The sequence below is a fragment of the Oncorhynchus kisutch genome, linkage group LG18 (genome assembly GCF_002021735.2).
Source record: "Oncorhynchus kisutch isolate 150728-3 linkage group LG18, Okis_V2, whole genome shotgun sequence".
In the NCBI taxonomy this organism is placed as follows: Eukaryota; Metazoa; Chordata; class Actinopteri; order Salmoniformes; family Salmonidae; genus Oncorhynchus; species Oncorhynchus kisutch.
In genome coordinates this window covers 25,860,585-26,003,249 of record NC_034191.2, presented here as the reverse complement: position 1 = coordinate 26,003,249, position 142,665 = coordinate 25,860,585, and the positions used below count along the sequence as shown (strand labels likewise).

The 142,665-nt window shown below is 41.3% G+C and overlaps 5 protein-coding genes, 1 non-coding gene and 1 pseudogene across 10 annotated transcripts; 5 read left to right on the top strand and 2 right to left on the bottom strand.

Annotated features, from left to right (window-relative positions):
* The first annotated feature begins 21,075 nt into the window (after window positions 1-21,075).
* Window positions 21,076-84,109, top strand: LOC109909166 (CD166 antigen homolog A). Of its 2 annotated transcripts, XM_020508148.2 has the most exons (16): window positions 21,076-21,348; window positions 61,709-61,815; window positions 68,450-68,651; window positions 68,826-68,890; window positions 69,334-69,421; window positions 69,696-69,854; window positions 72,270-72,394; window positions 72,653-72,785; window positions 73,337-73,449; window positions 73,752-73,878; window positions 74,159-74,280; window positions 75,768-75,900; window positions 76,512-76,541; window positions 82,273-82,384; window positions 82,494-82,643; window positions 82,752-84,109. In XM_020508148.2, exons 1-15 carry the CDS (start codon window positions 21,297-21,299, stop codon window positions 82,606-82,608), a joined length of 1,683 nt encoding a protein of 560 aa, XP_020363737.1. In that variant the 5' UTR covers window positions 21,076-21,296; the 3' UTR covers window positions 82,609-82,643; window positions 82,752-84,109. The 2 variants fall into 2 exon arrangements, with proteins under 2 accessions (XP_020363737.1, XP_020363739.1); XM_020508150.2 differs by lacking the exon at window positions 76,512-76,541.
* Window positions 84,110-85,184: 1,075 nt separating this feature from the next.
* LOC109909167 (dual specificity tyrosine-phosphorylation-regulated kinase 1A-like) lies at window positions 85,185-97,546 on the top strand. Of its 3 annotated transcripts, none has more exons than XM_020508151.2 (12): window positions 85,185-85,956; window positions 87,726-87,795; window positions 89,310-89,506; window positions 89,678-89,770; window positions 89,911-90,099; window positions 91,730-91,877; window positions 92,007-92,293; window positions 92,475-92,621; window positions 92,747-92,887; window positions 93,013-93,316; window positions 93,531-93,655; window positions 93,992-97,546. In XM_020508151.2, the coding sequence occupies exons 2-12, from the start codon at window positions 87,786-87,788 to the stop codon at window positions 94,559-94,561; spliced, it is 2,211 nt and encodes a 736-aa protein (XP_020363740.1). In that variant the 5' UTR covers window positions 85,185-85,956; window positions 87,726-87,785; the 3' UTR covers window positions 94,562-97,546. The 3 variants fall into 3 exon arrangements, with proteins under 3 accessions (XP_020363740.1, XP_020363742.1, XP_020363741.1); XM_020508152.2 differs by lacking the exon at window positions 85,185-85,956 and adding an exon at window positions 85,985-86,713; XM_020508153.2 differs by lacking the exon at window positions 87,726-87,795.
* Window positions 97,547-97,953: 407 nt separating this feature from the next.
* On the top strand, window positions 97,954-98,025 carry trnap-cgg (transfer RNA proline (anticodon CGG)). Its single transcript has one exon. It is a non-coding gene; the product is annotated as a tRNA-Pro (tRNA).
* A 642-nt stretch (window positions 98,026-98,667) lies between these two features.
* LOC109909168 (52 kDa repressor of the inhibitor of the protein kinase-like) lies at window positions 98,668-102,233 on the top strand. Its single transcript, XM_020508154.2, has 5 exons — window positions 98,668-98,955; window positions 99,391-99,511; window positions 99,680-99,787; window positions 99,950-99,986; window positions 100,082-102,233. Exons 1-5 carry the CDS (start codon window positions 98,867-98,869, stop codon window positions 101,983-101,985), a joined length of 2,259 nt encoding a protein of 752 aa, XP_020363743.1. The 5' UTR covers window positions 98,668-98,866; the 3' UTR covers window positions 101,986-102,233.
* Window positions 102,234-112,273: 10,040 nt separating this feature from the next.
* Window positions 112,274-118,171, bottom strand: LOC109909444 (diacylglycerol O-acyltransferase 2-like; annotated as a pseudogene).
* A 128-nt stretch (window positions 118,172-118,299) lies between these two features.
* LOC109909724 (microtubule-associated protein 6 homolog) lies at window positions 118,300-124,208 on the top strand. 2 transcript variants are annotated; one of them, XM_020508738.2, is made up of 4 exons: window positions 118,320-119,498; window positions 120,656-120,881; window positions 121,392-121,440; window positions 122,254-124,208. In XM_020508738.2, exons 1-3 carry the CDS (start codon window positions 118,753-118,755, stop codon window positions 121,434-121,436), a joined length of 1,017 nt encoding a protein of 338 aa, XP_020364327.1. In that variant the 5' UTR covers window positions 118,320-118,752; the 3' UTR covers window positions 121,437-121,440; window positions 122,254-124,208. The 2 variants fall into 2 exon arrangements, with proteins under 2 accessions (XP_020364326.1, XP_020364327.1); XM_020508737.2 differs by lacking the exon at window positions 121,392-121,440 and having other exon boundaries at window positions 118,300-119,498.
* A 4,982-nt stretch (window positions 124,209-129,190) lies between these two features.
* On the bottom strand, window positions 129,191-135,779 carry LOC109909702 (mucin-5AC). Its single transcript, XM_031795275.1, has 4 exons — window positions 131,977-135,779; window positions 131,005-131,194; window positions 130,383-130,512; window positions 129,191-129,244 (listed from the first exon to the last, which is right to left on the bottom strand). Exons 1-4 carry the CDS (start codon window positions 134,231-134,233, stop codon window positions 129,191-129,193), a joined length of 2,631 nt encoding a protein of 876 aa, XP_031651135.1. The 5' UTR covers window positions 134,234-135,779.
* Between the last annotated feature and the right edge of the window lie 6,886 nt (window positions 135,780-142,665).

Here is a 142,665-nt window from a genome sequence, read left to right as displayed (position 1 = left end):
GATAGTCAGTTTTACGAGGATATGTTTGGCGGCATGAGTGAAGCCGATTCTAGATTTAATTTTGGAATGGAGATGTTTGATGTTTGATATGAGTCTGGAAGGAGAGTTTACAGTCTAGCCAGACACCTAGGTATTTGTAGTTGTCCACATATTCTAAGTCCGAACCGCAGAGTAGTGATGCTGGTCGGGGGGCGGGTGCGGGCAGTGAATGGTTGAAAAGCATGCATTTAGTTTTACTTGCATTTAAGAGCAGTTGGAGGCCACGGAAGGAGAGTTGTATGCCATTGAAGCTCGTTTGGAGATTAGTGTCCAAAGAAGGGCCAGATGTACACAGAATGGTGTTGTCTGCGTAGGGGTGTATCAGGGTATCACCCACAGCAAGAGGGACATCATTGATATATACATAGAAAATAGTCTGCCCGAAAGTTGAACCCTGTGGTACCCCCATAGAGACTGCCAGAGGTCCGGACAATAGGCCCTGCGATTTGACACACTGATCTCTGTCTAAGAAGTAGTTGTTGAACCAGGCGAGGCAGTCATTTGAGAAACCATGGCTGTTGAGTCTGCCGATAAGAATGCAATGATTGACAGAGTTGAAAGCCTTGGCCAGGTCAATGAAGACAGCTGCACAGTACTGTCTTTTATCGATGGCGGTTATGATATCATTCAGTACCTTGAGCGTGGCTGAGGTGTACCCTTGACCAGCTCAGAAACCGGATTGCACATCGGAAAAGGTACGGTGGGATTCAAAATGGTCAGTGATCTGTTTATTAACTTGGCTTTCGAAGACTTTAGAAAGGCATGGCAGGATGGATATATATCTATAACCGTTTGGGTCTAGAGTGTCCCCCCCTTTGAAGAGGGGGATGACCGCGGCAGCTTTCCAATCTGTAGGGATCTCGGATGATATGAAAGAGAGGTTGAACAGACTGGTAAAAGGAGTTGCAACATTGGCAGCGGATAATTTTAGAAAGAGAGGGTCCAGATTGTCTAGCACAGCTGATTTGTACTGGTCCAGGTTTTGCAGCTCTTTCAGAACATCTGCTGTCTGGATTTGGGTGGTGGAAAAGCTGGCGAGGCTTGGGCAAGTAGCTGAAAAGACAAATAATACAACAAATATTGTGGTTAAAATCAAATATACTAATTGATTGAAAAAAACGTTATTTTTCGAATACATTTTTAAAAAATGTATAATTTTTGTAAATGTTAGCATAAATAGGACTGGTGGAGTTACAGTATGTCACACCTGCAGCTAACACAGACATACGGAAATGTCTGCTCTACCCAAAATTACAACCAATTAATTGCAGCATTACCACAAAAATGGAAAGAGGCAAGTAGAAGGGGGAAAAAGTAAGGAACTTGTATGTCGTCCCTGTATTAAAGAACATAAATGGTTAAAGAAAAGTGTGATAAATAAAAACATATACCAATTTCATTTAAGGACCAAAAAACTGACAGCTGTGCCATATAAACTGCAAAATAGTTGGGAAGAGATTTTTGATGTACCCATTCCATGGCACATGGTTTATGAATTGATACGCAAAACAACGGCGGATGCAAAACTTCACATTTTTCAATTTAAATTACTATACAAAATTCTTGCATCTAATAGAATGTTATATATATGGGGGATACAATCTTCATAGCTATGCAGATTCTGCTGTGAGGCAGAGTCATTAGATAATTTATTTTGGTATTGTCCATATGTAGCTCGTTTTTGGTCACAGGTCCAGGAATGGCTGAAGAATTGCAGCATTTGCCTCGAACTAACGCTGCAGATAGCATACTGGGTGATTTGAAAAGCCATAGTCAATCAATCAACAATATAAGAATTATTTTAGCAAAAATGTTTATTATTAATTTACAATCCATAGAAGCTATGAGAATAGAAAGGTTCAATTTGTTTGTGAAGCATCACAGCACAGTTGAAAAATAAATGGCAAATAGAAATCCAAAATGGATGATGCTGAGAGATAGATGGGAGAGGTTGAATGGAGCTGAAGGGTGGGACTAATAGCAAGATAAAACATGTAAAACATACGTGGTCTGTAAAATGTACATAGGTTCAGAACTTTTGTGAAATAGCACAGTTACAAATAGAAATCAAACTGGATGGACATCAGAAATAGAGGAAGGAGTAAAAACAAACAAAAAATAACTATTGTAAAATAGACTGTGTCTGTAAAATGTGTATAAGATGTAGAAATTGAAGGTAAAAGCCGAAGTGTTTATTAGTTTACTCCAATTGGGGGATCGGTGGTAGGGGTTGCGGGGAATAATAATAAAGGTATATTCTTTAAAAAAGTATGTCTATATAGGTATGTGTATGTACATACAGTGGGGAGAACAAGTATTTGATACACTGCTGATTTTGCATGTTTTCCTACTCACAAAGATTGTAGAGGTCTGTAATTTTTTATCATAGGTACACTTCAACTGTGAGAGACAAAAATCCAGAAAATCACATTGTATGATTTTTAAGTAATTAATATTAATTTTATTGCATGACATAAGTATTTGATACATCAGAAAAGCAGAACTTAATATTTGGTACAGAAACCTTTGTTTGCAATTACAGAGATCATACGTTTCCTGTAGTTCTTGACCAGGTTTGCACACACTGCAGCAGGGATTTTGGCCCACTCCTCCATACAGACCTTCTCCCGATCTTTCAGGTTTCGGGGCTGTCACTGGGCAATACGGACTTTCAGCTCCCTCCAAAGATGTTCTATTGGGTTCAGGTCTGGAGACTGGCTAGGCCACTCCAGGACCTTGAGATGCTTCTTACGGAGACACTCCTTAGTTGCCCTGGCTGTGTGTTTTGGGTCGTTGTCATGCTGGAAGAACCAGCCACGATCCATCTTCAATGCTCTTACTGAGAGAAGGAGGTTGTTGGCCAAGATCTCGCGATACATGGCCCCATCCATCCTCCCCTCAATACGGTGCAGTCGTCCTGTCCCCTTTGCAGAAAAGCATCCCCAAAGAATGATGTTTCCACCTCCATGCTTCACGGTTGGGATGGTGTTCTTGGGGTTGTACTCATCCTTCTTCTTCCTCCAAACACGGCGAGTGGAGTTTAGACCAAAATGCTCTATTTTTGTTTCATCAGACCACATCACCTTCTCCCATTCCTCCTCTGGATCCTCCAGATGGTCATTGTCAAACTTCAGATGGGCCTGGACATGCGCTGGCGTGTTACTAATGGTTTTCTTTGAGACTGTGGTCCCAGCTCTCTTCAGGTCATTGACCAGGTCCTGCTGTGTAGTTCTGGGCTGATCCCTCACCTTCCTCATGTTCATTGATGCCCCACGAGGTGAGATCTTGCATGGAGCCCCAGACCGAGGGTGATTGACCGTCATCTTGAACTTCTTCCATTTTCTAATATTTGCGCCAACAGTTGTTGCCTTCTCACCAAGCTGCTTGCCTATTGTCCAGTAGCCCATCCCAGCCTTGTGCAGGTCTACAATTTTATCCTGATAACATTTTATCCCAGTCCGCCACAGGAAGTTTTTGTGCTGGTTAAGGGCAGTCAGGTCTGGAGTGAACCAAGGGCTATATCTGTTCTTAGTTCTACATTTATGGAAAGGGGCATGCTTATTTAAGGCATCCTCGACTGACGGGATGAGGTCAATATCATTCCAGGATACCCGGGCCAGGTTGATTAGAAAGGCCTGCTCGCAGAAGTGTTTTAGGGAGCATTTGACAGTGATGAGGGGTGGTTGTTTGACTGCGGACCCATAGCGGATGCAGGCAATAAGGCAGTGATCGCTGAGTTCCTGATTGAAAACAGCAGAGGTGTATTTGGAGGGCAAATTGGTCAGGATAATATCTATGAGGGTGCCCTTGTTTACAGATTTAGGGTTGTACCTGGTGGGTTCCTTGATACTTTGTGTGAGATTGAGGGCATCTTGCTTAGATTGTAGGACGGGGTGTTAAGCATATCCCAATTTAGGTCACCTAACAGAACGAACTCTGAAGATAGATGGGGGGCAATCAATTCACATTCACACAGGGCACAGCTGGGAGCTGAGGGGGGTCTATAACAGGCGGCCTATAACTGGCGGCAACAGTGAGAGACTTATTTCTGGAGAGAATCATTTTTAAATTAGAAGCTCGAACTGTTTGGACATAGACCTGGAAAGTAGGCTATCTCTGGAGTAGAATGCAACTCCTCCCCCTTTGGCAGTTCTATCTTGATGGAAAATGTTGTAGTTGGGTATGGACATCTCAGAATTTTTGGTGGCCTTCCTAAGGCAGGATTCAGATAAAGCACGACTGGAATTTATATATAAATGCCTGGAATATTTTAATTTTGGAGAATCTCTTATACAATAGGTTAAAGTTATGCATAGTAAACCTAGTATCATGGCTCAGGATAAGACCAAGATGCAGACACAGGAGGCGGATAGTTTGAATCTCAGATATTTATTATAACACAGGGAGCAGGAAAATGACAGGTCGAGGGCAGGCAGAGGTTCATAAACTAGGTCAGAGTCAGGCAGGTACAGGACGACAGGCAGGTTCAGGGTCAGGACAGGCAGAAAGTTCAGAACCGGGAAGACTATAAACAAATCTTGAGAACAGGAAAATGGCAAGACGAACGGGCAACAGACAAACAGAAAATGCAAGTATAAATACACAGGAGATAATGGGGGAAAATGAAAGACACCTGGTGGGGGGTGGAGACAAGCACAAGACAGGTGAAACAGATCAGGGTGTGACACCTAGCTGTAAAATAATAAATCATTCTCGAACGTATTAAACTGTAAAACAAGGTTGTCCACTATCAGCATATCTATTATTATGAAACGTAAGCTATTAAAATCAGATCCAACAATAATATCAAGGGCCTAGAAATCCACGGCTTAAAAACAAAGGTGTCATTGTAAACTGATGTTTGCTTTTAAACCCACAGCCTCATAGATGATCTAGATACTTTTTTCAAACCTCTCTGGATTACATGATGAGTGTACTATATTTCCTATTGGATCACAAAAAAATACAACTTTTACATTACCGTGTAGTTCAACAATAAAATGGTCTGACAATGAAGTGGACATACTCGGTATTCATATCTGGAAAGAAAGAAATTCTCACTACAATATATTTTAATTAGAAAGATGGGAAAACAGAAAATTCCTGTCTATTTGTGGTAAAATCACCTTGATTAACTCTTTAGTCATATCCCAATTCACCAATTTACATATGGCCTTGCCTACAGCTAGCAACTTAAATAATAATATTCAATTTTATTTGGAACAGCAAGCCAGAGAAAATCAAACGGGCCTATTGTTCAGAGATAGATGGGAGAGGTTGAGTGGAGCTGAAGGATGGGACTAAAAACAAACAAAAGATAACTATTGTAAAATATACTGTGTCCGTAAAATGTATATGGTATGTATAAGCTGGAAATAGAAGCCTAAGTGTTGTTGTCCATTAGTTTACTCCAATTAGGCGGCAGGGTAGCCTAGTGGTTAGAGTGTTGAACTAGTAACTGAAAGGTTGCATACTTCAAATCCCCGAGCTGACAAGGTACGAATCTATCGTTCTGCCCCTGAACAGGCAGTTAACTGACTTGCCTAGTTAAATCATGTTAATAAAATAATATATATAAATACATCTTCCTTATCTTAATTTACTTCCACAATTAACAAATAATATGTGTAATAATGCTGGCAGTTCATACGAAGGATTGTTACCTTTAACCAGGATTAACATCACATTAAAATTACATTTTTGAAAAGCAATTATTATTTATGCAAACAATTATTGTGATTCATCCTGTATTGTCCCTAACATCATTACCCAATAGCAACAGATATGGGTTACATAAACCACACACACACACACACACATACACACACACACACACACACACATACACACACACACCACACACACACACACACACACACACACACACACACACACACACACACACACACACACACACACACACACAATCCCCACCGTTCCCCCACAAACAGTCACAAGCTCAGATGTTCAACAATTGTTCCATCCCTGAGCCCAACTCAAGAGAAGACTTGATTTGTGAATACATTGATGTAAAGTATTGGGTGGCAGGCACAAAATGCATCAGTTTGTGCATTTTACAATGGGGCTGGCCATGGGCCTCTTTGTGTCACACCCTGATCTGCTTCACCTGTCCCTGTGATTGTCTCCACCCCCTCCAAGTGTCACTTATTTTATAAGTGTATTTATCCTTGTTTTTCTTGTCTCTCTCTGTGCCAGTTCGTCTTGTATGTTTTCCAAGTCAACCAGCGTTTTTCCCGTTCTCCTGTTTTTTGCTATTCTCCTTTTTCTAGTCCTCCTGGTTTTGACCCTTGCCTGTTTCTGGACTTTGTACCCGCCTGCCTGACCTTTCTGCCTGCCTTGACCACGAGCCTGTCTGCCACTTTGTACCTCCTCCACTCTGATCTTGTATTGACCTTTTGTCTGTCCTCGACCATTCTCTTGCCTACTCCTTTTGGATTAATAAACATTGTAAGACTCCAACCATCTGCCTCCTTTGTCTGCATCTGGGTCTCGCCTTGTGTCATGAAGGAATCAGATCCCCGTTGGTACAAGTACATTAAAATCACAGCAGTACCACACTCTCCGACACATTTACCAAGACCTGAGTCAAAGAATTAAAGAGGGCTCAAATAGATTTGGTTCCTTTTGAGAAAAACATCACAGGTTGTTTTCATGCAGCAAACAATCCTCAACCATAATCGGGAGAAAAGATTGGATTCCACTTCTTTGTCAGCTATTTTAATATCAGAACATATTTCCCTATGAATGAAAGTACCCGGTGTGAGATGAAACAAAATTGCACAAAACAACAGTTGAAAAAGAACATCAAATAACAGAAATCGTGTACCCCCTATGTAGAATACTTACAGACAATAATTTATGTGACTACAGGCTACATAGAAATGAATTGATTCTTTTCAGATGTCTTATACTGTCTGGATTCTTACAATAGACCTAGTCATCAAACATTTACATATCAAATCCACCGTACCATCCAAAGGCTTATCAAAGGCATTGCTATAGGGAGAAAAATATTGCCAAGATGGGCTTTACTGTTAGCTGCTACTTTCTCAGAGACAAATCATCTCCTCTTGAAACAGGTAATCCATTTCATAAAGATTGTGTTTCACTAGAACACATTAGTTTTGAATGGCACAATTAGATCATCTCCATATGGAATTAATGCAACAAAGAATACAAATTAGGCCCAAAGTTATAATTTTTCAAATAGGCCATTGGGGGAGGCAGTTGAAGTTGTGAGGAGTGAGAAGGCACCAGAGCAGGGACACGGGGGCTTGCTCAGTCAAGTGCTGAATTACTTAGACCCCCCCCCACCCCATGTGTTCCTGCACTGAAACCTTTTCTACCAAAGGTAATTAAAATCTGCAGCAAGCACTTAACAAGATTAATTCCATCTTGATCTCCCAAATAAGGGGGGTTGCCAACATATGTGTCTCAGGATCTCAAAATATGTTTGAGCTACGAGGCACTGCACTCTAATAAATTCCCAGGTTTTCTAAAATAACTCAAGCAATGAGCTTCAAAGTAAACACACCAAGACAGTCATGAGGGGGGTACAACAACACCTTTTCCCCCTCAGGAGATTGAAAAGATTTTGCATGGGTCCCCAGATCCTCAAAAAGTTTTACAGCGGTTGCATCACCGTCTGGTATGGCAACTGCTCGGCATCTGACCATAAGGCGCTCCAGAGGGTAGTTCATACGGGGTAGTGGGACAAAGCTTTCTGCCATCCAAGACAGTAGGCTGTCATTGTAAATAAGAATTTGTTCTTAACTGACTTGCCTAGTTAAATAAATCAATAATAATAATTAGAACTGTACTGGAGCTCCAAGTCTAGGACCAAAAGGCTCATTAACAGTTTCTACCCCCAAACCATAAGACTGCTGAACAATTAATCAAATAGCCACCCGGACTATTTACATTCACACTTCCCCTCAAATCCCCCAGATTCAAATGTCACGGGACTTACCTTCTCAGCTGTTCTGCTATGCCCCCTAGGCCAATTTTAGAGTGAACTACCTCTGTTGAACCAATCTATTAATCAGTTATGTTTGATGATTGAGCCGTTGACAGAAAGTTGAACTGGATCAGGTGTTACCTGGCTGTAAATTGAGAGAGGGGGTTGGAGGACAGGAGTTCTGTACAGTCATCCCTCTGGCGCTGGACAACATGCTCTCCACAGGTTCTTTTCACCACTCTTGTCATGACAGTAACAAATAACTTTTGCCTGTCTTTTTTGTTTTGACTTTGCAACTTTGGAATTGCGGTTACCTAAAATGCTTAATAAGCTAAAATGTTGAATGTAAATTGCCTTTCACATTCCTTTTCTTGCCCATACCATCAAGGTACCATAGTACACCTCAGTTATCAAGGGAAGGATCACTTATACGGCAAGAATGTTAATCAACTCAATCATATAAATACAGTTGTTTTTATCGTTTTCATAAGTATGTGATGAATTTTAAAAACTCAGTACAAAAAATCCAAACTGGTAACACTTGTAATGTCTCATATTTAAACGTTTAAAATAAATTTTGCTTGAAGACAACCATTGATACAAAATCTAAGTTTACTGTGAAATACCATGAGAACATTGATTTTATTGCCAAAAAACAACGTAATGATATCTTCTCAATTTAGTTATTTGAACAATCAAATCAAATCACATTTTATTTGTCTCGTGCCGAATACAACAGGTGAAATGCTTACTTACAAGAACTTAACCAACAATGCATTTTTAAGAAAATAGAGTTAAGACAATATTTACTAAATAAACTAAAGTAAAAACTGTTTTTTTAAGTAACACAATAAAACAACAAATAACGGGGCTATTTACAGGGGGTAGCGGTACCGAGTCAATGTGCGAGGTAATTTGTACATGTACAGTACCAGTCAAAATTTTGGACACACTTACTCATTCAAGGGTTTTCTTCATTTATACTATTTTCTACATTGTAGAATAATAGTGAAGACATCAAAACTATGAAATAACACATATGGAATCATGTAGTAACCAAAAAAGTGTTTTATATATTTTATATTCTTCAAAGTTGCCAGCCTTCGCCTCTATATTTAACCAGGCAAGTCAGTTAAGAACACATTCTTATTTACAGTAAAGGCCTAGGAACAGTGGGTTAACTGCCTTGTTCAGGAGCAGAATGACAGATTTGTACCTTGTCAGCAGGAGGATTCGATCTAGCAACCTTTCGGTTACTGGCCCAAAACTCTAACCACTAGGGTACCTACCTTGATGACAGCTTTGCACACTCATGGAATTCTCTCAACCAGTTTCAGCTGGAATGCTTTTCCAACAGTCTTGAAGGAGTTCCCACATATGCTTTTTAATTTAAATTTTATTTAACCTTTATTAAACTAGGAAAGTCAGTTAAGAACAAATTCTTATTTACAATGACGGCCTACAAGCTGAGCACTTGTTGGCTGCTTTACCTTCACTCTGCGGTCCAACTCATCACAAACCATCTCAATTGGGCTGAGGTTGGGTGATTGTGGAGGCTAGGTCATCTAATGCAGCACTCCATCACTCTCCTTCTTGGTCAAATAGCCCATACACAGCCTGGAGATGTGTTGGGTCATTGGCCAGTTGAAAAACAAATGATAGTCCCACTAAGCACAGACCAGAGGGGAGGGCATATCGCTGAGGAATGCTGTAGTAGCCATACTGGTTAAGTATGCTTTGAATTCTAAATAAATCTCTAACAGTGTCACCAGCAAAGCAACCCTACAACATCACACCTCCTCCTCCATGCTTCACGGTGGGAACCACACATGCGAAGATCCTCCGTTCACCTACTCTGCGTCTCACAAAGACACCGTGGTTGGAACCCAAAATCTCAAATTTGGACTAAAGGACAGATTTCCACCGGTCTAATGTTCATTGCTCGTGTTTCTTGGCCAAAGCAAGTATCTTCTTCTTATTGGTGTCCAATAGTGGTTGGTAGTGGTTTCTTTGCAAAAATTCAACCATGAATTTCTGATTCACACAGTCTCCTCTGAACAGTTGATGTTGAGATGTCTGTTACTTGAACTCTGTGAAGCATTTATTTGGGCACAGTTAACTCTAATGAACTTATTCTCTGCAGCAGAGGCAACTCTGGGTCTTCCATTCCTGTGGGGGTCCTCATGATAGCCAGTTTCATCATAGCGCTTGAAGGTTTTTGCGACTGCACTTGAAGAAACTTAAAAAATTCTTGAAGTTTTCTGGAATGACTGACCTTCATATCTTGAATTAATGATGGACTGTCATTTCTCTTTGCTTATTTGAGCTGCTCTTTATATAATATGGACTTGGTCATTTACCAAATAGGGCTATCTTCTGTATACCACCCTTACTATACCTTGTCACAACACAACTGATTGGCTCAAATGCATTAATTAAGAAGGAAAGAAATTCCACAAATTAACTTTTAAGAAGGCACACCTGTTAATTGAAGTACATTCCAGGTGACTACCTCATGAAGCTGGTTGAGAGAATGCCAAGAGTGTGCAAAGCTGTCAAGGGAAAGGGTGGCTACTTTGAAGAATCTCAAATATAAAATATATTTTGAGTCTTTTAAGACATTTTTGGTTACTACATGATTCCATATGTGTTATTTCATAGTTTTGATGTCTTCACTATTATTCTACAATGTAGAAAATAGTACACATAAAGAAAAACCCTGGAATGAGTAGATGTGTCCAAACTTTTGACAGGTACTGGATATAAACAAGGTATTTCTGTTTATTAGTTTTAATTTAAAAAAATGTCAAACCTGTTTTCACTTTGTCATTATGGGGTATTGTGTGTAGATTGATGAGGAACATTTTTCATTTAATCCATTTTAGAATAAGGCTGTTACATACAGTACATCTCTGATTTTGACAATTTCAGATGTTCTAAAACTTACTTTGAAGTACAATCAGAATAGTCATCATTATAATAGTACATTGCAGTATATATCATACTTTATATGTTTATACTTTACAAACATACATTTGAATGATTAGTTCATTATTATGAATTATTATTATTTCATCATTATTATTATTGTAGTAGACAAGCCAGTTTAAAATCTATAGGTTTACCAAACAGTTAATTGATGAACAATTAAGAACAGTCGGATTAAGTAATAGTAAAATGTATTTTAACCATTGATAAGAGAATCATATCAAAAGTTAAGTGAGCATTGCATTAGCCAAATACATTTAAACTCAGTTTCACAATTCCTGACATTTAATCCTAGTAAAAATTCCCTTTCTGTCATGCCCTGATCATAGAGAGCCCTTGGTTCTCTATGGTGTAGTAGGTCAGGGCATGACTAGGGGGTGTTCTAGTTCAACATTTCTATGTTGGTGTTTTGTATGGTTCCCAGCCTTTTTATTCTCTATTTTGGTAAGGTCGATGTGTGACTAGGGTGGGTGATCTAGTGTGTTTATATCTATGTTGGCCTCGTATGGTTCCCAATCAGATCCAGCTGCCTCTAATTGGGGATCAAATTTAGGTAGCCATTTTTCCCACCTGTGTTTGTGGGATATTGTTTGTTAGTGTGTTTGGGCACTACTACTTTTGTACGTTTTGTATTTTTGTTTCCAGTTTCACTTTGTATTAAAAAGATGTGGAACTCAATGCACGCTGCGCCTTTGTCCGCCCATTTTGAAGATCGTGACACTGTCTTAGGTCAGTTAGGATCACCACTTTATTTTAAGAATATGAAATGTCAGAATAGTAGTAGAGAGAATGGTATTAGTATTTGGTAGCATTGCCTTTAAATTGGATCAAGCATTTTGGGTAGCCTTCCACAAGCTTCCCACAATAAGTTGGGTGAATTTTGGCCCATTCCTCCAGGTAGAGCTGGTGTAATTGAGTCGGGTTTGTAGGCCTCCTAGCTCACACGCTTCTTCAGTTCTGCCCACAAATGTTCAATAGGATTGAGGTCCAATACCTTGACTTTGTTGTCCTTAGCAATGTCATGACGTTGGCCTGGGGGTAGGTTTATGACAGTCATAAATACCTCTTTTCCCCCTTTTTCCACTCTCTACCCTACTGATGTTACATTTGCAAAACCCTTGGTTAACATAGAGATTCTGGGGACATCAGAAGGTGGGGAGAAATTAACTATATTCTGGTAATCTGACCAATTGAACATATGCGGTGGTACTTAATGAATATGATGTCAGTTCGGGTACCAACTGGGACATTCTCATCAATGATAAGATGACAAAATATACGGTGGAAAGTCTACACATCAGAGTTATCGGATTCACATGGAATTGTCGTTCAATTTAAATGTCAATCAGTGGCCCTCCCCTGTGAAAGTACATGGGCTATAAAACTTTTCAAACACGCCCTCCTCTCCTTTCCTGGGGCTCCATGCAAGATCTTACCTTGTGGGGCATCAATAATCATGAGGAAGGTGAGGGATCAGCCCAGAACTACACGACAGGACCTGATCAATGGCCTGAAGAGAGCTGGGACCACAGTCTCAAAGAAAACCATTAGTAACACACTACGCCGTCATGGATTAAAATCCTGCAGCGCACCCAAGGTCCCCCTGCTCAAGCCAGCGCATGTCCAGGCCCGTCTGAAGTTTGCCAATGACCATCTGGATGATCCAGAGGAGGAATAGGAGAAGGTCATGTGGTCTGATGAGACAAAAATTTAGCATTTTGGTCTAAACTCCACTCGCCATGTTTGGAGGAAGAAGAAGGATGAACACCATCCCAACCATGAAGCATGGAGGTGGAAACATCATTCTTTGGGGATGCTTTTCTGCAAAGGGGACAGGACGACTGCACCGTATTGAGGGGGGGGGGTGGATGGGGCCATGTATCGCGAGATCTTGGCCAACAACCTCCTCCCTCAGTAAGAGCATTCAAGATGGGTCGTGGCTGGGTCTTCCAGCATGACAGCAACTAAGGAGTGGCTCCGTAAGAAGCATCTCAAGGTCCTGGAGTGGCCTAGCCAGTCTCCAGACCTGAACCCAATAGAAAATCTTTGGAGGGAGCTGAAAGTCCGTATTGCCCAACGACAGCCCCGAAACCTGAAGGATCTGGAGGTCTGTATGGAGGAGTGGGCCAAAATCCCTGCTACAGTGTGTGCAAACCTGGTCAAGAACTACAGGAAACGTATGATCTCTGTAATTGCAAACAAAGGTTTCTGTACCAAATATTAAGTTCTGCTTTTCTGATGTATCAAATACTTATGTCATGCGTTAAAATGTAAATTAATTACTTAAAAATCATACAATGTGATTTTATGGATTTTTGTTTTAGATTCCGTCTCTCACAGTTGAAGTGTACCTATGATAACAATTACAGACCTCTACATGCTTTGTAAGCAGTGTATCCAATACTTGTTCTCCCCACTGTAGTTATCAACTTAGGATAGTACCCTAAGCAAATTAGGAAAGCCCTAAATATGACATTAGACAATGCCATGATAAGGTCATTTTTCCAAGACCATGGACGTATATACAATACAGTCCAATTAGATGATTAAGGTGGCATAACTATATTTTATTCTGTTTATGCTTTAATTCATTTTGTTTAATTTTCTTCGGCACGTAGAAAGTGAGAGCCATAAACAACTTCCCCATACAACCATCAGTTAGTGCCACAACGCCGCTCATTTGGGAGGATATTTAATTATATATTTCATGAGTGTGTGTGCGTTGTTAACATCTGCCTAAGTTACTGGCCAGATCTTCCAGTCTGGACGACCAGACGACGGGTCTGCAATGGCGATCCCAATCCGGACATCCGCTGCCCAGCCATGGAGCGACTTCTTCATTTGCAGACACCCTACCCGGGTCGACCACCAGAGGGGGGACTGCAACGGCGATCCCAATCTGGACATCCACTGCCGAGACAAGGAGCGGACTTCATTCGCAGAAACCCTACCCGGGTTGACCACCAGATGGGGACCACAACGATGGACATCCCACGGTCATTTTTATGTTGGTTTGCAACATGCTGGTTAATCGCAAGATTGAACCCAACATGGGGGGACTGTCATGACGTTGGCCTGGGGGTAGGTTTATGACAGTCATAAATACCTCTTCCCCCCTTTCTCCTCTCTCTACCCTACTGATGTTACATTTGCAAAACCCTTGGGTTAACATAGAGATTCTGGGAACATCAGAAGGTGGGGGGAAATGAACAATATCCGGGTAATCTGACCAATTGAACATATGCGGTGGTACTTAATGAATATGATGCCAGTTCGGTTGTCATCTGAGACATTCTCATCAATGATAAGATGACATAAACTCTACGGTGTAAAGTCTACACATCAGAGTTATCGGATTAACATGGAATTGTTGTTAAATTTAAATGTTTGAATATGAAATGATTCGTGATGGGATGAAATGTGATTTTAGCTTCTAAAATGTGAGATTTGGGTTTTCATAAGGTAGGGCTCTGCTCAATCAGTGGCCTGCCCCTGTGAAGGGACATGGGCTATAAAACTTTTCAAACACGCCCCCCTCTCCCTTCCCATATAAAGCCTTGACGACAATATAACCTCCTGTTCCGAGGACGTGAAGACGACGGTCCAATGTCAGAATGGTTCAGATAATAACTACAGAATGAAGCCAACATCAGAGTGAGCTTTGGTTGCGAATGGTATGAACTTTGAACTCTTATTCACTACAGAAGTGATACCTCCTAGTCGTTGAGTTAGCAACAGCCGCTGCAAACGAGGGTAGGAAGGAACAGACAGAGTATCCCATCTACCACACAACGACGTTACTACAACGTATTCAATTTACCTTCATTTACCTTCAGGTACCTTCAGGCATTTGAAAATTGCGCCCAAAGATGAACCAGACTTGTGGAGGTCTATAATTTTTTGTAGGTCTTGGCTGATTTCTTTAGAATTTCCCATGATGTCAGGCACTGAGTTTGAAGGTAGGCCTTGAAATACATCCACAGGTACACCTCCAATTGACTCAAATTATGTCAATTAGCCTATCAGAAGCTTCTAAAGCCATGACATAATTTTCTGGAATTTTCCAAGCTGTTTAAAGGCACAGTCAACTTAGTGTATGTAAACTTCTGACCCACTGCAATTGTGGTACAGTGAATTATAAGTGAAATAATCTGTCTGTAAACAATTGTTGGAAAAATTACTTGTGTCATGCACAAAGTAGATGTGCTAACGGACTTGCCAAAACTATAGTTTGTTAGTGGTTGAAAAACGAGTTTTAATGACTCCAAACTAAGTGTATGTAAACTTCCAACTTCAACTGTATATTTCTAGATGAAACACTGATTAAGTTTGGTGAAGAAGTGACTGTATGATTTTGTGTGTTGTACTTAGTCAATTGAAAATGTGCTTAGAGTTTTGAAACATCTGCCTTTTTGATGATCTGTTTTGAGTTTTGTACTATGAGTGGTGAAAATATTACCACATACTGCACCAAAGCAGTAAAAAAAACTGTAATTTCTTGCTTTGAGGCAAAAGATAATAGGCTAGCTACTCTTACCTAACATTACATGTATCGATTCCCTTTCTTCAGAATCCAGTGCTTTGGAATTTGAAAGGGATTAATATAATTTATTTAAAGCCTGGAAATATGGGAAAGTACAGGCCAAAACAAAGTGGTTCAAAAACTACTCCAGAGAAAATACTTTTTGATGTAATGACAGCTCTTTCAACCCCTAGCCCAAAAATGCTATCCGTAGATCCAGCTGCTTCGTTTGTGGTTGAAAAATAGTGTCTTTAATGTTGGATTTCTGTGTCATCTCTTTGATATTCTTGACATGCCCTTTTCACTCAAATCTATCAGGTTTTATCTATCTTTTTCTGCTATATATCTCCAGCTTTTGCTTTAAAGATTAAATGGCTAATAGAATATCAACCTGCTTTCTTTCTCACAAAGATTTCTGTTTTGTTTGAATTTGGATCTGTAGCAAATGCTGGTGAACAGAAAGAGGACTATTACAACATCTTTACCTCTAAAGTCAAACACTGCTGGGTCAGTGGATTAGCAGGCTAAGGTTTTCCAATGCTTTCAATTGTTATAAAGCCACACTACAGTGAATAATAAGCATATAAAACTGATGATGAAGTAATTAATACATTGATACCTAAAGTGTAGTAAGTAAAGTAGTATTAAAGTAATAAACTATTATTGGTTGTAAACATCTTTCACTACATTTTTGGAGAGTCCGCTGTCCACAGGGTCCACAGTCCCAGACTTGTTCGAGGCAAGACAACATTGCAAAGTTGGAGATCCATACTCTTTGGCAGCTTGGCAGATGCATAGGTTATTGCAGGTCTGTGAGCAATCCCAAACCATCCCCATGATAGACACAATGTTTATAATTATGTATCAAAATCCAATAATCAAGATACTGTAGTGTTCAAGTGCAATAACTATGAATTGGACTAGACTCCTAAATTAATGTGGGATTTGATCTGGCCTCACATTAAAGAGAGCGAAGTTCAACATTGAATGATTTTCCAGTTTTCCTGTAAAAAAACAACAACAACATATACATTTAAACACAATCCATAATTAACCTGTATCATTGTCTGCATTCATTGCATTAGCTTGTAATGTTATACAAACAGTTGGATTAATGAAACGCTTCAGACCATTGTGCACATGTTGCACATTGGGAGAAAAGAGTAATTAGGTATCTATTAACATAGCTGGGAAGATGTTTTGCTGTCAATATTTTCTCTATGATGGTCCGCTAATACAGGACTAGTAATGGCCCAGTGCACTACTTTTGTAAAGAAAAAAACATGTTTTATTCCGATTTTTCAGTGGGTGCTGCAGCACCCTCAGAACCCCTACTTTCCCGCGGCTATGTCTATAAATCTCACCTCATTAAACACACAATTTTCAAAAGTTATCATTTGTTTATTTTCTGGGTTTGCTTTCTGATTGTAAGCCTGCAGGCGGAGAAAACATAAGTACGGTTGATTCCAGAGGCATCATTAGCTGACAAACAAACAAATAATTGCAGGTTTGGGTGAGCATAAACATTAGTGATGCCTGACAGCTGCCTGAATCCTAGCAGACAGGCCGATGTCTTTATGAATAAATTCTTCACCTCTCTAGCTACCAGCGAGTAACACTTTGGGATATAACAGTTACCAAACAAACAGCACAACACAGCACAGCACAACACAGCAGCATGCATGGCAGACTACACAGTGAATGCCACAGTCTGAGTAATAGAGACTGTGAGTAATTAGCCCAAGAGAAACAATATGATGGGCCTAACTACAATAAAGATGCAACCTGCCTTGTTGCTTTAATAGATAGCATCAATAACCCATTTTTATTGATTACCTTAATATAATGATGGAGGACTTGAAGGGGATCAAAAAAAGTTGAACTCTACAAAGAACAATAACATTGATTCCGACACTGACTCTTCGCAGAGGCAGAGGCAGAGCTAACCTGCCATCGACCACTGGGCGCTCGCACACTCAATCAGATTAACTAGTGAAGCAATCATCGATTGGAGGCTCTGCGGCTGGCTGACACAGGGCCGGCCATTAAGTGGATCCTCATCTCCCATGGACGCAGCACAGAGAGAATGTCAGGGTCACTGTGTTCTCCGTCCGCTCTGTTCCACGGCCTTGTCACAGAGCCTATTCACTGGGAGACTAATCACTCCACCACTGGCCCCTGGAGGAGATGTGACCTAGGCCTCCTGCTTCATGGGACTTGCAATATCATGTCCCCAAGGCCCAGTCAGAGGACAGCATGCACTGTGTCATATCATACATGCTGCTTCTCCACAACGGAACACAGAGACAGAAGCAGGATTAGTATCAAGGCTATGATGGTGTAATTAATGCACCATGTTTCATTAAAATGTCACACTGCTGTCCTGCTCAATGCTTTATATAGCCTATTCAGAGCATGAGATGATAAAATGCACTTAGGTAATCAATATATCATTATGTTACTGTCACTTAAGACCCTCAAAATAAGTAATAAAAACTCACCAGCAATGTAATGATTTCAACCCATGAAAGATTCACTGTGTCGGTATGTTGACTGCCTCTAGATATAACTAGTTTTATTCTATGAATCCATAGAAACGCAAGGTTATTTTTATTCACCCTGATAGCAAGGGCAATGTCACAAGATGTCTCAAAAGATGTCAAGGCGAGAACATTCTCTTTCATCAAATAAAAGATGTGAGCATCGGTACAGTGGCTCAGATATGACATGATATGCTGTAATTCATTATTCTCTGTGAAACCTTATTATTTAGCTCTGTGGATAGCAAATACTTTCCAGTGCATACTAAATAGTACTACTAAATTACTGGGTATTCATTATCATTCTTTCCCTCCTAAACATTTTTTTCCCCCTAGCCACTGTGCTTCTACATCTGCATTGCTGGCTCTTTGTGGTTTTAGGTGGAGTATCTGTATGAGCACTTTGTGACAATTGATGGTGTAAAAAAGGCTTTATAAATATTTTTGATTGATTTTAGTATTGTACTATTGTGTGCATCTTTTAGAACTAACAAAGCTAAATTTGCTAGGATTTGCATAATATGTCATTTGTTATCTATAACACAATAAAAAAACTCTACATTTTCTTGCAATCTTGTATAGTATGAGGAGTTAGAGATAAAGCTTTTAATGTTCTTGTTCAACTATCTCAACTATATATGTTGGACATCACTTCTTTCAGATGTTCAGTCTCTGAGTTATTTGCTTTAGCCTTGTCTACCCTAGCTAGTTTATGGGTCTCCTGAGATCCTAGCTCAAGTGCCAATTATACCAACCTGTTTTTGTTTGGTAATTGAATGCCGAAGTCTAAGGCTTTGTTACCATTCTGACCTAATCATTCTCACCCATGTGGAGAAAAAAAAAAGTTATATTTTTCTTCCTGTGCAGCCAGGCATATCACTCTCACAGAATATTGCTTTGTGGTTCACTCCTAATCAAATTGCATTTAGTTTTTCACAACCAGTGCACTCAGTACATCCTTACAAAACCATTGTACTTGAAATCCTTCCCCGGTTAGATACATTTTCACCCCCACAAATCGTCTTTTTACCCAAGCTTGACAACTCAGTTAATAGCACAGTGAGAGCTAAGTTCACAGTGTCTGGTTTTGTCAAATGCAAACTCCATAATCTCACTCACTTCTGATTCTCAGTCCCACCTCTGAATGTCTAGCAGCATTAGAAATGATGCTCTGCTCGTCTGATCAGAGCACCACCTCCTGAAATTGGTGCTTTGGTGGAGTCACTGGCAGAGGCTTCAAGGTAAGATATGAAGCTCAACAGACACAGAAATAAACTCTGAGTCACAGAAACCATCTAAAACCCACGGCCATCTCAGTTCACTGCAGCAGCAGCACACCTCAGCCTTGTACAAATTACCTCGACTAACCCCGCACATTGACTCGGTACCTCCTGTATATAGCCTCGTTATTGTTATGTACTTTGTATTAATTTTTCTTTTCTTTTTTTCTTTAGTTTATTTAGCAAATATTTTCTTTACTCTATTTCTTGAACTGCATTGTTGGTTAAGGGCTTGTAAGTAAGCGTTTCACAGTAAGGTCTACACCTGTTGGTTAAGGGCTTGTAAGTAAGCGTTTCACAGTAAGGTCTACACTGTTGGTTAAGGGCTTGTAAGTAAGCGTTTCACAGTAAGGTCTACACCTGTTGTATTCGGCACATGTGACAAATACAACTTGATTTGAAAACAAGTAAAGCCAGCAGCAGCACAGTCTGAGTCTAGTGGGAGTATTGACTGTATAGTACTACCTACCCAAACATAAGTACTGACAGCTCACATATTCTCCGACCTATTAAGAAACCGCTGTCCTCATTTCAATCAACACAGGATTAAAGTTTAACACCTGACGTTGCACAATGCTGAGCCTCTAATCAGGACATTAGTGAGGCGCTAGTTTGAACACCTACTGTCTCTCTCTGCCATCAGCAACTGAAATCAGGATTCAGTATGGGAGGAGCAATGTAATCTAGACATCATGCATTTGACATTTTAGTAATTTAGCAGACACTCTTATCCAGAGCGACATAGAGCAGACATTGGCAGATTTTTCACATAGCGGGCTCTGGGATTTCAACCAGCAACCTTTCGGTTACTGGCCCAACGCTCTTAACTTCTAGACTACCTGCCACCCTCATCATGCATTTTATTTCAGTCATTAGCATTAGAAACTTGGGTGGCACATAAAACAGCACCTTAGCTATGAGGAGTCACAATAGAAACTGGCTGCAGTGGAGACTTTAGTGCTAGCCCACACCCCACCCTTTTCACATCCAGCCTGGCCTCAGAGCCATACGAAACATACTATACTTGGGTGTAATCCACGATAGTTTAGCAATCCAAAGGTTGCAAATTCCACTGGTATTTTATTCAAACTATCTCTTGCAATGCAAAGAGGCAATGTAAAATAACAGTGCGCTGCAGTTCTGAATTTAAACTATGAAGAGCCACCTTGAGCCTTCCCACTGGGCAAAAACTGGTTGAATCAACGTTCAATGTGATGATGTTGAATCAACGTGGAAAACTTATTGAAAAGGGAAATTCTTGTTTTTTAACATAAATCCAATGACATGGTGATTTCACATTGAATTCACATTAGTTGACAACTCAACCAAATGTAAATCAAAACTAGATGTTGAAATGACATCTGGCCACTGTGTATGCATATATTTGTCTTATTTCACACATGTACAAGTGTGTATTAATTTCAAAATGTGTTTTTTGCATATCCCAGTCTCCCTGAGAATCTCTGAGCGTGGGGTCACCGACGGGGTCTGCCATTATCAACAGCAAACCTGAAGCAATTTGGGTTAAGTGCCTTGCTCAAGGGCACATCAACAGATTTTTCAAATTGTTGGCTCAGAGATTCTAACTAGCAACTTTTTCGTTACTGGCCCAACACTCTAACCGCTAGTCTCTGTGTGTGTGCGCGCGCGCGTGCGTGCGTGTGCGCGTGTAATGCAGTGCGGAGTGGGATCCACAAGATTGTGGTAGATCCTGGGCGGAGTTGCTGTAAAATTCTACCCTACAGAGCTTCCCGTCGTCGCTCACTCGATGCGCTCCCACATTTGTTTGCCAAGGCAAGTGAGAGAGCACATGTTATACAGCAGTAACTGCACACAGTTAGTGAATATTTAACCCTGAAGTTTACGGAAAGAAGTTAACTGATCGATAATAACAAACATATTATCGAACTTTAGGAACAGCAGGGCAAGGATATCTGGCATTCGCCAGGATGCATTTTTCCGGCTGTCTGTGTGCCCTCCTCGTCGCGCTTGTCTACCAAGGTACTGTATGTAGCCTATCATGCATCATATCTTACATTGTTTAAAGGAAAACGGATACATTTTGTCAACATTTTTAATAAACACATCATGGGAATTGCATTGTGATGATGAGTTTGTAGACGATACATCTGAAGTGAAAATACATGTCATTCGATTAGCAATCTTGATTTACACTGAGGTTTGTGAATACAGAGTTATAGCTAGTTATAGTCATGGTTAGAACGTTATTTTGCCGCTCTACCATTATTGCTCATAGCATAACTACTGCGTAACTACAAGTTGTATAGCGCATTAAGTGTGTACAACCACTGGCCACACTTCGTGGGAGTGTTGAGCAGGTTTCGCCAGGTGATAGTCATGCGCTCTCAATTTGGGAGCGCTGTCCTCTCATTTTATTTCAATAATTACAACAGTAAATCGACTTTTCACAATAATTTGTGTGGTAATCGTTCATTCCGAAACATATACATTACGCACTCAAACGCGCACACTTACCAGTGTTTTCCCACGAGGCAGGAACGCCTTGCAGATTAAAGTTGGGCTTTTTTACATTCTGTAAATGTCGTTAAAGAAAGCTTTTTTTCCAATCCAACAAGTATGCACCATGTGTTTAAGCATTCAGACGCAACATTTAACCAATCTGCAGTGGAGCTCTGAATAGTCCTTTGGGAGAGGGAAAAACCTTTTCTCAGAGCATTTCGTATTATTTTTTACGTAAATCAGAGACATGCCATTTAGTATGAAATGTAAATCAGAGACACTCCATTTAGTATGATATATTATGTTTCGTATGGTATGTATTAATTTATGGATGTCCATCACCCATTTCATATGATATGTTACGAAATACAATTAGTATAATATGTTACGAATTTTAAAACTTTCAATATGTTACGAATTTGCAAAATGCATGATTTGTTACGAATTCCAGCTAGGTGGCGCTAGCTAGGCTAGGGGTTAGGTTTAAGATTAGGAGTTAGGTTAAATCAAAATCAAATCAAATGTTATTTGTCACATGCGCCGAGGGGTTAGGTTTAGGGGAATAATTAGCTAAAAGGGTTAAGGTTAGGGGAAGGGTTAATTTTAAGCTACTTTGTTGCAAAGTAGCTTAAAAGTAGTAAGTAGTTGAAAAGTTGCTAATTAGCAAAAAAATGGAAGTTGTCCGTGATGAGATTCGAACGCACAACCTTTGGGTTGCTAGCGTTTGCGTTATATGCCCGACCAACCAACTGCCCTTTATTTTTGTCTTAAGCAACCATCTGTCTTATGTAACCATACCAAACATAACATATCATACTAAATGGTGCATCTCAGAATTACATACAGAATAATATGAAATGCTCTGCGACCAGGTTGGGAAGGGAGGTGGGTGATCTGACTTAGGTCCTCCTCTGTCTGACACTGTCACTTGACATGCCTGTCATTGTAAATTACAGTGTGCCTCACTTGTCACTGTCACCCGCTCAGGCATTTCAACTTGAACTGGTTGGAAAAAAGAGCCTCCCCTATAATAATAGCATGTCGCGTGTTAACAGTTTTTCTCGTTTGACTGTGTGTTGTCGTTCTGTTGCCAATTGCCGCTGGTTTTAAAATAGTGGAATTTGAAGGCCTTTAGGGTGGGGCTGTAATTTAGGTTTATAGCCCCCCACATCAACATTTGATGAGTTAACATGATGCTGGCAATTTGGCCGTCAGTCCTCCATAAATGGTGAAACCATGTGTCTGTTTGCTTGTTCTATGGAGGATTGATGATGACTTTTCAATGTGCTGGTTACTCATTACAACTTCATACGCAGTGTCATTTTAAGAAGCACTAGGCAATCATCTAGTTATTCATCTTCATCAAATCACAAAATTCCTTAGTCTAAACACCACATATTTAATCTATCACTCATGCCACCTTGTAAATGTTGAATTGGAGGTTTTAAACTAAGTGCTCAGTTTGTGAAGGTAATTTTCAGAATAGACACCATCAGTCAGTAATTAGATACACTGTTGATCTTTTATTCCAAAAATTCTCCTCTGGCAAGCTGTTCAGGCCAATCATGACCAAAACCTCCCGCAACCTGAACAGTTTCTTTCCCCTGGCTGTGGCCCTCACCAACCGGCCATTGGGCCCATAGAGACTAAAGGACTATGCACTCTATGCTGCACACGGGATCAAGCCATCTCTGAACTGTACACAAAATAACTGCACTATACTGCATTGCACTCTGTTCATCTCTCTGCATTTAGATATATTCATACTGATACTGTACATCCACTGTATATCAACTGTATACCCATCATATATTTGTTTACTGACTGCACATTCTCTTATATGTTTATCCTCAATCTATATAGTTGTATATAATGTACCATATGTCAACTTTGTTTAAACTCCACTGTCGGTATTCTGGCTCTAAAGGTTGTCTATGACTAGCAGCACCATATCACCAAGTCACATTCTGAGTATGTGTAAACGTACTTGGTGAATAAAGGTGATTCGGATTCCATTGTTTTAGAGGGAAGCGGAGGTTGTTAAACGCAGTTCCTCCGGCTCAAACACTGAGAGCTGTGACCCTCAGCCTAGACCAGATAGTGCTGGAAAAACAGGGCCCTGAAAGACTTTTAGAACAAATAGTCTGCATAGGTGCATTCGTTTTTTTTGTTCCCTGCTTTCCCGTCACCCCTCCCCCATCCTCACCCTACCCCCCCTGGAATAGACAACACTCAGTCACACCTGGTATTACTCGTCAAGCAAGTAGGGCCCTTCATTTGCTAATGGGCTAATCTGGCCCCTGTTTGCGTGGGGACCACAAGGTTTCATTGTCTGAGTGAAACCTCATTGAAATATATTCATCCACTTTCTCACTCTCCGTAACCAGTTTTTGTCCTGACATGATAGATACATGTTCAGTTGATTGGTGTAGAGAAAGACTGGAGCGATTTGCATTCTTAGTTTGCACTTGGGATTTTGCGCATGTCAATTTGTGTGACTGTGCACGTCACGTCTTGTTTAGAGGCGGGTTTGTCTAGATGTTTGTGGTTGTTCTATCTCCCATTGACTCCTTATACAATGTAGCCCTTCATGCAAAATGTAGTTTCATGGACGGAAAGCACAATAACATGAAACTCTTCATCCTTAATCGTAGATGTTTATGATCCAGATCCTATTTTCAAAGGAGAGTGTATGTGGGTGGGGCAAGACAGTGATATCAGATAATGCAATTGTAATATCATTATTAACTTGATGTCCTACAGTTAAATAAAGGTTAAATAATAAAAATGTAAATGCTGATGACAAGTTCCATGACAGTGTTACAGGGAGGTAACATGTTAGAATATAAATAAATTACCACTGCCATGCTGAAAATGCCACACTTAGCTCTGAGGAGAGCGGGTGTCACTCAGGATGACATCATCATTTTGTGTGCTCTACACTTGCATTTACGGGTCTTCAATCTGTAAATCATTCCTGTAGTATCTTTACAGAAAATGTCACCATCCTACATCATAATACTGCAAATATGGATGTTTTTAATGAGTTATTTGTGCATTGCATGACAGTATCAACAGTTTGGTATACAGGACTATATATTTATTCCTATGAGTGTCTTTCTCTCCTTTTCTGAATTCATTTCCTACCCCTCATTTAGATATGAATTACTGAAAATGGCCTTAATCACACATCATACCCAATAAACATACCACTTTTATCCAGCTTTGCAAATGTTCAACTCGCACTGACAGCTCTTCATTTCTTTCAAAGCCACTGTGGGACAGTCAGTGTTGTGTTTGAACTGACAGTTTATGTATGTCATAGGAAATTGCAATGAGCAACGTTAAATGGTCTCATTCTTTGAGGGTATCTCTTGCTTTTCTCAGTCTTTCCACTATATCATTGAAGTGCTAGAAAACAACTGGTGAAAAAAGAAAATAACTTGTATATTTCGATAAGGGGCATCATATTTTGGGCAATCTGGGAGTGGGAGGACATATTAATTCTAGTAAACCTACTGCACTATTGTGGCTCTGCCTCTTTATAATTGAATCCAGATTAGGGTCACAGAGACTAATTTAGTTTTAATCCACTTTGAGGCCTCTCCAGAAAAGGGGTGAGTGAAAGATGGAACCTATCCTTTTACCCAAATGCTGTGGATGAGGGTGAGCTAGCCAATAGGTCAGGGTTCCCCAACTGGCTGCCCATGGCCCGAATTTGGCCCGCAGGTGGTTTTTATTTAATTGGGAGTACAATGTGTACAGAGACAGTTGACTAGGTGGAGGGTCCAGGATCCTACTGAGGGACCTGTAGTGGTTGCAATGGCCCTGCTCTCTGTGTGTTCTCAGTCGTTAGTAGGACCAAAATTCAGTGTCTTTATGTCTACATATCATTACGATAACTGCTGGTGAACTGGCCAATATTTACCTAGCTTTTGAAGTGGAGCTTTCCCGATACAGCTAATATCACAGGTGAGAGGGAGAGCATACAGCTCTATGAATGAAAATGCATCCCTACACTTTAGGAAAAGGGGTTCCAAAAGGGTTCTTCGGTTCATCAGGAGAACCCTTTTTGGTTCTGTGGAGAGGGTTCTATATTGAACCTAAAATGATTCTTCCTCGAACCAAAAAGGTTTCTTCAAAGAGATCTCTTATGGGGACAGCCGAAGAACCCTTTTAGGTTGTAGATAGCACCTTTTTTTCTAGGAGTGTACATGAGTGAGAATGGGCTGTGATATGCACACATCTAGCATACTAGATTCATTCACTCTGGTTCAATCTCTGATTTCTCCCCTGAAATGTTCAATTCTCAGTATTCACTTAGTTTAGAGAAAAGTATCGGCACTTTCTGTTAAGAGCTCAGGATTCTCCGACATTATCTGTAGTGAGAAAATGTTTCAGCACTACAGAGCTATAGTCAGGCAGCAATGAGAACATTTAAGCCAACACAGAAAACAGTCTATTTCCGCGATGTAAAAAATAGTATTCACAGTGACTGGACACACACAGCTATAAGATGTACAGCTTTGCTTAAGGAAAATGAAAGGGCTTGTGTGGCCATTGTAATCAGTCTCAAACAATGACTCACTGGTGAAAAAAACATTTTGTCTGCCTGTGACAGTTTTACACATGAGGGTATCAGTAAAACAGCCAAGGGAGTCTCAATTACACTAGCTAGTATGATTAGCTCATCCCAGTTTTAGAAAGGAGCGGGAGATATGTTCGGTTTCAACAGTCATGATTGAGATTTCCCCTTAATCCTCCCCTTATCCAGAAAACTCACAACTCTGCTTGTATTGTCACTGGTTAGACAGGTTATAAAGGCCTGGGTTGGGTTTTATTAGACAGCTTAAGATATATGACATGTTTTACATATAGATTACATTTCCAGTCACACATTCCTGCGTGAAAGCTATAATGTAAAAATGTTGGAGAATGGCACAGAACACCCTGGTCTTTCATTGAATGGAGATGCCAGACTTCGAGTCCGCATATGTATTCTACTCCCCATTATCTCTCAGCAATCTTTCTTCATCATAGCACTCCTGCTATTCACACACAAAAAATATATTTATTTGTTATATGGAGGGAGTAACTACATTTTAGAGAAAGCCTTTAATAACAGGAGTGAGATGACTGTGCAACAGCACTCTCTCCCTAGTCCCTGATGCTGAAATGCACCCATTGAAATGTATGAGGGTATCTTTGGTTTTGGGGAAAGCCTACAGCGCACTGGAAACGGCTCGGCCCCTGTTTTGGGACAAAAAAGTGAGGTTGTTTCTCTGTTTTGTTATTCACATTATCCCCCCGCTTTCTCTGGGTTCCTGCGGACTCCACCCGACAGTATTGATGCTGACTTCTCCTGCCGTCTCCTCTCTTTGTCATGAAGATGGAACAGCCCACCCCCCCTGGGAGGGCATTGAGTATCTTCCCCCTGTTCTCCCACCTCTCATATGCAAAAGGCAATCCAAGCCTACTGGGGGAAAGTAGGTCTGGTCCATATGAAAGCTAATGACATGGCCCATAGTGAATGACACAACAATCTTAGTTGAATTATTCCTTGGACAGCTTTTTACTAGGTGTCATTTAATTAGAATAGTTCATTAGCTATACCATTAGCTGTATGCATGAAGAGGAAGGGGAGGTGTTCCCAAGCTCTTTGTTCTCAGAACTCATAGAAGAAAATGTATCTTGTCTTCTTTTCCTCACATTGCCTGATGGAATCTGAAAAGAGAAAAAGCAGAAATAGCTCTCAATAAGTGAGCTCCCAAGCACTAGGAACTCAACCAGACCCACTAAAGGTCAGTGGGGAAACTGCCAAAATGTACACACCCATAAAGTGATTATATTGCCACCTACAGTGGGGCAAAAAAGTATTTAGTGAGCCACCAATTGTGCAAGTTCTCCCACTTAAAAAAGATGAGAGAGGCCTGTAATTTTCATCATAGGTACACTTCAACTATGACAGACAAAATGAGAAAAAAAATCCAGAAATTCACATTGTAGGATTTGTGGACAGGTGTCTTTTATACTGATAACAAGTTCAAACAGGTGCCATTAATACAGGTAATGAGTGAAGGACAGAGGAGCCTCTTAAGTTACAGGTCTGTGAGAGCCAGAAATCTAGCTTGTTTGTAGGTGACCAAATACTTATTTTCCACCATAATTTGCAAATAAATTCATTAAAAATCCTACAATGTGAATTTCTGGATTTTTTTTCTCCTTTTGTCTGTCATAGTTGAAGTGTACCTATGATGAAAATTACAGGCCCCTCTCATCTTTTTTAAGTGGGAGAACTTGCACAATTGGTGGCTCACTAAATACTTTTTTACTGTATTTACATGGAGTCAGGGCTGAAGCCGGTGGTACTATTATATCACACCTATTTTGAATCTCTCTGCAATCCAGAGCGGTCTATTGAGATGACAATGTCATTGTCCAAAAGATGAAGCAGAAATAAGAAGCATTGGGCAATAAAATGTCATGCAATTTTCACTTTCCCATTCACTTTTAAATCGCTTTTTGGTCAGAAACATTCCATCAATAGTGACTGGTCTCTATTCATTCAAACTTTATTTTGCAATTTTCAGCCATGAAAACACAATGTCATATTTAGTGTAGCTCCATGAAGTATCCTGCCCCAGGGATCCAAACATAAGTGTTTTGTGTCTGCATTTGACCTCAGTAGTCCCCCATTCTAGCCTTTATAAAAGCTAGTTCTTTGTGCACTGTTGATGTCCCTCATCTATCCTTCTGAGAAGGCGGCACACTACGGAGCCTGGAGCTATCTATGATTACATGCTGCTTCAGATGAACTTGCAGAAGTTCTCATTCAAACCCAGAGAGCGCCTCACTTTCAACAAGGGACAGACACTCAGTCACTGCATATCTCTGCTTTCTGGAGATTAAAACGCCTGTCATTTTTGCATGCCAGGGTATATAAACTCGTAAAAATACAGAATATCATATTCAACCCTTTTTCTTCAGCCCACTCACATGTCAAGAGTGCAGGGTGTACTCTTCCTTAGTTGCTTTGAAGTATTCTTCAAGGTCCTAAACATGTTGCTTAGGCAGTTTCAAATGCATGCTTCCTCTCATGCGTTGGATTCCTGGCTCTAAATCCCAGGTGGTAAAGGACTTTGTAAGAGAGTGGTATTTATGCTGATACTTATCTGGCTGTGGAGCTCTCGCTGCCTGGAATTCAAAGCCTTGTATTAGCCTTGGGTGTATGGAGTTCCTTCACCTGATGCGTACATGAAAAATCCAGAACCAAGGCTTTTGTGATCATTTGTAACAATACATTTTAGTTCATCTTTTATATTTTCTAAACATAAATCTGAATGATTATTTTTACCATACGATAAAAGTATGTTAAAAGGTGTCTGGTGAGGTTGAGAACCTAGACATGTTTACTTGTCACTTCCTGACCATAGAGAGCCCTTATTTTCTATGGTAGAGTAGGTCAGGGCGTGTGTAACGGCGTTCTTCGTTTGTTGAAGGAAGAGATGACCGAAATGCAGCGTGGTGGTTACTCATGTCTTTAATGAAATAAATGACGATACATGAGTTAACTTATAAATACAAAAACAACAAACGGAACGTGAAACCTAATACAGCCTATCTGGTGAACACTACACAGAGACAGGAACAATCACCCACGAAATACAAAGCGAAACCCAGGCTACCTAAATACGGTTCCCAATCCGAGACAACGAGAATCACCTGACTCAGATTGAGAACCGCCTCAGGCAGCCAAACCTAACTAGACACACCCCTAATCATTAGCAATCCCAAATCCTATAAAACCCCAATACGAAACACAACACATAAACCCATGTCACACCCTGGCCTGACCAAAATATATAACGAAAACACAAAACACTATGACCAAGGCGTGACAGCGTGACTGGGGGGTTTTCTAGTTATTATTTTCTATGTGAGGTTCTAGTTTAGTTGTTTCTATGTTGGTGTTTGGTATGATTCCCAATTAGAGGCTGCTGGCTATCGTTTGGGGATCATATTTAAGTAGCATTTTTTCCACCTGTGTTTGATGGGATATTGTTTTGAGTTAGTGTATGTTACACCTCTTAGTTACGGTTCGTTGTTTGTTTCATTCTTTCTTTGTTGTTTTGTGCGTTTCTAATAAATAATATGTGGAAACCATATCGCGCTGCAGCTTGGTCCGATAATTATTCCAGCGAACTTGACATTGCTGGTCAGTCACTGGTTGATTCTGGCCTTAAGGGCCATAAAACTGCATCGTGAACGACCACTGCAATTTACTGTTTATATAGAAGGTATATACAGTACAGTGTATTTTTTAAATTAAATCTAAGTACTCAGAATTCTTCACACCAGCTCTATTATCTTAGATGTTGAACCACTTCACTTTCAATGAAGGAAAATTATGCTCTAGTAAATGTGTCACAGTGTGGATGCCGTTGATAATGAATGCCATGTAAAACGGTGAGGTGTTTCATTAGCTAGTTGCTACTGTGCAGTAGCTGTATTCTAACCCTTCCATTGTCAGACATTAGTGGGTAGGTGAAAGCCTCTTGTGCACCATTTAGATGGAGAACCTAATTATCTAATGGGACTCATCTTGAGAGGTCAAGTAGCCCCATGTTCCTGCAGAGAATTCTGAAAAGTACTTTAACTCCCATCGGAGCTGTTAAACCAGAGTTTCCCAAACTCGGTCCTTGGGACCCAAAGGGGTGTACGTTTTGGTTTTTGCCATAGCTCTACATAGCTGATTCAAATAATCACCTAATTATCAAACTAATCATCAAGCTTATCTATGCATTGTCACTTCACCCCTACCTACATGTACAAATTACCTCGACTAACCCGTACCCCCGCACATTGACTTGGTACCGGTACCCCCTGTATATAGCCTCGTTATTGTTATTTTATTGTGTTAATTTTTATTACATTTTTTTATTTAGTTTATTTATTAAATATTCTCTTTTTCTTGAACTGCATTCTTGGTTAAGGGTTTGTAAGCAAGCACCTGTTGTATTTGGTGAATGTGACAAATAAAATTTGATTTGATATGAAAAGCTTTGATAATTTGAATTAGCCTTGTAGTGTTAGGGCAAAAACAAAATGTGCACTCTTTGGGGTCCCCAGGACCGAGTTTGGGAAACGCTGTGTTAAGCAGTGCGACAGCTTAAGACGGATCACAGGAATTTGCAATGAAACACTAGAATCTGTTCTACAATGATGAGTCTTTTGCTTTAGAAACACCTTTCATGTTAGAGAGAAGGAATTGTGTTTTCTAAAGGAATCACAAACAAATTCAGCTGCATAGTTCCGTGTCAAATAAATGCTGCATTATTCGAAGTGCCAGCCCCAGTATATGAGAGCGAAGCAGTTGTAAAATAAACTTCCATGTGTTTCATTTTGAGTAATGGAGGTGCCATAACCCATTATGAATGTGTTTACATTCTCACCTGCAGTAGATACAACGAGGAGAGGATTTCTCTTTTCCTAATGTAATCATAGTGATTTCATTTAAATTCTCTGGGTTATGCAATAAGAGGTTCTCACAATGGAAAATGCATAACAATTGGCTAGTCATATTAGTTTATGTGTTGTATGGATGAATGGGTATGGCATTCCCCCTCTCTCTCTGAGGAATTCTCTGGATTACCTGTCCCATGCTCTAGACCTTGCCATTGTGTGTTTGCCTATAAACAGATCTGACACAGGCAATGCATCACAGTGGAGAGCATCACTACCCCTGTCTGCCATTACATGCACATTTACCCAGACAGTAATGTCTCCAGATGGCCTCGCCAGTAATTGGATCGCTTTGTCACCCTTTGGCACCAGACAGTACTTTTCCGGGTTCTCATATACATTTGTTCTTTTCCGGGTTCTCATATACATTTGTTATTGATGTCCATGCTTCATAGAGTGTTGTCTCATATTGTGATCCCCACACAGAATGTTGCTGTTGCTTGTTCTTTTGTCCGTGTGGACTGTTGCTGTTGTTCTGTACGTACGGAATGTTCTAGGGCAGGTTTTACATTTGACTATTCAAAGTGTGAGGTCCAGCCCAAGAGCTCTCCAAGCCAACGGACTCTTTAATCAGGAGATGTTTGCTGCGTGGATTCATTCTGTTGGAATGATATGAGTCATACAGCTGAAATGTTGCATATCGACAGGTTCCTGTGAAGTTATCGTGTCTTTCTGCTGCTGGTGATAGTGAAGGCAAATCAGCTCATTATCATGGGAATCGGCAAACCTCCTGTTCAAAAGCACCAATGTTGGAATATGTTCTGTACAGACAGACAGGAGGGGATACTAGTGAAAGACGCATGGCGCCAGGCTAAATGGTTTAAAGCACTTATGTTGATATATGGCTGCTCTCGTGTGATGATGGAAGGAGAAAATGTAATGGCCATTGAGTCATTTGTAGTAAAACTAATGAAAATATGTTACACCTGAGAATGAATGCTCATAAACGAGGGACACCTAAGTGAATGGTAATACTCGATGTGAGGTGACAGTTCTAACAATTTATTGATTTGAAAAGTAAATACAAGTGTTCAACTTCTCTCCTTTGTTTCTGAAGAACGTAATAATCTTACCAGAACATAACCTTTTTAAACAAGTCATGTTCTCTACCCCACTCTGTGTATAAAATGTATTAATTTTAGTTTTATAATACTCCCTGTGTTTTCAAGCCTTTAAAAAAAAGGGAACATTTGTCAGCAGTAGGCAGTGAACTTAAATAAGCAATTTTGTCTTGTAATTGTGAGGGGAAGAGTGGCTGAAGTATGCAATTTTCTCAAAGTGCTTGAATGACATTTGAATGTATGCAATTTCTCCCATGGATTTTTGTGACAATGCCACGTTTTATAATAATGGGTCAAAAGCATACTTATATTATCATTTTTCACGTGCCCACATTTGCATATTTACTGTATGTAATACACTTACCATTTTATGCTAACTGTAATCTCGCCAAAATCCCTGCACAGAAATGCTTATTACATACTTAGTGGAATACAGCCTCTTGAGGATTTAATCATATCTTATGAAGGTTGATAGTAAATTCATTATCTTTTCTGTACAGTTGTCTGTTGGGGAACAGCTTTGCATTGCACACGTTAATTGACTGAAAGCCTACTTAAATTGAAAAATACATCTGCATATTATGATTATGTTGGGAGAGCGCTCAAGCACTGCAGTGTGGTGGTTAGAAAACGACAGGTATTAAAACCTACTGCCTCCCGAGCTTTACAGGCTGCATCCTGCTCAACCAGTTTGAAAAATACTTTTTAATTTAAAAAAAAAAGTTGTATAATTGTAAGTGTCGCTCTTTGCCAGCGAGCCCAGGCCTTTGAGACAGTGATAACAGTGTAGTAATAGTTTTAGTAATATTTGTAGTAATAGTTGAGTTCAGCAGGGCATTGGGTTTTCAACTCATGCTGTCGTGGAGGCATCCATGTTAGTCACTGGACTGTGTGCTCAGTCTGTTATTGGACCAGCACAGCGTTCCCTCTCTCCATTTCTCCTTAATCTCTGTGTTAATCTCTCTGAGGGAGTGGAGGGGGGAGATCACTGCACTCTATTCTAGATACATGGCTCAACATTGACCTCAGGGTCAACAGGCAGAACCTTTGGCAGCCTAGCCCAGAACCCTAGAATGGGGGGTGCCAAAGAGTGTGCCAAGTCACACACAAAAGCTTTCTCTGTTTTGTTCTGCACATTGAATGTTACTTCCCGGTCCACTTTATTTAGATAGTGCATCTGTAGATGCTCTACCGACTGTCCACAGAATATCGGTAACATTTGTACTAACTATCTACTAACCCTAGCTCTAGCCCTAACCTTGACCCTTATTCTAACTCTAAACTGAACCCTAACCTTAACCCTTACCCTAACCCATATTCTAATCCTTACCCTAACCGTAATATTAGCAAGCAGATGCTTATCAACAGATAGTTTGTTGATATTATGACTGTTTTATCTATTATCTGTAGAGCATCTATCTGTAGAACATCTAAAGATGCTAAATCTGCATTATACAAATAAAGTGTGACCTCCCTTGTTATACATTTACTAAAGCAGAGTAAACAATATTATTTCTGCAAGGAAGACACTCGAGAAACAACATCTTCCTTTTGGAATTGATAGAAACTGTAACTAGGAACGTGATATCCCCCTCATAAATCAAATCAAATATTATTGGTCACATGCACTGAATACAACAGGTGTAGACTTTACAGTGAAATGCTTACTTACGAGGCCTTTTCCAACAATGCAGAGTTAAAAAGGAAGATAAATATTTGCTAAATAAAAAAGGAAATCGTAACTATATAGAGACTATATACAAGGAGTACCAGTACTGAGTCAATGTGCAGGGGTACGAGGTAGTTGAGGTAATTGAGGCAAGTCAGTATGTACATATAGGTAGGGGTAGAGTGACCAGGCAATCAGGATATATCATAAACAGGATATATAACAAACAATGTAGCAGCAGTGTATGTGAAGAGTCTGAATGTGTATGTGTGTGTGTGTGTGTGTGTGTGTGTGTGTGTGTGTGTGTGTGTGTGTGTGTGTGTGTGTGTGTGTGTGTGTGTGTGTGTGTGTGTGTGTGGCGTCAATATGTGTGTGTATAGGTAGCCATTGGATGAACTGTTCAGCAGTCTTATGTCTTTGGGGTAGAAGTTGTTCAGGAGCTTTTTGGTCCCAGACTTGGCACTCTGGTACTACAGTGCCTTGTGAAAGTATTCGGCCCCCTTGAACTTTGCGACCTTTTGCCACATTTAAGGCTTCAAACATAAAGATATAAAACTGTATTTTTTGTGAAGAATCAACAACAAGTGGGACACAATCATGAAGTGGAACGACATTTATTGGATATTTCAAACTTTTTTAACAAATCAAAAACTGAAAAATTGGGCGTGCAAAATTATTCAGCCCCTTTACTTTCAGTGCAGCAAACTCTCTCCAGAAGTTCAGTGAGGATCTCTGAATGATCCAATGTTGACCTAAATGACTAAAGATGATAAATACAATCCACCTGTGTGTAATCAAGTCTCCGTATAAATGCACCTGCACTGTGATAGTCTCAGAGGTCCGTTAAAAGCGCAGAGAGCATCATGAAGAACAAGGAACACACCAGGCAGGTCCAAGATAGTGTTGTGAAGAAGTAGTTAAAGCCGGATTTGGATACAAAAAGATTTCCCAAGCTTTAAACATCCCAAGGAGCATTGTGCAAGCGATAATATTGAAATGGAAGGAGTATCAGACCACTGCAAATCTACCAAGACCTGGCCGTCCCTCTAAACTTTCAGTTCATACAAGGTGAAGACTGATCAGAGATGCAGCCAAGAGGCCCATGATCACTCTGGATGAACTGCAGAGATCTACAGCTGAGGTGGGAGACTCTGTCCATAGGACAACAATCAGTCGTATATTGCACAAATCTGGCCTTTATGGAAGAGTGGCAAGAAGAAAGCAATTTCTTAAAGATATCCATAAAAAGTGTTGTTTAAAGTTTGCCACAAGCCACCTGGGAGACACACCAAACATGTGGAAGAAGGTGCTCTGGTCAGATGAAACCAAAATTGAACTTTTTGGCAACAATGCAAAACGTTATGTTTGGCGTAAAAGCAACACAGCACATCACCCTGAACACACCATTGCCACTGTCAAACATGGTGGTGGCAGCATCATGGTTTGGGCCTGCTTTTCTTCAGCAGGGACAGGGAAGATGGTTAAAATTGATGGGAAGATGGATGGAGCCAAATACAGGACCATTCTGGAAGAAAACCTGAGTCTGCAAAAGACCTGAGACTGGGACGGAGATTTGTCTTCCAACAAGACAATGATCCAAAACATAAAGCAAAATCTACAATGGAATGGTTCAAAAATAAACATATCCAGGTGTTAGAATGGCCAAGTCAAAGTCCAGACCTGAATCCAATCGAGAATCTGTGGAAAGAACTGAAAACTGCTGTTCACAAATGCTCTCCATCCAACCTCACTGAGCTCGAGCTGTTTTGCAAGGAGGAATGGGAAAAAATGTCAGTCTCTCAATGTGCAAAACTGATAGAGACATACCCCAAGCGACTTACAGCTGTAAGGTGGCGCTACAAAGTATTAACTTAAGGGGGCTGAATAATTTTGCACGCCCAATTTTTCAGTTTTTTATTTGTTAAAAAAGTTTGAAATATCCAATAAATGTCGTTCCACTTCATGATTGTGTCCCACTTGTTGTTGATTCTTTACAAAAAAATAAGGTTTTATATCTTTATGTTTGAAGCCTGAAATGTGGCAAAAGGTCGCAAAGTTGAAGGGGGCCGAATACTTTCGCAAGGCACTGTACTTGCAGTGCAGTAGCAGAGAGAACAGCCTATGACTTGGGTGGCTGGAGTCTCTGATATAGCCTTAGACATTTTCAACCTGTCACAGCAGTCCTCCAAAACATGTGACGTTGGTTGGTGGGCATAACATTTTAAAATACACAGACAGGATGCCCATGCAGATATTTAATCATCTGTGTGTATCATCTGCATTCCATGTGTTCATTCATGTTATCTGTGTTGCCTTCTGAGTGACCTCAAACCCCCAGTGTTTAGAATGTCAAGCAGAACACAAACTCTCTGAATTCACAGCTAATGCCCTCTTAATACCAACCAGGCTGCGGACCTTATTGGAATGGAAGACAGGCCTGGTCTGTTTCACAGTGAAGGGTTGAAAGGTCAGTTCTGTCATTAGATGTTCCACAACACAGTGCACTACTTACTGGGATCATGAGGAAGCATCAAGCACCACTATGGCAATTACACAAGATGAAAGCCATTGCCGGCAGTCAGTTGAACAAATTGACATATTTGTATTAGCTTTTTTACAACGTAATAAGACATACATTATTGATAGTGCAAAGTACAAAGAAACAATGAAACTGTAGGTTCTGTTGAGTGTATACACCCATTAATCATTCATTTTGCATCGGGGAAATGTCAACTCCTGCTTCTTACACCATCTAATGAAGCACTTTCAGATCAATAGCTGGATGGTGTTTTGTTTACACATAAATATAAGTGATCAGCCTTGGGGTCGTATCACCTAACTCCCTCCACACACACCCCCATCCAAACAGCCAGGGCAGGAGTGGGGCTGCTAGCATGATCGAGGCTATAGGAAAGGGAGAGAGAGAGAGAGAGAGAGAGAGAGAGAGAGAGAGAGAGAGAGAGAGAGGAAGGGGGTAGTAATGAGCCCTGCAGGGGATGCTTTAGGCGGAGACGCGTGCCTGTATCTGAAACATACTAGATGTTTGAATGCAGGTTAAACTACAGTCATTCTTACACGAAGGGCAATGGGTTAAGAGCAGCCTATAGCTTTGGTTCCTCTCTGTTTTAATCTGACTACTCCAAAGTGCCTTTCCTTGTCATTGTTGATATACAGGGACATTGTTAGAAACCTCCAGGGCTACTAATGAAATTGAACTGAATGGTAAATTGAATGTCAAACGAACCCAGTCTGAGAGAGGACTGGGCCTAGAAATTGTGCTCATGCTCTGCTGCTTGTGTGCTAGCTTTGCCTCAGGCAGGGAAGGATAGGATAAGAATTTTATGGCTGGCCATATGCAAAAAAAAAACGAACATGTGCTGTCTGATGCAATACCTGTTGAAGAGGTGTGTTGAGAGTAGGAACACTTTGATGTCAAGAATGTTGTCTTCAAGTGCCAAGACCATTTTGAAGTTACCTTAACAACACTTTTGTCAGAGCGCAGTCATACCAAGCCTGTCAGAATGGACCAGTGTGCTATGTAATGATTTATCTGTGAGGAGGCTAATGTCTTTGTAAAGAATAGAAAGACCCTCACACTGTTTATGCTCCCAATTCCCCCGCTTTGTCTTTTCCATAGACATGGCGGAATCAATTCAATTTCTGCAGCAATTAGAAGAAACATGTTCTTCAAAGGTCACATGTCGACACAGCTGTTGAGCAGATGTTTAGTGAATAAGCTGGAAAGAAATAACACTGAGGTAAGAATGTCTGATTTGTCATCAAGTTCATTCAAAGTCAGACTCCAAAATGTGGTTCTGACTTGGTAATCAAGAAGCTCCATTAGCCCTCCCACACTGTTCTTTCACTCTGTAGTCTGACTAGTTCAAAGTTACATTAAGTGCTTCCATAATATACAGTACGTAACCCATAGACTACTAGACTGAGGTAGTCTCCGTTTCTGCAGAAGCAGCAGAATGACATCATTGCTACAAATCTGGATGCAGTGAATTAGATTAGGAGTTAATGGACCACAGGGGAAGCAGTGTGGCTGTGCTTTGTTAATGTCCTGATGTGGCTTTAATGGCACGCCGTTAATGGTGGTGGATGGTGGTGGATCTTTGGGGTCAGTACTGTGAGCCTCTGTTGGGGTTTGTTCCCTGTTCCTTGTCAATCATTGGCTCATTGGTGAAATTAGCATTCAGACAATTGCAGACAGAAGTTGACAACAGGAACATAGCACACATGTTTCTGAGTAAGTTCTGCACCCCACCTAAGGGCACAGCTGATTTTATACATGTGATCACTCCCTAGTGGTATGATCACCTACGTCAATGTATGTGTGTATCAGTAAGCTGAGGTTACCTTATAAGGCAACCTAGTACAGTAGTTTCTCTGAATTTATTAGAATTGTCCACTGTCTCACAAGATCAAAATATCAAAACCAGACAGTGGTTACATCTCTTTATCTAGTTTCGGTCTGACTCAGGCCTAGCCTGCAAACACACTCTCACAACAGCCAGGGCTTAACCACAAAGACTAATATAGATGGCTTGTGCAACGTATAGTGGCAGAGTTTTTAGACACATAGCAACAGTATCTTATTATAAGGCCTGCAGCAAAACATATGAATCTTAAGGTCCCCTTAATCAATAATGGGGAGGGTCTTTGGGACCCATCCCCTACACCTCCCATGATCTGGCCCTCCCTTGTCTGGAGAGACGTCCCTTAACCACCCCTCCCCTGGGGTCCCCTCCCCGGCCGCCCCCTTCAAATACATCATTCACAACATAATGGATGTGATTTCAGAGTGCACTTATCCCGTAACCCAACAGAAGGCTGCTGTTTCTGAAAGCAGTTCCTGTACCCTCCCTGCTCATCCACAGAGATCATTTATTAGGTTTTTTAAGAGGCTTTACTGGAGCCTGCGTCAGGTTTGAGTGCATAGAAGAGGACATTTGAAAGGTTAATGATTCCCACAAAATCAATTTCAGGCCAACCATGCTGGTCTTTCTAATTTGGTGGCTTTTCTTTTTTCTTATAATGTGCTTTGTCTCTTCCTGTCTGTCTCGTCCACGTACATACATGCATACATACATACATACAGTGGGGCAAAAAAGTATTTAGTCAGCCACCAATTGTGCAAGTTCTCCCACTTAAAAAGATGAGAGAGGCCTGTAATTTTCATCATAGGTACACTTCAACTATGACAGACAAAATGAGGGAAAAGAATCCAGAAAATCACAATGTAGGATTATTAATGAATTTATTTGCAAATTATGGTGGAAAATAAGTATTTGGTCACCTACAAACAAGCTAGATTTCTGGCTCTCACAGACCTGTAACTTCTTCTTTAAGAGGCTCCTCTGTCCTCCTCTGTACATACATACATACATACATACATACATACATACATACATACATACATACGCGAACACACCCTCATTCAACCTAATGTCCTCTCTTTTGTACTGCAGTATGGCACATCAGTCCTTAGACATAATGGCATAGCACAGCATAGATATAGCTTTGTAGTGTCCCAAAATTGAACTCTGTCTGTATTCTTACATAAATCCAGCTATACTAATATAGGTAGCTGCCAAATTTCATTTGGGGGTGAACTTTCCCATATAAAAAACAATTATCAAACTAAACTATAAAAAAAAAAAAAAAAGTTTTTTATTCAGCTTTATGGTAAGCATTTATTCCTAATTACTCTAAGCTCCAAGGTAAACAGCATCCCCAGATATTCCTCTTTCTAAGTGAGTGCTCTGCTCAAGCATGTGAACATTTTTAATTAAACAATTTCAGTTAATTGGAAGTTAGAGATACAAGATTTTCTCTCTCGATTGCGCTGTCAGCAAGATTCAAAGCCTTCTTTAAATGAGCATAGGATAGATTGCAGGTTGAAAATGGAAAATGTAAGTATTAATCATTTACTGAAATTATCTGCCAATGCTTTCCTCGTTTCATCACTGTAAAATCAACTGAGCTATTTTAGGCATTTACTGTTGGCAATAAAGATCAGTAACATACATTTTTTATGTTCAGTGACTCCTGAGCTTGAATGCTATTGAGCTGGAACCTGTGTGAATATCAAGGCCTGTTTTCTTCTCTGTGACACTGGGATGTGGAAGGCTTCTCTCATGGGAGGGCAGGTGGAGGAAAATGAGGCACCTGTTCACAAACAATGCAAAGACTGCTGGGTAATTTGTTTGCATCACCTAGCGATGGCTTAGGGCTCAGAGAAGACAAGAGACAGAGAGAGGCTTCATATTGTCTGCCTCTTTGTGTTTACTCTTCAAAATAAACTCTGGTGATGGAGAATCTAGAATAGACTTTTCAGCAGGTGTTGCTGGTGCCTGTGTTGTAGAGTGATAAAATAAACGTGTTAAAAGGGCAATTCCACCACTTTTCAACATCATTTTCATTATCCAGTACAATACCAGTGTCCCTGTCTACATATGTGAAAACGGCGCATTTCCACGCTTTATAGAAAATAATATGAAGTTAAAAAGTTTTACTCGATGACATCATAAAAAGTTAAAACATTTTAAAAACAGTCATTTTCAAACATTGTGAGATTCGCAGTGATGTGGAGAGCAAGAAAACACCCTCCCTCTGGCTAGAAACTCGTTGCAGGTTTTGAAAATGACCGTTTTATTTTTTACTTTTAAGCCTACCTTTTGATGTCACAGACAAACGTTTTTTAGGACCTTTCTTGTTATTGTTTTAACCACAGTTCATAGAAACGCGCTTTTTTCACATACACTCTGTGGACACCACTTCAAATTAGTGGATTTGGCTATTTCGGCCACACCTGTTGCTGACAGTTGAATCAAATCGAGCACACAGCCATGCAATCTCAAAAGACAACATTGTCAGTAGAATGGCCCGTACTGAAGAGCTCAGTGACTTTTAATGTGGCACCGTCACAGGCACTGTCAAATTTCTGCCCTGCTAGAGCTGTCCCGGTCAACTGTAAGTGATGTTATTGTGAAGTGGTAACATCTAGGGGCAACAACGGCTCAACCACAAAGTGGTAGGCAACACAAGCACACAGAACGGGACCGCCAAGTTCTGAAGCGCGTAGCCTAAGATCACCATGCGCAATGCCAAATGTCAGCTAGAGTGGTGTAAAGCTCGCCGCTATTGGACTCTGGGGAAGTGGAAATGCGTTCTCTGAGGTGGTGAATCACGCTTCTCCATCTACCAGTCCGACGGATGAGTCTGGGTTTGGCGGATGCCAGAAGAACGCTACCTGCACGAATGCATAGTGCCAACTGTACAGTTTGGTGGTGGAGGAATAATGATATGGGACTGTTTTTCATGGGTCAGGCAAGGGCCCCTCCAACATCTAGTGGAAAGCTTTCCCAGAAGAGTGGAGGCTGTTATAGCAGTGAAGAGGGTACCAACTCCATTTTAATGTCTGTGATTTTGGAATGAGATGTTCGATGAGCAGGTGTCCACATACTTTTGGCCATGTAGTGTATGTAGACACTGGTTTGGTGCTGGACATAATGAATGCGGTTGAAAAGTGGCGAAATTGCCCTTTAACCTGTTGGGTGTCTTTTCAGGGCCACATCCTGGATAGTATTAGAATAGTATCATTATGCACCGATCAAACAAAACATAGGTAACTGTGTATCATGCACCAACTTTATTTATTGGCATTGAGCAGTTGAAAGACGTCTAGTTTCTAGTCCTTCATGTTTTTATGTCTTTCTTCTCCTTTGTTTCCTGAGTATCCCCTGCTACCACAAAGAGAGGGGAAATGGGGGACCTGATCCTGTCTAGTGGCAAGTCTGCACATGTACTGACTGAGGTCTCCTCAGGATCTGTCTTGGACAGAGATGACAGGAGATGGAATTTCAGTCATTAGATGACAATGGATGTGGGACAGGTGGGACTGCAGGCTAGGTATGGTATGAGCCCTTAAGACGTAAGGTGCTTGTATTTGTATTTATTATGGATCCCCACAGCAGCTACTCTTCCTGGGGTCCAGAAAAATTAAGGCAGTTATACATTTTTAAAACATTACAATACATTCATAAAGGATTTCACAACATATTAAGTGTGTGCCCTCAGGCCTCTACTGTACAACCACATATCTACAACACAAAATCCATGTGTACATGTGTGTATAGTGCGTATGTTATTGTGTGTTTGTATGCATGTGTCTGTGTTGCTTCACAGTCCCCGCTGTTCAATAAGGTGTATTTTTATCAGTTTTTTCAAATCTAATTTTACTGCTAGCATGAGTTACTTGATGTGGAATAGAGTTCCATGTAGTCATGGCTCTATGTAGTACTGTGCGCCTCCCATAGTCTGTTCTGGACTTGGGGACTGTGAAGAGACCTCTGGTGGCATGTCTTGTGGGGTATGCATGGGTGTCCAATCTGTGTGCCAGTAGTTCAAACAGACAGCTTGGTGCATTCAACATGTTAATAACTCTCACAAATACTTTCAGCCAGGAGAGATTGACATGCATATTATTCATGTTAGCTCTCTGTGTAAAACCAAAGGCCAGCCGTGCTGCCCTGTTCTGAGCCATTTGCAATTTTCCTAAGTCCCTCTTTGTTGCACCTGACCACACGACTGAACAGTAGTCCAGGTGCGACAAAACTAGCACATGTAGGACCTGCCTTGTTGATAGTGCTGTTAAGAATGCAGAGCAGCGCTTTATTATAGACAGCCTTCTCCCCATCCTAGCTACTGTTGTATCAGAACTCAGGATAAGACTCAGATGCAGACAGCTAGAGTCACAGATGTTTATTGGCCCAAGCAGGGGGAGGCAAAAGACAGGTCAAAGGCAGGCAGAGGTCCATAATCCAGGGCAGAGTCAATAAGGTACAGAACAGCAGGCAGGCTCGGGGTCAGGTCAGGCAGAGGTTCGTAAACGGGTTAGAGTCAGGCAGGTACAAAACGGCAGGCAGGCTCGTGGTTAGGGCAGGCAGAATGGTCAGAACCAGGGAAACTAGGAAACAGAACTTGAGAAAGCAGGGAAACGGGAAACACGCTGGTAAGACCTGACAAGACAAGACGATCTGGCAACAGACAAACAGAGAACACATGTGTAAATACACTGGGATATGAGGAAGATGGGCAACACCTGGAGGGGGTGGAGACAAGCACAAAGACAGGTGAAACAGATCAGGGTGTGACACCATGACAGTTTACATTCCAGGGTTACTCCAAGCAGTTTAGTCTCCTCAACTCTCTCTTATTTCCACTTCATTCATTACAATATTTAGTTAAGGTTTAGGGTTTAGTGAATGATTTGTCCCAAATACAATGCTTTTGAAATATTTAGGAATAACTTGTGCTCTTTGTTAAGTGTTGCTGTCATTTCAGTCGCTGTGGTAGCTGACGTGTATAGTGCTGAGTCATCCTCATACATAGACACACTAGCTTTACAAAACAGCCCCCACAATATTTTTATCATCAATTTATCTCAGCCAATCATCAGTCAGTGCTGTGCTTGTTGAATGTCCTTCCCAATAAGCGTGCTGAAAGTCTGTTGTCAATTTGTTTACTGTAAAATAGCATTTTATCTCAAACACGTTTTTTCCCAAAAGTTTACCAAGGGTTGGTAACAAGCTGATTGGTTGGCTATTTGAGCCAGGTAAGGGGGCTTTACTATTATTTGGTAGGGGAATAACTTTTGCTTCCCTCCAGGCCTGAGGTCACGCACTTTCTAGCAGGCTTAAATTGAAGATATGGAAAATAGGAGTGGCAATATCATTCGCTATTATCCTCAGTGTTTACTTATTTACACCAAGATCTCAACCAGTCATCTCAAACAGGCACAGCAGCTCAAGTTGAAAAGTTCCTTTTCAGCTGAGGTAGAGAACTCAGTTTATATGCCCCTTCTCCTCTAAGAGCTGCATGTTAAATATATTTTGTACTTTTCTGGAGTTACTGTCACTGTAACACAACCATTTTTTGGTGTGGCCAGTAAATAGAGTATTCACTATAGCTGCATCTTTCCTTTCTGGTATTTTCTTCTTCTGGTACACAGGAACTCACAAGGAATGTGTTTCTTACAATGCCCTTCTTGCATCATCAACAACATATTCTTTACTACTCGACATAGAGGCTGCAAATTTGGCAGTTCTGTCAGTTCTTTTGAAAATGGGACTGTAGGCCTAAGTGTTGCTACACTAGCTCTGTGTCGAAAATAAAGCCAATGTTCCATCTGGAGGTTTTGTCACCATACATGATTGACTCTAATATCTGGGGAATCTACAGTAAGTCACATCTCCTATAGAGGACTGATTCATCATTGCACAGTTCAACAGAGCCCTGGGAAACACTTGTTTTGGTCTCAGTGTTAAAGAAACTACATGAACATTCAAATGTACCCTTTTCAATAAATAATTGATTGCAAAATATATAGCCTAGCTTTGAAAGTGAGAAAGAAACCTTGGGTTCCTCCTCATTTTTCTGCATCTCAGAATCTCTGTACGAAATGTTTCAGTCATAATCCCCTCAGCCATAGAATTGATGACCTGAATTGATAAAACCCCAGCTTAATTTAGTCCCCATTAGAATTCTAGAATACTGCTGTAGATTACTGATAATTTACAAGATAAAGCTCATTTTCTCACACATTTCAAATAAACAGACATAGCAAGTTAACTTACTTTTAAAGAGCACAACCTGACACCACATTCATGGCAATAGCAATAACAGAAATTTAGTCTTCCATTGTGTGAAGACTCTCACTATCAAAAAAGGATTAACACTCAACACGACAAAAAACCCTAGAGAATTTCATTGTAGTACATTTGATTAAATGACTCACTCAACATGTACCAAGTATAATATATTATACTTATAAATAGTATTTACATATATATAAATACAATTATCCAAAATGTGACCAATTTTCAGAAAGTATTTGAAAACCCACACAAAGTAGACGATATGATTGACAATGATTCTTAATTCTGTAAAAATGTGAACATCTATTTCGGAATGTAGGTAACCTCTCTCAATAAGATTTAGTACAGACCAGGCCTGACACAAAATGTAGAAATAGCAGCCCTACTGTGACAACAATTCAGTGAATGCAACAAGTATTAGATAGAGGCAGATAAAGAGAGAAGACACAAAACACAACAGTTCAGAAACAATAAAATATTTGTATGACAAAATATTTCACACTGTCACTTTAGTGTTTAGCCTTAAACATGTCATGGAACTTCTGGAAGCACTGCCCCATCCTGCAAAGTGGCACAGAACACGTAGAGCACACAAAGGATGTTTCTACTGCACATCTCCAACTCTTTGCCCTGCGTCCACTTCGGATGCAGACCACACACCCTCTCTATTGCCCTTCAAACTTCACCTGCTTTCAAATGAGTTACAATTCAGTCTACACACCCTGGTGCCACAAGCTTGGCTCCCCTCTTCCTGCCACTGTAGCCATATCATAAAGTGGATGTACAAGCTGCATTTTGAATGCCTTCAGTGACCAAAGCCTGCAGTTTCTGGGAAGGGGCTTTGCAGGGTCCCCGACACAATGTATGCATTTATGATGGCAATGTTGAGCATCCCCCAAAACACATACTTCCATCATTTTCTGCCTGCGTGTCGAACATTGTAATAGCTCCTCAGTTGGTCAAGATGGTCAACCCCCTCCCATTTTCTTGTTGTAATCCATTACAAGCTCTGGAACAGATATAAGTTCCTACCACTTTTAAAAACAACTCCAAAACCCCTGCCACTATCACTTATGGCCCAGGCTGTGTGGTACAAGGGTGAGACACACTCCATGGAAATGTAGGCTCCCCTCTCAGGTGTACTCTCCCTCTCCCTCTTCTTCCTCCTCTCCCTCTGCTTTCTCCTCTCCCTCTGCTCTGTACTCTACCTCTGCTTCATACTCTCCCTCCTCCTCTCCATGTTTGTCACCCTCTAGTCTCCTCTCCCTCCTCTTTATTCTCCTCTTCCTCTCTCCCTTCACTCTCCTCTCGCTCTACTCCTTCCTCCTTGCGCCACATCACTATCCCTCCAATCATCTCTAACTCCTCTTCCTCCCTGCCTTTTGCTGCTGAGCCCTGACTTTACACATCACTTCCCTCACTTTCACTGACCTAGAGGAACATAGTAACAGAGGGAGAGGAGAGGAGCAACAAATAGGATATTTGTGGTCAGGAACAAAATCTCTCTCTCTCTTCCTTCCTCTTTCTTTTTCACAACCATACACATACTATCTTCCTAATAAGGTCTTTCCATAATAAATTGTGTGATACAGTTACTCACCCCCCCACCCCCACCCCCACACACACGCTCTCTCTCTCTCTCGCTCTCTCCCCTCCAATCAACTTCCTTTTTTGTCTGACAGACTAACTACAGAGTTTGCCAGTGTTAGCTGATTAGTTACTAAATTGGGACAGTTTCCAAATTAATTGCATCGGTAGAAACTGGACTAAACAAGCAACTTGTTAGCTATAAACAAATATCCAACTCATAATATGAGCTCTGCACGGGCATCTACTACCCTAACACGACAGCTAAGCTGTCAAATAATAGGTAAACAAAGCAATGTATAGCCTATGAATATCTGCACCTAGCAAACATCACAAACCATAACCCAAGCCCAACAGATAAAAACAAATTACTCTAGCCTTCATTCCGGTGGCTAGTTAGCTGGATGTCTTTATGGCTAGCTAGTGAAAGTGACAACTGAGCTTGGCACTTTGTGAGCGCAGCCCTAATTTTCCGCAACACACAACTTTTCTTGCCTGACAGACTAACCCGGGCTGTTTCCAAATGAATTACATCGGTAGAAACAAGACAAAACAACCAACTAGTTCGCTGACTATATACAGCTAAACACTGCACCTACTTCCATGAGACAGAGATCAATCATTCGAGCTCTGCCGCTAATGTGCTCACCTGTACCAACCAAGTTAACATGACAGGATTTGCTAAACGGGGTGTTATTGCCCAAGTTTCACAGCATCAAACATCGACAACACCAAACATATATCTGCTGTTTACTTACTTCCCTCACCTCATCACTTTTCAAAGTGCAAGGACATGTCCAGATCAATTTACTGTAAGGGGTGTAGACATTTCATACATTTTTTCTCTCTTTACTGGTCCCCCATGCGACTCAATCCCACAACCCTGGTGTTGCAAGCACCATGCTCTACCAACTGAGCCACACATCACCAACATAGATGCAGCTTATTTTACAGTGAACAGTCGTGTCCGCTTCTGCACCGTCATTTTGAGTAATGAAGTTTAAAAAACTTTCAAACGTCCAATGACAATACCCTGTATCCAGTTTCTGGTTGGTGACAACAGCCACGCGAATACGACAACAGGTTGCTAGCAAGTAGATTTTGCGATAGTGACACAGATATTATTGTTAGAAAAACAAGGCTGTTCACGGCCGCTATAGTAATTTACAGAAAGGCCGTCGACGGCCGCTATGATTCAGTTTCCTTTACCCTGTCGTGTCTAATCATTAACCTAGTTGGGCTGGATAAAGTCTGCTGAACAACATGTAGCTTGTCAGGGGACAGCATCAGGCAGAACAACATGTAGCTTGTCAGGGGACAGCATCAGGCAGGACACCATGTAGTTTGTCAGGGGACAGCATCAGGCAGAACAACATGTAGCTTGTCAGGGGACAGCATCAGGCAGAACAACATGTAGCTTGTCAGGGGACAGCATCAGGCAGAACAACATGTAGTTTGTCAGGGGCCAGCATCAGGCAGAACAACATGTAGTTTGTCAGGGGCCAGCATCAGGCAGAACAACATGTAGCTTGTCAGGGGACAGCATCAGACAAAACAACATGTAGCTTGTCAGGGGACAGCATCAGACAGAACAACATGTAGCTTGTCAGGGGACAGCATCAGGCAAGAAGAATGGACACTAAAGAGCACAACACAGATGGCCGGGTGCTCCCATGATATAGCGGCATGGTGCGTTGAACAAAAAGGGCCCTGTGCGATAAGGTTGTTGTGCAAGTGTGCTGTCAGTCATCCATCAACAAGATGATTACACCCCTTCCTCAGAGAGTCAGACAGAGAGAGGGAGATAGAAAGAAAGAGTGAGATGTGCAGCTGTGTGTCACAAACCTGTTCAACTGGTTGCTCTATGCATGTCAAAAATGTTTCCTAAGAACAGGAATCAGTTGAATAACATTGACTTGGAATCATTGTGCAAATTAGCATATGAAACCCTGCCATTGTAACTGACTTACAATGAGCTCGATGAATCGGTGACTGAACCCCATTGATACAGTATGGACAAGACAAACATACAGTAATTCAGCTTTTATCCTCAGCCTCACATTCCAATCTAGTTACATTAGTTAGCTCATAGTACTGAACAGCTGTGAGGAAATGGTTGGCTAGGCTAAACTGCTCTGTATTGTTTTGTTTCTTCAGATTCTAGATGAAAGAGTTTGTTAAATTACTGTTCTCTGTGCTCTCTCAAGAGACTCCAGGGATATGGGATTCAAAATTCCGTGGTGCTTGCTTAATAATTCACGAATACATGGAAGGAAAAGAAAACTGTCATGCAGAGTTAAGTTTCCTTTTATTTCTGCTGCCTATACAAGTAGTGTTCACTGTAGGAGTCTGGCCTTTCTGCAACCAGTATTGATCTAGTTAGAGTGGTTCTCCTAGCTGCTCTCTAACCCCTGCATTCCCAGCTATTTTCCATGGTGCCTTTGTGGACATGCGCCACGGGATCACCATTCATTGCACAGCCCGTCAGTTTCACCACTTAATAAGTGTGGGCTTATTTTTTGTGTCTCTCTCCGAAGAGGTGTGTGGCACAGAAAGAGAGAGAGATAGAGAGGAAGAGGAACAACAGAGAGAGGCAAAGGAGAGGAATGCAGGCGGGGTGTGGTGGGGGGGGAGCTGATTTCCCCAGTGAGCGCGTATCGGAGCTGTCTTCAGCTGTCTCTCCTCAGGGACAGAGCCACCTTAATCAGGAACATGAAAGTATCTCCCGTCCTGTGGTGCTGCTGTCTGTCTGTCTGTCTGTCTCTCTCTCTCTCTTTTATTTGATTTCCCATTTCCACTCTATGCAGTATCAACTAATTTCCACTGTATGCAGTATTAACTCATTTGAACCTGAGGATTTGACTTTGAGGATTTCACATCAGAACTGGTGATCTGAACTTATTAAAAGTCCAATGCAGCCCTTTTTATTTTAATATCAAATCATTTCTGGTTAACAATTAAGTAACATACTGTGAATGTTTTCAATTAAAATGATCAAAAGAAACAAAAATAGCCATTTCTCTTGTAATAATTTAGCTAGGACTGTCTGGGAGTGGTCTGAGTGGGAGGGGAAAACTGAAAATGAGCTGTTATTGGCAGAGAGGTTTGGAACTCTCTTTGTTATAGGTCTATTAACTAATTTACCTCATGGTGATGTCACCAGGCAGGCCAAAACTCTATCTCACCAAAACAGGCTGAAATTTCAGCCGGTCTTTTCAAACAGTTCTTACAATTTCATAGTATTATTCCAACATAGTGTGGAAATATATATAAAACACAGGAAATCAAATGTTTGACTGCAATGGGCATTTAAATGTTCAGAGGACATAACCATGTCATAATATGTCATAACAGCTGACTTAACGTGACATAACTTGTCATAATATGGTCATAACACTGTCATGACACATATATCTAGACCTGTTGTGACATATTGTGTTATTTTATGACTGGTTATTACACCTAAATAAGAGTGTCAGATACCACAAAACCTACCACACAAAGCAAAACATTCCATTACACCATAGCCTACTTGTCAACAGTATGTTTATGTTATTTTAACATTTTCTGAGATTGACCATGTTAAATTATCATTGTAATTGGCATGGCCGATTAATTAGGGACGATTTCAAGTTTTCATAACAATCGGTAATCAGCCTTTTTGGATGCCGATTATGGCCGATTACATTGCACTCCACGAGGAGACAGCATGGCAGGCTGACCACCTGTTACGCGAGTGCAGCATCAAAAAGACCTTGTGGCTGCAAGCTAGCATTCGGTCGTGTATGCTATATGGGCCTTTTTAGGATATGAAAAGGGATTTTTATCTAACTAAACGTCACTTCATGTTCTCTGGGACCCTTTGGATGATTATTCAGAGCAAGATTTCAGAATGTTAGTACACATTTCACATTCAGAGGTGAATTTATCAAACCTATCGCGGTGAAAAAGGTTTTCTTGTTTGGAGCTCTCCTCAAACAATAGCATGGCATTTTTTCACAATAATAGCTACTGTAAATTGGACAGTGCAGTTATATTAACAAGAATTTAAGCTTTCAGCCGATGTAAGACACTTATATGTACTGACAGGTGTTGTTTCTCTAAAATCTGCGATGGTGACACAAGGCGCTGCATGATTTACAACTGTCCCGTTGACGGGAAGCCAATGCCTAAGAAGCTGGGAATATTGAAGACTCATGTTAATGATGGGGATAGGGCTGATTGCTGCCCCCTTTGGGGTGATTGCGTGCCCATAGTAAACAGAAAAAAAATCTGTCAAAAATTGCTAATATATGCAATTAAAATTTATTATTGAATAGAAAACACTCTAAAGCTTCTAAAACCGTTTAAATTATGTCTGTAAGTAAAGCAGAACTCTCAGGGCACTCATTCTCCCAAACTCTCTCTTGTCACCATAAAAGTTGGCCCAACTTTGACGTCACCCCCACCCTTCCCAAGCACCTACAGTCCTGGGAACAGTTTATGTGCCTTCAGCGCGGTGTCCGCTTTCAATGGGGCTTCTCATTGTGTGAATCGCGCGCTCACGAGACTTTCGGCTGGCCGAAACCTTTCGGTCACGCGAGAAAACAGGTTGTCTTTCTTCCAAGATTGATTAAACGATGCGTGTGTTTCTCTTCGTCCTGAGAATTGCTGTGAAGCTATATAACATGTTAACGCTGTGTTCTGAACATAGTTTGACAAGTTTAGTCGACATATAATATGTAATTTCGATGTTTTGGTGCGACACCCACGTTACTTTTTGGCTGCATTTCAACCGAAATATGTCGTGTTTGATAACCGAAAGACACAGACTTCAAAACTAAAGCTGTTTTTGGTAAGTATAAACCCTTCCAGGTCTTCTGATGGAAGAACAGCAAAGGTAAGCAAAGGTAAGGGAATATTTATGTAGATATAGAGGAGCCAAAATGCTAATTCCTGAGCGCTGACTCATATTATAGCTTAGTGAACGAAATCTGTAACGTTAAAAATAAATGTAACACAGCGATTGCATTTAGAAGAAGTGTATCTTTCTATATATATGTAGAACATGCATATTTAGTCAAAGTTTATGTTGTGTATTCCATGTTAGCTGACGGCATCTGCTGACGCAATCGTCATTTCTCCGGACATTTGAGTAGCATTTTTTTAACATGGCGTCATTGTAAACAGAGATTTATGGATATTTATAGCATATTATTGAAAAAACATAAATGTACTGTGTAACATGTTATATTACTGTCATCTGATGAAGATTTCAAAAGGTTAGTGAAATTATTTTTCTTTTAATCCTGCGTTTGGTGATTGCATATTTTGTTCAATTTGGCTATGGAAATTAGCTGTGTCTTCGGTGTGTCTTCGGTGGTGGTTTGACATAAATATGTGCTATGTTTTCGGCGTAATTTTTTTTAGAAATCTGACTTGCTGGCTAGATAAACAAGTTGTTTATCTTTCATTTGAGCTATTGGACTTGTTAATGTGTGGAGGTTAAATATTTCTAAGAATATTTTTGCATTCCGTGCGCCACCGTTCCAGCTGACGGTGGGGGGGCTGATCCCCAATTGGGGACCAACATCTTTGTCAGGTTAAAAGGATCCACCAGCTTTCATATGTTCTCATGTTCTGAGCAAGCAACTTAAACGTTAGCTTTTTTACATGGCACATATTGCACTTTTACTTTCTTCTCCAACACTGTCTTTTTGCATTATTTAAACCAAATTGAACATGTTTCATTATTTATTTGAAACTAAATTGACAGGGAAAAAACATACCTAGCGATAAAATAATACAATTTATAAACTGGGTGGTTCGAGCCCTGAATGTTGATTGACTGACAGCCGTGGTATATCAGACCGTATACCACCATATGCCCCTGACAAAACATTTATTTTTACTGCTCTAATTACGTTGGTAACCAGTTTATAATAGCAATAAGGCACCTCGGGTTTGTGGTATATGGCCAATATACCACGGCTAAGGACTGTATCCAGGCACTCCGCGTTGCATCGTGCAAAATAGCAGCCCTTAGCTGTGATATATTGGCCATATACCACACCCCTTGGGCCTTATTGCTTAAATATGTCACAACACAGGCGAGTTCAACAAGGCTTCTCTTTGCAGCGAACATGTTGCCAGAGTAACAATTTCAGTTGAACGATTTGAAATGAACAGCTACTTTTTGTAAGTGTTACTGTGGCTTTTTAGCGACAATATTCAAACTGAAAATGACTTAGCTATTCCTACTAAATATAGTAAAAAGTCTACATGGCCACTTGATTATTTTTAGCGGCAGTTTAGACCTGAAACTGACACTTATGTTCACCGCACACTATCTTCTCAGACTGTTAGCTAATGTTGCGGCTAACACAAAACAAATGGAATATGTTAACTAACGTTAGCCAAACTATTTCCCTTGTTGAACGCAACTCAGGTGTAAATATAAGGGTCATGACAGTGTTTTGACCATATTATGACATGGTTATGACCGTGTCATACCATGTTATGACGCTGGGTGTCAAGCAAAGTGTTACCTGATAATGTGTTACAGTATGGTTGTGACACTATGCTCATGTAACAGCTGCCCAGCGAAGACAAGAAGACTGGTCTCGGCACCAGTGTAACAGATGTGACCGTACTTCGTAACTCTCTTCCATTGTGTTTTTAAGGAAAAAACTGTCCAGCCAGCAGCCCCAGTTGATTGGTGTTTATTCTGACGATAGACACAAGGAAGCACATTAGATGTGCAGAACAACAATATGTTGATGGCTGTAGATTTGTGATTTGTCTGTTAGCATGGAAATAACTGTGAATTAGCAAGGAGCTAATGCAACCATTACATTTAGAACATGCTAACTAACTCACTCGTAGAGCAGTAACATACATACATACATACATACATACATACATACATACATACATACATACATACATACATACATACATAGATGAACTGAATTATAGAACATTACATAATTATGCAGTTAAATTGAATCAAAAGGAAAAAAATGTTATTTTACAACAATGCTTTTATTGATTGTAAAAATAAATCTAAAAAGGTATGGAACACAGTTAAGGGCTTACTTGGTACATCTATCTCATCATGCCCATCTAGTGTGGAGGTTGACGGGAAAATAATAACAAAACCAGTTGATATTGCCAATCATTTTGCAGATTTTTTTGCACAGAAAATTAAATTACCGAGCAACAATGTAGACATACATTCTTCCAAACAAGCTATTGTTCAATGGATTGATGATCATATTATGAGCAACAAGATCTGCTCTTTTAGTCTGCAAACAGTGTCAGTGGAGGAGGTGTTAAACCTATTGAAGTCATTACCTGATGGTAAATATACAGGTTATGGTCTTATGGACAATGTTTTGCTTCACTGTGCTGCTCCCCAGATTGCAGTTCCACTGAGATACATATTTAACTGGTCACTGGAAAAGGGGATGTTTGCAAATGTATGGAAGCATGCAAAACTGTGTCCTATTCCGAAAAAGAGCAAATAACCTCCGAAAGAGAGCAAAGAACCCCTGCCAATAGTCGACCAATTAGTCTACTCCCTACACTCAGTAAGATATTGGAGGGTATTGTGAGTAGACAAATGTGGGAGTACATGGAAAAGAATGATCTGATGACAGCTAATCAGCATGCTTATCGCAAAAACCATTCCACTACCAATGCATTGGTTGATATGACTGACCAGTGGCTCAATGCTATGGATAATGGCAAGTTTGTAGGTGTACTATTTTTAGATTTCAGTGCAGCATTTGATTTAGTGGATCATGAAATAATTTTGACAAATTAATGCATTATGGTTTTAAGGAGGTAGCATTGAATTGGGTACAGTCATATCTAACTGACAGGAAACAGTCCACCTATATCAATGGTTCATTTTCTTCCCCTCATGTGTTAAACTGTGGAATACCGCAGGGCAGCTGCCTTGGGCCACTTCTTTATTTAATATATACCAACGACCTTCCCTATGCCTTAGTTGAAACTCAAGCTACTATATTTTCAGATGATACTACAATTTATGCAGCAAGACAATCGGTTCAACAGGTATAGCAGGCTTTACAAGGAGATTTGTAGAATATCAGGAAGTGGGTTTTCCAAAACAAACTTGTTTTAAACACCAAGAAAACCAAAGTTATGTTGGTCTGTTCAACTAGGAAAAGGCCAAAACAGCATGGGATACAATTAAGTATGGGAGGAGTACAAATTGAAGAAGTGGCAGAAACCAAACTATTGGAAGTGCTTCTTGACGCTACCAATCCCTGTAGCGGGATAATTTCCGTCTGCAACCGCTGAATAGCATAGCACAACAGTCAAATAATATTACTAGAAAATATTCATATTCATGAAATCACAAGTGCAATATTTTGAAACACAGTTTAGCCATGTGTTAATCACCCTGTCATCTCAGATTTTGAAATGATGCTTTACAGCGAAAGAAATCCAAGCGTTTGTGTAAGTTTATCGATAGCCCAGCATAGCATTATGTACACTTAGCATCAGGAAGCTTGGTCACGAAAATCAGAAAAGCAATCAAATTAACCGTTTACCTTTGATGATCTTCGGATATTTTCACTCACGAGACTCCCAGTTACACAGCAAATGTTCCTTTTGTTCCATAAAGATTATTTTTATACCCAAAATACCAACGTTTGTTTGTCTTGTTATGTTCAGAAATCCACAGGAAAGAGTGGTCATGACAACGCAGACGGAAATTCCAAATAGTCTTCATAATGTCCACAGAAACATGTCAAACGTTTTTATAATCAATCCTCAGGTTGTTTTTAAAATATATAATCGATGATATATCAACCGCAAATGTCTTTCATAGTAGGAGAGGGAAAAACAATAGCTGTCCAAACTCTGTTGCGCGAGCAAAACTCATGTGACCACCTGACACGATGTTATCTTTCTGGCTCATTTTTCTAAATAAAAACCTGAAACAATGTCTGAAGACTGTTGACACCTTGAGGAAGCGATAGGAAAAGGAATCTGGTTGATATCCCTTTTAAATGGAGCAATGGGAGTATGGAACATGGAGTTTTCAAAATAGAAGCCACTTCCTGTTTTGATTTTCCTCAGGGTTTCGCCTGAAATATCAGTTCTGTTATACTCACAGACAATATTTTGACAGTTTTGGAAACTTTAGAGTGTTTTCTATCCAATACTAATAATGATATGCATATATTAGCAACTGAGACTGAGGAGCCGGCCGTTTACAATTGGCACCTTTTCATCCAAGCTACTCAATACTGCCCCTGCAGCCATATGAAGTTAAAGTGAGCAGTGTGTTAAGAAGCAATGAGGCTTGGCAGGGTCATCTTTCGGAGGACGCATGTCTCTTCTGAGTCTGTATGGGAGTTGCAGTGATGGGACAAGACTGTTAATACAAATTGGATATCATGAAAAAGGGGTAAAAATCCAAACTGGTGAGAGAGCTGCTGCAAGTTATGTTTTGAATTGGCTATCTAGTTAGTCTGTCATCAATGGAAAAGGGTGGCTACTTTGAAGAATCTAAAATCTAAAATACATTTGGATTTTAACACTTTTTTGGTTACTACATGATTCCATATGTGTTATTTAATAGTTTTGATGTCGTCACTATTATTCTACAATGTAGACTTGCTGAGCACTTGTTGGCTTCTTTTCCTTCACTCTGCAAATAATAAGTTGTATGGATTCACTTTGTGTGCAGAAAAAGTGTTTAACATAATTTTTTAATTACAACCTCATCTCTGTACCACACACATACAATTATCCATAAGGTTCCTCAGTCGAGCGCTCATTTTTAACCACAAAGACCAGGGTGGTTTTCCAATGCCTCGCAAAGAAGGGCACCTATGGGTAAATGGGTCAGAACTTTAAAAAGCAGACATTGAATATCCCTTTGAACATGGTGAAGTTTTTAATTACACGTTTGATGGTGTATCAATATACCCAGCCACTACAAAGATACAGGTGTCCTTCCTAATTCAGTTGCTTGGGAGGAAGGAAACCACTCAGGGATTTCCCCATGAGGCCAATGGTAACTTTAAAAAGAGTTACAGAGTTTAATTGCTGTGATAGGAGAAAACTGAGGATAGATCAACATTATCGTTACCCGATTGACAGAGTGAAAAGAAGGAAGCCTGTAGAGAAACATGCATCATTTTTGCAACAAGGCACTAAAGTAATACTGCAAAAAATGTGTCCAAACCAATTATTTTTTGTTGTTGTCCTGAATACAAAGTGTTATGTATGGGGAAAATCCAATACACCACATTACTGAGTACAACTTTCCATATTTTCAAGCATCATGTTATGGGTATGTCTGTAATTGTTAAGTACTGGAGAGTTTCTCAGGATAAAAAAGATACGGAATGCAGCAAAACACAGGCAAAATCCTAGAGAAAAACTTGGTTCAGTCTGCTTTCCACCAGACATTGGGAGATTAATTTACCTTTCAGCAGGCAAAATCTAGACTGGAGTTGCTTACCAAGAAGACAGTGAATGTTCCTGAGTGGCCGAGTTATAGTTTTGACTTAAATCTGCTTAAAAATGTGTGGCAAGACTTGAAAATGGTTGTCTAGCAATGGTCAACAATCAATTTGACAGAGCTTGAAGAATTTTGAAAAGAGTAATGGACAAATATTGTACAATCCAAGTGTGCAAAGCTCTTAAAGACTTACCTAGAAATACTCACAGTTGTAATCTCCATCAAAGGTACTTCTACAAAGTATTGAATCAGGGGTGTGAATACTTATGGAAATTTGATATTTCATTTTCAGTAAATTTGCTAAAAATGTTTTCACATTGTCATTATGGAGTGTTTTTTGAAAAAAAGTATTTTATCAATTTTTAATTCAGGCTGTAACACAACAAAATGTGAAGTAAGTAAAGGGGAATGAATCTTTCCTGAAGACACTGTATATGCCAATGATTTGTTTAGCATAGCAATGTCGAATGAATAGAAATATTAGAATTAAGGACTGGTTCAAAACATGAGAAAATAACTAATGACCAGCCCACTTGGGTAGCAACTTCAAAATGCGAAAAAGATTTTACTTGTTAAAAATGTTGATGAAAACATTTATTTAACAAGACTGTCACGCCCTGACCTGAGATATCTCTGTTTTCTTTATATTTTGGTTAGGTCAGGGTGTGACTAGGGTGAATACGCAAGTTTTTGTATTGTCTAGGGGTTTTGTATTGTCTATGGGTTTTGTATGTCTAGGGTTTTGTAGGTCTAGGTATTTGCATGTTTATGGTGGCCTGATAGGGTTCCCAATCAGAGGCAGCTGTTTATCGTTGTCTCTGATTGGGGATCATATTTAGGTAGCCATTTCCCTTTGGTGTTTGTGGGTTCTTGTTCTATGTTTAGTTGCCTGTCTGCACTATTGATATTAGCTTCACAGTTAGTTTTGTTGTTTTGTTAGCTTGTTCAATGTTCATTCTTTAAATAAATTAGAATGTACGCATACCACGCTGCACCTTGGTCTCATTTGTACGACGAACATGACAGAAGAACCCACCACAAACGGACCAAGCAGCGTGGTCAGGAGAAATGGACCTGGGAAGAGATACTGGATGGAGCAGGACCCTGGACACAGGCTGGGGAGTATCGCCGTCTGAAGGAGGAAATAGGGGCAGCGAAAGCGGAACGGCGACATTACTAGGAGTTATATCAACGAGGTAGGCCACAGAAACCCCAATAATGTTTTTGGGGGGAGCACATGGAGCAGTCGGTGGAGCCGAGGAGTAAACCAGAGCCAGTCTTGGAGAAGGAGGATTCGGAGGAGAGAGAAATGGGGGAGTTGTTGAATTGGTGGAGGACGCACGGATTTGGAATAAAGGAACATGTTGTCATTCTAGTTCCACCTGAGTCAGCTCTCTGTACTCGTCCTGAGTTCCGGAACAATTGATGCCGGCTATACACACCAGGTCTCCAGTGTACCTTCAAAACCCAGTGCATCCTGTGCCAGCTCCTCGCACTCTCCCTCAAGTGCGTGTCCCCAGTCAGGTACATCCTGTTCCTCTTCCTCGCACTCGCCCTGAGGTGCGTGTCACCAGCCCGGTACCACCAGTGCCGGCACCACGCATCAGGCCTCCAGTGCGCCTCCACAGTCCAGTACGTCCTGTGCCTCCTCCCCGCACTCGCCCTGAGGTGCGTGTCATCAGCCCGGTGCCACCTGTACCGGTCCCACACACCAGGCCTCCACAGTCCAGTACGTCCTGTTCCTGCTCCTCGCACTCGCCCTGTTCTGTTTTTGAAACTAAACATTAAATGGAGTGTACATGTCATTTGTAATAAAAACATAGTGGGGTTTTACGGCTAGTAATTTAAATGGCTGATTATTCAGTTCATGGTTAACTTTGTGTCATGTTGTTACGGCTCGCGTTGGTGGTCGGAAGAGTGAACTAAAGCGCAGCGTGGTAAGTGTTCATGACTCTGCTGGACGCAGACCCCGCTCCGCTTGAGGCTCCCCCCTACTTCGGTGGCGCCTCTGGTGCAGGGATGGTTGGCGGGTCCTCTAGACTGTAGATTGTCGCTGGAGGCTCCGGACCGGGGACCGTCGCTGCAGGCTCTGGACCGTGGATCAACACTGCAGGCTTCGTGCCAAGGATCAACACTGCAGGCTTCGTGCCAAGGATCATCACTGCAGGCTTCATGCCATGGATCATCACTGCAGGCTCCGGGCCATGGATCATCACTGGTGGCTTCATTACATGGATCATCACTGGAGGCTTTGTACGTGGAGCCGGAACAGGTCTCACTGGACTGAGGAGACATACTGGAAGCCTGGTACGTGGAGCTGCCACAACGAGTCCTGGCTGGATACCCACTCTAGCTCGGTGAGTGTGGAGAGCTGCACAGGACACACTGGGCTATGAAGGTGCACTGGAGGCATAGTGCGTAGAGCCGGCGCAGGATATACTGGACCGTTTAGGAGCACTGGAGGTCTGGAGCGTAGAGCTGGCACAACGCACCCTGGCTGAATAACCCCTGTAGGACGGCAAGTGCGAGGAGCTGGAACAGGCCGCACTGGGTTGTGCTGGCGACCTGGGGATACTGTGCGTAGAGCTGGCGCAGGACATCCTGGGCCGAAGAGACGCACCGGAGACCAGGAGCGCTGAGCCAGCACAATCCGTCCTGGCTGAATGCCTACTCTAGCACGGCAACTGCGGGGAGCTGGAACAGAGCGCACCGGGCTGTGAATGCGTACTGGAGACACCGTGCGCATCACCGCATAACACGGTGCCTGACCAGTCACACGCTCAGGTCTAAACCCTGACTCCGCCAATCACCCCATGTGCCCCACCCCCAATTTTGGGGGGGAGCTGTCTCTTGGGCTTCCGTCGTTGTCTTAACTCCTCTTATCATCGCCGTTCCTCACTCGCTGCCTCTGGCTGCTTCCATGGCAGGGTCTTGTCCCCTGCCATTACCTCCTCCCAGGTCCAGGATGTCCTCCACTCCCTTTTCTCCCGGGCCTAGGATCCCTGCTCCTCCTGGCCACGCTGCTTGGTCCTTTGGTGTTGGGATCTTCTGTTACAGCTCTCGTAGGTGGTAGGAAGAGTGGACCAAAGCGCAGCATGGTAAGTGTTCATGATTCCTTTTATTTAAAAAAACACTTAAACAAAATAACAAAGCGAAAATGACAGTTCTGTCAGGCACAGACACTAAACAGACAACAAGATCCCACAAAACCCAAAAGGAAAATGACAACTTATATGTGATACCCAATCAGAGACAACGATAGACAGCTGCCTCTGATTGGGAACCACACCCGGCCAAAAACAAAGAAATAGAAAACAGACTTTCCCACCTGAGTCACACCCTGACCTAACCAAACATAGAGAATTAAAAAGGATCCTTAAGGTCAGGGCGTGACACATGTTGATGGTCACCTACTCTTGTTGCTGAGGATTACCTTATCTCAACAGGCATAAGGAGCTTTATCCTCTGTAATCCTGTAATTTAGCACACTGTGATTTGTTCCCATTGTGGTCCATTGCAGTCTGGACAGATAGTATTTTTTTTAATACAAACTAATATAAAGTTCTCCAAGAGGGTGAACACGGCTTTATTTGACTGTTCAAAAATACATATTTGAATTTATCCAATGGAAATAGGATAACTTCACAACTGCTTTGTTTGAGATTATACTGTGGGGGTGTAATATTTAGAACTTGGATTTGAGACTTTTGGTTAAACATTTATATTGAATAAGGTTGTGTTCTTTTTGTAAAGCCTTGTAACTCCCTTTGTCACTATCCAGTATTTGCAGGTCTACCAGGTTCTATTACTGTGTTCAGTTTGACATGTAACAGAATGGGTATTGAGTGTAGAAAGTCACACGTTGGGCTATTAGATCTGGTGTGCACATACAGTACAGGATGCAGGATGCCACTGGTCACTCTGGACAGATCTGTGTGGACTCCATGGTAACCATGGTAAAAGCATTTACTCCCATTCAAAAGTGATTCAAATTCAGTGGTGCATGGGAAGCAAATGAAAACACTTCTAATGGTTACTTACTGCTTGCTGACAGGAACTTCAGCTCTGCCCAAAAATGTTTTTATTTCTGTTTTTCATTGGGGAAAAAACAACACTATATTGAAGTGGCATGTGTAAACAGTGTAGCGAGCGTCTATACAGATAGCATACCCTGCTGCTGCTGTTTTTGTTGAGAAGATTAGATCCCCTGATGTTGCAATGGAGGTGATAAATTTAGGTTTGAATGTAAAATTGATCTGGACAGTTGAGTACTTAGTTAATTGTTTACGTATGGGGTTAAGGCTTTTTACCAGTAAATCTAGCAGGTACAGTATGTTAATTGCCGTCCTTTAGCCTCCGTTCAAGGGGTTTTATTGGTTCCATGGCTCTCCTATGTAATTTCCTTTCCTACACACCCCCTAACCCTGACCTGAACTCTGGAAAGGCTGAAATGTGAGTGCTGTTTATGGCTAGCTGAGCAACACCTTGTAATCAGTTGAACCATGGAGGACCTCTTTTTTTTTCTCTATGCCTGTGTGACTATCCCTCCCCTCAGTCCCCTGTTTTTTCTCTCTCTCATTCTGGACTTTGTCTCCACTGCAACATATTGGGGGCGGGAAAGGTTGTGAAGTAAAGTGGCTGTAAATAAGCAATTTCAAACGTTGGCTACCCTTGTGCATTTCGTTAATGTGCTATAAGGTAGACAGACACCTGTCAATTAACAACCTTTTAGATTAGATATATTTATGAAGATGAGCTGGAATTCCCCACAAAAATCAGTAAGACCTGAATCCATTTGAATGTCAATAGATCTCGGGCTGTGTTAAATATTTAATCAAATATTCCCACTGACTGAGTAAATAACCATGTGTTTTTCACTCTCTCTCAGTGAGCGGTATGGATACAGTTATCGGCCTGTATGGAGAGACCATTGAGGTGCCATGCAACAATGGAGCCCCCAAACCAAAGGACCTGTTCATGACCAAATGGAAATACGTAAGTTGTTCATACACTGAGTGTATCAAAACATTAAGAACACCTTCCTAATATTTTGTTGCTCCCCCTATTGCCCTTAGAACAGCCTCAATTTGTTGGGGAATGGACTCTAAAAGGTGTCAAAAGTGTTCCACAGGGATGCTGGCCCATGTTGACTCCAATGCTTCCCACAGTTGTGTCAAGTTGGCTGGATGTCCTTTTGGGTGGTGGACCATTCTTGATACACACAGGAAACTGTTGAGCATGAAAAACCCAGCAGCGTTGCAGTTCTTGACACACTCAAACCAATACCATATCCCGTTCATAGGCCCTTAAATCTTTTGTCTTGCCCAAAAAACTTGAAATTGGTGAACATAATTATAGAACAAATAAAATAAAATTGATTTATATAGCCCTTCTTACATCAGCTGATATATCAAAGTGCTGTACAGAAACCCAGGCTAAAACCCCAAACAGCAAGCAATGCAGGTGTAGAAGCACGGTGGCTAGGAAAAACTCCCTAGAACACCACGTAATTATGCAGTTAAATTAAATCGTAAGAGAAAATATATATTTTACTAACATGCTTTTATTGCCCCCGGTGATGCGTTGTGCAGGTACAGTACAGTTATGGGCATACTTGGTAAATATATTTCATCATGCCCATCTAGTGTGGAGGTTGACGGGTGAACAATAACAGAACCAGCTGATATTGCCAATAATTTTGCTGATTTTTTTTTACAAAGAAAACTAATTTACTGAGAGATAATGTAAACACCCATTCTTGCAAACAAGCCAATGGATTGATGATCATATTAATAGCAAAAGAAACTGTTATTTTAGTCTACCATTGGTGCCAGTAGAGGAGGTGTTAAACCTTTTAAAGTCATTACCTATGGTTAATCTACAGATGATGATCTTATGGACAATTTTTTTACTTTACTATACTGCTCCCCAGATTGCAGCTCTACTGAAATACATATTTAATTGGTCACTAGAAAAGGGGAAATTTCCAAATGTTTGGAAGAATGCTAAACTGTGCCCAATCCGAAAGAACCCATCCGGCAAGAACCCATCCGGCAAAGAACCCATTACTCCTGCCAATAGTCAACCAATCAGTCTACTATTGTGTGTAGACAAATATGGGAGTATCTGGAAAATAATTATCTGATCACAGCCGATCAGCATGCTTATCGCAAAAAACATTCCACTACCACTGCATTGGTTGACATGAATGCTATGGGTAATGGCAGGTTCGTGGGTGTACTATTTTTAGATTTCAGTGCAGCATTTGATTTAGTGGATCACTAAATAACTGGGACAAAAATATTGCATTACGGGTTTAAGGGGGCAATTGGCTTCAGTCATATCTAACTGACAGGAAACAGTCCACGTACAGTATATCAGTGGGTTGTTTTCCTCCCCTCATGCTTTAAACTGTGGAATACCGCAGGGCAGCTGCCTTGGGCCACTTATTCACTTAATATATACCAACGACCTTCCTTATGCTTTATCTGAAACTCAAGGTACTATATTTGCAGATGATACTACAATTTATACATCAAGACAATCGGTACAGCAAACAATCGCTACAGCAAGCTACAAGTAGATCTTGGAAATATCAGGGTGTGGGTTTTCCGGGAAACAAACTTGTTTTGAATGCCAAGAAAACCAAAGTTATGTTGGTCTGTTCCACCAGGAAAAGGTCAACACAGCATGGGAATGCAATTAAGCTTGGGGGAGTACAAATTGAGGAAGTGGCAAAAACCAAACTACTTGGTGTGCAGCTAAACAACTGCTTATTATGGTCGTCTCATATAACTAATATATGTAAATAATATATATATATATTTATTTAAATAACTCCATGCATGATCAGAAGGATAGCTAAATATTTACCGGGAAAGATTCTGAAGCTAACAACCCAAGCATTAATTGGGAGTGAACTACTGTTCTGTGGTCTGGGGAAATGCATCATCAAATCAAATCAAATGTTATTGGTCACATACATGTGATTAGCAGATGTTATTGCGGATGTAACGAAATGCTTGTGCTTCTATCTCCAACAGTGCAGTAATATCTAACAAATTACACAACATATACACAATACACACAAATCTAAGTAGGAATGAATTAAGACTATATTCATATGGACGAGTGATGTCAGAGCGGAACAGACTAAGATACAGTAGAATAGAATACAATATATACATATGAGATGAGTAATGCAATACATGAAAAACATTATTAAGTGAATTAGATACCGTAAAATAGTATAGAAAACATTATATACATATGAGATGTAACAATTGATGCATGATTGCAACAACACATCATCAGTAACAATTGCAACAACACATCAGTAGGGTAAAACTAACCTGTCTCATGACGGTCTAAACCCAGCTCGCGTGCCCTATTAGTGGGTGATCAATCCCAACGCTCTGTGATTTCTGCTTCACAATGATAGGAAGAGCCGACATCGAAGGATCAAAAAGCGACGTCGCTATGAACGCTTGCCAGATTTGTAAACACTATTAAAGTGATTAGTGTTCCATTCCTTAAAGTGGCCAGTGATTTCTAGTCTATGCCTATAGGCAGCAGCCTCTAATGTGCTGGTGATGGCTGTTTAACAGTCTGATAGCCTTGAGATAGAAGCTGTTTTTCAGTCTCTTTGGTCCCATCTTTGATTCACCTGTACTGACCTCGCCTTCTGGATGATAGCGGGGTGAACAAGCAGTGGCTTGGGTGGTTGATGTCCTTGATGATCTTTTTGGCCTTCCTGTAACATTGGGTGCTGTAGGGAGCCACATATCCTGAGGCTGCATTCATTGTAGCTGGGGATTTTAAGAAGGCTAATCTGAAAACAAGACTCCCTAAATTCTATCAGCATATCGATTGTGCTACCAGGGCTGATAAAACCCTGGATCATTGTTATTCTAACTTCCGTGACGCATGTAAGGCCCTCCCCGCCCTCCTTTCGGAAAAGCTGACCACGACTCCATTTTGTTGCTCCCAGCCTATAGACTAAAACAGGAAGCTCCCGCGCTCAGGTCTGTTCAACGCTGGTCCGACCAATCTGATTCCACGCTTCAAGATTTCTTCGATCACGTGGATTGGGATATGTTCCGCATTGTGTCAAACAACAACATTGATGAATACGCTGATTCTGTGAGCGAGTTTATTAGTAAGTGCATCGGCGATGTCGTACCCACAGCAACTATTTAAACATTCCCAAATCAGAAACCGTGGTGGCAGCATTCGCGCGAATCACTGCTTTTAACCAGGGCAAGGTGACCGGAAACATGACCGAATACAAATAGTGTAGCTATTCCCTCCGCAAGGCAATCAAACAAGCTAAGCGTCAGTATAGAGACAAAGTAGAGTCGCAATTCAACGGCTCAGACACAAGAGGTATGTGGCAGGGTCTACAGTCAATCACGGATTACAAAAAGAAAACCAGCACCGTCGCGGACCAGGATGTCTTGCTCCCAGAATGACTAAACAACTTCTTTGCTCGCTTTGAAGACAATACAGTACCACTGAAATGGCCCGCTAACCCTCACAAGGCTGCAGGCCCAGCATGCGCAGACCAGCTGGCTGGTGTGTTTACGGACATATTCAATCAATCCTTATCCCAGTCTGTTGTTCCCACATGCTTCAAGAGGGCCACCATTGCTCCTGTTCCCAAGAAAGCTAAGGTAACTGAGCTAAATGACTACCGCCCCGTAGCACTCACTTCCGTCATCATGAAGTGCTTTGAGAGACTAGTCAAGGACCATATCACCTCCACCCTACCTGACACCCTAGACCCACTCCAATTTTCTTACCGCCCCAATAGGTCCACAGATGACGCAATCGCAACCACACTGCACACTGCCCAAACCCATCTGACAAGAGGAATACCTATGTGAGAATGCTGTTCATCGACTACAGCTCAGCATTTAACACCATAGTACCCTCCAAACTCGTCATCAATGTCGAGACCCTGGGTCTTGACCCCGCCCTGTGCAACTGGGTCCTGGACTTCCTGACGTGCCGCCCCCCAGGTGGTGAGGGTAGGTAACAACATCTCCACCCCGCTGATCCTCAACACTGGGGCCCCACAAGGGTGCGTTCTGAGCCCTCTCCTGTACTCCATGTTCACCCACAACTGCGTGGCCATGCACACCTCCAACTCAATCATCAAGTTTGCAGACGACACTACAGTGGTAGGCTTGATTACCAACAACGATGAGACGGCTTACAGGGAGGAGGTGAGGGCCCTCGGAGTGTGGGGTCAGGAAAATAACCTCACACTCAACATCAACAAAACAAAGGAGATGATCGTTGACTTCCGGAAACAGCAGAGGGAGCACCCCCCTATCCACATCGATGGGACAGTAGTGGAGAGAGTAGTAAGTTTTAAGTTCCTCGGCGTACAAATCACGGACAAACTGAATTGGTCCACCCACACAGACAGCGTGGTGAAGAAGGCGCAGCAGCGCCTCTTCAACCTCAGGAGGCTGAAGAAAGGTCAGTACAGGTGCATCAAAGCAGGGACAGAGAGACTGAAAAACAGCTTCTATCTCAAGGCCATCAGACTGTTAAACAGCCATCACAAACATTGAGTGGCTGCTGCCAACATACTGACTCAACTCCAACCACTTTAATATTGGATACATTCTTTACATCAATTTATCACTAGCCACTTTAAACAATGCCACTTAATACAATGTTTACATACCCTACATTACTCATGTCATATGTATATACTGTACTCTATACCATCTACTGCATCTTGCCATCTTTATGTAATACATGTATCACTAGCCACTTTAAACAATGCCACTTTTATATGTTTACATACCCTACATTACTCATCTCATATGTATATACTGTACTTGATACCATCTACTACATCTTGCCTATGCCGTTCTGTACCATCACTCATTCATATGTCTTTATGTACATATTATTCATCCCTTTACACTTGTGTGTGTATAAGGTAGTTGTTGTGAAATTGTTAGGTTAGAAAATTGGTTCGTTATTACTGCATTGTCGGAACTAGAAGCACAAGCATTTTGCTACACTCGCATTAACATCTGCTTACCATGTGTATGTGACAAATAAAATTGGATTTCATTTGAGGGCAGGTAGTTTTCCCCTGGTAATGTATTGGGAAGACCGCACCACCCTCTGGAGAGCCTTGTGGTTGCGGGCGGTGCAGTTGCCATACCAGGTTGTGATACAGCCCGACAGGATGCTTTCAATTGTGCATCTGCAAAAGTTTGTGAGGGTTTTAGTTGACAAGCCAAATTTCTTCAGCCTCCTGAGGTTGAAGAGGCTCTGTTTCACCTTCTTCACCACACCGTCTGTGTGGGTGGTCCATTTCAGTTTGTCAGTGATGTGTTCGCCAAGGGACTTGAAGCGTTCCACCTTTTCCACTGCGGTCCCGTCGATGTAGATAGGGGTGTGCACCCTCTGCTGTTTTCTCAAGTCCACGATCATCTCCTAATCAGCAGGTGAGATTAGGAGGCTGCAGATTGGACAGAACAAAGCAGCAAGAATTGGTGGAGATATGATTCTTCTGTTGTAGTCATGCACAATGCTCTTGGGTGGTCATCAATCAATAAAAAACATGCTTATTTTATTTCACAATGTACACCATTTAAAACAGCCAAACTCCATTCACAAAAGTATTCAGTTTGTAAGAGACAGACATTCAGTCAACACTAAGAATAGATTGTCCACCGTCTATGTGTTATCCAGACAGAAAAGAGAAAAGGGCTAAATAACATTTAGATTCAGAGCAATAAAGAAATTAAATAATTTATCTGAGCAAACCAGAAACCTTTCAATATATAAATTCAAACAATACTTTAGAACCATTTAAATAAAATACATTGGAAGGTTGTGCAGGGCTATGGTAGATGAAGGAACAAAGTTAGAGTATTTATCTGGTCAATATGTCAGTGTTTTATGTCTGTTTGTAACAGTGTGTTATATGTGAAAATGTGTTTGTATTATAAACTGTATTTTAATGTTTAAGGACTCTTGGAAGATTAGTCCAAATGAAGACTAAAAGATCCTAATCAAACCAAATCAAAATCACCCTCTGAATGGCACACACACAATCAATGTCTCACTTGTATCAAGGCTTAAAAATCCTTCTTTAACCTATTTCCCCCCTTTTAACGACACTTGTTGAAGTGGATTTAACAAGTGACATCAATAAGGGATCATAGCTTTCACCTGAATTCACCTAGTCAGCCTATGTCATGGAAAGAGCAGGTGTTCCTGCCTAAAGTCCACTGGGCTGATGTTGGAGAGACTGATAGAGACTGAGACAAACACATATCTGAACCCCACCCTGTCTGGACACACGTATACACCTTTAAGTGTATTTCCACTGTGAAGACCACAAGGAGATTTCATATTTTGTATACTATATGTATACATGTCCTCTTTACACCTTCAAGCTTCCACAGCAGCAACAGTGTAAAAATATGGTTGATATTCTAAAATAGCTATTAATAAGTCACAAACTAAGTCTATTTAGCTCCTGCACCATTAGTGGGTGCATGTTTTGTTCAATGGTTTTTATACCAAGACAGTCTTAAAGTAGTGCAGCTCCATTAGCTAAGTTTTTATAACCCAAACTGTTTTATATTTACAGGACGATGGAGACCTGCTGACCCAGCTTAAAGACCAGGACGCCTCTGTCATAGCCACTGACAAGTACAAGGACCGTGTCAGCATGGCCGAAAACTCCAGCCTGCTGATTGCTGCAGCAACACTGAAGGACGAGAAGACTTTTACTTGCATGGTGGTGGCTGGGGCTGACATCTCAGAATACCCAGTCAAACTCCTTATCCACAGTGGGTACATAAGGGCAATAGTGCAGCCATACTAATGCATGCTATGGAATGGGTCTTTGAGGTACAATTCAATGCTGTGCTGTGCTGTGTGATATTATTATGGTTAGCCCTGGTAATAGTGAGTGCTCTCTGAGATGCCTAAAGCTAGTTAATGTTATGAACTGTGTTCTACAGAGGCTCCAACCGGAGTGGAGATCACAGCCCTAGCCACGGAGCTGGAGATTGGCAAACCAACTCAGGTAGGTTCATCATGTGCTTTGCTTATGCCTACATTATGTTAAGCAGGAAATCAAGGGAAATCCTTCATTGCAGATGAAGTATCTTGAGGCAAACTAAGGAAGGATGGTGCTGCTGGAATGATGAGAGATTTAAAGTGATCTTGATGAATTAGTAAACAGCAGAATATCCCTCCTCCAATTAAAACAACCATGGGATCTAAGAGGGGGTTTAAAATGCTTTGGGCATTTCATGCTACATGAGGGGAGTTCACAAATGCAGTAAAGCCAACACAGATGAGAGCTAGTTTGCATGGATATTTGATCAATTTAGCAACAAAAGTATTGGAATTTTACTGGGCTACTTTCATAACATAAGGATTCTCCAACCTTTTGTGTGCCCTTGTGGATTGTTCTAAAAGAGGATTTTGCAGTTTTTTCTTCACTTTGTTTTATCATCTGCACAGCTAGGGCAATGTAGCACCTCTGATGCCAACCCAGCTGCCAGCATCACATGGTTCAAGAACAAGAAACCTCTGGTGGCTGATGGGAAAGGTATGTTATTGAAATTCTGATGGATTATTTACAAGTGGTAAATAATGAAGATTGCACATTCACACATTTCACTTGTTCTGTGTGAGATTCCACAAGAACCGAGCAGTGAAATATCACCTCTAGAGCTACATATTTTCTTCAATACTCAGAAATGTGTCTGTTTCTACAGAATCTAAAATGTCAGTGACTTGGTGATCATATTATTATTTATCTCTGTGTCTGTAGGCTACTCTGTGACCATACCATTTCTAATCAGTATTGTTGTGATTTATAGGCATTATAATCAGTTCCAAAGTAAAGGTGGACGAAGTCACTGGCCTCACCACCACCTCCTCCATTCTGCAGTACACAGCTGAGAAGGGAGACACAGCAGCTCTGTTCACCTGCGGGGCTTTGAATACCTTGTCCTCTCCAGTCTCCTTCACTGTCACCTGTAAGTAACCAGAGAGCCACCAAACTACTCCAACTACCCAAACTAGCCCAACTGCCCCAAAGACCTAAACTGACCAAACCAACCTCAAACTGCCTCAACTACCCTTACTACCTAAACTACCCAAGCTACCCCAACTACCGTAACTGCCTCAACTATCCGACACAACTTCCCTAACCGCTGGTTGTCCTAGGAAGGCTATTGATCTGCTATCAGCCTCAGCAGTCAGCAGTTAGTGTATCGACAAACAGATTGATGGCTATTTTATTTTCAAGTTATAGTTGGAAAGTTTGTGCCTCTATGGCTTTTTTCTTGCAGCCCAGACAGACAACAACAATGACACCATAATGGCACTAATTTAAAAAGGAGGTGAGCATGAGTCTGTTGTGGGAGTGTTTTGGAGCATAGCGTTCAAGGAATAGCATAGTCAATGTTATTTGCTCTAGATGGCTCTTTAAATAGGACAGGGCTCAGATGCTGTTTGAATCCTGTTTTTAAAGAAATGTGGGCAATTTGGCTCGTCTGGAGCAGTACCATTGACGTTTGAAAGGAGCTTTTTGTCTAGAGCCTTGGGGTGTGACTGCCATTCGAACAGCTCCACCGCTGCATTCAAAAGCAGCCATCGCCACAGAACACACTCAGAAATGGAGTGTACAGCTCTGAGGACTTCACTAGCTTGGCTAGTCTGCTCCCTTTGATGGTCTCAGAAGCCCTGTCTGTCCAGGGTCACTGTCAATCACCACATTCTTATCGGCAGACTCAACTGCCTTGGTTTCTCAAATGACTGCCTCTACTGCTTCACCAACTACTTTTCAGACATAGTTCAGTGTGTCAAATCGGAGGGCCTGTTGTCCAGACCTCTGGCAGTCTCTATGGGGGTGCCACAGGGTTCAATCCTCGGGCCGACTCTTCTCTGTCTACATCAATGATGTCGCACTTGCTGCTGATGATTCTCTGATTCACCTCTACGCAGACAACACCATTCTGTATACTTCTGGCCCTTCTTTGGACACTGTTTTAACCAACCTCCAGGCAAGCTTCAATGCAATACAACTCTCCTTCCGTGGCCTCCAACTGCTCTTAAATGCAAGGAAATCTAAATGTATGCTCTTCACCCGATCACTGCCCGCCCGTCCAGCATCCATACTCTGGACGGTTCTGACTTAGAATATGTGGACAACTACTAATATGTGGACAACTACTAATGCAAGGAAATCTGGACGGTACTCTGGACGGTTCTGACTTAGAATATGTGGACAACTACAAATACCTAGGTGTCTGGTTAGACTGTAAACTCTCCTTCCAGAATCACATTAAGCATGTCCAATCCTAAATTAAATTAAATCTATAATCAGCTTCCTTTCGCAACAAAGCATCCTTCACTCAATAGGCCAAACATACCCTCGTAAAACTGACCATCCTACCGATCATTGACTTCGGCGATGTAATTTACAAAATAGCCTCCAACACTCTGCTCAGCAAATTGGATGCAGTATATCACAGTGCCATCCGTTTTGTCACCAAAGCCCCATATACTACCCACCACTGTGACCTGTATGCTCTCGTTGGCTTTGGCTGGCCCTCGCTTCATATTCATCGCCAAACCCACTGGCTCCAGGTCATCTATAAGTCTTTGCTAGGTAATGCTCTGCCTTATCTCAGCCCACTGGTCACCATAACAGCACCCACCCGTAGCACGCGCTCCAGCAGGTATATTTCACTGGTCACCCCCAAAGCCAACACCTCATTTGGCCGCCTTTCCTTCCAATTCTCTGCTGCCAATGACTGGAACAAATTGCAAAAATCACTGAAGCTGGAGACTCATATCTCCCTCACTAGCTTTAAGCACCCGCTGTCAGAGCAGCTCACAGATTTCTGCACCTGTACATAGCTCATCTGTAAATAGCCCATCCAACTACCTCATCCCCATACTGTTATTTATTTTATTTATTTTGCTCCTTTGCACCACAGTATCTCTACTTGCACACTCATCTTCTGCACATCTATCACTCCAGTGTTTAATTGCTATATTGTAATTATTTCACCACTATGGCCTATTTATTGCCTTACCTCCCTTATCCTACCTCATTTGCACACACTGTATATAGACATTTTCTGTTGTATTATTGACTGTATGTTTGTTTATTCCATGTGTAACTCTGTGTTGTTGTTTGTGTCGCACTGCTTTGCTTTATCTTGGCCAGGTCGCAGTTGTTCTCTCAACTAGCCTACCTGGTTAAATAAAGGTGAAATAAAAAAATACAACTGTGTGCCGGGTCTCAGCCTGACTGTGTCCTCCTCCTCTCTGACCCCTTTTCTCTCTCTCTCTCGCTCTTTCCCTCTCTGCTGTTCACTCTCTGCTGTTCTCTTGCTCCTGTTTTCTCTCTCTTGTTCTGTCTCTCTGTCCTCTCCCAACAGACCCCACAGAGAGGATCAGTCTGCATGTCATTTCGAAAGGGCCCCTAATGGAAGGATCCAACGTGACTCTGAAGTGCAAGGCCGACGGGAACCCACCTCCCACCAGCTTCAACTTCCACATTCTGGCAAGCTCTCAGTGATATGACTCCATTACCCTCCCACACAACCAGAAACCCCACCTGGCATACTGTATGCCCTTAGTTCCTACTCTGATCCCATTAATTACTTGCCTTCTACTCCTATTGTCCTCTTTAACCCAGTCGAACACTACACCTTGTCAAACTCTACACATCCTACACCATCCACCATGTCTTTAAAACGCTACATTAACCTAGACTCAAGCCCATCTGAGAGTTTCAAAATGTATTCTTATGTTCCTAAAGGGAAAGTTGGTGAAGGTGGAGAACTCTGACTCCTACACTGTGACTGATGTCACACGTGAAAGCACAGGGGAATACAAGTGTTCTATCATTGACAATGCCAAGATGGAAGATTCCAAGAACATTACCATCAATTGTAAGTCACTCTTTATCTACAGATATCTTGATCAATGGTTTAAGTTATTGATTATGCGTTCTTCAATTAAGTTAGGTATTATCTTCAACTGAGATACTGCCAGCAATTTCTTTAATGATGCTAGGCCAGCAATGAATTCATGGGAAATACCAGCCATAATGATAGCCCACTTCCTCCTGCTATAGATTGCAATACTCATCATCTAATTCATAATTAATTTTATGTCCGGCTGTATAACCTCATTAGGGTTAGTTTTCTCAAAGGGGAACATTGTCAGAGTATATTTCCGTTTGCAACCTCATCCCTCAGCAGGAAAGGACATACGGTTTGTTATAGAGAATAGAAGCCGAGCATCTCCTCTCACGCTGTGAGGTGAAAATGCTTGGAGAGCTCAGGTCCTTTAATGCTTTAAATAAGCTGGATCAATGAGGAGGTGCTGGGGCTTCTGTAGGGAGCTGATATGGTTTTCAACAGGAGTGCTGTTGCCCCTTCTCCTCCAGACTGTTAAACTGCCTGTTTACAGTGTGTCCTCCTCCCTTTCTCCCTTTCAGACTTGGATATGAGTTTGAGCCCCTCAGGGAAGGTTATGAAGAGCTTTGGCGAAGGCTTGGCTCTGACCCTGCAGACCCATGCATCTGGAGAACTTAAGGTGTCTTGGACTAAGGTAAGACTAAACAGTACCAAAGTTATTATAAGGCCAAGATTTATGTTTTTGGTTGGAAATGGGTGATAAAACCTTCTCAAAGCGATAAGATGACTTCACGTGTTTAAAAAAAAAAAAATGTAGGTGAAGGTAGCCTAGTGGTTAAGAGTGTTGGGCTTATAACCTATGGGCTGATAACCTACAGGTTGATGGTTCAAATCCCTGACCCGACTGCGTGAAAAATATGTTGATGCTCCCTTGAGCAAGGCACTTAACCCTTGTTGCTCTGTCTGGTAATTGTCAGTTTTGTTCATTCATTTCAGGACAATGGCAAGTTGGACAGTCGTCCCACATTTGACAAGTTGACCTACTCTGATTCTGGAAAGTATGAGGTTGTGGTCACCATGGGTCCTCTTGTCAAGAAAGCCTCTTTTGAGCTTGTCGTTGAAGGTAAAGATTTTGTGACAGTTACTCAGATATGGCTTTGCTGTTGTTATTGGGCACATTCAACACTGTTTCTCAAAAATCGATTTTTGTACTTGTTCCTAATGATAGAGATTTTTATTCAAAGATCCCGATTTCCCAGTGGATGGCAGTCTCACTTGAGGAAGAGGCTTTCTCCATATTTGTTTGTGTTGTCCATACCTTATCTGGTGTTGTGGCATGGCATGGTGTGATCATTTTCTTGTTTGTTCTGGTGTAGCTGAGGAGGCTGTGCGTCTTCTTGCAGGTGTTCCAGTCATTCGCCGGGTGGCCAAGCGGCGTGGCGAGGACGGCCAGCATAAGGTACTTACCTGCGAGGCTGAGGGCTCCCCCAAACCCACTGTGGCCTGGAGCGTCAACGGTACCTCGGTATGAACAAACACAAACATCTTCACTAAGGCGCCAGGACAGTCCACTGACACACAGGATGCGCCATTAGACTTCACACCCATTGAGACATTCATTATACAGACCACACATACTGTATTTATCCATCAGTTACTGTAAAACGCACAACACCCTTATCTATCTTGGAATTGCAGCAAAGACTCACAAAATCATTAGTCTATCTGGAATTCTCTCAAAGCAACACTTTGTGCCATGCACCCATTTTTGTGTGGCGTGTCACCACATGAACGGAACGGAACACACAAATCCTCACCATCTTTCCGGATGTGTTACTGCCAATATGAAAGCAGCTCCTGACCTTATAAAAAGAGTCCATTTAAGCTTCCTTTTATTGTAATCTGTCAGGAAGTCAGGGAACTCTAAATCTGGGAGGTTTACAGTCAATGAACCTTTGGATGTCTTTGTAGTGAATCAGTGCTTGTTGGTTTTTACTCTCCAACTCTATTTCAGACAAACAGAAACTTCCCCCATAATATTTTTCACTATGTTACTATTTGTGACTTCCTAAGTAACTTGTCTTCTTGAAACTTTTCTGACTGACACTTTCCAAATGGATGGGCTCAGTGTTTTTGTATATAGGTTTCCTTCTCTCAGATGCACACCACGTTTATTATGCATTAGCCTGTCATGAAGACAAAGGCTTTTTGTTCTTGGCGTACCTGTGTGTGCACTGATAGCACAGCTACACAATGAGCCAGCGTGAGATGATGTGCACCTGTCAGTGTGTGTGTGTGTGTGTGTGTGTGTGTGTGTGTGTGTGTGTGTGTGTGTGTGTGTGTGTGTGTGTGTGTGTGTGTGTGTGTGTGTGTGTGTGTGTGTGTGTGTGTATTTTTTGTGTGGGTGTGGGTCCATGACCACGCACACACACATTGGGTCTGCATGACTAATCCAATCCAAGGCAGCACTGACCTCTTTCAATGACTATTCTAAGGCTGAGTCACTCACACACAGTAATTTAGTCACAGCCCACATTGCTGCGCATCTGGGGACAAACACACCAGTGCATTCAAAGTTTAGTCTTTCGTCTCTTATTGTGTGATAAAGAGTTCTTTAAAACAGTAAATAGGATAAGAGATCAAATGTAAGCTTAGTGCAGGCTCTTTTCATAGCAGACACACAGTTCGCCTGTGTGTCTGGGGGTTTCTCTAGTCACCTCCCTCTATGCCCTCTATGCCTCCTTATCAGGAGTAGGTTGAGCCTCACAAAAATACAACACCACCTCCTAGTGATAGTACATAAAATGCACATATTTTATTCTAGCAATGTTCCATATATCCCTCGCAATAGAGATTCCATATATCCCTCGCAATAGATTTATATGATATGGATCTTTGTGCTATTACTGAAGAAGAAGCAGCTATGTTCTGCCATCGTTAAATCTCTATCAGATACACAAGATACAAGATAAGCCATTGTACACTAACTAACTGCGTCTATTTGATTTTCAGGCTGATGAGAGTCCCTATGTCAATGGAAAGATCACACACAAGCTGACCATTGTGCCTACAGTCAACCTGACCGTTGTCTGCACTGTGTCCAATGAGCTTGGCCAGGACACCAGGACTATTAACGTGTCGACCTGTAAGTACAGTGTGGTGGTATGGCCTACAATTCCCTGCCCTATCCCTTTCCTTCCTCTCTAAAGCGTAACTCACTAATTCTTGCGTGGGTCTGGTCTATCACCCTCTTCCGACGCTAACAAACTCACCCACTGTCTGTATGCATGATGATTAATCAAATAATATGGAACTGTTTTATGGAGGGAACCTTGGCCATGGGGGCCTAGTTCTTGTCTCTAGCCAACCTAAAACATGCTAGTATGCATACTGGGCATACTATGCATGCTCCTTGGCAATAATAATCTCCCTTTGGTTTCTGCAGTATCTGAATAGATAAATCAGTATAGACAGCCATATCTCACTCATCTCTGTGTGTTTTGAAAGGAATTTGTCCCTTTTTAATTAGACTCTGTCACTTTTGGACTGTTTGTCAGGATGCTGGACTCTATCCTTTCCCCTCTCTGCGTCACGTTCTCAGTTTGCATGCGACCGGAAAATCTACACAACTCACAGTGTTGCACTCAAGCTAGAGTCTAACATAGCCAATAAAGCACTGTCTGACCAATGTCATTATACAGTATACTTAATTGATTTCTGGGTTGGACGTTAATATCCCTTTATATCTGATTTCAGTATTTGAGGAGGTGAGAATGGATAAACAAGGTAAGTTGTGATGGTCTTCTTTATCATTTCCTGTAGCAAGAGGGAGGAGAGGAGGGATTCTGTATAAAATATATAGGATCCCAGAGAAAGTGGAATCTGCTATTGTGTATTATACCCTTCAGAGCGCAATATCAGATTAACAGCATCCAGAAATTTCCCACTGCTGAAAATCTGTTCAACAACAAGATGTGGTGCTGGGGATGTTGGAAATATTTGTTAAGATAAACATACAAATTCTGAGGATCAGAAGGAGTGGAGCCACCAGCATCCTGACAAAATCTCTCAATGTTATCTATCCTTTCATTTGCCAAAATTGTATTTATTACCCGTTCACAAGGAACAGATCACATTTTCACACATGGCTTAGGGGTAAACTGGGTTTGCATACTGTTCGTATGTAGTCAGTGATACATTTATTTAAATCATAATACAGAAGTTTACAAATTGTTACAAAACCATCTAATTTTGTGGCATGTTTGTGTATACCTTATTCATTCATCCATATGTATTAATTCACATTTCGTATTTTTTTTTTTTTTTTTACCCCTTTTTCACCCCAATTTCATGGTATCCAAATGGTAGTCTTGTCCCATCGCTGCAACTCCCATACAGACTCAGGGGAGGTGAAGTTTGAGAGCCGTGCGTACTCCGAAACCAAACCGCACTGCTTCTTGTCATAATGCCCACTTAACCCGGAAATCAGCCGCACCAATGTGTCGGAGAAAAACACCATACACCTGGCGACCGTGTCAGCATGCACTGCACCTGGTCCGCCACAGGAGTCACTAGTGCGTAATGGGACAAGAACATCCCTGCCGGCCATACCCTCCCCTAACCTGGACGACGCTGGAAAAATTATGTGCTGCCCCATGGGTCTCCCGGTTGCGGCTGACTGTGACAGAGCCTGGACTCGAATCAGGATCTCTAGTGGCACAGCTAGCACTGTGCCTTAGACCACTGCACCACTCTGGAGGGCATTTATTGACATTTATACATTGGTTTGGGCAGTAACTTTTTTATAACTTAAAAAACTTTTTGTGGTATCCAATTGTTAGTAATTACTATCTTGTCTCATCGCTACAAGGTCAAAAGCCATGCTTTCTCCCAAAACACAACCCAAACTGCTTCTTAACACAGCGCGCTTCCAACCCGGAAGCAAGCCGCACCAATGTGTCGGAGGAAACACTGTGCACCTGGCTACCTTGGTTAGTGCGCACTGCGCCCGGCCTTCCACAGGAGTCGCGGGTGCATGATGAGACAAGGATATCCCTACGGGCCAAACCCTCCCTAACCCGGACGACGCTAGGCCAATTGTACGTCACCCCACAGACCTCCCGGTCACGGCCGGCTGCGACAGAGCCACAATTTAGAGTCTCTGTTGGCACACCTAGCACTGCGATACAATGCCCGAGACCACTGCACCACCCGGGAGGCCCGGGCAGTAACTTTTAACAGTTACATGTAATCTGATTACAGAAAAAACGAACTATAATTGTAATCAGATTACAGATACTTTGGAAAACCTATATGGTCCTGTGTGGCTCAGTTGGTAGAGCATGGCACTTGTGTTTACAAGGGTTATTGGTTCAATTCCCATGCGGGCCCGGTATGAACAAATATAAAAATCTATGTATTGACTATTGTACATCACTCTGGATAACAGTGTTTGTCAAAAATGTAGATGATTACATTTCGAAAGGAAATTTTTGAAAACATACATTATGACTCCTTTCAATTTTCTTAATGACATTTCATTCAGACTTGAAAAAAGGCACGTTTAACTCCATTGGTCCTAGGACTCCCACAGTGAAAAACATGAAATTCACTGCTTTCATTAATCTGCTTGCACTGCCCTCATATTTATCCTCACATTGAAGTGTTTTACCATTTTCTTTTCAGGACAACCATGGCTACAGGTAGAACACAAAACAATGGCTTGTGAGCGTCATAGAGCAAAACGTGTTAGTGAGAGTCTCAGCCAGTGGAGGCTGCTGAGTGGGAGGACAGCTCATAATAAGGACTGGATCGGAGCTAATGGAACGGCATCAAGCACATGTAAACCATGTGCTTGATGTATTTGATACCATTCCACCCATTCCGCTCCAGCCATTACCACAAGCCTGTCCTCCCCAATGAAGGGGCCACCATTCTCCTGTGGTCTGTATAGATGGGTCATAATAGTTTGTAGCTCAAACCGTTCTGACTTTACAGATGTTTTTGTGAGAAGAACCACTTTTGGGATCCGCCCTTGTCTCACAAACACCACTCTAGCACAGCCCCTGTTAATTACACACACTAATGGATAGTATCAGCAGATGCAAATGAAATAGAAGAATCTAATGCAGCAGTAGTCTGGAGCTCAAACACACAATGTTTAAAAGGGGTTAGAAGTCCAAAATGCACCAGTGTGACCATGGGACTCAAGTTAAGTTTGTTCCACCTGAGCATTTTACTTGCCATTACTTTGAGATGTTGTTGTTGTTTATCAACCTTAGTTGAATGCATTGACTGTAAATCGCTGTGGATATCAGAAGTCTGCTGGCACAATCAAATCAAATTGTATTGGCCACATACACATGGTTAGCAGATGTTAATGCGAGTGTTGTGAAATGCTTGTGCTTCTACAGTTGTGGCCAAAACCTTTGAGAATGACACAAATATTAATTTTCACAAAGTCTGCTGCCTCAGTTTGTATGATGGCAATTTGCATATACTCCAGAATGGTATGAAGAGTGATCAGATGAATTGCAATTAATTGCAAAGTCACCTCTTTGCCATGCAAATGAACTGAATCCCCCAAAAACATTTCCACTGCATTTCAGCCCTGCCACAAAAGGACCAGCTGACATCATGTCAGTGATTCTCTCGTTAACACAAGTGTGAGTGTTGACGAGGACAAGGCTGGAGATCACTCTGTCATGCTGATTGAGTTCGAATAACAGACTGGAAGCTTCAAAAGGAGGATGGTGCTTGGAATCATTGTTCTTCCTCTGTCAACCTTTGTTACCTGCAAGGAAACACATGCCATCATCATTGCTTTGCACAAAAAGGGCTTCACAGGCAAGGATTTTGCCTCCGGTAAGATTGCACCTAAATCAACCATTTATCAGATAATCAAGAACTTCAAGGGGAGCGGTTCAATTGTTGTGAAGAAGGCTTCAGGGCCCCCAAGAAAGTCCAGCAAGCGCCAGGACCATCTCCTAAAGTTGATTCAGCTGCGTGATCGGGGCACCACCAGTACAGGACTTGCTCAGGAATGACAGCAGGCAGGTGTGAGTGCATCTGCACACACAGTGAGGCAAAGACTTTTGGAGGATGGCCTGGTGTCAAGAAGGGCAGCAAAGAAGCCACTTCTCTCCAGGAAAAACATCAGGGACAGACTGATATTCTGCAAAAGGTACAGGGATTGGACTGCTGAGGACTGGGGTAAAGTCATTTTCTCTGATGAATCCCCTATCCGATAGTTTGGGGCATCCGGAAAAAAGCTTGTCTGAACAAGACAAGGTGAGCGCTACCATCAGTCCTGTGTCATGCCAACAGTAAAGCATCCTGAGACCATTCATGTGTGAGGTTGCTTCTCAGCCAAGGGAGTGGGCTCACTCACAATTTTGCATAAGAACACAGCCATGAATAAAGAAAGGTACCAACATATCCTCCAAGAGCAACTTCTCCCAACCATCCAGGAACAGTTTGGTGACGAACAATGCCTTTTCCAGCATGATGGGGCACCTTGGCATAAGGCAAAAATGATAACTATGTGGCTCGGGGAACAAAACACTGATATTGTGGGTCCATGGCCAGGAAACTCCCCAGACCTTAATCCCATTGAGAACTTGTGGTCAATCCTCAAGAGGCGGGTGGACAAACAAAATCCACAAACTCCAAGCATTGATTATGCAAGAATGGGCTGCCATCAGTCGGGATGTGGCCCAGAAGTTAATTGACAGCATGCCAGTGCGGATTGCAGAGGTCTTGAAAAAGAAGGGTCAACACTGAAAATATTGACTCTTTGCATCAACTTCCTGTAATTGTCAATAAAAGCCTTATGAAATGCTTGTAACATCTGACAAAAATATCTAAAGACACTGAATCAGCAAACATTGTGGACATTAATATTTGTGTCATTCTCAAAACTTTTGGCCACGACTGTACATATAAATATATGGATGACAGATGGCCAAGTGGCATAGGCAAGGTGCAATAGATGGTATAAAATACAGTACATATGATAAGAGTAATGTAAGATATGTAAACATTATTAAAGTGGCATTGTTTAAAGTGACTAGTGATCTATTTATTAAATTGGCCAGTGATTGGGTCTCAGTGTAGGCAGTAGCCACTCTTGAGTTAGTGATTGCTGTTTAGCAGTCTGATGACCTTGAGATAGAAGCTGTTTTTCAGTAATTCGGGCCCAGCTTTGATGCACCTGTACAGACCTCGCCTTCTGGATGGTAGTGGTGTGAACAGGCAGTGACTTGCGTGGTTGTTGTCCTTGATCTTTTTGGCCTTCCTTTGACATTGGGTGCTGTAGGTGTCACGGAAGGCAGGTAGTTTGCCCCCGGTGATGCGTTGTGCAGACCGCACCACCCTCTGGAGAGCCTTGTGGTTGAAGGTGGTGCAGTTGCCGTACCAGGCTGTGATACAAGCCCAACAGGATGCTCTCGATTGTGCATCTGTAAAAGTTTGTCAGAGTTTTGGGTGACAAGCCAAATTACTTCAGCCTCCTACGGTCTGTGTGGGTGGACCATTTCAGTTTGTCTGTGATATGTACACCAAGGAACTTAACTTTACACCTTCTCCGCTGCTGTCCCTTCCATGTAGATAGGGTGCTCCCTCTGCTGTTTCCTGAAGACCATGATCATCTCCTTTGTTTTGTTGACGTTGAATGAGAGGTTGTTTTCCTGACACCACACTCCCGAGTGCCCTCACCTCCTACCTGTAGACTGTCTTGTCGTTGTTGGTAATCAAGCCCACTACTGTTGTGTCGTCTGCAAACTTGATGATTGAGTTGGAGGCGTGCATGGCCTACACAGTCGTTGGGTGAACAGGGAGTACAGGAGGGGGCTGAGCACACACCCTTGTGGGACCCCAGTGTTGAGGGTCAGCGAAGTGGAGATGTTGTTTCCTACCTTCACCACCTGGGGTGGCCGTTCAGAAAGTCCAGGACCCAATTGCACAGGGTGGGGTTGAGACCCAGGGCCTCCAGCTTTATGATGAGCTTGGAGGGTACTATAGTGTTGAATGCTGAGCTGTAGTCAATGAACAGCATTCTTACATAGGTATTGTGATAAGAGTGTCTGCTAAATGACCAAATATAAATATTTTGCAAGTGTTCATTTTACATTTACATTTTGGTCATTTATCAGACACTCTTGTCACACCATTGTTCCAGCAGTCTTCTGATACCAGTGTAGGGTGAAAGGGGGACACAACATTGTGGAACGCTATTAAAAAAAATGGTATAGAAAGTATTTTATTTATTTTTGGAAAACAATTACATGCCAGAAAGTATATTGTTACCAAATACATTGGATGAAATAGTTGAAGACCGGTGAAATACAAATGACTAAATACTCAAAAGAAATTGAAATAAAGGATTACATTCAGAAAGTAGCCTACCCAACCCTGTTTATGCATACATGTACGGAAATGTATTTTTTGCAGTCTCTTCATTTGCAGAATGTTCTCTCTCCTAGTTTCTGATTTCTCCTCTCTCTTTGTGCCTTTACAGACTCATCCGATGAGGGTGACACAACAAAGTTGGTGGTAGGAGTTATTGTTGGTCTGCTCCTGGCCACCGTAGTTGTGGGTCTAGCATACTGGCTGTACATGAAGAAATCCAAGTAAGTGCATCAATTCAAAATGCCATTCGTATATAGCATGTTATGGTGAGATATGTATTATTATTGGAGGGCTATGATTAGTGTTAAACAAACTGATTTGTGTTAAAAGGCAAGGCAGCTGGAAGACCGGTGAGAAGGAGGATGGATCCACTGAGGAGAGCAAGAAACTGGAGGAGAAAATTGAAGAAAAGCTGGAGGAGAACAGCCAGAAAGTTGAGGTGTAAAGAAAATAAATGTTTAAAGAATGAGAGAAAAAAAGGTAAAGAAGTTGTTTTGAAAAACACATCTACTACTGTATATTAGAATATTTGCTTATTTTGTTTTAGATTAAAATATGCCGGTAACATCACTTTTTATTTTTCTGCAGTGTGGAAGCAGCAACTAGAAGATTTTGCACACTTCTGTTAAAATTTTAAAGGGGGCATTGAATTGGATGAAGATCATTTGGATTCGGACTTATACACAAAACTTTGTTTCCTCTCAATATTGAATGAAAAAAACTGGCTAAATGAGCGGATATGTTTTGTACATAAGCCTAAATTGTCTACACTCTAGATAAATGCATTAACTTTCCTACTATAATAGTTTTTGTTTCAAGTGTTGGTTAAGAGGGATTTGGTCAAATTGAGAAAAATTACAATTGGAGTGTCTGGCTTGGATTTAATTAACATTGTTCCTGGTAGAATTACTACTGGACCAGTTGCCTTTTCTGTAAGGATGTGTACATTGGCCGATACCTCCCTGACTCTCAATGCATCCCGAAGAGCTGAAGGTCTTCACCGCAGTTACGTCTCAGTTCCATATCATCAACACAACCAAACAACCATCCACACAACCACAGTCAGTGCATTTTGTCTGTTTTTAATGGCACATACACTGCCATTTTTTGTAGTCTCCATTGGGAAAATAAATTGTAGAAATGTTAATGAAAGGGCTAAGGGTATAGGCTACATAAACAGCTCTGGGTGTTGTAAGGTAATATGAGTTAAGCATTATACCAAGATGCATTGCCTTGGAAGTAGAGGATCTGTTGTACAAATTATTTCATGACATGTTTCATGGTTCCTGTTTATTTCTTCTTTTTTTAAATACCATCAAAAGTATCAGGAGATTGAGTCATGCTGTTAGGCATCCATTACACTCTTACCATTTGTTTGTGTATCAGTGGGTCGTGTTTAATTTGAATGTAACCACTACATTACAGAATATGTCTTATCTCAGTTGTGTTCATAGTGTTTATTTCTGTGCATTCATGTCATTTTGTTATGTGGAAAGAGACAAGTTGTCCAGCAGTTGGTCAGTGTTATGAGGAGCATTTAATGAACCTGTAAATATATCAGATCTGGATGTAATTGTGATTTGTTTAGGTTATTTTTCGCTATTTATATTGTTCAAGATTACACAATTAGCATCTCTGTTAGTTATATTCAATTATTCTCACAAATTCCACCACTTAGTTTTAAAGGTACTGAACAATTGATGGTACTTTCTTGCAGGTATTTGACAATGATAATTATAATGTAAGCCTTCTGTGGATTTCTATGAGATTTACCACATGAGATCTCATACTGTCAGCTGGCTGTTTGTTTCCTACATTGTAGTTAATCTGAAACCATCAAATTGGAAATAAGACCAAAGAGGGTAAATGTTGCCATGCAAGTATTGTAAATACTGGCTTTTGTTTTTGTACTTTTGTTTAAAATAAAGTGTAGCCTACATTTTGAAGAAAGTTGTTAAAGAATGTTTTGTTGGCTCTGTCATTCTTCTCACAATACATCCTAAAAATGATCACCCTTCGGTCATCATTGAGAATAGATACATATACACACCAAAATCCCAGAGAATCAATCTCTATTGATCCCTATCGTCCATAAATCCATATTTTACATTTGGACCACTATTGAGCATTCCTCAACACTAATAGCATGACTCTGATAAATCAATATAGAATCATACAAGACCATGATAATCAGAAATCCAGAACTGCACATAGAAAGGATGTATGCTGCCATCCATTGGCCAAAGAACATAGCACGTGGATTTGCTTCATCCTCATTCAGAGATCAAAAATGTTACAAATAAGATCCCACTTGGATATTTAAATTGGGTTACTTTCTGTAGTTGGATCTGATTTGTGAATATCTTATCACATGTTAAATGTTACTAGTAAATTGTCAAGCATCAGGTTTTGCTAAACTGAGTTCATGGAACCTTAGAGAACCGTTAAACTGACAGCCATACAGTGTAGGCTACATGTGGGTGCCCTTTATACCTCTAGTCTCTGCTGTAAAGCACAACAGCCACTAAAAGAAAAACTGAATTGAATTCTGTCCTGATAAGGAATGTATTTTATAGAGGTGTTCTATGCAACAATATCATGCAGCTTGTTCATATTCAGGAATCATGATGTCAATCTGACTGTTTTTTTATTTATTTTTGATTTAAACCTTTATTTAACTAGGCAAGTCGGTTAAGAACAAATTCTTATTTAGGTCTGCATGTCTTGCCTTTCATTTTCTACTAATTTATTTTTGAAGTCATACATACAGTTTATTGACTGCCTCAAAAATGCATGCAAAAAAAATTGGCAAATTCCTATTCATGCATTTTCTCAAAATACTTTTTTTTATTCTACTTTAGAATGTTATAGTTAAATTGAGACAATTTCTTAATCAGAATTACTGATTGATTGACAAGTTATGACAGTATGTAACGTTGAATCTATGGTTGAATTATTCTCGTCATTGGTTCATCCCGGATTGGATAGTCTGATTGACAGTTGTCATAGTAACAACTCAGGCCATCGCCATTTTGTCAGAAGGTTTTTTTGCGGATTATTTTCAAATCTTCTCCCTTCCCGCCGGAATAATGCAATCACTGGATATACCATTGACATTTGTGTTGAAAACAATGCGTCGAATGGATCGAATTTAAACAATTAAGAAGCAAATTATGTAGCATAGTTTAAATATATTTAGGGGGAGCCGCACTTGGTCTACCGGGCCGGTTCACTGCGCAGGTTTGGGACGCGCGCCATTTTGTGAAAATTGACATAAAAATTATTGTCCAAAATAAGCGTATATTTTAGGGCATGATATTTGTTTCATATTTTGGGGGATTTAGATTATTATTCGTTATGATTGCCTGCGTCCGTGTTTCCCGTGGTGAGCTTGCAAGAAAACGGAACAATCTGAATGTAGCAACCTTTTATTTAGCTATTGAATTCCTAGCTACAGAATCTTGTTAGCTAACCTTAGCTAGTCAACAGCAGTAGCCACGTTCGTTTTGCCAACTAGCTAGCTAGCATACGAGCTAGCTGGCGCTAGTCATCAGCTGATGCTAGTCGAAGTTGGGTGGATAACTAATTTTGTTGGTTGGGAACGCATTTGATCGTCAAGAAGTTTTACTTGGCTGGCCAGTGGGGGATACTTTTCACCTCCGCGTTACGGGAATTGAGTTGACTGACTGCTACCGTTAACTTAGCCGACGATTGAGGGCGGAGAAGCTCAAGCTGGATAAGTTGCCCTATCATACAGGTTATTTGACTTTAAATGAAGATCGTGCCATCAGAGGTGAGCCCGTATATGAAGCTGACTATGTGTGTTGTGTAAGAAAGGTAGCTAACGTTACATGGGGTGGTAATTGGCTTACTAATAAACTATCTAGCTAACGATCAGCAACCATTGCATTGGCCGGAGGATGTCAGAATGTCGCTAACATTAGCCAGTACAGATTTGCTAGCTAACGTTAGCGCTCTGGATCTAGCTACACCTAACATGTTTTAAACCTAGCTAGTGAGCTAACAACATTGTACCTTTAGTTGTAGCTAGCGGCTAACGTTACGTCAGAGTGCTAACGGAAGTTAATAGCTAGCTAACGTTAAGTGTTTATGGGCAAGCATTTCTTGTTAGCTAGCTATGGTCGTTAACGTGCCAAACCTGTTAGAAAGGTGTGGACAAGGTAACAGTAACAAGGTAGCCAGTTAACAATTCAGGCCCCATATCTTGCGTTATTGGCTTGCTAATAAGTTGGCAAGCTCGCCACATAGCTAGCTGGTCATCTAACGCGTAGCTTGCTAGTAGGCCCACACAGCTCGCTCGCAGAACACATCGTCACTGCAATCACTCTGGCGAGAGGAAACGGGTGGCTTGCCTTAACGTACCAAAGCTAGAAGGGTAACGTTAGCTAATGGGCAACCAAGCTAGGTAGTGTTTGTCATTGTGGACGAAGCCAGACTTTGCCGTTGACAATTCTGCTCTTGAGAAGGCTAAACTAAACAGATGATTTCCTTTCCAAATTCCAACCATGGCGAGAAATACTCCATCACCTGTGAGTAGTTAGCTAACAGTTGACAATTCCTTATTTTGAACTGATGACAGCCCGATTTGAAAGTGCAAGTATGTAACAAAACTGAGGGAATAATAAATGTCATAGGATAGACATAGTTAGATATGAAGATGCATACACACAATTCGTATTATAACGGTATATCAGTGTAACTAGGCCTGTGTTCATGTCTCGACTCAATAGCCAGAAAAGGAACTGTTCAGAAGACGGTCCTGAAAACGGGGAATGTTATGATCGTTTATGCTTTACAAGTAATTACCTTGTTTTTCCTTAGTGGAACAGTTGGATGCGTTATTTCTACTTTATATGCACTGTTCTGAATAATTTAAATGGTATACAGTTTGTATTCAAAACACTTGCATTGCAATGTAGGCTTATACTGCATATCATATTTAGCAACCCTTCCCACACTGAAAATGCTTCAGCTCACTGTCTATACATAGTGTAATATTTGATTTTCTTTTATTAGTTAGTTGCTGTTGAGGCATTCGGACCATCTTCATCACAGGCATATCAAGTTAATGGCTTTGACAATGAGTATAGACATTCTGAGAGGAGATCTCTAGTTTTACTAGGTCCAAAACAATGGTCAACCTGATTTGACCTACTTGTTAGGATGGCACATGTCTCGGTGTGAACCATGTTTCTGAACTGTTCTTGCAAAAAGTAAACAGCTTTATACTTCTTAAATTTATATGGTTAATTGTCAACATGCCAAACACAATCTTTGAGTCATTGGTTCACTGAAATTAACCAGACTGACTGGGAAAATGTGATTTGTTGGATTGATTAGAGCTTTTTATTTTCTAGAGTTACAGAATGTGAATTTTACAATATATATTTTCTATTAAAAAAAACATTGTGAGAGTCATCCTTTGCAATGTTTTGGTATTTTTCCTCCCTCTTTTTTCCACCAAAGTTTTTGTGCTATTGGAAAGTAGATCCCACCAGAAATGCACAGTCAATGATACTTATCTCTTTTTGTTCTTCATAGTGGGTTGTGGTTTGCTGCTGGACTCTCCTCCCAGGATGATATGAAATTTTACAGGAGACGATGCATCCAGGTTAGCTGCAATATCTGCAATATTTTCTCTTTGGTGGGGAGGAGGCAGTCTTCTGACAATTTGGAATTGGGATTACATTAAATGGAGTGAAGTTTAAAATAAACCATGGTGCACCTCAAGATGTCAGCCAAGAAAGTGGAGAAGAAAGAAATGCCAGTCATCCTTACAGATGAATCTTTTGTATTTAGTGAGCTTGGAATGATGCTTCAACAACTGGCAAGCATTATTATTAAACAGTTATACAAAGGACAAGCGTGAACTGACCAGCCCCAGATATAAATATATAAAGGCCTATATAATATTAAATGTACAATATTACACATGTAATATAAATCACAATTTATAAGGAATAGTACTGTACTACTTATAGTGAGAAACGGGATTAGACTGGGCTACCTTATTTGATTTTTGTCCGATTCTGAGGTCACCCCCATGATCAGTTATACCTAATACATGTGTTATTATTGTATGATGTGTCAGAAATGGCATATTACAATTGTATAATTCTAAACTGGATTCTCCTGGAATGTAGCTACTGTACATCTTTATTTCCAAGGTTCTCCTAATAATATCTATCAGTCTGGATATATTTGTTCCTCCACAGCTGGGTCAACTCTGTTTCTAGTGCTCTCAGATGGAGTGCAGGTTTTAGGCTGTGCTGCTATTTTGCTGTCAGGCTCTAGTGTACTGAAAGCGGCCTCTAAGTGTGCCAAAGTTCAATTTTATTTCTTGTTTATTTCTTGCTTTCTCATTGGAAAATGGGGGCCGCTCTGCCCTGGCAACAAAAGTAGGCTATTTGCATACTGCGTTGTGATTGGCCTGTGCATTGATGGGCTTGCCAAATCACGCTGTATCTCTGTGGTGATAGGCTATGCTAATTAGGTGCTGTTGCTGGGATTCTGAATAGTGGTTACTGTGTAACGCTAGTGAATTGTGTTGTCTGGTGAGATGCTGATAGATGAACAAGCTACGTAATACTTTTCTAATTTCTTTTCACATAAAGAGACGGTTGATTAACTACCCAGGCTGTATAAATATTGCATCTTTATTCCTGATCTAAAAGTACATATTCTATAGCCTCCCGCTGTTCTGACGGCACCTTCTCATGGATGCTAATACAACAAACTGTACTGTATATAATTTGAATAACATCGCTATTTAACAGTAAGAGTTAGGCCTATGTCTTCCTACTCATGTCAATTATATGAGAGAAATTACACTGACCGTAACATGTTAGTTAGAATTTACCAACATCCCATTTCGGAATTTCAGTTGATAATCATTGAGATTCATACTACATAGTAAAGGTTAAAGCTGTGTGCCTACATTTCTAGACCCCTTGATGTGGTATTTTAGATCAGTTTGTCACTGCAGGAAACCTGCCATTGATAGAGTAATCAGTCTGAAAAATCAACTTGATTTCTCACTACTTCAGGGAAAGTTTGTATACGTTTTTAAAATGTGTATATATATATATATCAGCATTAACTCATACAAACGTTTACTTATTTCAGGAGGAGAGACTTCAGCATGCAAACCTTCGTCCGTCCGGCTTGCGCCCTCTTTTTCTTTCCACGCTGCTGGTCTTCAGATGGCTGCTCCAATGCCCCATACGCACCAGCAGTACAGTGACCGCCACCAGCCAAGCACTGACCAAACTGCTGCGGTCCTACCGTATAGCGACCAGGCGCAACAGCTCACTGCCAATCCGGTATACAAGCAACCCACAAACCTCTCAATTTGTCATTCACTTTGAACACACACTTGCCCAGTAGAAATCAGAACTTTAAGTAGCCTATCATTTTGATTGCAAATTGTAAGAAAAGTTCATACACCTTTTTTTTGTCTGAGATATTAATGCTTTTCTTGTGATTTGTTACAGAGGCACATGCCCCAGTGCTTTCGTGACCCTACTTTGGCTCCCCTGCGGAAGCTCTCCATAGACCTTATCAAAACCTATAAACAGATCAATGAGGTGAGACTGGTTTCTGCTGTTTAATGTACTGCAATTGCCACAACATAAAAAATTATAGTTTTGAATATTTTTCATGTAGTCGGTTAGATCAGGAAGTACATATGCTAATGTCTGTATTGCGGTTCTTTCCTGGACTCTAGGTGTATTATGCAAAAAAGAAGCGGCGGCACCAAACGGGTCAGGGTGAAGACTCCAGTCACAAGAAAGAGAGGAAGGTCTTCAATGATGGCTATGACGATGACAACTACGATTACATTGTCAAGAATGGGGAAAAGTGGATGGACCGCTATGAGATTGACTCCTTGATCGGCAAAGGGTCATTTGGACAGGTATACTTTTGTAAATGATTCAACATTATTCTCGTGATCACTTGTGTAGCTAGTGTGATTAAAACATAAGAAAATACAGTACCAGTCAAAAGTTTGGGCAGACCTACTCATTCAAGGGTTTTTCTTTATTACTATTTTCCACATTGTAGAATAATAGTGAAGACATCAAAACTATGAAATAACACATGGAATCATGTGGTAACCAAAAAGGTTAAACAAATTAAAATAGATTTTAGATTCTTCAAAGTAGCCACCCTTTGCCTTGATGACAGCTTTGCACACTCTTGGCATTCTCTCAACCATCTTCACGAGGAATGCTTTTCCTACAATCTTGAAGGAGTTTCCACCTATGCTGAGCACTTGTTGGCTGCTTTTCCTTCACTCTGTGGTCCAACTCATCCTAAACCATCTCAATTGGGCTGACGTCGGGTGTTTGTGGAGGCCAGGTCTTCTGATGCAGCACTCCATCACTCTCCTTATTGGTCAAATAGCCCTTACACAGCCTGGAGGTGTGTTGGGTCATTGTCCTGTTGAAAAACAAATGATAGTCCCACTAAATGCAAAGCAGATGGGATATCACAGCAGAATGCTGTAGTAGCCATGCTGGTTAAGTGTGCCTTAAATTATAAATAAATCGCTGACAGTGTTACCAGCAAAGCACCATCACACCTCCTCCATACTTCATGGTGGGAACCACACATGCCGAGATCATCCCTTCACCTACTCTGCGTCTCACAAAGACACGGCGGTTGGAACCAAAAATCGCTCATTTGGACTCATCAGACCAAAGGACAGATTTCCACCGGTCTAATATCTATTGCTCGTGTTTCTTGGCCCAAGCAAGTCTCTTCTTTAGTGGTGGTTTCTTTGCAGCAATTTGACCATGAAGGTCTGCTTCACGCAGTCTCCTCTGAACAGTTGATGTTGAGATGTCTGTTACTTGAACTCTGTGAAGCATTTATTTGACCTGCAATCTGAGGCTGGTAACTCTAATGAACTTATCCTCTGCAGCAGAGGGTCTTCCTTTCCTGCGGTGGTCCTCATGAGCGCCAGTTTCATCATAGCACTTGATGGTTTATGTGACTGCACTTGAAGAAACGGTCAAATTTCTTGACATTTTCTGGATTGACTGACCTTCATGTCTTCCAAGTAATGATGGACTGTTTCTCTTTGCTAATTTGAGCTGTTCTTGCCATAATATGGACTTAGCCCTATTTGGTGAAAGACAATCTTCTGTATACCACCTTGCCTTGTCACAACACAACTGATTGGCTCAAACGCATTAAGAAATTCAACAAATTAACTTTTAACAAGGCACACCTGTTAATAGAAATGCATTCGAGGTGACTACCTCATGAAGCTGGTTGAGAGAATGCCAAGAGTGTGCAAAGCTGTCATCAAGGCAAAGGGTGGCTACTTTGAAGAATCTAAAATCCATTTTAATTTGTTTAACCTTTTTGGTTACCACATGATTCCATGTGTTATTTCATAGTTTTGATGTCTTCACTATTATTCTACAATGTAGAAAATAGCAAAAATAAAGAAAAATCCTTGAATGAGTAGGTGTTCTAAAACCTTTGACTGGTACTGCATGTGTTGGTGTTTTTTTCTCTCCTTGTGATTGCTGTAGGTTGTAAAAGCCTATGACCGTGCAGAGCAGGAGTGGGTTGCCATCAAGATCATCAAGAACAAAAAAGCTTTTCTCAATCAAGCCCAGATTGAAGTGCGTCTCCTAGAGCTCATGAACAAACATGACACTGAGATGAAATACTACATAGGTAATGCACTCTAGTGCTTGTCTATTGTCCAAGCCATTATGGAGTACTGTTATGTTTTACACATACAGGAGAGATTGGTGTATCAGCCAAACTTGACTGGGAGAATGTCTCTTTTTTCCTATCATGTAGTTCACCTGAAACGTCACTTCATGTTCCGGAACCACCTCTGCCTGGTGTTTGAGATGCTCTCGTACAACCTATATGACCTGCTGCGGAACACCAACTTCCGTGGCGTCTCTCTCAACCTGACTAGGAAGTTTGCCCAGCAGCTTTGCACTGCGCTACTGTTCCTGGCCACGCCTGAGCTAAGCATCATCCACTGTGACCTGAAGCCTGAGAACATCCTGCTGTGCAACCCCAAAAGGAGCGCCATCAAGATAGTGGACTTTGGCAGCTCCTGCCAACTGGGACAGAGGGTATGCTAATCTACTACTTATTGTCTTGGTCCAAAAGAGTTTAACCTTGTCTTTCACAAGTCTAATTTCTTGCATATGTTCTGTATACCTCTGTATATTCTGTTCTCAAGCTTTTAATGCTGATATCTGTAATGTTATCTTTAAGAATGGGTTGTGATTTACTCTTTTTGTCCTTCCTCAGATATACCAGTACATCCAGAGTCGTTTTTACCGCTCCCCAGAGGTGCTGCTGGGCATGCCCTATGACCTGGCCATCGACATGTGGTCCCTGGGCTGCATCCTGGTAGAAATGCACACCGGAGAGCCCCTCTTCAGTGGCGCCAACGAGGTACAGTAGGCTTGACTGACTAGCTGGAGATCTTTTTAAATGTAGCCAACTCTGAGTAAATTAATTTGATACACGCAATTAACATTAATCCATGGCAGTATTTTGTTCTGTTCTATAATTCTCAGGTGGACCAGATGAATAAGATAGTTGAAGTTCTAGGTATCCCCCCCAATCATATTATGGACCTAGCCCCAAAAGCCAGGAAGTTCTTTGAGAAGCTATCAGATGGCACATGGAGCGTTAAGAAGACCAAAGATGGCAAAAGGGTGAGTGTTCTGCAGTTCCTCTCTCAATGTGGTGTCCTAACAGTGGCTTTTGGTAGTGTTGTGTATTTGAGTTCAAGTACCTGACCCCCCCCCCTGTCTCTTCCCCATGTCTTTCCTCTGAGCAGTATAAGCCTCCAGCCTCTCGAAAGCTCCACTCCATCCTGGGTGTGGAGGCCGGGGGTCCAGGTGGCCGGCGGGCGGGGGAGTCTGGCCACGCCGTCGCTGACTACTTGAAGTTCAAGGACCTGATCCTGCGGATGTTGGACTACGACCCCAAGAGCCGCATACAGCCCTACTACGCCCTACAGCACAGCTTCTTCAAGAAGACGGCAGACGAGGGGACCAACACGAGCAGCAGTGTGTCTACCAGCCCAGCGCTGGAGCAGTCCCAGTCCTCTGGAACCACCTCCAGCACCTCCTCCAGCTCCGGTAACACTCCCTGGCTCAATTGACCCTCTTTCTCTCCTCGGAATATTGCGGTTGCGGGCTCATATCTCAGTGGTGCCTTTTCAGTGCACTGGTGGGAAACCCAACAGTTGATGGTGCTTAAAAAATATATACTATTTTAAACCTTTGCTAGGTTGTCATTTTTTAGATGTGGTGTGATGGGCTGAGGTTGTGCCCTCGTCTCTCTCTCTTACAGGAGGATCATCTGGGACAAGTACCAGTGGCAGAGCAAGGTCCGACCCCACCCATCACCACCTACACAGTGGAGGGCACTTTGGGGCAGTGCTGCCAGCCATCGATGGTGACACCCTCTGTCCACAGGTGACATGTCTTTGTCATTCATTTGAAGAAGCTAATTAATCAATAGACAACCTGTTGTAAGTCCTAATGTAGTCAATATTATTTAAATGCACTGGGAATGTAATGGTATGACATTTTCCAAGTAGCATTTGCCAAGAGTATTGAAATGGACATTTTAGTCATTTAGCAGATGCTCTTATCCAGAGTGACTGAGTTAGTGCATTCATCTTAAGAGCTGGGTGGGACAACCACATCAGTCATATTAAGTACATGTTTCCTCAAAGTAGCTATCAGCAAAGTCAGAGCCAGTATGAGAGATGAATTGATTTGATTTCTGTTTCTGTGATCCACTGACAGGCAAGAAAGACTTACCCTCCCCCATTGGTGAGGGGAGGCGTTGGACCAGAGCCAGTGGCCGGAGAGACCCACCCAGTCCAGGAGACCACCTTCCATGTCCCTCCTCAGCACCCCAAGGCCCTGCACCCCCACTCCCACCCCCATCATCACCACGCGCAGGTGATGGCCACAAGGCCCCGGCCACGGCATTACACCTCTCCCACACACAGCGCCTCCACACAGGACTCCATGGAGGTGGTGCATGGCCATCTGTCCATGACCTCCCTGTCTTCCTCTGCCTCCTCTTCCTCCACATCTTCCTCTTCCACTGGGAACCATGGCAACCAGGCCTACCAGCTCCGCCACCTGCCCTTTGGGCATCACGGCGGGCTGAGCATGGGGTTGGGCGCCTTCTCGAACCCCCGGCAGGAGACTGGCATGGCCGCCCACCCTGCATACCCCATGGGCACAAACACTGGGCCGGCTCACTACCTACCAGAGGGCCACCTGGGCATGAGGCAGGGCATGGACCGGGAGGAGTCTCCCATGACTGGAGTGTGTGTGCAGCAGAGTTCCATGGCCAGCTCGTGACTGCACTAACATTTGGCTGTGTGTTCCCCCTGTGCGTCATTTTTAAGGTGGTGTTTTTTACTACAGGTGTGTCGAACTAAAGCTGCTCACGTCAGAAGGGAGATATCACTGAACCGCTACTACAGAGAAGATCCTTTGTTAAAAGAATGTGGTTTCCGTTTTTCCTTTGCAATCATTACACATAGTAATGTTGCAAAATAACCATAGTAAAATTGAGACATCCATCTGCCATTTCACAAAATTCATGTAACAAATAACCACCGTCTGGTATTACGTGGCAAAATCTTCTGGTGAGCATTGGGGATACAGTTGGAAGCAGTTTTACAGGTAGCTGTCAGTAATGAATTGCTAACACCTCTTATTTAAAACTGTGGAATTTCTGACATTTTTGTTCCACAGTTGTTGATTGTTTTACCCTTTTTTTAAAGTGAATTATCACAAAAGAGCTGCTTTTAAAACATGTAGCTTGACCTGAGGAAAGTGTTTGCAGTGATATTTTGTGTTGTCTGTCGGTATTGTGTAACTCTGTGAGAGGGGAGCACATAGCAGTGGAGTTCCTATAGCGTGCGCTGGCCCAGACAGTGGAGGAATTACCCTGCGGGTGGAAGATGTTGAGTGGGGAGGTTCTGAGGGGAGCGCTGCCCCCATTAAGTCCAGGGGCCCGGTGAGCTGGGTCCGGCCTGGCACAGACGAGAGATTGGCTCTGGAGAAGAAAAGGATCCGGCGACGCGCGGGGAAGACTGGTTCAGTCAGTGGCTGGTTCTCAGATAACCCTTTGGCCTTACGACTCATGGACTTGGAATGGGACGGAGCTGGACATTATCATTTGAATTAACATGGCTTTCCTCTATTTTTCTTCTCTCTAGACAGCCCTTAATTCTTTAAGGAGAATAAACATAATAGAAAAAGGTCATTAAGAATCATTTCTGAGGCCTTTCTCTACAAAGATTTCTTATTAATGGGGCCCCACATTACAGGGTCTTCTTGTACACACCAATCTCCTAAACATTACTTCCTCAAATCTTGTTCACAGATTAAGGATTTCACAGTGGAAAGAACTATCTTTTCCAGAGTCCCTTTGCTTACCCCCACAAATCTGCATGTAGTTCCTCATCTGAACGCCTGCACAAATTCTCCATCTTAAACGGAAACTGAAAAGAAAAACGAGTTAAGTGACTGCCTTTTTTCCTCCTCAAATTATGCTGTGAATTTTACAATAATTTATTTTCCCTTTGGATATTTTTTATACCAAAGCAGTTGTTTTTAAAGCATATTAGGTGTCTGTGACCAATAATGTAGCAGTTCACCACTTTTGACTCCGTTTATCAAGATCTTATTTTAACGTCAATACAAAACAGCAGCAATATATTGCTCTAGCAAAACTGGAACCCGTTGTTGAACTTAGCTACCATATATTTTAACAGTTAAGGTTGCAATGTTTTACCAAACCTGTTTCCATATTATTTGGTTGATTTTAATTTGTGGAGTCTCTCTTTTAACTTTAGTATGTTTAGTGACATTGGTAGTTACTCTGCAGGCTCCAGAGTAGCAGAATTTAAAAGCTCATGGTTCAATGGAGACAACTGCATTCTATTTCTGCATTTTCCCCCACGTATACTATTTTTAAGGGTTTCGCTGCCTTTCATACATAATTTGGTTGACATGCTAGCTACTGCCATAACTCAAGACTATTTTAGTTTCATTACCCTGGCAGTGTACAGACAATTGTTTCAAAATTATTTGGCAGAGCACCTTGTGAGCCTGGTCCTATTCAAATGGAAAGCGTGCCAGCAGCCCTCTTGCTAATGTCCTGAGGATGATGCTCAACTTAGGCAGACATGCATGTCCGTAGAACTCAACAGTAAATAAAATACATGTTTCATTCAGTTTATTTTATATCAGGGATTTTGAAGTGCTTTTTTTTTTTTTTTGTCATCTCTGGAAAATTACCAAGACCAAAGTCCTGCTCATAACAGCCTTAGTTAAACACACACAGACCGCAGGACACCATTCTATTGTCATCATAATTCAGGGGAGAGACCATCACAAGGACAAATCATGTTTGGTATAACCACAAATGCAAAGCTACCTGTAATGATATTTTGATTTTATCTAAATGTTAAAATTATAATCACAATCATTTTTCATACCCCTCATGATTTTTGAGATTCAGAAATTGACAGTGGTTTTGCTGGCACTCATACTGGTACTAAACATTCCAAAATAAAGGTTAAAAAAAAAATATTTAAAAATAATAATAAACTTGAGTGACTCTTAAGTGTGAGCCTGTTTCAGATCATGCTGAATGACCTTTGATCTAGAGCAGTTGTCATGACATGCAGCCCCTTTTTAATAGTTGAAATAGAATTTATGTATATATTTATATTTTTTAATAAAGGAAGTATAGAACTCACTACCTTGCTCCTGCTGGTATGATGATTGTTTGTCAATTTGGTGACCATTCAGTGGCAAGATCTCAGTTTTCTTAGTCAGTGGTGTATCATGGTCTCTGGTCAGAGGTACTTGACTACATCAGGACAACACTATGAGGTAGGGTTTGAATCAAACAGGGAAAGCTATATCTTCAAACCTTAATTTTCACAGGGTATATTGTAAGTGCATGTACATCCACAAACCTTACATTTTGGTTGTATGAGAAGCACATGGTGGAAACAAAGTGGTTCCATTTTCAATAAGGCTGTTATGTTTGGGTTTCACACATTTGAGTACTTGTTGACATATCCCTCACCCTACAGAAGCGCAAGTCCTCAGATTTCATTTGAATATCTTTTCCTTAAAAAAAAAATTTCATCAATTTTTGTACATGCAACATGCACTATAAAACTGAACAGCATGGGGAAAAGGATAAGTCCATGTATCCACAGATTGTAAGATCTAGTCAAGACTTTGCTGTGTATATGACAATGCCCTTTGTATTATATTAAGACAGTCTTATGTATGATATATAAAAAGAAGTTAATTGAACTGTTGTGAGCCTCTGTTCCTCAACTTATCTTCACACACCAATATGTATTTCTTCCAGGAATACACTGTCTATTGTCTCAATGCTATTTATACCAAATAAATTATCATGATAGTGGATACTTTTCTGCGCAATAATAATAACTGTTTAACACCATAACTCCTTTGTGTAGCCTATAATTATGATTCACACTCAAAATATACTGATCAGCACAACAAACCGGCAACGTTATCGTACTAATGTTGCAAGAAAGCCTGAGTGATTCTCTCCACAACAGCAAGCTACATGTAATGGGTGTAGATGAGATGTATTATGATTGAAGTGACCTTATGAACTCTTCTACCTTCGTTAAATTATCAAGTGGATTTTCTGATTTTATAATCATATAGATCAGCTTATTTTACGTTGTGGCTCGTTGGTCTAGGGGTATGATTCTCGCTTCGGGTGCGAGAGGTCCCGGGTTCAAATCCCGGACGAGCCCGTCATTTTAAATTTAAAGAGCAAAGCTAAGATACAAGTAATTGAATGCTGTAACATAGCAACAACGTAGTGAAAATTGGTATATTTGGTGCAACTACATAGAATATAACAGATATTGAACAATAACTCTATGACGCAGTGAGTTCTATTTTTGCTGGGTCTAACTCATGCACATGTATTGCGAATTCACCATGTTTCCATCCACAACGTTGACATATTTAATTTTAGACATAAAAAGAGGGTTCGTCCGGGATTTGAACCCGGGACCTCTCGCACCCTAGACCAACGAGCCAGATGAAGCATGTATTCACGCTCATTTATAAGTACATTAGTGTTTTTTTTTTTCATGAATCCGAACCGTAGCCGTTTAAAGTTGACTATATTTCCTATGTCCAATTGCCATGACAAACTAGCTATATTTTTGCAAATTTGGGGTACCTCTTACACGAGTGTAACGAAATCGTTAGTGTAACGTAGAAGACGCACAGTCATCTAGAAGTCTCTATTCACGGGTTTTACACTGATCCGAGGTACGTTTTTCTTTTAACCCTTACAATGTAAATGTGTAATGGTTGTTAGTTAGAGCTGATCCTGGATCTGTGCATAGAGACAACACAAATGAGCACGTGACAAGACATCATTGTGACGTACATTATTTGTTGAACGGAAGCAGTTCGGTTTCCTCTTTCTCAAATCCTCCAGGCCACCCTTAGCACTGTTGCGCGCCTTTTAGGTTAATTTCAAAGTAACAGGTAGCTAGCTTGTGTAATATACATTATTCAAACGCAAAGCATATGTCTGAATACTAAATTCATTTGAAATTGAATAGACGTTTATGCAAAATGCCCAATTTTTGCGCGGCTCCAAATTGTACCAGGAAGAGCACTCAATCCGATTTGGCTTTTTTCAGGTTTCCAAGAGATCCAGAAAGGTATGACAAAGTCTGACCGTCACAATATGAACCCCTACCTTTCTCGGGGAGTAACCAGTTATACGATAGCTTGCTAAATGTAGCTAAGTTGTGTTCAGTAGCACGCTAGTCATCATAGCTAACTTTCGTATGTGGAAACTAGCTAGCTAGCCAGCTCACTTGCAGCGAGCCAAGTGGTGTGTGTGGCTTACAGTGCTGACATTTGCCTGTAGCTGAGTTTCACAGATAAGTTAGCCACCATGGCATTTGTGGTGTAAATCCATCGTACATCTATTGAAACTTTGGGACATATATACATTAGGTACCACCCCAACACTAACACACCTAAATAATAAATGAATCAGTCTGGACCATGATTCTTTAAAACGAATAGTTTACAGGTAACTAGGCCAATAAAAAAAATCCACCTAACCCCTCCTATTCTGGTTTGTTCAGATGTAGGCTCTGGGTTGAGAACTGTCGTCGGGCGGATCTGGAGGCGAAAACATCAGACCAACTCAATAAACACTACAGACTGTGTGCCAAACACTTTGACCCGGCTATGGTTTGTAAAACCGTAAGTACATGTCAAACCACAAAGGTCTTTGTTTGAAACATGTCTACCTCACTGAACAATCTGTCTTTTTAGAGATGATCATAATCTTACATTTGAGAGGTCTTGAGCTGTGTGTTTTGATATTCATGTATTTGAATAACTTGTTTTGTCTTCATTATTGTTTTTCAGAGCCCTTACAGAACAGTACTGAAGGATACTGCTATTCCAACCATATTTGATTTAACAAGCCACCTCAAAAATCCTCATAGCAGACATCGCAAGCGGATCAAAGAATTGGTATAATATCGCTTCTTTTTTTACTAGAACTTTATATCCTTGTGTTGCTTCAAAAAGGAAAATTTCTGTTAACTACTACTGGCTATATTTCTGTAGGTCTGTTTTCAATGTAATAGTTAACATAGTTACATTGTCTTATGTTTCAAATAATTGTTTTAACAGACTGAAGAAGACATAAGGAGAATTAAAGAGAGAAGATGTAAGTTGCATTGTTTTTGTTTAAAAGTATTGTTGTATCCATACACCTTTTAAACATAAGCTTATATCGAATTTCATTTTTTTGTTTCCTTGCAGTGGCATCCTCCATTGAACAGCTCCACTCAAAGAAAGACATTGAGGCAACTGAGGGTCAAGATGCCGCTGAGGAGGAAATCAAGCTGTCCCCAGAGGAGAAGGAGTTCCGAGATTACCTGAGGTCTCTGTTTGAGATTGTTTTCATGCTAGGAAAGCAGAACATCCCATTGGAGACCAATGTCCCAGAAGGACTGGAGAGAGATCCCAGTAATTTCCAGGCCTTACTGGAGTACCGCATTAATGCTGGAGATGAGGCTCTGAGGAGACGGTTTGAGGCCACCGCAGTGAATGTGGAGTACCTCTCCACGGCCCAGCAGAGCCAGCTCCTAGACGTCTGTGAGGGCACTGTCAGAGAGGAGGTCCTCATGGAGGTGAGAGAGAGTCGCTTCTTCTCACTGGTCACAGGGGACCTGGTGGAGTTCGCTGGGGAGAGACACCTGCCTCTCTTTCTGCGGTTTGTAGATCAGTCCAACACTCTCAGGGAGGAGTTCTTGGACTTTCTTCCGTTCGAGGGGGACGAGGCCTCACTGGTGGAGAGGCTAGAGACCCAAGTGACAGAAGGGTGGGGGCTGAGGATGGAGGACTGCCGTGGCCAGGCCCATGTAGCCACCGGCACCTTTGCCACTAAGATGAAAGCTGTGGCAGTCGGACTGATGGGAAAGTACCCCATGGCAATGCACACGCCTTGTTCCACCTGCGCACTGAATATACACCTGGCCAACAGCCTTCCCTTCCCCAGTGTTCAGGTTGTCATGGCAACCCTGAGAAAGATTGGCAACTTCTTTAAGCAGTCTCCATCCTTGCAGGCTGAACTGGAGAAGGCCATCTCTGTTTACCACCAGGGAAATTATGAGAAGGCAACCGAGCTGAAGGAGGCCTGCAGCTCTAACTGGACAGTGCAGCACAACGTGTTTGAACTGACTGTGGACCTGCTTGAGTCCCTCCTGCTATGCATGGACTGCATTCGGGACAATGAGAACTTCAAGTTTCCTGACGCTATGACTGGGGACGCCTACTCAATCGCAGAGACCCTGGCTGACTTTGAGTTTATTGTCACCTTGGTCATCCTGAAAAATGCTCTTTCTTTCACACGAGCCTTTGGCAAAAACCTGCAAGGGGAGGCCCTTGATGTGTTCTTCGCTGCCAACAGTCTAACAGCTGTCCTGCACTCTCTGAATGAAGTCTTCGACAACATCGAGGTCTACCATGAGTTTTGGTTTGAGGAGGCTGTGAATCTGGCAGGTACCATGGAGATCCCGGTGAAGGTGCCTCGTCTGTTCCTCCGGAAGCACCGATCGCCCGACACAGGCGAGATCCCGCCAGAGACTTACTTCAAGGAGTATGTGACGGTCCCGGTGATCCGCGGCATCATCGATGAAGTGGACGACATCTTCTCCCAGAGCAACCTCAAAGCCCTCAAGTGCCTGTCCCTGGTCCCTGCCATCATGGGCCAGATGAAGTTCAACACCTCAGAGGAGAACCATGCAGATGTGTACCGCAAGGACCTCCCCAACCCAGACACGCTGCCCGCTGAGCTGCATTGCTGGAAGATCAAATGGAAGCACCGGAGCAAGGAGGTCCGCCTGCCCTCCACCATCCACGAGACACTTCAGCTGTCGGACATCAAGTTCTTCCCCAACGTCAACTGCTTCCTGAAGGTCCTGACCACCCTGCCTGTTCTGATGCTGGAGGACAGTGGCAGCTCTGAGACATCCAGGAAACGCCTACAGACTTATCTCAGTGACACACCTATCAAACACAGGTGTAAGAGTCTAGCTGTGCTCCACATAAACTCTCATGTTAAGCATGACCTGGATGTCATGGTTGAAAAATACTGCAGACTGTACCCCGAGGATGAGCCTGAACCCGAGCCCGAGTCTGAGATCAGCACTGTGGTGATATAGCATGTTAAGTTTGAACTTGTGGAGTTTTTTCCGTATAAAGGGTACAAAAATCCAATTAAAATTACATTCAAATTATGTCTCGCTGTTGTATTATAGCTTTAGTCTGATAGTTTCATGAAAATGGTAACTGTAAAATCTGAGTAAAATATGACCTCTAGACAAGGTTTTTTGGGAATAATTGTGTAACATTTTGATCATTAATATTGCTCTGTACCTTAAGAATTTTGCCATTAAACATTTTTTAAATATTTTGTTTTGTTCTAATTAAATGCCACTTGGTGTCTTGAATGATACAGCTCTTTATTTTATGGGAATTCGTCATATACATTTATGTTGAATTGGGACTATAGGCAATTAACTATAGGCAACCACTATAATTTTGGAGGGGAAATATGTATTTGTCACCATTACTTGCCAGTCTGTTTTATGACAACTTTACAAAAAAGGTTATACAATGTCCCTCCTTTGTGCCACAAGCACAAGTCTACCAGTTACTGTGATCTGCCCATGACCTCGCACAGAGGAGGGAAGATGATACCAAGATACTATAATCGTATAATGTTGCAATTTTACTGTAGGCTACGTTATTACTATGACGTCTGAGTTTTGTCTTGAAATTATTTGGAAAAATCCACAAGAGGGCAGTCCAATCTCAAAAGTTGCAAAGTAGATATCGTCATCCCGAAAGAGAGCCATAAACCTAGTAATGGCGTCTTTTGTAGGCACTAATTCCGCTAATGTTCGTTGGACAAAGCCACAGATGCAACAATGACAAAGCCTATGAGTTAATTAATGGAGTTTTTTTTTTACACCGAAATTAAGGTCTGTGGTAAATTCATAATGGTCATGTTAACTGATTGATATTATCTCATAGAATAAAACATAAGATCTCATAAGCCTGTGTTAAACTCAGACCTTATTTTCCACATTATCTGAAAAAGCAACATTTTTTCCATACATTTTCCCCATAGGAATGGCTGAACAAACCAGAGGTAACTCATTTCCAGTTTTTAGGACTACAAGCTGGCCAGATGGTAAATAGTTAAACATTATTGTGGTGCAAAATTACCTGTTGGAAATAATTCTGAGAATAACTAGACTTTGTAATATGTCTTGGGAACAACAACCTTAATATGGTGCTTAAGTCCCACAGAGCCCAGAACAAGGCCTCACTCATTTTTTGTTGTTGTTGTTGCTCTTTTGCATGTTATTTTGGCATTAATATGTGTCACATATCAGTTTGCAAACAAACATCAGTTTTCATTATAAAGCTGCATACACACGTGGTCTTTCTTGCTTTTCTTAAATAATGCAACTCCAAAATGCAGGTGTTTCAGTCTAGCTCAGTGCTTTCTGTGATGGATGGTCAGCCAGCGGAAAATACAGAGCATAGGGGTTGGTAATCTTCTCTAGTTGCGCTGTGATTGGCTCAGTGTTCTGTCACTCATGGGGACTGCGTCACTGCAAAATCTACAGGGATAGCTTGAAAATTCAAGCCCCCTTGGGTGCTGCCATAGATTTACATTAGAAGTGCCCATCCAAGAAGGTTCAAGGTCATTGGCCAAAGATACAATTATATAAAATCACGTTAAATCTACCATAGCCTTAATTGAACTGATCATGTCAACATCATACTTTCAAAATCTGAGCTAGCAAGCTTGACAAGCAGTCATCATCATGAATCACATCGACAATCTACTGACAAATCATTTTCATACCTTGTCATATGAAGAGAAATTATAGATAAAATGTATCAATGCTCATCGGCCATTGGACATACATCAAACAACAAGTTGGAAATCGCAAATTCAACAAGGAGTGATTTGGAAGGAATCCGTTGCTAACTGCAAGCTTGGCAAAGCAATCCCTATTTTGCTTCCCCTGCCTGCTATTCGGTGGAGAGGGTGTGTGGTCCAAGTCTGTGTTTAAGAGTCTCTTTTCCAAGCTTAAAACCGTAGGATAAATAAAGGGGGCAAATAAGCAGACTATGAAAACTCTTACAATTGTGATGATGACATTTCTCTAAAACAGGTTATAGGCTACATGTGCACCACCAAGTCAGAACAGTAGGCTAAGTTATGAGGGGGAAAGGGACCGATTTTGTAGGGTGAAGCACATGGGTGACTAACAGCTTAGTACACAACATAAATTTAGTATTACTTTCTTAGCTACAGTATACATATCTCCCTGACATATTACATAATTTATGCAGCAGCATAAAATACATTTTTGGACACAACACCTTGTTGTGTTGTGAATGCTTGAACAGGAAGGTGGCGCAGCGGTCCTTTTTGTGAGCAAATTTTGTCATGAAACTTTGTTATCTAAGTCTAGCTTTCATGGTTCCTTCTATTAAGGTAAGTCGTCCAGGTGCTGAGGCAGCAAAGCATCCCCAAACCATCACACTACCGCCACCATGCTTGACAGTTGGTATGAGGTTCTTACTCTGGAATGCACCGTTTGGTTTTCGTCAGGCATAATCGACCATCAAGACACTTGGAAGAATGTTCTATGGCCAGATGATTTAAAAGTATAACTTTTTTTGTGTTTTGTTTAGTCACCAATACATCAGATAATGAATGATAGGCTCACCATTTAGTCATTTTTACTAACATTTAATCCAGTAGCAAAAAATTCTAGATACACATTTCAAAACTGTTATTTTTGAAGTGCTGAATAATAGATGGTAAATATAATTTTCCATGCAGTATTTGACTATAACTTTACATGCCCTATTTATAAAATATTTTGCATCCAATGACAGGTTATGAGCATGTCAGTCTTACAATTTCATTATCCTTATACAGTACAGTAAAAAAAAAAGGTGCTTTTTAAGGATTGCTTTCATTTTCTCTGACCACTTGGTCTACTTAGTGCAAAACACTTGCGTTGTTTTTCTTTGGTTTAGTTTTTAGCAATTACTCTCTTGGTTTTTAAGATACTTTCATCATTGCAGAATTAAGAGTTTTGTCCTTGTAGCCTCTCATTTAGAATTTCTGTCATTTTCTTAGCATTGCTGTCAAAATCTGACAGATGGCCACAAATGAATTTAACCCTCCATAACTGGCTATATGGTATACCATTCTTGAGGGGAAGTGGATGCATACTATCCGCCCGTAGCAGGGTGTTGTGGGCTTTGTGTATAAGTCTGTATGTAATGCATCATTCTCTTTGATGATCCATAAGTCCAGGTAATTCATTCTTCTCTCATCAGTCTGCATGGTGAATTTGAGATATTCAGAGCTTTCGTTTAACAGAGTTTGGAATTAATTTAGTTCCTGCTGACTTCTTTCCCAGAGCAAAAATACATAATATATGTATCTCTTCCATATGAGGATTCTAGAAAGTAGGTGGTGCGTCTCTGTTTTGTAAATTGTCCCACATACAGGTTCCCATAGTTAGGGGCAAAATGGGAGCCCATGACTACACCTCGAATTTGAAAGTAAAAGTCTGACACAAAGACAAAGTAGTTTTTGAATAATACCAGTTCAGTGAGTTGCAAGATGCAATCATTGGATGGAGCAAGGGTAGGGTCTCTCTGCTGAAGGAAGTGTTGTAGCGCCTGCAAGTCTCCAGTGTGTAAACTGTTAGTGTTCAAGCTCCTCACATCAAAAGTTGCTAGCAGGGTGCCCTCCGATATCCTTCTTAAGCCCCCTATCAATGAGATCATGTGACCGGTGTCTTTGACATAAGATGGGAGATTCTCAACCATTGGTTTAATGTGGTGGTCCACAAACGTAGAGATGTTGGACGTCACGAGTGGCCACCTGTCATTCAGGGCAGGTGGGGCAGAGACCCAATTTTTAGCAAAATTAATAATAATAATATACAGTGGCAAGAAAAAGTATGTGAACCCTTTGGAATTACCTGGATTTCTGCATAAATTGGTCATCAAATTTGACCTTATTTCATCTTAGTCACAACAATAGACAAACATAGTGTGCTATGTTTAATAACACACAAATTATTGTATTTTTCTTGTCTATATTGAATATATCATTTAAACATTCATAGTGTAGGTTCCGACCATGCAGCAATATCTAACAAGTAATATAACCTAACAATTTCACAACAACTACCTTATACACACAAGTGTAAAGGAATGAATACGAATATGTACATAAAAATACATGAATGAGTGATGCCTGAACGGCATAGGCAAGATGTAGTAGATGGTATAGAGTACAGTATATACATATGAGATGAGTAATGTAGGGTATGTAAACATTATATAAAGTGGCATTGTTTAAAGTGGCTAGTGATACATTACATCAGTAAGATGCAGTAGATGGTATAGAGTACAGTATATACATATGAGATGAGTAATGTAGGATATGAAAACATTATATAAAGTGGCATTGTTTAAAGTGGCTAGTGATACATTTAATTACATCAAGATGGCAAGATGCAGTAGATGGTATAGCGTACAGTATATACATATGAGATGAGTAATGTATGGTATGTAAGCATTATATAAAGTGGCTAGTGAGATAGAAGCTGTTTTTCAGTCTCTCGGTCCCCACTTTGATGCACCTGTACTGACCTCACCTTCTGGATGATAGCGGGGTGAACAGGCAGTGGCTCGGGTGTTTGTTGTCCTTGTTGATCTTTTTGGCCTTCCTGTTTCATCAGGTGGTGTAGGTGTCCTGGAGGGCAGGTAGTTTGCACCCGGTGATGCGTTGTGCAGAACTCACTACCCCCTGGAGAGCCTTACGGTTATGGGTGGAGCAGTTGCCGTACTAGGTGGTGATACAGCCCGACAGGATGCTGTCCATTGTGCATCTTCAGCCTCCTGAGGTTGAAGAGGCGCTGCTGCGCCTTCTTCACCACGCTGTCTGTGTGGGTGGACCATTTCAGTTTGTCCGTGATGTTTACGCCGAGGAACTTAAAACTTTCCACCCTCTCCACTACTGTCCCGTCAATGTAGATAGGGGGCTGCTCCCTCTGCTGTTTCCTGAAGTCCACAATCATCTCCTTTGTTTTGTTGATATTGAGTGTGAGGTTATTTTCCTGACACCACACTCCGAGGGCCATCACTTCCTCCCTGTAGGCCGTCTCGTCGTTGTTGGTAATCAAGTCTACCACTGTAGTGTCGCAAACTTGATGATTGAGTTGGAGGCGTGTATGGCCACGCAGTCATGGGTGAACAGGGAGTACAGGAGAGGGCTCAGAACGCACCCTTGTGGGGACCCAGTGTTGAGGATCAGTGGGGTGGAGATGTTATTAACTACCCTCACCACCTGGGGGCGGCCCGTCAGGAAGTCCAGGACCCAGCTGCACAGGGCGGGGTCGAAACCCAGGGTCTCGAGCTTAATGACGAGTTTGGAGGGTACTATGGTGTTAAATGCTGAGCTGTAATCGATGAACAGCATTCTTACATAGGTATTCCATAGGTATTCCTAAATTCAACAATGAGTCGTTTGGAAGGAATCAGTAGCTAACTGCCAGCATTGCAAAGCAATCACTAATGTTGGAGTGGCTGTGTGTTTTTTTTCTCAGAGTTCCCACCATAAATCCAGAGAATACCAATTTGATTTGCCCACAATGAACCACCGCACCACCTTCACAAGGTGAGTCCAATAATTTCTTGTATACTGCTACATAAATGATGTAATATGTCAGGAAGATATGTATACTGTAGCTAAGAAAGTAGTACTAAGTGTATGTTGTATACTAAGCTGTTAGTTGCCCATGTGCCTAACCCTAATCATTTGGTCTATTTTCACCTCTTAATTTCAGCTACTTTTCTAACTTGGTGGTGCACATGTAGCCTATAACCTGTTTTAGAGAAATGTAATCGTCAAATATTGTAATAGTCTTCATTGTCTGTTTAAATGCTCACTTTATTTATCCTACAGTTCTGACTTATTTTACAGGGAGTACACTGTAAGAACAGCCCATGTTCTGAATTCTGTCGCTGTACATTTCAAAACTGCTGAACAAATAGTTATATTGATTATCTCCATCGTCGCTCGCTCATGAATGTCTTAATTGAAATTACGGATTGCCTCTTATCCGCTTGTCGTCCCCTTATGCCATAGTTTGCACATCTCAATTGTTAGTAGAAACCACATTTGTTTAAGCAAGTCAGCCATATCAGCTATGTTTTTTTAAAGGCAGTAAATGAGGCTGAATGAACTGTTTCACTGCCAGACAAGGCTCCGCTGAAAGCCAGGTGTAGCAGTGGTAAGGTGTTGGGACTGCTGTTGGGACTCTGCTGTCGGGACAGCTTTATGTAGGCCCTAACAGTTTGTGGGCACCGTTTGTCACCGTTATAGTGCAATTCATGTGTTGTGTAGTGGATTTGCTGGCATGCATCCCACTTTTTTGTTTTGCCCCACCAAGATTTACATTCTAAAATTTCCACTGAACATCACAGAGTCAATTACTGCTACAATGGGTCTACCTGGGGGAAGAGACACTTGTTTGTGTAATTTAGAAACTGTATAAAAAGTTGGTACCTTAGGAAATTTCACATATAGAAATTCACATTATTTTGGGGTGATTTGTCCTGATTCCAAATAGATTTCCACTGTGGATATCAAATCAAACTTTATTTGCCACATGCCCCCGAATACAATAGCTGTAGACTTGACCATGAAATGCTTACTTACAAGCCCTTAACCAACAGTACAGTTCATGAAGTAGAAAATATTTACCAAGTAGGCTAAAATAAAAAATAAACAATAAAAAGAATGAGGCTATATACAGGGGTTACCGAGTCAGTGTGCAGGGGGACAGGCTAGTTGAGGTAATCTGTATATGTAGGTGGGGGCGAAGTGACTATGCATAGGTAACAAACAAACAGCAAGTAGCAGCAATGTACAGGTGGTGGTGGGGGGTATGAATTTTTCAGCAGTCTAATGGCTTGGGGGTAGAAGCTGTTGGGGAGCCTTTTGGTCCTAGACTTGGCGCTCCGGTACTGCTTGCCGGATATGATATTATGCTGGAATTCTAGGGTAGGGTCATGATTCAGTTTGTAATAGAAGTCACCTTTAGATAGTTGTGGGCCACATTCATTTTTTTAAATGCTTATTATTATTTTTTAACCTTTATTTAACCAGGCAAGTCAGTTAAGAACACATTCTTATTTTCAATGACAGCCTGGGAACAGTGGGTTAACTGCCTGTTCAGGGGCAGAACGACAGATTTGTACCTTGTCAGCTCAGGGGTTTGAACTCGCAACCTTCCGGTTACTAGTCCAACTCTCTAACCGCTAGGCTACACTGCTTTACATAGTCACATTTGTTTTGTATGCAAATTCCTCCTCCTTTGTTAATTTTTTATATTTTTTATTTTACTAGGCATGTCAGTTAAGAACAAATTCTTATTTTCAATGATGGCCTAACTGCCTGTTCAGGGGCAGAACAGGGGTTTGAACTTGCAAACTTTGGGTTACTAGTCCAACACTCTAACCACTAGGCTAACCTGCCACCCCATTATGATAATAGAAGGATCCTTAAGAGCCATTCTCTCTAAATGTGGTTCTCTCAGAGTTGTCAGGTACCTCAGCTTGGTTGATGGCTCCATCTCCTGCTTGGCTCACAGTAGGGCAAGTAAGTCTAGGAGTAGACCTATGTGTATATCTCACTGAGGATGACATTTCAAGTGGAGTCATGTAAATTTCACTCTTATTAAAGAACTCACACAATCTCAGATTACGGAAAAACTTTAAAAGATCTATATGGAGGTCAAAGTCATTAATGTATGTATTACAGTTGAAGTTGGAAGTTTACAAACACCTTAGCCAAATACATTTAAACTCAGTTTTTCACGATTCCTGACATTAAATCAGAGTCAAAATTCCATGTCTTAGGTCAGTTAGGATCACCACTTTATTTTAAGAATGTAAAAGGTCAGAATAATAGTAGAGAGACTTATTTATTTCAGCTTTTATTTCTTTCATCACATACCTAGTGGTTCAGAAGTTTACATACACTCAATTAGTATTTGGTAGCATTGCCTTTCAATTGTTTAACTTGAGTCAAACATTTTGGGTAGCCTTCCACAACTTCCCACAATAAGTTGGGTGAATTTTGGCCCATTCCTCCTGACAGAGCTGGTGTAACTGAGTCAGGTTTGTATGCCTCCTTGCTCGTACACACGTTTTCAGTTCTGCCCACATATTTTCTACAGGATTGAGATCAGAGCTTTGTGATGGCCACTCCAATACCTTGACTTTGCTGTCCTTAAGCCATTTTTCCACAACTTTGGAAGTATGCTTGGGGTCATTGTCCATTTGGAAGACCCATTTGCGACCAAGCTTTAACTTTAACTGATGTCTTGAGATATTGCTTCAATATATCCACATTATTTTCCTCCCTCATGATGCCATCTATTTTGTGAAGTGCACTAGTCCCTCCTGTAGAAAAGCACCCCCACAACATGATGCTACCACCCCCGTGCTTCACGGTTGGGATGGTGTTCTTCAGCTTGCAAGCATCCCTCTTTTTCCTTCAAACATAACGATGGTCATTACGGCCAAACAGTTCTATTTTTGTTTCATCAGACCAGAGGACATTTCTCCAAAAAGTACGATCTTTTGTCCCCATGTGCAGTTGCAAACCGTAGTCTGGCTTTTTTATGGCGGTTCTGGAACAGTGGCTTCTTCCTTGCTGAGCGGCCTTTCAGGTTATGTCGATATAGGACTCATTTTACTGTGGATGTAGATACTTTTGTACCTGTTTCCTCCCGCATCTTCACAAGGTCCTTTATTGTTGTTCTGGGATTGATTTGCACTTTTTGCACCAAAGTATGTTCATCTCTAGGAGACAGAACGCGTCTCCTTCCTGAGCGGTATGATGGCTGCGTGGTCCCATGGTGTTTATATGTCACGCCCTGGTCAAAGTATTTTGTGTTTATCTTTATTATTTGTTCAGGCCAGGGTGTGACATGGGGTTATTGTATTGTCCTATTGGGGTTTTGTAGGCATTGGGATTGTGGTTGATTAGGGGTGTGTCTAGTATAGGCTTGGCTGCCTGAGGCGGTTCTCAATCTGAGTCAGGTGATTCTCGTTGTCTCGGATTGGGAACCGTATTTAGGTAGCCTGAGTTCACTTTGTATTTCGTGGGTGATTGTCCTATTTGTCCTGAGTGTCTTGATGTCCTTGTTTGATGTTAGTTGACACAAGTATAGGCTGTTTTCGGTTTTCGTTTCGTTTATTGTTTTTGTAGTGTTCGTGTTTAGTCGTGTTTACGTTTGTTTAAATAAACATGGATCGCAATCGACACGCTGCAGTTTGGTCCGACTCTCCTTCACCACACTTAGAAAGCCGTAACATTATACTTGCGTACTATTGTTTGTACAGATGAACTTGATACCTTCAGGTGTCTGGAAATTGCTCCCAAGGATGAACCAGACTTGTGGAGGTCTACAATTTATTTTCTGGGGTCTTGGCTGATTTCTTTTGATTTTCCCATGATGTCAAGCAAAGAGGCACTGAGTTTGAAGGTAGGCCTTGAAATACATCCACAGGTACACCTCCAATTGACTCAAATTTTGTAAATTAGTCTATCAGAAGCTTATATAGCCATATCATCATTTTCTGGAATTGTCCAAGCTGTTTAAAGGCACAGTCAACTTAGTGTATCTAAACTGGAATTGTGATACAGTGAAATAATCTGTCTGTTGTCACGTTCTGACCTTAGTTATTTTGTTATGTCTTTGTTTTAGTATGGTCAGGGCGTGAGTTGGGTGGGTAGTCTGTTCTTTTTTCTACGTTGTGGTTTTGTGTTTGGCCTGGTATGGTTCTCAATCAGAGGCAGGTATCATTCGTTGTCTCTGATTGAGAATCATACTTAGGTAGCCTTTTCCGACCTGGGTTTTGTGGGTGATTATTTTCTGTTCTGTGTTTTGCTTCACCGTTCAGGACTGTTCGTTTAGTTGTTTTTGTTCAGTGTTCAGTATTCTTATTAAAACAATATGGACACTTACCACGCTGCCCATTGGTCCTCCTCTTCTTCCACCCACGACGAGCATTACATCTGTAAATAATTGTTGGAAAAATTACTTGTGTCATGCACAAAGTAGATGTCCTAACCGACTTGCCAAAACTATAGTTTGTTAACAATACATTTGTGGAGTGGTTGAGAAACTTGTTTTAATGACTCCAACCTAAGTGTATGTAAACTTCCGACTTCAACTGTAAGTACAAATGATAACCCATGTCATAATAGAGAAATGGCAAGAGACATGAGGGCACAGGTAATGGTAAAAATTGGAAATGTATGTGCCACATTTTAAATAATCATGCCAATATACATAGAAGGCTAATCATATATTCTACAGCTGGTTGTGTAGTCTTTCATTTATTGATTCACTTTCAAGATTAGGTGTCAACCCAACTTTATGATACTACTATAAAGTATTTCGTTTTTTCCACGTTTTGATTGTTTAGCTGTAAAATCCAGAACATTAAAACAACAACAATTACAGGGTGAATGGCTCAAAGGCATCATTTCTTTACAATGAACAAACAAATATATCAAATGTTTTACATTTTGAGAAGCAACTGAAAGTCAATATGGTGACATACTGTATCTTGTTAACCGGGGTTAACAAACACATTACTCCTTCCACAGATGCACATGTGGATGGATGAAGGGCTGGGGACTACTGCACTGACTGACAGGCAGAATAAGGGCTTTCAGTGAGGGCTTAGTGATTCAAACTATGATCAATAACATCAGAGGGCACCAATGAGAAGTCATGGCCTTCATACATTATCGTTTTAAAGAAGGAATAAAACATGTAGTGTGACGACAGTTGAATGTTTTTCGTGTTCTGTGCCCTTCTAAAAATAAAGGGGGGAATGTTATAGTGTGTATGTGTTTTATTAAAACCTAGATTCTTATCACTGTTTTGTGAACAGATAGTCACAGATTATGATAATGTGTAAGCTACATCTTGAGTGTCTATTGACCTCACTTGTTCTTATGTGGAACAATTTGAGGACAAGTGAATTTAGATAAATAGAGTCTCTCTGAACAATATCTTTAAATATACACACTGAACCACTGAATAGTTATATTAAAGCATACAACCGACTAATAATACATGATATTGCATGCCTGCGTGATATAAAATGTTTTACAAATGGTTTGAATAGCTGGGATACATTAGTTCGTTCACTGTAGTGAAGAGTCAAGACACCCCCGTGTGGCCATGCAAGTGACTTGTTAAGACCAATACAGAAATGATTTGACATCACTATGTTCTCGCTGCAAAATATATTTAGAAAGTGCCAAGAAAACTGATTAAAAAAACTAATGTTATGGATTTAAAATACACATTATCTGTTTTATTTTCATCAGCAGAACCATAAATTGAAGAAATGTTCTGCCCCCTGGGGGTTATATTGAATTGAATGATGCATCAAATGTTCTACAGCAGGCTATGGTTCCAGACAGAACACAACAATCTTCCACCAGGACACTTCACCTAGTGATTATCCTAGAAAAACCGGCAGCATCTATTGTGTTTCAGTCTGTCTTGACAGGTAGCCTTTTATCTGTGTGATGGTTCCTTTAGTCACAGCTTCAGTCATAATGTACACAGCTTATCTGGAGCAGCCAACGAGTATTGCTTGCGTCTGACCCGGCCAGGGTATGACCACTCCTCAGTGAATCACCAGAACATCCTCCTCCCTCAGCTCAAAGTGGGTCTTGTGCTTGTCAAAGAGCTGTGTAAGGGAGCTCATGTACATGGTGTGGTAATGATTCAATTCTTCTTGGCTGGGTGAACTGATCTTGGGCATCTCCATGGGTTTTCCAACTAAAAGGCTAAATTATTTTATCAGTGTTACTCACCCTAAAATAGATAAAAAATGTACCTGAATTCTCCACATACATACCTTAATGTGGTAAAAAAAATCAAATTAAAATGTTTGGTTGCACTTTGTTTTAGAGGAACAGAAATTACTAAGAAATTACATGGTCAAATGGTAATTACATAGTAATAACATATAAATAACTTTTCACACGTCCCGCTACTATTTCTAGGGAACATGGTAAGCTTACCAACTGAGTTGATGGGTTTGGAGAAGGGGACCAGGCCCCAAGTGTCAGGGGAGAAGAGGCCCCGGCCCTGAAACGCACAGGGGGCAAAGCCCAGGATCTTCTGTAGCCTCCTCTGGATCAGCCTCCACCACGATCCCTCATTCAGTATCAGCTGCTTATACACATCATTCTCTCCAAATGAGTACACAGGCACCAGGTCAGCCCTGGTAAACAATAACACAATAAGACACAATACAACATAGTCAGTCTCACCTCCAGATGATTAGTTTGACAGTCTGTTCAAAGTGTATCTCCTTGAATCAATGTAGCTTTCTGGTGTGGATAGTTTGTGTATACCAAAGCCAGTTTCACAAAGTCCTTGCGGTTCTTTAGGGTCATACAATGAACTCCTAGAGTACAGTACCGAGATTCAGCTGCCCCTCCAACATTAATAATGACTGCATTCCCTGTTCCATTACATGACAGAATGAACTCCAGAGTGGCGCGATTCACAGGACAAACCCCTGAAGATTAATAATGAATCACTATTTTTAGGAGCAACATTTACAGAACTACTCAATCATATCTATAAATTAAACCTTTACTGTCCTTGGAAGGAAATTCATCTACAATGTATGTCCATGTTACGAACAATCACTCATTGTTTTAGTATGGGAGGAGACTAACCAGAGACCAGTGTCCTCACCTGCAGACACCAGGTACTCTCTGGCTAATGGCATGTGGAAGTTCCCAGCCAGGGTAGCCACAAATGGTGTTATTCCAGGGAACTTGGCTGAAAAACCATTGGACTCAGACTCAGTGCTCCAATTCCATGTGGGTGGTAGCCAAGGATGTAGTTTCGATTGGGCAACAAGTTGTGAGTCTTGATAAGCTGAAATCACAAGATTGTTAAATATGAGACTCAACATTGAAATTATACTAAATAGCAAATATTGGCTTGAACAACAGTTAATTTGAAATGTGACAAATCAGTGTGCAGTTACTATCACTCGGATACGGACGTTGTCTCGGTAGTAGGTCCACGCTGTCCAGTTCCTTACACACGAGAACCTTCGGCCAGCTAGGAGTCAACACACCATATCATCAACAAAAAGCTACAGTAAGTCTGAAGAGCAACCAGTGCCCTACTCCAACTGTATTCTCTGAAGTAGCGATGTAAATGTAGCGATTAGCTTGCCTTGTTTGTGTGTTCCAATCATAGAAGAGCCAGATGGTACATGAGGCTGTGACACACCAGAGGTCAGTCCAGAGGAGGTACTGCATCACCACAGAGCATATAGGGCCTGGTCCAACACAGACGCCAGGGAATGAAACACAGATTCATTTTGCATTGACAAAGATCCTATTGTCCTTTTAAAATCTGTAAAAATACAAAAAAAAGTATACAAAGAAGCACACAAGTTTAGAGATCATATATTACTATTTGTGCTGTGTCATAGCCAGTTAGAGGTTGTGCAACCCATTAAGACCATGGTGCCATGTTTATGCCCTCTAGTACGCAACAGTTTTTCAAGAAACCCAATAAAAGGCTGGCCATTTATATGCTAAACATAAATAGAAACCAAAAATCCAGTACTTCAGCCATTTGACAGTGAAGTGTTTAGAGCTCATCAGGGAATCTCACCCATGATAAGGAAGGAGACGATGGACTGCATTGATAGAGAAGACCTGGACCTGCTTCTCCAGCCTGGGACACCAGGCCCAGTGCACAGAGAGCAGGGACTGCAGGGCCGACAGGAGGACGGAGCCAGTGCCTGAAACACATCACATTAGGATTGATTAAGTTAAATGTCAACCCGTTGCTAGTTAAAATGTAATCATATTCTATTCTCATGACCTTGAAAACTACACAAAATATGTAACCAATATTCAACAATATTCAAGAAATCAACCAAATGTAATTAATAATGAAGATACTGGAATGGATTTATTGCACCCCGTAAAACTGATCTTACCTCGCAGGACACTGGTGTATGCCACAAGTATTGTCTTAAAAACCACAATATTGAACATAGAAAGCCAAAAATGTTAGCAGTTAACAGGCAATAAAACTAGTGATCTCTATTACAACCCATGACATCAGTGCTCTCACACTTAGTTGAGCAAGTTTATACTCCTCAAGGGAGGGGCGACAGTGTGAAGGGTGCTGGGATTGTCACAGAGAGCATTGTGTACTCTCTTTATTAGTGCAGGGGACATCTGAACATTATCCTTGTATATTATCTGTTCCAATATGTCAAAATGACCCGACTGGGCTATGTTGCCTCTCTTTAGTCATGTTACATGCCATTTATAAGCTACATAAGCAAGCATCCTGGTCTCATGGACTAGGCGTAACATAGTACATGTAAATCCAGGACACTCAAATTAGTGTGGTATGTTAAGTTTGGTATGGTTACATAAAACAGATGGTTAGTTAAGCCAGAAACGAAAGTAGGGTGGTTGGTCAGGGTGAACATCTAGCAACCCAAAGGTTGCGAGTTTGAACTTCATCATGTAATTTGTCATTTATAATACGAGAGGGGTGATGCACATCCACATATTAATACATACCTTAATATGAAACGTAATATCATACTAAATGATGAAGTGTTGTGGATTTACGTACAGAATAATACAAAATTCTCTGAGACCAGGTAGAAGCAAGGGATGAATTGGGTGTCAATGATGATTGTCAACTAATAAAGGAAATGTGTCCGATAGCAAAATAAAACAGAAAGGTAAATTGATTTTTCTGCGTAGTGCGTAGTGCTTAAAAATAGTCTGTCCTCGGTTGTAACACTCACTACTGAGTTCCAAACTGCCTCTGGAAGCAACATCAGCACAATAACTGTTCGCCGGAGCTTCATGAAATCTGGAATTCTGACGGAAGAATCTGGGAACCCTACCTGCCCCAATGCATAGTGCTAACTTTAAAGTTTGGTGGAGGAGGAATAATGGTATGGGGCGGTTTTTCAAGGTTTGTGCTAGGCCCCGTAGTTCCAGTGAAGGGAAATCATAACGCTACAGCATACAATGACATTCTCGATGATTCTGTGCTTCCAACTTTGTGGCAGCAGTTTGTGGAAGGCCCTTTCCTTTTTCAGCATTACAATGCCCCCGTGCACAAAGCGATGTCCATACAGAAATGGTTCAGTGTGGAAGAAATTGACTGGCCTGTACAGAGTCCTGACCTCAACCACATCAAACACCTTTGGGATGAATTGGAACACCGACTGTGAGCCAGGCCTAATCGCCCAACATCAGTGCTCGACCTCACTAATGCTCTTGTGGCTGAATGGCAGAAAGAACCTGCAGCATTATTCCAACATCTAGTGGAAAGCCTTCTCAGAAGAGTGGAGGCGGCAGGGTAGCCTAGTGGTTAGAGCATTGGACTAGTAACCGCAAGGTTGAGCTGACAAGGTGCAAATCTTTCATTCTGCCCCTGAACAGGCAGTTAACCCACTGTTCCTAGGCTGTCATTGAAAATAAGAATTTGTTCTTAACTGACTTGCCTAGTTAAATAAAGATACATTTAAAAAAATAGCAGCAATGCCCATGGTTTTGGAACGAAATTTTCGATGAGCTGATGTCCATATACTTTTTGTCATGTACTGTATTGAACTAAAGCCTACTCACAGAGCTTTAGGCTATAGACATACAGGTAACTGCCAAAATAAAGTAAATACCAACATAAAGTGTCTTAATTGGGCATTGGTGGCATAGAGTGTCTGGAACACTATTGGATGGATACGACACTATTCTTCCAAGAGAAATTCCACAATTTGGTGTTTTGTTGATGGGGGTGGAAAACGCTGCCTCAGGCACTGCTCCAGAATCTCACATACTGTAAGTGTTCAACTGAGTTATGATCTGGTGACTGAGATGGCCATGACATATAGTTTACATAATGTGCATGCTCATCAAACCATTCAATGACCACTTATGCCCTGTGGATGGGGGCATTGTCATCTTATGGGGGCATAGCCATGGCAGCCAAAATAATGGCCGAAATAATGTTCGGCCAAACATTTTTTATACATGACCCTTAGCATGATGGGATGTTAATTGCTTAAATAGGACAGGAACCACACCTGTGTGAAAGCACCTGCTTTTAATATACTTTGTATCCCTCATACTCAAGTGTTTACATTACTTTGGCAGTTACCTGTACATCTCCCATCATACATTCTAATCTACAGTTTGTGAGGGCAGAGCTAAACTATACTGTACACTAGACCGAGGTCGGCCGTGTATGTACATCATCCACGGGAAAAGAAGGGTTAACCAGTCAGTGTCTCCTCCCTCTTTAAGGCCTAGACGTGACCGACCCAGGTGACAGTTCACAATGCAGACCCAGGGCATCTTCTGAGGTTTTACAAAACGTAGCGGGGTGGGGTCGCTCTGATGCGCAACCAGAAAGCCGATCCAGACCGCGAATGCAATGTGCTCCACACAGCAAATCCAGTCTATTTCAATTTAAATTATTTTAGCTGTGCAGAACTAGTAGCCTACAAAGGTCTTTGCCTATTTGTATTATTAGACTCTTACATTTCTTACCATCTAGCAAGCATCGTAGGATTTCTGAAAAAAATGAGACATAGGTGGACAAGTACATTTTCCTGACTGGACAGCATTTGAGTGGGTGCAGGGAGCATCATTTACCCGTCTCCAGTTCGTGAGTAGGACGTTCTTTCAGGACTCTCATCAGTAGCCTAACACTTTGATTCAGATTTGAAGTACATAGGTTATTCTATCTCCATCGTTGATTATGGCATGGCCGTGCATCACACGGGCTTGCTGCATTAACCGCTTCTGGAGTGAATTAGACAAAGCGGACATCGCCGTGCCTCTGGTTTTCACGAAATATTCGGATGTGGCCGAGGTGCAACACCTCCATCCTCAGCCTCCATCTAGACAGAAGAGGACCGGACCTATCACCATAGAAACCCAACCTTCTCACAGTGAACCGGCGGCGGTGGCGGCCAAGGCACCGCCCGCGACTGGTGCCGCATCAGGAAAACATGGCTGTAGTGCGTCTGTGATGCGCCAGGATTTCAGGGAATGGAAAGATATACGCCCGGAGCCCAGCTACAAACCCAAGAATGAATATCACCCCTCGGCGACTCCTTTCAACAACGTAACCCAGTATCAGAAGGATTATAAACCATGGCCTGTCCCGAAAAAGGGAGACCACCCCTGGATCCCCAAACCCAGCCCCACTGCCACCTCCGGTGCTCAAGAAGGAGGCGTTGGGACCAAATTGGAGCATGCAGTCACAGAGCCCGAGAGCGGTGTGGAGAAGAGTGAAATTGAAGAAAAGGTGCAAGAGAAAGAATCCATAGAGAGGAAAAAGAAACCATTGAAGGAGAAGAGTGTAGAGAAGAAAGTGAGTGCCAAAACGGAGGGACAGCCACCAGCAGGTGGCACTGTGGAGGGGAAAGGAAGGGCAGCAGCAGACGCGCTGAACAGACAGATAAAACAGGTCGTCTCAACTGGCACTGGCAGCTCTTATAGGTGACGATCTGATTACTGTGGGACTATGTATTTTCATTTAATGTTTATTATTGAATTACTTTATGTACACATTTTCTGCCTCTGAAATATTTTTTTTCACAGTTTAAATACAGTATATCAACCATAAATTAAACATGGAATGTAGGCCACAATTAACTTTATTGTGGAGCCCAAAATGATGTAACAAGGCATAACACAATATTTTGTGTTGCTTAGCCAATACTCAATGTACAATTAATTACACAACATCTTAATATAGCATTACAGTAACTACCTAAATACATGCATCAATTGTTAATCAATTGTATTTAAATATTGTGCACATGTTGGTAAGATAAGAACATATTGTGCACAATATTTAAATACAATTGATTAACAATTGATGCATGCATTTTTGGTAGTTAGTGTACTAGCAGTAGCAAAGCCAAGATGCATGTAGCCTTCAGTCTATTGACAATAAAGTGCACATAATCCCTACTGGGCTTTATAATCTACTCAAGAAAGCCCACGCTGCCTCTCCATCATTAATTGTACGTGTCAGTTTCTTTCTAGATTTTAATCTTACATGTTTTTTTACTTTGATATTTGATATAACATATGTTCTCTCATTTCAGTGTCCTGTGATCATGATGATCGGACTAATATTGTCATTGGTAGCTGCAGCAGCATTGATTGTCCCCTCTTTCATCCTCCTCTATTACCAGATCAATACAGAAGCACATCATGTCATGGCCAAGGCAGTAAAGGAGCTCTGGATATAATCATGTCTACTGTTCTCAACCTATCCCTAAGGCCTCTCTGGGGGGGCTCTCCCTTTGTTTCCCTCATTTTTGACTGCAAGGTCAAGTTTTTGTGTAAAATATGGAGAGAGTTTTGCAGCTGTCGTCTGTGTGTAAAAGTAAGCAGAATCTCTGTGTTGTAGTTACTGTAATGGCAGTTAAGAGACTAACGAGTCATGCTACACTCCCGGTGTACACTTTGGCTGTAGACCACACTTTGGCTGGTCAATTTCCTCCCACCGATTTTGGGCAACAGCAATGTTTGTTTGGGATTCATAATAAGACTTAGTGATTTGTTTTATGATGAATTAATACAGTGGCATCTAGACAAAACAACAGTGGAATGAATGCTGAGTTTGCTGATTCATTGATTTTCAGGAATGAGTTCAAGGCATACAAAGATGTGAAGCCAGTGAAGTTAACCAAGCCCCAGTCTCAGTACAAACCTCCTCTGGATGAGAAGGACAAGACCAGCCTGGAGACCAGCTACAGCGCCACCTACAAGGGGGAGCAGACCAAGGTGCAGCCCACTGACAACAAGCTGCTGGAGCGCAGAAGGATACGCAGCCTGTACAACGAGCCGGGCGGCAAGGAGACCACCAAGGTGAGCCCACATCAACATGCATATGACACTGAACACTAACTATGTTATGTTAAAATGTGTATCTAATTGCACAAAATACATGTTCAATTTAGAGTTTTCCAACCTGTTGCTGTGACGGGCCAATTCATGTTTATGTATTTATGTCTAAATGAAAATTAAGATAATGCAAATTACACTTCCAACTGCATTAGTTATTCTGGACATGGTTGTTTTCATGTATATGTTCTCCTTCAAGCAATATACTATTTTGATTTAGATGCTACAATAATAATGATTGAGATCATCACTGTTGCGTGTTCCATGGTCCTAATTACTTTGCAAAGTTGTACAGCATAAAATCCCTGAGGAACTGTCTAAACTACAAAATGAAGATAAACATTAGCACATCACAAAACTAATGTAATCAATCAAGGTTAATTAAATCTCCACGTGCATGTTTGTGCGTGGTAGGAAAGTCTCATGTGTCTGCATGCTATGTTTATATGGCCCCTCCCTCTCTCACTCTTGTAGGACTGTTCTGAGACTGAGAGCAGCTCTATTCTAGATCTGCTGTAGTCAGGTGTGTTGTCAATTTCTTCTGGAAGGCATGGAGGTTAACCTCAGATTAACTCACGCCTTGATGAATGCACCTTAACCAACAGGACTAGGGTCACATTAGCCACCAAACTGACAGATAATTCAATCCTTCTGTAAAGCTATCAGCCACATCTTCAGAGTTTGGAATGCCTCTCTCAAGACCACCAAGAGAGCTTGGATTCATTAAATGAATGTATTGTTTTGCATGACATTTCAACTCTCAGTTCTTTGGTTTGATTGGTGTCAGAAGAGGCACTTTATACAAAAGGCAAACATCACAATTTTCTTTAAAAAAATTAAAAAATAGTTGAATGACCAAAAATATAGTCTCGTCCCAGGGAAATAGAATAAGATTGTGCATATTAAGTTAGTTGTTCTTATATTAACCCCAATTTTATACTGTAAATTTGTATTTTAGACACAGCCTTTGTGTTGTGAAATTCATTTTTCTAAGCAGAGATTTTGTTACAATAGACACAAGCGGTTTTCTTTCATTGTAAGTGCACTAACCACGCATTGCAAATATTACCAACAAGATGATGACATTTGCTATTTTATTTTTATTTGATGTTAGTAACAGGAAGGTATGTATTGCATGCTCATAATAAACATTTACTGTAACATCTCCAGGAAATGAATTACCTTCGAGATTCATGAGCTCTTTGTATTACTGTATCACACAGTATCTTTGCAAAGATGATACTGTAACCTGGACTGATGACATTTTGGCTGCATAGTTTACTTCCAGTTTTAGGAGGATGTCAAGTACAAACTGCCCTCGTCTCTGCCCCTATAGGTGGACAAGACAAAAACTAAACCAAAAAAGACACCAACAACAACGAGCAAAATGGTGAAAAAGGTGAAAGAGAAGACCATCGCTGGTGCACTGTCAACCAAGAAGAAAACCTCCACGAGCACCAAACCAGACGAGTCCAAGCCAGGAGGAGTTATCTCAAAGAAGAGCAAAGAGATAAGCAATAGACTGGCTGAGGCAAAAAAGTAAAAACAAAACATCTCTGCACTACTTAATTTGGGGAATTAAAGGCTGCCTAAAGAATTAGAGAAATCTCAACCATTTTGTCTATCTCTTTCTCTTTGTCTTTTCCTTCATGTTCCTCATCTCTGTGTATACTCACTAGATGTGGAGCTTTTAAGTTGAAAGTTTGACATCTTCACCATGCCCTCCTTTAACTATAATGCTTTGTGTGTGTGTGTGTGTGTGTGTGTGTGTGTGTGTGTGTGTGTGTGTGTGTGTGTGTGTGTGTGTGTGCGCGTGTGTGTGTGTGTTTGCGTGCGTGTGTGTGCACTTCCTCTCTCTGTTAAAACTTCAGCACCATTTTTGCACATTATTTTGTTGCATTTGTCAAACCTTTGTTGAAAGAATGATTAACCATTCTAAAACAGAGGGACATTGATACAGAGTATGTGGCTCTTAAACGGCTGTTGAAGGCAGTGAGAGGTTTAGCTTTGTTTTCTGACTACCTATCATCATAGTGATGATGGATTCTCTATGGTTCTTCTTTTCCATCTCTTAGACGGCATTGACCATGTGGTCTCTGCAGATATAAAATCTTAACTACTGTAGCATTTCCTGGTTACAGTGACTGCGCTCTTTCGACCAAGATTTAATATCATTTAATATTTCATCATATTCGGGAGGATATCTGGTTTCATAAATTTGGTTGCTAAGAAACCAATTGAACTGTAATGTAATTGCTACAGCTTGCATGCAAGGCCCTATTTGTGGTCACAATCTAGCTTGTAATTGAAATCATTCATGAGAAATCAAATGGAGGCAAACCATTTCCAGAATAACTGCATGTGTAGTCATAGTCTGATCTCATACCATAAGTGTCTACACAAACAAACAAGAAAACTGTCACTGACTTACAGTACAGAAGATAGCACTTAGTACTCTAGTGCCTATTGAAACTGTTATGTCAACCCACCAGCTTTGTAGTTCTGCCTTCACACACATGGTTCTACTGCCTTCTTCAATGTGAGAACCACTCTGTCCACTTTCCAGTTATTTGATACAGTATGAAAACGGATGTATTTCTGATAATATACCCCTATTTAATGATTCGTCGTTATTGTAGCCATTACAAAGCTGTGATGCTATTGGTGTGCAAAAACATGTATAATGTAAAAGAATTAGCATATGTATGATATAGGACATAGGAAAACCTACTGTATTTACTCAATCACCTCCACTTTCTTCAATGGGCTCAGTAGTTAGGTGTAGAAAGATAAGGAGGGGGCCAGGATAAGAAGATCAAAACCACTTTTTGGAACATGCAGCTGTCTGTCTGGAACCATTGATATCACATCTATTCACAGTAAGTGCTACTCTGAAATCATCTCACCCTGTCTTTCTTATGTCTGTGCACCTGCAGTCCGCCAGTGTGTTACAGTATGTGGCAGTCCTCTCATATGCTGCTGTGTGTCTGCTACTGTCTATTGTACCCCCAGACCACCCTGCTCTCTAGTGCCTGTCAGGGTTCAGTGTGTTAGACCTCCGCAACTCGCCGGCTCCTAGCGCCTGCCCCCCCAGTACAGTAACTAACGTGCTGAGCACACCACACCTCGGTGCTATTACTCTCTCATCTATATGCTGTCAGTTTGATGCGAATGTACTCAAACCGTGTGAAATGAAGACAATATGATGTCATTTACTGCAGACGTGTTGTGATTGTGTGCTTGTATTCTCAGCTTGCTCTGAATGAACTAATTAAAAATGTTGAAGCAGAATCTGAATGTTGTGACTTATTATCATGATAGAGTATTAGTTAATGCACTTGCAGTCTTGAACTGGCCCATAGACACTCTCTCAGACTCCTTCAGAAGAGGTAGTGATTTTTATTACGCTACATAGACAAAGAGAGATTGAAAAACCTATTGGAAAATGAGGGCACCAAAACTGCCTCTTTTTATTTTAGTGGACATTAAAGATTCAGAGAAATTATGTAAGGTCCAGTGAAGATGGTTTGGTTGCTTTGCTATTTCCCATTGGGTGGTACAATAAAGTTTTGGTTACGGCAGTGGAATTTACGTTCTGTCAAATTACAATTATTTAATCATATAAGCATAAAGTACAACTTGAACAAAAAAATGCTTTACAATTTGTAAAACAAGGAACACTTCCCACTATTGCTAAATGAGGAACAGAAAACCATCATCAGGAATTAGTTCTGAGATATAAATGGCCCCATCAACAAGAAGTCAACAAATGATTTTGCTTCCCACAAACAAAAGGTGCCCTCAGACAACTGCAGCTATAAAATGGAAAAAATAATTGATTGCTTTCCTAGCCAATCCAATGAAGGACTGATCACATGCAGTGTCTGTTGTTTGTCTGTGATTCAGTCATCCTAATGTAAAACCTCCTGAATAATTAAGTTGTTATGGGCCACTATTTGGAGAGCGAGCTGTATTGAATATTTAATGGAGGAGCAAAGATGGCAGTGGAACTGCCTAATGCAGAATCCCCTGTTTGGCCAGAAGTATCTTCACGCACATAGCTTGCCATACTGTAGACCTTTTACAAGAATAAAGGTGATGTTTAATTAATTTAATCTACATTCACCAGGTCCACGCTAGCTGACTTTGTATCTCCAATTGGGTAAAAAGTCAAACATTAGTGCTCCATCTTCAAACGGATATGATCAGACATTTCTTCTTCCTTTACCTTTTGTAAAGAACAAGGTGATTCAGATAACACATGTAGACACTCCCACATTCTGCAGCTATTTAACTGAGGGACTGGACTCAGTGGAGACATGAGACCTATTAATGAATAATGAGCGAATCAGGAAAGGACTCTGATCTGGAGTGACAGACAACTTCTCCTGTCTGGGAGTTAATACCCAGGGAACGTCAGTCTGTCTGCCCCAGAGAAGTCTAGCCTACCAGGACTGCCCCTGTTGCCATGTGACCAGTCAAGACCCCACCAGTATAATCATTTTTGTTTATTTAACCAGGTTGGCCAGTTGAGAACAAGTTCTCATTTACAACTGCGACCTGGCCAAGATAAAGCAAAGCAGTGCGACAAAAAGAACAACACAGAGTTACACGTGGGATAAATAAACGTGCAGTCAATAACACAATAGAAGCATCTGTATACAGTGTGTGCAAATGAAGTAAGGAGGTAAGGCAATAAATAGGCCAATAGTGGTGAAGTAATTACAATTTAGCAATTTGCACTGGAGTGATATACGTCCTGATGAGGATGTGCAAGTAGAAATACTGGTGTGCAAAAGAGAAAAATAAATAAATAAATATGGGGATGAGGTAGGTAGTTGGTTGGATGGGCTATTTACAGATGGGCTGTGTACAGCTGCAGCGATCGGTAAGCTGCTCTGACAGCTGATGCGTAAAGTCAGTGAGGGAGTTATAAGTCTCCAATTTCAGTGATTTTTAACATTCGTTTCAGTCAATGGTAGCAGAGAACTGGAAGGAAAGGCGGCCAAAGAGGTATTGGCTTTGGGAAGGACCAGTGAAATATACCTGCTGGAGTGTGTGCTACGGGTGGGTGTTGTTATGGTAACCAGTGAGCTGAGATAAGGCGGTAGCCTAGTGGTTAGAGCATTGGACCAGTGACCAGAAGGTTGCAAGATCAAATCCCTGAGCTGGCAAGGTAAAAATCTGTCGTTCTGCCCCTGAACAAGGCAGTCATTGAAAATAAGAATTTGTTCTTAACTGACTTACCAAGTTAAATAAATATGGGGCTTTGGTGTCAAAACAGATGGCACTGCAATAGAGTGTTGGAGGCTATTTTGTAAATGACATCGCCGAAGTCAAGTTTTAGTCAGTTTTACCAGGGTATGGTAAAATGAGTGCGAAATAGGATGCCAATTCTAGATTTAACTTTGGATTGGAGATGCTTAATATGAGTCTGGAAGGAGAGTTTACAGTCTAGCCAGACACCTAGGTATTTATAGTTGTCCACATATTTTAAGTCAGAAGCGTCCAGAGTAGTGATGCTTGTCGGGCGGGCGGGTGTGGGCAGCGATCGGTTGAAGAGCATGCATTTAGTTTAATATGAGTCTGGAAGGAGAGCAGTTGGAGGCCACAGAAGGAGTGTTGTATGGCGTTGAAGCTCATTTGGAGTTTTGTTAACACAGTGTCCAAAGAAGGGCCAGATGTATACAGAATGGTGTCGTCTGCGTAGAGGTGAATCAAAGAATCACCCACAGCAAGAACGACATCATTGATACATTGATATATCATGTAGTCTGTACTAAGTGAAGGAGATTGGAGGAGCGAATGAGGTGCTTGTCTGCAAAATAGAATCACCTTCCTCCAAGACGAATACAGGTATGTTTAAAGGCACATTCAAAATGAATAATATAAAAATACAAAATAAATGTTTATTTAAATGATTTTACCAAGCCCTCAATCATGCTGATTACTAACTGAACAATAATAAGACTGCATAAAAATTTAAATGAGCCCTTTATTAGTTTTAGGGCTCCGAGTGGCACAGCGGTGTAAGGCACTGCATCTCAGTGCAAGAGGCATCACTGCAGTCTCTGGTTTGAATCCAGGCTGCTTCACATCTGACGCACAATTGGCCCAGCATCACCCGGGTTTGGCCGGAGTAGGCCATCATTGTAAATAAGAATTTGCTCTTAACTGGCTTGCATAGTTAAATAACAAAATGTTTTTTGTTCTTTTTATGGGTTCATGGCATTGCACTCACACTCTGACACAGGTGATATCATGGTACTATATTCAGTTATCAGACAACTGTGGCTTCTGGTGGATTGCTTCAGTACTCTTATCCACTGCAATAAGATCCAGGCCATTATGCACTCAGTGAAGTTGCATACTTACACAATAGCACTTTAAAACAATATATTTAATTCCCATTGCAACAGTACATGTTTTCTCCAGATCCAAAACTTATTATTCCTGTTTTCATGAGTGACAAATCTTAATTCAGGGACAATCGGGACAATCCATGGAAACTAGATTTTTATACTTGATTTTTTATATATATATTTTGCATTATTTGAGTTTAAAATACATTTAGGGGAATTTTATTAGAGCAAAGATTTGATTTTGGAATTGTCCAAATATTTTTTCTATTATTAATTTCCATGTCGGCTCTAAACCCAGAAATGCCCTGTCACGGCTGGCGAAGGACTGGACCAAGGTGCAGCATGGTAAGCGTACATTTTCTCTTTATTCAAAAATTACACCGACAAAACAAAGAACAAAAACCAAACCGTGAAGCTTTGGGCTATGTGCCCTGAACAAAGACAAAGTTAACTTCCCAAAAAACAGGTGGGGGAAAAGGGTACCTAAGTATAGTTCTCAATCAGAGACAACGATAGACAGCTGTCCTTGATTTAGAACCATACCAGGCCAAGACATAGAAATATAACATAGAAAAAAGAACATAGACTACCCACCCCAACTCACGCCCTGACCAACCTAACACAAAGACATAAAAAGAAACTAAGGTCAGAACGTGACATGCCCTTACAAAGGATCCCAATTTCAAACTCTCCAAAAAAGTGTTTAACATTTTTTAAAACAAACAATAATGAATACTAACTGAAAAAATATCGTATGTAGTTTCTTCCAATAGCCCTCTCTGACTTTAAAGAATATTTCTCTCAAAACTAGGAGATTTGGTCAACATTGGCATATTTGTCTAAAATCCTAAATGAATCATGAATGAGCAGGGACAGCTTCACCATCAGGACACCTTCGTCATGTCCTCATTACCTGTAGTGCAACAAGACAACTCACGGTCTGTAAAGTTCTCTCCTTTTGATAGATTTAAACAAACAATATTAAAATCACCATTGTCACCATCATAAACTGTCAACTCCCATCTGCCGAATAGATTAAGATAGGACATTATATGATTAGGTTTTAGAGTCATAAAGAAAATGAGGATAAACTTAGCATATTACTTGATTGAAGAAGAAATATTTGCTTTTTGTCAACTCCGTAAAACATCAACTCCGTCAGATTTTTGTCTAAAGTCAACTCCGTCAGAGTGCTGAAAGATCTGATAGAATGGTTATATTTTTACAAATGTTTGTATTAAACATTTATTTTTAGAGGCTGTTTTGAGTATTTGTTGTCAGCCTCGTCAATGGCTTGTCAACTCACTGATGGCTAACCCTCTTAATAATATCGATCTTTTTTGTCAATATTCAGAAAAAAATATTTTAACATTGTTGCAACATATGCTTAAACTACTGACTTATTTGCTGTGTTAGACCTAAGGGTTATTGTTTGCTTTCTAAATGTTGTTTTATGTTCTGAATCTAGAGAAACATGTCAAAATGCTAACGAAATTAGCCTTGGAGCATTATCATATCATATTTGAATAATCTAATGTTAGAATTAAACAATCAAGGCCTTTATTTAACACTTGTTGGATAATAAATATTTGTCTGACGAGGTTGACATCAATCCAGTTGCATTTTATAAAACAATTAAAGAATTAGGACGTTGTTCCTTTACATGGTGTGATAGCTGATACTTTTGTCTATCAAAATATATAATTCAAATGTTATTAATATTCAATATCTTGATATTTTTGATCTGGTAAGAATAACATCCTTGTAAATAGTCATTGGACACCACCTGTCTGTTGTGCTCTGTGTGCTGGAGGTTGTATGAGGTCAGCTTGCTAGTTGCTTTCCTCACTGCGGTGCTGACCAGAACGACAACCCCGACTAACAAAATCAAGCCCAGCAGAACTCCCAGGACTATGGTCGCCACTTTCCAGCCTTCTCCCGGGGCCGTTGATATCTGGGAAACTCCTACAGGGAAAAACAAATGTTTGGTCAATGTCTTTAAGTAACTACTGAAAGGACAATATTAGATAAGCAGCATCCCACATAAAATAAAACAGAAGAAATGAGTGAAATCACAACTAAGTCACATACATTAATTGAACAAAACAAACACCATCGCCATGTAATGCCAATTCACACAAAAAAATGCAATGTTTTAAAGATACTTTTCAAGGTAGTTATGGCGGTTATGTCCAGGTGTTTACAGATAGTGTCCTGTAGAGCAGTCTGGAGAGCTCTTTCATCAGTGTAAATATTCTCATTAAAACCACACATCATCCTAACTACCACACTACCCCTCTGAAAGCCCACCACTGTCATGTCAAAGGATGGCTCTGACAGAACACGCCGTATTCTGGGGACAACCTGGATTTTTTAAAATAGTAAAGTAGATGTCTACATACATTTTGAAGCAGAGGACGTTAGTGTACCTATGCACAGCTTCCCAGGATTAACAGGATTCTGATCTATCAAACCAGGATAGCAGCTACACTGCTGGCTGCCTCCAGGACCAACCACACACTGAGCAAGTGATGAACACAAACCTTTGCATGGATCTGCACCTGGAGTGATATTTCCTACAAAATAGTGAGTAAATACTACTTAACTGGAGGTACTTACTAGGGTATTACAGGGTAATAACAAATGCTATTCCACTGGTAATTACTCTTGTATAAAGTACTTATTTAATGTAAAGTGTAGCGCACATTTCAAGCAACAAAGTTTTCTTACTCTTGCAGTCAGTACCCGGTACGGTTGGATTTTTGTCATAGAAATTTTCCTTGCATTCACATGTATGTGAAGGTCCCTCTCTGACACAGCTGGCATTTTTTGAGCATGTGTAACTGCCTCTTTGACAGATATCTGCCTCTGTAATAAAGTAATAAATGAAGTTACTAAAAGCCACTAAATACACATGGCGATATGATAACCACCTGGTGTGAATGTAGACTTGTTTTATACCTAGATATACAAATCTATCATTCAATTGATCCAAAGGATCAATATTTCTGTTACTTCTTAAATATTTATTCCAAAATCACATGTTTGATTAACTAGCATAGAAAATATCATTGTACGTAGTTATTGGATTTGAACCTTTTACAGAGGTGATGTTCAGATCCACTCCGAGTGCAGATGATTTCAGCGCATTGATGACGCTGTTCTGCACGTCAGAGGTTGACAGGTTGACCTCGAGAGCAGTGACCAGATCAAAGTCAACGATCACACTTCCTCTGCGTACACCAGTCACAACAATCACCATTTCTTTATCCCTGATAAGGTCCCGGTATTCCTTCGGGAGATTGTTTGCAACCTTTAAAGAAACATGTGCATTTAAATCATACAGGGTTACATTATATGACTCAAATGAAAAAGCAATTATAAAAAATGCTTAGTGAATATTTACCTGCATGGTGAAATTTGTTACAAAATCTTTGTAAAGTTTACTGGATTGATTTGTATAATCAGACACAAAATCTCTGCCTGGAATTCGAGTGAAAGATTCATAGACCTTTCCAGCTTTTGGAGAAAAAAAATATAAATTAACATTCACCAAAATAAATGTCCCATTGTACTAATTTGATCTATATATTTTTTTTAAACAAAAGTAGGTTCTTAGTGAATTTAAGCAGATTACTTGAAAACATTTTGACATACCAGTGATTATGTTTGCTGAAATGTATTTCTTGATACTACAGGATAAGTACTCAATAATCAGAGTGTACATGGTTCCAGGAGTAAGGTCTGAGAAAACAGCTTTGGTGGCTGAGGTCTCACTCTGGCTTGAGTTGGAACCAGACTCCAGCTTCACCTTGTACTGTATCTGCTGGTCCAGGTTAATACCTGTCCAACTCACACTGATTAACTTACTGGTGACATCCTCCAGCCTGATGACATTCACCAGAGTTTCTGACACTGAAAACAAATGACAATAAATAAAGGTAAAATAATTCTGTGTATGTACAGCAATATTTTCACACATTTCAATAGTCGTTGGTATCAATTTGTAAGTAAAAAAATTAATAATTCTATACTATGTCTACTACTTTTGTTATTAAGAATCATATTATCTTATGATGGTTTTTGAGAATGAGTGCATATAATCTTACCGCATTCTGCAACAGTGGTTTTGATTGTTGTCACCAAAGTAGTGTCTCTGAAAGTTAGTCCCTGTGAGGGAGTTGAGGGAGTGGATACTGCTACAAATGTTGAGGTTCTTGTTATTACTGTAGTAGTACCACTTGTTGATGGCATTATTGGTCTTAGAGTAGTGACATCACTTGTGACTGTTGATGTAGCAGTGGGAGTTGTGGCATCACTTGAAGTGACTGTGGATGTAGTTGAGGGAGTGGTGGCATCACTTGAAGTGACTGTAGACATAGTTGAAGTAGTGGTGGCATCACTTGAAGTGACTGTAGACGTAGGTGAAGTAGTGGTGGTATCACTTGAAGTGACTGTAGACGAAGTTGAAGTAGTGGTGGCATCACTTGAAGTGACTGTAGACGTAGGTGAAGGAGTGGTGGCATCACTTGAAGTGGATGTTGATGTAGTTGAGGGAGTGGTGGCATCACTTGAAGTGACTGTAGATGTAGTTGAGGGAGTTGTGGCATCACTTGAAGTGACTGTAGACGCAGTTGAAGTAGTGGTGGCATCACTTGAAGTGACTGTAGACGTAGTTGAAGTAGTGGTGGCATCACTTGAAGTGACTGTGGATGTAGTTGAGGGAGTGGTGGCATCACTTGAAGTGACTGTAGACATAGTTGAAGTAGTGGTGGCATCACTTGAAGTGACTGTAGACGTAGTTGAAGTAGTGGTGGCATCACTTGAAGTTGATGTTGATGTAGTTGAAGGAGTGGTGGCATCACTTGAAGTGGGTGTTGGTGTAGTTGAAGGAGTGGTGGCATCACTTGAAGTGACTGTAGACGTAGTTGAAGGAGTGGTGGCATCACTTGAAGTGGATGTTGATGGAGTTGAGGGAGTGGTATCTTCATTTGAATTGGGTGTTAATGTAATATCACTTGAAGTAACTGTCAATGTAGTTGAATGAGTGATGACATTACTTAGAGTGACTGTTGATGGAGTGATGGCATCATTTGAGGTGGGTGTTGATGTAGTTGAGGGGGTTGTGGCATTACTTGTAATGAATGTTGATGTAATATCACTTGAAATGACTGTTGATGTATTTGAGAGAGTGGTGGCATCACTTGAACTGACTGTTGAGGGAATTTTGGGAGGGTTGACATCACTTGAAATTACTGTTGATGTAGCTGAGGGAGTGGTGGCATCACTTGAATTGACTGTTGATGTAGTTGATTGAGAGCTGCCATTACTTGAAGTGGGTGTTGAGGGAGTGGTGGCATCACTTGAAGTCACTGTTGATGTATTTGAGGGAGTGGTGGCATAACTTGAAGTCACTGTTGATGTAGTTGAGGGAGTGGTGGCATCACTTGAAGTGGATGTTGATGTAGTTGAGGGAGTGGTGGTATCACTTGAAGTGGATGTAGACGTAGTTGAGGGAGTGGTGGTATCACTTGAAGTGACTGTAGATGTAGTTGAAGGAGTGGTGGCATCACTTGAAGTGACTGTAGACGTAGTTGAAGGAGTGGTGGCATCACTTGAAGTGGATGTTGATGTAGTTGAGGGAGTGGTGGTATCACTTGAAGTGACTGTAGATGTAGTTGAAGGAGTGGTGGCATCACTTGAAGTGGATGTTGATGGAGTTGAGGGAGCGGTATCTTCATTTGAATTGGGTGTTAATGTAATATTACTTGAAGTCAATGTAGTAGTGGTGGTATCACTTGAAGTAACTGTCAATGTAGTTGAATGAGTGATGACATTACTTAGAGTGACTGTTGATGGAGTGATGGCATCATTTGAGGTGGGTGTTGATGTAGTTGAGGGGGTTGTGGCATTACTTGTAATGAATGTTGATGTAATATAACTTGAAATTACTGTTGATGTATTTGAGAGAGTGGTGGCATCACTTGAACTGACTGTTGAGGGAGTGGTGGAATCACTTGAACTGACTGTTGAGGGAATTTTGGGAGGGTTGACATCACTTGAAATTACTGTTGATGTAGCTGAGGGAGTGGTGGCATCACTTGAAGTGGGTGTTGGTGTAGTTGAGGGAGTGGTGGCATAACTAGAAGTGACTGTTGATGTAGTTAAGGGAATGATGGCATCCCTTGTAGTGACTGTTGATGTAGCTGAGGGAGTGGTGGCATCACTTGAATTGACTGTTGATGTAGTTGAGTGAGAGCTGCCATTACTTGAAGTGGGTGTTGAGGGAGTGGTGGCATAACTTGAAGTGACTGTTGATGTAGTTGAGGGATTGGTGGCGTCACTTGAAGTGACTATTGATATAGTTGAGGTGGTGGTGGCATCACTTGAGGTGACTGTTGAGGGAGTGGTGGCATAACTAGAAGTGACTATTGATGTAGTTGAGGGAGTGGTGGCATCACTTGAAGTGACTATAGATATAGTTGAGGTGGTGGTGGCATCACTTGAGGTGACTGTTGAGGGAGTGGTGGCATAACTAGAAGTGACTGTTGATGTAGTTGAGGAATTGGTGGCGCCACTTGAAGTGACTATTGATATAGTTGAGGTGGTGGTGGCATCACTTGAGGTGGGTGTTATAGTTGAGGGAGTGGTGGCATAACTAGAAGTGACTGTTGATGTAGTTGAGGGATTGGTGGCGTCACTTGAAGTGACTATTGATACAGTTGAGGTGGTGGTGGCATCACTTAAGGGAATGATGCTATCACTTGTAGTGACTGTTGATGTCATTGAGGGAATGGTGGCATCACTTGAAGTGACTATTAATATAGTTGTGGTGGTGGTGGAATCACTTGAAGTGACTGTTGATGCAGTTGAGGGAGTGGTGGCATCACTTGAAGTGACTGTTGATGTAGTTAAGGGAATGATGCTATCACTTGTAGTGACTGTTGATGTCATTGAGGGAATGGTGGCATCACTTGAAGTGACTATTGATATAGTTGAGGTCGTGGTGGTGGTGGCATCACTTGAAGTGACTGTTAATATAGTTGAGGGAGTGGTGGAATCACTTGAAGTGGATGTTGTTGTAGTTGAGGGAGTGGTGGCATAACTAGAAGTGACTGTCGATGTAGTTAAGGGAATAATGGCATCACTTGTAGAGACTGTTGATGTTGTTGAGGGATTGGTGGCATCACTTGAAGTGGGTGTTGGTGTAGTTGAAGGAGTGGTGGAATCACTTGAAGTGACTGTTGATATAGTTGAGGTGGTGGTGGCATCACTTGAAGTGACTGTTGAGGGAGTGGTGGAATCACTTGAAGTGACTGTTGATGTAGTTGAGTGAGAGGTGGCATCACTTGAAGTGGGTGTTGGTGTAGTTGAAGGAGTGGTGGAATCACTTGAAGTGACTGTTGATATAGTTGAGGTGGTGGTGGCATCACTTGAAGAGGGTGTTGGTGTAGTTGAGGGAGTGGTGGAATCACTTGAAGTGACTGTTGATGTAGTTGAGTGAGTGGTGGAATCACTTGAAGAGGGTGTTGGTGTAGTTGAGGGAGTGGTGGAATCACTTGAAGTGACTGTTGATGTAGTTGAGTGAGTGGTGGAATCACTTGAAGAGGGTGTTGGTGTAGTTGAGGGAGTGGTGGAATCACTTGAAGTGACTGTTGATGTAGTTGAGTGAGTGGTGGAATCACTTGAAGAGGGTGTTGGTGTATTTGAGGGAGTGGTGGAATCACTTGAAGTGACTGTTGATGTAGTTGAGTGAGTGGTGGAATCACTTGAAGAGGGTGTTGGTGTAGTTGAGGGAGTGATGGCATCACTTGATGTGACTGCTGATGTAGTATCACTTGGAGTGACAATTGATGTAGTTGAGGCAGTGGTGCCATCACTTGAAGTCGGTGTTGAGGGAGTAGTGGCATCACTTGACACGGATGTAATGTATGTTACAACTGTGAATTAAAACAACAACAATGTATCTATTTGAAGAGTGTCGCACACTCTATATATAAATTGGGTAAAAAAACAACGTTTCGGCATCACTGTGCCTTTTTCAGGGTAATTCATGAATGCTTGAAACAGGTTGTGTAGACAAACAGTGCAATTATTGAAACCAATGACAATAGTGACGGGTGTGTCATTATTATTAGGTTGATTAGTATGAAGTAAGTGTTATTGTGACATGTAATCTCTTAGTTCAGCCATAATGCATAATAAGCATCATCAACAGGGGGAACATGTTGGGTGTACGCTGATAAGCTGGATAAATAATCGAAACAATAGTACACCCCCCTCCCCTTTGCCCTCAGAACAGCCTCAATTTGTTGGGGTATGGACTCTACAAGTTGTCAAAATGCTGGCCCATGTTGATTCCAATGCTTCCCACAGTTGTGTCAAGTTGGCTGAATGTCCTTTGGGTGGTATACCATTCTCAATACACATGGGAATCTGTTGAGCATGAAAAACCCAGCAGCGTTGCCGTTCTTGACACAAACCGGTGCGCCTGGCACCTACTAGTAAACCCTGTTCAAAGGCACTTCAATCTTTTGTCTTGCACATTCACCATCTGAATGGCACACATACACAATCCATGTCTTAAGGCTTAAAAATCCTTCTTTAACCTGTCTCCTCCCCTTCATCTACACTGATTGAAGTGGATTTAACAAGTGACATCAATAAGGGATCATTGTATTCACCTCTATTCAGCTGGTCAGTCTACGTCATGGAAAGAGTAGGTGTTTTTAATGTTTTGTACACTCAATGTAGTATATTAACCATGACTAAAACGTCACACTGCTCTTTACTTTTCAAATGTCATTCAAATACTTAGCATTAGTTCATTTTAAACTGCTTTGACCTCAGACAAGAACGATTGAAGTGCCTCTAAGTCAGTTATGTGGTTTATGACAGTGGAAAGCTGAGTCATAAACTATAGTCTACTTAAAGTTTATCACCTCGGAAACAACTGGGTTAAAGTTAGCAGTTATCTAATTAAAAGCTTCATGAAACCATACATAATAAAACATGTAACAAAATTTAACAGAGATCTATTATTTTTTACACAAAAGGTCTCTATTTTATTATTTTGTAATCCGTGTCATCATGCTGTCGATTTATTCAGTAATAAGTTCAAGTAATAAGGAAAAGATGGACAACAAAAACGTTTTGGTTCCAGCTAGTATGCAACATAATTAAACCAGTGGTACTTACATAACATAAAGGCAACCTTGATAAGCCAAGTGGATATTCTTTCTTGCATTTTAAAAATATATATTTTTCTTTCCCAGGCACATCTCATTTAACCCAGCCCAGGTAGCCTGCTATGTGATGTGAGGCAGAGATGATTTCCTTGTTCACAGGTGAAAAGCAAGGTGTGTATGGCAATCTGTTTTGTTTGGAACAACCCATTTTGCTCTCACATTTAAGTATAACCCATAGGATGGATCAGGGAAGTGTTGAATTCACAAAGAGACCTTTGATATGTTATGGTAGGACTGAGGGTGGAACACCATGTTAACCACAGTTGGTCATTCATTAGAAACTTTGCATGATGCAACCCCTGGTAAAAACATTGATGGAAATATTAAAACAGGCTCCTTCCAAAAACACTCAACCTCAGCTTTGCATATTGTAGACCGTGCCAGCATCCCAGAGTCGCCTCTCCATTGTTGACGGTGAGACTGGTGTTTTGCGGGTACCATTTAATGAAGCTGCCAGTTGAGGACTTGTGAGGCATCTGTTTCCCAAGCTAGACACTCTAATGTACTTGTCCTCTTGCTCAGTTGTGCACCAGGGCCTTCCACTCCTCTTTCTATTCTGTTTAGGGCCAGTTCTGTGAAGGGAGTAGTACAGCTGAGATCTTCAGCTTCTTGGCAATTTCTCACATGGAATAGCCTTCATTTCTAAGAACAAGAATAGACTGACGGGTTTCAGAAGAAGGTTATTCGTTTCTGGCCATTTTGAACCTGTAATTGAACCCACAAATGCTGATGCTCCAGATACTCAACTAGTCTAAAGGCGGCCAATTTTATTGCTTCTTTATTCAGAAGAACAGTTTTCAGCTGTGCTAACATAATTGCAAAAGGGTTTTCTAATGATCAACTAGCCTTTTAAAATTATAAACTTGGATTACACAACATGCCATTGGACCACAGGAGTGATAGTTGCTGATAATAGGCCTCTGTACGCCTATGTAGATGTAAAAAATTTGTTGTTTCCAGCTACAATAGTCATTTACAACATTAACAATTACTACACTGTATTTCTGTTCTATTTGATGTTATTTTAATGGACAAAAAAATGTGCTTTTCTTTCAAAAACAAGGACATTTCTAAGTGACCCCAAACTTTTGAACGGTAGTGTACATGTACTGTAAATGTATTTTGTAGTGTAACTATCAATTTTAATGTTCCAATTATTCCAGCTCCAAACTATTTCAATGACTGATTTCTAATTAAACAAGGGTATTGGTGGAGCAATGCTAACTGGTAGAGAGAAGTTATTGTTTTGTTCGAAACAGCAAATCCTTTAACAGATCACCTTGAAAAGGCTCCTGAACACAATATCCCTGATGGTGTTACTATAGGAGAGTGGGAAAAGTGATAATTATACTGATTTAAAAAGAGTCACAATATGATAATGATCATGTATTTTTGATTGAACCTTTATTTAACCAGGCAAGTCAGTGAAGAACAAATTCTTATTTACAATGACGGCCTAACCCAGACCAATGGTGCACTGCCCTATGGGACTCCCAATCACAGCCAGATGATATTCAGCCTGGATTCAAACCAGAGACTGTAGTAACACCTCTTACATTGAGATGCAGTGCCTTACACTGCTGCGTCACTCGGGAAACATGAAATCAAACACCAAGAGGCAAAATCATTTTTCTAGTTGGATATAGTCAGCAAAGGGCTCTCAATAGACATATTTTCATATAGGCTACCGGTAATGTAGTTGGAAGCAAATTTGAGGAAGCTTTCAGAGACATTCATCTATGCCCATGTAGGACACAGTCCACAGTGTGGCAGTCAACGTTATTTTCATCACTCTTTGTGCCTACAGGGGCATTAAATGGATACTTCGGGTTTGTGGCAATGAAGCCCTTTATCTAGTTCCCATTTGTCTTGTAGACTTTCAGTCTTTGCACTAACGCTAACAGCATTGGCTCACGAAACTGCGTCTAACTTCCTTCATACAGGACACAGTGACATAAAAATGGTAGGCTACCGAAGAGTTCATCTGACTCTGTGGAAGTAGATAAAGGGCTTCAATGCCAAAATCCCATAATGGATCTTCCACTGGAGAACCACAGAAATGCATGGTTAAGAAATGATGTGACTATAGTATCTTCATAGTAAAATTCACACTGCTCAGTGAAAAAAAAAATACATCCGGTGTTTTGTGGTTTGTGATGACACTAGATTAAGATCACATAACAGCACAATAATTTGCATGTTTGTTTTAATGGAAATGTTAACACTGGCGCACAAAATGTACAGTCAAAGCCAGAGAAATAGTTTTACTGAATTGACATGAATCTCCTAATTGAGTCCAAATTTCTATGCAGATTATTCCCCTGCTTTGTATTGGTTTGTATTCATTTGAGTTATTTTCTATATATTTTAGCATAGGCTACATTTCATGACACGCATGTCATCCATTTGACTGCAGCGTAGAAGAAGAAGTTTAACGTGACCATGGCAACGAGAAACTGCGATGGATGATGAGGAGGAGACCTGGCTGATGACTGTGGCACGTTTTTGGAGCTTGGAAGATTGGAAGCTTGGAAAGTCCAGAGATAGCTAGACTAGTAAATTGGGCTAAGGAACAGAAGGTGGGTATTGGAGAAGCTGTACAGCGGAGGAAGACGCGGCATGAGCATGGTGAACAGATAGACATGGTTATGGACTGTGAGGAAGAAAGAGAAGAGCCGAGTGCAGTGGGCAGATGTGTGTTGAGGATGTGTATTCTGCTGTCTCTGAAGGCTCAGAAATGGAACCTGAATTATTTGAGGTGGGTGGCAGGTGTGGTGAAGAGCATCATGCAAAGGATTATTCAGGCCCATTGGGAGTTGAGGTGGAGCAACTAAAATGTTTAATTCCCTGTGTGTGTGACGCTGCCCGTTTGGTGCAACACAGACCCAGTGGCAACCATGGTGAAACTGAGTCTTTACCTGATAAAGTCATATTAGAATATGTCAGTTATCCAGTGAGAGCTTTTGTGCCGAACCCACTAAGGTGTTTCAGATGCCAAGCTTATGGTCATGTTGCAGCAGTGTGTTGGAGGGAGGTTCTGAGATGTGAGAAGTGTGCAGGAAGGCATGGGACAAAGGAATGTGTAGTATGGAAAAAACAGTGTGCGTCAATTTCGCTGGGGATCAGAAGTGTCCGGTGCGAGAGAGACCGGTTGAGGTTGCCAGGGTCAGAGTAGAACAGAATGTGTCGTATGCTGAGGCAGTGAAGAGAGTAGAGGATGATGTGGGTGGCCAAGGGTGAGTAGTAGGCCTAGGCCAATACAGAGTGATACGAGTTTGTGCATCAGTAAGGTTGGCTTCTTAGAAGCACACAAGATCTCCCTCTTGTAGGATGCGATGATCTTCAGTCCTCTTTTGTCGGCTCAGCAAGGTAGGTTGGTACTCACAGCTCCAGCTAGACCAGAACTTGCTGGTGAGACTCTGCACTTGTCTTCACTGGCTCTTGAAGATATCTGTCAGTATAAATCTCCAGGAGGAGTGGGTGAATCAACCTTTAGGGTAAGTAGCATAGCAGGAGTCAGGATGAATGGGGAGTCTGGATTGGTGAAGACAGGAATGAGAGGTCTGGCGTTGATTACAGCTGTGACCTCAGCCATAGGGATGCACACGACTTTGTGTGAGAAGTGAAACAACTTGTTTTGTAGCAGCATGGAGTTGAGGATTCTGTGTGCCACCCCAATCATGTGGTCCCAGGCACCTACAATGTGTGAAGAGTTGACTTCCCATGTACAGCCTTGTTCACTGAGGTAGTTCTGGACACCAGGCCTCTGATGTTTCTCCTTTCCGAGTTCCAACTTCTTACAGTCCCCTATGAAGTTTGTTCCACAATCGAATCTTTGCTTTTTTGCTGGTCTACAGATGGCAAAGAAACTCCTGAGGACATTGATGTATCTGGAGGTGTCCATGGACTCGATGACTTTGATGTGCACTGCCCTAGTGCTCATGCAGGTGAACAACATCACCCAGCTTTGCGTTGAACTTGACCTCTTCTGGTACGGCGAATAGTGACTGTCCAAAAGCCAAAGACATCCAACCCCAAGTATATGAAGGGAGGGGTTGTCTTGAGGCTTTCGGGAAGAAGGTCTGCCATTCTCTGTTGTTCATTTTCCTACAGAGCTTCCACTATGTGACACACTTGTGTAGTGCAGAGCTGATGAGCCTCTTACCCCCAACGATCCACAGGCCTGCTGCTTGGACTGCTGCTCCTGTGAAGTGGCGGCCCTGATGTTTCACCTGTTCATGGTAGTGCCGTACCAGCAGTGTAGATATGTGGGTGTGTCTTGATAGGATGAAGGGACTTTTTCTCACTACTGTCCAGCTGTGCATGTTTCAGACGGCCTCCTATTCTGATGAGACCTTCGTCCAGGATGGGATTCAGCTTTGTGAGTAAACTGCTCTTAAGAAGGTCTCTTTTCTCTTCAAATGCAGTGAACTCCTCAGAGTAGATTTCTTTTTGAACTGACCTGATGATGACTTTCTTGGCTTGAGACAGCTCTTCTGGAGTCTGAGTTTGTTGCGCTGATGCCAGCCTATGCATTTGGTCAGTTGGCCCATCGAGTCGGACTTGTGTGAGCGAGCAATGTAGATGAGGAATGAAACGGCTCTCAGTAGTGAATTCCATGTGGAGAAGTGCTCAAAGTTTTCTGTATCTGGTTTGCGTGATGAGGCTTGTTACCAGGGGCGGAATTCGACATCCAAGCCTGGACTGACCAGCTCGAACACTTGTGTCTTTGGCTGAGCATGATCAGGTTTGTACAGGAATACTGGTCCTGTGAACCATGATGTACTGGTGAGATGGGAAGTGGGAACTGACCTTGAGGTGTGGTCAATGGAATTGTGTTCTGTAGGTACGTAGTGCCACTGCTCCGGCCATGTTGATGGTCAGATGTGTTGGACTCTGTTGTGCACATACAGATAGCATTTAGTCTCATTGTATATGTACCTGAGGATTACTTTGCTGTCACAGTATAAATTGATGGTGTCTGGTTTGAGGTCTATTTCATCTAGCATGAGCTCTGCCATTTCTACTACCAACACTGCTCCACATAGTTTGAGCCGGGGTATAGTAGGATCAGACTGAGGGATTAGCCTGGCTTTCCCTAGAATGAAGCCCACATCTTGAAAGTATCTAAAAACACACATATGTAGCTCTGTGTGTTTCTATTTGAAAGGGAGTTTGTGGTGTAGGTGTGTGGGATATGAAGCAGCTTCAGATCCTGTAGTGAGTCCCTCCATGCTTCCCATTCTTTCAGATTTTCTTCAGAGAGTGGTGAATCCCAATCGCAAGTGTCTGAGGAGAGTTCCCTGTATGGTTCCCGGAGCTACCAGGCTGAGAGGGTCGAAGAGGCTATTTACTGTTGACAGGCCTCAGCGACGCGTGAATGCTATGTCATTGACTGATGCTCTGAAGGTAAAGGGGTCCTTGGTTATTTTCCAGCATAATTCAAGACTGTGTTGCATGGGCGTGGTTTCTCCTAGGAGCCCTAGGTCTTTAATCTTCTGGGGGGGAATGCTTCCATCATGGTTGCACTGTTCAATGCGAACTTGCGCAGTCGTATGTTTAACACTGCTAGTTATGTTTGTGTTCTCTGTAGCAAGCCAATGGCCTCTGTATCTGTGGGCAGAGACTTGAGCCCATCATCGACATAGAAGACCCTCAACAAATTGTCGGGTGCCTGTCCCATGGTCCTGTTCACCTTCTTGTGTAGCTCGCCTGAGCCTGTATATGGCAACAGCAGTAGATGGGCTTTTGCCGAAGACGTGGAATCTTCATCCTGTACTCGATGATGTCTTTTTGTGACATTGTTTTCTCAGTACCAGAGGAATCTCAGGTAGTTTCTGTTATCTTCTCTCACAATGAAAAAATGTAACATCTGCTGGATGTGTGCTGTTATTGCTACAGGTTCTTTCCTGAAGCGGTTTAGAACTCCCAGGAGGCTGTTGTTTAGGTCTGGGCCTGTGAGCAGCACATTGTTGAGGGAAAGACTGTACTGCTGTGTACTGCAGTCAAAAACCACCCTGATCTGGCTTGGCTTTTGTGGATGGTAGACCCCAAAGTTTGGCAGGAACCAACACTCATCTCCATCATTCAGTCAGATAGCCAAGATAGCTAAGTGATCATTTTCCGGTTCGATGTAAG

Coding starts and splice junctions, on each gene's coding strand:
- LOC109909166 (XM_020508148.2), top strand. CDS start 21,297: ATGCATTTTTCCGGCTGTCTGTGTGCCCTCCTCGTCGCGCTTGTCTAC. Junction 73,879..74,158: donor TTTTGAGCTTGTCGTTGAAG/GTAAAGATTTTG, acceptor GTCTTCTTGCAG/GTGTTCCAGTCATTCGCCGG. Junction 76,542..82,272: donor GGTGAGAATGGATAAACAAG/GTAAGTTGTGAT, acceptor GTGCCTTTACAG/ACTCATCCGATGAGGGTGAC.
- LOC109909167 (XM_020508151.2), top strand. Junction 89,771..89,910: donor CCTATAAACAGATCAATGAG/GTGAGACTGGTT, acceptor CCTGGACTCTAG/GTGTATTATGCAAAAAAGAA. Junction 92,294..92,474: donor CCTGCCAACTGGGACAGAGG/GTATGCTAATCT, acceptor GTCCTTCCTCAG/ATATACCAGTACATCCAGAG.
- LOC109909168 (XM_020508154.2), top strand. CDS start 98,867: ATGCCCAATTTTTGCGCGGCTCCAAATTGTACCAGGAAGAGCACTCAA. Junction 99,788..99,949: donor GCAAGCGGATCAAAGAATTG/GTATAATATCGC, acceptor TTGTTTTAACAG/ACTGAAGAAGACATAAGGAG. Junction 99,987..100,081: donor GAGAATTAAAGAGAGAAGAT/GTAAGTTGCATT, acceptor GTTTCCTTGCAG/TGGCATCCTCCATTGAACAG.
- LOC109909724 (XM_020508737.2), top strand. CDS start 118,753: ATGGCATGGCCGTGCATCACACGGGCTTGCTGCATTAACCGCTTCTGG. Junction 119,499..120,655: donor GGCACTGGCAGCTCTTATAG/GTGACGATCTGA, acceptor ATTGATTTTCAG/GAATGAGTTCAAGGCATACA. Junction 120,882..122,253: donor GCGGCAAGGAGACCACCAAG/GTGAGCCCACAT, acceptor CTGCCCCTATAG/GTGGACAAGACAAAAACTAA.
- LOC109909702 (XM_031795275.1), bottom strand. CDS start 134,233: ATGACATCAACAGTCACTACAAGTGATAGCATCATTCCCTTAACTACA. Junction 131,195..131,976: donor TACATCCACAGTCACTTCAA/GTGATGCCACCA, acceptor ATTTGTTTTCAG/TGTCAGAAACTCTGGTGAAT. Junction 130,513..131,004: donor GACCTTACTCCTGGAACCAT/GTACACTCTGAT, acceptor TGGTGTACGCAG/AGGAAGTGTGATCGTTGACT.